The sequence below is a fragment of the Contarinia nasturtii genome, unplaced genomic scaffold, assembly GCF_009176525.2.
Source record: "Contarinia nasturtii isolate CC-2019 unplaced genomic scaffold, AAFC_CNas_1.1 Cnas_scaffold_4311, whole genome shotgun sequence".
Taxonomy (NCBI): Eukaryota; Metazoa; Arthropoda; class Insecta; order Diptera; family Cecidomyiidae; genus Contarinia; species Contarinia nasturtii.
In genome coordinates this window covers 954,201-1,098,379 of record NW_022201606.1, presented here as the reverse complement: position 1 = coordinate 1,098,379, position 144,179 = coordinate 954,201, and the positions used below count along the sequence as shown (strand labels likewise).

Sequence of the window (144,179 nt, the reverse complement as noted above, 5' to 3'; positions counted from 1 at the left end):
TTATGATTACTTTGGCTTGCATCCCGTTTTTCGTTTAAGTTAGTTTGTCTTGCCATTGCATCTGACGAAAACGTCACGTTGAAAAATTCAACATGATATTTGGACTTTTTTTTCATATTTTTTGTTATGGCTTTACAGTTGGATAGTAACATTTTTTTTTAGTATAGAAGAAAAAATACCGTCAACTATCAGACAAAGTTAGCTGCTGTTGATTTTCGATTGGTGAACCCAAAAATGTACATCATTTATATCGTTGGTAGTAGTTGTATTCTTCTGTATGTTTCTTTTCTTTTAAAAAGTCATTTATTTACTTTCCTTTCCGTTCCATTTCCGATATACATTGCCGCAGTCCCAACTATTTTGTATTTTTCCTTTGTTTGCCTCGTTCATTTCTTGATACTTGTTCATATGTATCTAGAATAGAATATATCGTGTGGTAATTCGACACGGGTCGAAAAAGGAAGAATAGAAAAACTTTTTTTTTCTCTCCTCATAATAATTTGATTATGGATTTTGTTTTAAATCACAAACGGAAGATATCAAATAAGGCACTCTCTAACAACGACCCATTCAATCTGCTCGATTACATTGCATTCACAATTGCTCATATATTCCTCAGCCACAATTCTTTTTCATTCTATTCATTTGTCACGTACGCATCATCATTGCTACGCTCTATTCGTGTCAGTAGTATGACGGAGTGTGTGTGTGTGAGTGTATGAGGCTAGAGTTATTGTGAAAGCAATTCACGACTCCCCTAAATGGACGCAATTAAACTGTAAACACGACATATGAAGCCAGAATGAAAATGAAACACATTGATCCATCCATAAAATATTGGCCATATGTCATGACGGTAGTGTTATTGCATTAGAGCGTCCGTTTTTGTTTTTCTGTCGATGTGCTTCTTTCACTTTGGCTTACGTTTAATTGCTGGACCATAAGTTTGACTTTGTTTTTTTTTTCATGTTTAACACAATACCAAATCGAATAGAACAAAAGAGGTGGATAGAGAAATGTAAAAAAGACAAAGAATTTTCATTTTTGTATACATGGTGTAATACACTGCGCTATGATGTACAGTGGCCCGATGTACAGCAGTTAAATATAAATATTAATATAGAGGTAATCGAACTGTCCATGCACATATACAAATGAGCCTTTCTTAAGCCATGTGTGTCTTTGGCGTTATGCATGTGACTTACCTGGAAGCGAAGAATGAAGAACACTGACGAAAGAGAACAAAAACAGGAAGAAAAACCATTGTGTCAGCAATCGCATGAGTTTTTAGTTAATCTTGTCTCCCTCTCATTTGACTCACGCAAGATATCCTTTGCTTTTTTCTGAATTCTTCTCGTTTTAAAACCAATAAAACTAAGAATATGTGCATAAGGGGCATGAACAAAACAAACCAGGTGCACAGTTTTTTTTTATTTCTTCAATGCGCACGATTCGACTGCATTTCATACGATATAACTATGAACTTTACGAAAGACAAATAATATATTTTCGTTAAAGAGCCATTTTCAAAAGAGTGTAAAAAGTGAAAAAAAAAATAGACTCGAAGTAAATAACTCACTTCGATGATTTTGAACTCTGTGTTGCAATATCAACGTAGTTGTGAAAAAGTGTGGCGCAAATGTGAACACGCATACAATCAAACCAGATGGATAGTAAATATGCAGTTGATGTAAAATTTCAAGCTGGAATACTTGTTTTGAAAGGATATATCGTCACTATAGTTATTTGTTTTAATGATGAATTGAACATTTGTTTTGAAGAGTGTGTATACATACGTCAATGCAACGATAATTTTATAATCATGTTTATAATAATAAAAATATTAATATTTTGACAATCGAATCTTCAGTTCGAATTTTGAAACCGGCAATATTTTGTCTGGTTAGAAATACAAAATTTTAGTCATGTTTTTCATCATTTCTGTTATACATGGGCACGGAAAAAATTTAAGGCGGGAGGTTCCATCAGCCAATCAAAAACCCTAGCAAATCGAAAGAATTTTTCTCTCTTGAATTTCATTTTCAGGAGTCAAATCCAATTGAATATTAAGTTTAACCAATTATCAGCTATCAAAACTTTGCGATAGACAAAATAATAGTAGAGACCGTAACATTTAGTTCTGAGAAAAGAATTAATGGTGTTCGTTTGTCGCAATCATAATGATGTGTTGACGCAAGTGAACAAAATTAAAAGACAAGAAAATACGATTTTTAAATATTGGGAGGAAATTGGGTCTTACAATTGAAGAGCAAAAAAAAAATCCTAGAAATTTTTGTGGAGGGATAATTTGATTTAATTTGGTCAGAAGCTATGGAAAAAGTCTTATTTATATATGTTTAATATCATCAGTCATGACAGGTGATTCACATTTCATACGGCTCTTGTTGTAAAAATAGCGAACACTCAGTTGAATACTCATCCTCTGTATCTCATTACCTTTGTGCCATTTGAAATTTGTGTTTCTTTCTATTCGGGCGTTTCAACAGTAAAAGCGCACATATTTTTATACTTAATTTATTTTATCTTTTCTGTTCCATTCGCCGCATAGAAGGTGGTTGACTGTTAATAAAGTGGCCGTAAAAATGAAACGTTCACAATGTCTCCTTGTTATATTTTTGTTTAGTTTGCTCATGCTGTACATGTTCATGTTCATTTGTTCTCGTCTCACCATAGGTTAGGTGAATCAAGGAAGTGTATCTTTGTATACATACTGGAATACAGGCACCGAAAAGTTTAGTCTCTACAATTTTGCATGGCACAACAATGGGCTGTGGTATCAGTGGCGTTGGAGCTGCGGTGACAGCAGTGATGGTAACGGCAGTATTCAATGTTCATACACTGGATTCTCGGAAATTTGGTCGGGCGTCGAATAACAACATTGAACAAATTGTCAACGTAAAACGTACCAAAAATCAACCGAAAAACTTTCATCCAGATGAAATACACTATTGAAGAGCACTGATACTGACTTTCGAATCAGACAGAGTCATAGAAGAGAGAGAGAGAAAGGACGAATAGACGAAGAGAGAATTTTTGTTGAGCATAGATTTTTACCATGACGTTAGATATGGAGCCGTATTTTGTTGAACGTCAGTTGTAATATCGGTTGTGTATGTCGCGAGCATTCACAGACAAATTTTCAACATCGAAAATGGGGTTAATACACTTTTCGCCACTGCATTCGTTCAGTTTGCTGAAATTCCGAGTGTGAGCGAAAAAGAGCATGTCTATGTGCTCGGTATTGGTGCTCAGTATACTTTTTGGCAATTGACGAAAAAAAAGCTACAGCACGAACCATTCGTGTATTATTATTATTACAACTAGATAGAAATGTGAATTTGTGTGCGCAATTTTTTGCTGGCTGTTTGTGTTTTTTTTTGTTCCGTTTCGTTTTCATTTGGTTTATTTATTTCAACAACCCTATGAGCACCAACGAACAGGATATAAAATACATTTCTTGATTTCGTGCTCTTTTTATTCCACTCTATGTGTATTCCTTCTCCCTCTCTCTCTCTTTCTGTGTGTGCTATCTTTCGTTCCATTTTATGGTGTTTTTTCTGTAACTTACTGGCTGTTACTGGTGTAGCCTCGACTTGCACAGTTTCATGCATACGGTTTACACACACAACCGATCTGTTGATGGCAATGAAGCAACGAACGAACGACAACTATTTTGTTCAGAATGTCTGTTGGTGTTGCTGGAGAGCACATAGCGACCAAACAGCAAAATAAATGGAAAACCATCCAAAGAAGAGAAGAAAAAATCATCCACAAAGCGTGAGACTGAAAGTAAAAGAAACCCTCTCGTTGCGTTTAGTTTGAAACTAGTGAATTTTCCGTAATGGAATATAGAAACGGCATCGGCATCGGTATCGCCGTGAAGCTATCGGAATTTGAAATGGCAAAAGGGGGTAGACGATTGCTTTTGTAAATGCACAAGCACATACTGCACTGTTTCTCTTCTCTCTCTCTCTCTCTCTCTCTCTCTCATTCTCTGCTTTTCGTCTTTCTTTTTCTCTAACTCACTCCAAATAGTTAGCTACAAGTTCAAATGTAGTGCGACATGTAAATGTATATTCAAAATGAATGTTTCCACTCTCGATGGCAACACAAGAGTTTGGTGTGTACAGTTGCTACTTTTTTTTCTTCCTTTTATTGCCAATGAATTCGTTTGCCATCGTCGTCGTCGAACGGCTCTTGTCGTCAATTCACATATGTAATGGAGTAATGGAGTTACATCGTTTGGTGATTGCGTTGCCGTTACACACACACATCTCACATTATTCCGTGAATTTAATGGCAATGTAATAAGTAAGTTGAAAATGAGCTCAGAATTCTTGCAATTTAAAAACTTGCATTCCATTTCCATTTTTCGTCATTCTCATATCACACTGTGAGTAGTTATTTTGGCTTTAGATATACTTTTAACCCCATCAAAAGTATTAAAGCAGATCTTTTGCGTGTGAAATACCATGTAATTTGTGATGTTTTCGTTAAGCATTATTTTCATGCTGTGTGAATGTAATGTTAAACCGAAATGCTTTCGGATGCTGTGCCGTGCTGCGTTTGGCTGTTTTCGTCGAAAGTAGATTATTTCGTCGGAAAAATCGACGATATTAACAAACGAGTTAATTAAAACGCACATCAAAAACTCTTGACTTTTGATGCTTTCGCTTTTTATTCGTGCAATGAGCAACTCACTCATTCACGTTTGCTCTATCTCTCGCTCGCATATACAAATCCAACAACATTTGCATCGCAAAAAGAACCAGCATGCACTCAATTTCGCTTAAGAGTATTTCACAAGCACTTCGAATTACTGCAATTTACTTCTGTTTTGTCAAATGTTGCTGTTGCTCTGGGCGAAAGCACACAAACAATTTACGGATTAGTTTTGCGTGATTTGTCTGGAATTTTGAAAATTATGCGGATATTTGGCTGCTGTTTTCATTTCGTCTGGCTTCCAGTTCATGGCATTATTTATCTTGGAAATTTATCTGAATTGCAGTTGTTTTGAATATATTTTTCACCAAAATGGCTTTACAAATATAGCAATTACCACAAACACGATGAGCTGCACATACAATACACACTCACAAGAAACCAATTGGAACGGAATTAGTTGTATTTTCAGCATTTTTCTTGGCTCTTTAACACAAACTCTAAAGCCCTTTTGCTATATTCCATTTGCTTCCATTACGGCAAATTGTCGAAAAGCATTGAGACATGTTGGTGTTTTTTTTTTTTTTTTTTTTTGCTTGCCGTTTGTTTCGAATGAAATTCAGAGGAAAAAAATATTTTAGGGTTTTTGGCAACAATAACCAAGTCAATTCTTAATTCGTTTCTTCTTTTTTACTTAATGCTTTGTTGTTGTTTTTTTATTTGTTTTCATTTGCCATGGCTTGAAGCCGAAAGAAAAAACTGCCACTTGGCAATATGAAGTCTATGAATATTGCCATTGTCCAGAGATTTTAATGTATAAATTTGTTTTCAAATTTTATTTGTCAACCACATAAATAATGATTATACAAAGCCAAATGCATTGGGGTGTCATTGGTGTGTACGTGACTGATACTTTTTCATCGCATCAACTTTCTTCAGTTGATGCTTCGTCCTATAAAATTGCCGAACACGTACCAACACTTTGCTCAATCCCAATAGTTTGGCAGTCATAAAATTGTCTCCCATCAAACTCACCAACGACATAATTTAATCCGAAGCAAATTAACAAAATCATTTCGTAGTGCTACAAATGTTTACCCATAAATCAATTGATTGCGATCAAAGATTGAGTGCATAAATCAGTGAACATTTCGAGAAAGAGACAGAGAAAAACAAACCATTTATTTTTTTTTGCTAGTGGTAATTTATGGCAATTATAGCGATCCAAAAACTAGAATGACACATTTCAGCAGGTGTTGTGTCAAACATATTTCAAATCCGGATTCATTTGGGTTTTGACATAAATTGAAATGAGAGGAAAAGCGTCGGCTAATTAAATGGAAAATTAAATGATATTTTGGGTTGATAATATTTGATTTCGTATCGATCTCACTGCAATGTTGATGAGTTTTGCTCATAAAATGTAGCCCCGAATGTACAAGCATTCCATAAATTCCGTTTAATCCATTAAATAATAAGCGTGCTCGATGGAAGAATCAACATAAACGATATTTATGACTGAATTATTATATAGCCATATAAATGACACAGCTTGAACACGTTTCGGTCAATAAATATTTATGCTGGGCTTGTGCATAAATTGATTTTTCGACAGCAACCAAAAAACAACAGAATGAATATGTATATGGATACGCAATTATGATGGTAAATTAACTGGGAAGCAGCAGGTATCCATTTAACTTCATTCAAATAAAGTAAAACCCACAGACGAGAAAAATATGATATTCTTTTCCTAGCATACAACATTTTATTTCGAGCAACCAAGACATTTCTCGAAAGGAACATTAACAATAACAAAAAAAAAAAAACAACAACTGAAATAAAAGGAAAACAAACCGAACCAAATCAGTACCTTTTGGCTCTAAGAACTAACCAATAAATGCGTTTGACAAATAGCCGAAAAAAAGAAGAAATGTATATGAAAGAAACAATCAAGCGTATCGAAGCCAAAACATTCACAGAGAAAGCAAAGCAGAAAGAAAAACATTGATAACATTTTGAGCATTGAGACATACACAAACACACAGACATATTCATTTCACATGTGAATATGAAGAGATAGAAAGTCCAAAGGAGCGAAAGAACATAGAACGAAGAGTGAAACCAAAAAAAAAAAATATTTACTGGAAAAAAGAGAGATATTTTTATGACATTTATATTGGATTGTGAGCGGCTGTGCGTTCGTAGAGTGTGAGTTTGTGCCGTTGTCTTGTTTTATTCAATGGTTTTTGGAATGTGCATTGTCGGGCATGGGGCATGCTTCTTTCAGTGTTTTCACACACACACACCCATACACATACAAACAATGAGATGAAATACCATGGCCCAAAATGAATTTATACACATTTAAACAATTTACTAGCATGACATACATGAATTGGTCAACCGACAGTGATATGTTTTCGTTTTGTGTGTTGACGCCGAAGAAAATGAAACAGGCATGGCGATGGTCGGTTTAGATGTTTGTATATTTGACATTGCAATCAAGCACAACGTTGACTTTTGTGCCTGCAATCGGCATGAGAGTAAAAATATATCAACATGTGTATCAATGTTGATTACGATAAATGCCAGTCAAAAGGAAAACAAAGTTCTCAAACAAATAAATAAATACATTACTGTGGACACCCTTTTTTCCATGTCGTCGGTTCTTTGGCAGCGTCAGAAGAGTGTCGGAGAGTGAGAGAGTGTTTTCCTTTGTTTATTTGCAAATGTCATTTTCCCAAATAGAATGCAAATGAATATTAAACGTTTCGTGTACCGCTGTACTTGTTTAAAAATTATGAGGCAAAAAGCCAAAAGATCATTGCGGTTTGCATATCGAAATTATAAAATTATACAAATAAATCGCTTCTTATGTATAAATATACTGCTATTTTTTTGAAAAATGATTCCAAAGATAACGAAAAAAATAAATAAATATAAATATTTCAAAAGCAAAGCAAAAAAAAAAATAATAATAATCACAATTCAATGTGCTTAAAGCAAATGCGCATCTATTCGTGCAAATACTATCGAAAATGGCATACAGTCAAGCAATTCACATTCAATTTATGCATTTTATAAATTGCCTTAAATATTTCATAAACCAAAATAAATTAGAAATGCTCATTGTTTCCACATTGTATCGAAGTCGATATTGTTGTCGCCCCAGTTGCTGCACTATGACTCGGGCGATAAGCAATTGGCATTCGTGTTTAGTTTATCGTTTAGGAGTGTTTTATTGACTTGAATGCGAACAATGGAACAACCAACCGAATGGAGTGATAAAAGCAAATGGAACACAATAAAAACACACATACCCAAAGACCTTACATATGTATGCGCACACATATCGGTACGGTTTTGTTTCAGGCACAATTCTTTCGAATTATTTGTTGTACAGAGTTTCATACATTCGGTCATTCGTTGCGTTTGCAATTACAATTATATCGACGCAAGAGTTAAATTTGTTGTTTTTGTTTTCTTCTGGTTGTATTTTGCAATGGAAACTTGGCGAACTGTCGAGACAAGACGAGACGTGATGAAAATACATACAGAGAGCGTGTTTATGAGTGCGAGCGCACGCTCAAGTCGTCTGTGTGTGGGCAGCAAAAATCGACAATTCAAACAAATGCTAACAAATGAAATCACATTACAAAATATTACCAACAACAGCAACAAGAGAAACATTTCTTTTTTTTTCTGTTTCGAAGAGAGAAGAAGAGCCCAAGTATCCGTAAAATATGGACATAAAAATGTGTATACACAAAAAATAAAACATTATTTGAATACTTGCTCGAGTTATATAAGATGTTTCGGTGGAAGCAAAGCTAAACGTTGTCGGTGTGAATGTACAAACGACAACAGCGCAAAGCCTTTGCAATGTATTATTCACATATATTACATTCTGTCTTCTTCGTTTGTCGTCTTTTTTCCTTCTTTCTCTTGCACGCTCTCCATCTCCCTTTTTAGCCTGTTCGCTGCGACTATAACTCTGACTCAGATTTTATATTCGTAATATTTCAGCTCATTTTTTTTTGTTTCAATTCGTTTTCCTTCCATTTTATTTCGTATTTCTCTATTTCACATGGATTCGTTTTGGGTTTGATGGCATTTTTTCTTAACACTGTTTTTAATGGTGCTAATGTGTATAATCGTTGTGCATACGGTCCGATGCGATACAATCTAACAGAATTTTGTTTGTGTAATTCACTTCAATTCCAGTAGATAGTTTTTTTCTTCTTTGTTCGTTCGTTTGTTGGTCGTTGCATTCTCTCTGTCTGTCTTTCGACGTTACACTCCACTTTTACCTTTCAACATTGCATTTGTGCATAGCCAAAAAGGTGCATTACATGCTCTGGCGATTCATTATATGGTTGTGTCCGACTATTAAGCAGATAATGGATAATCAAGAAGTCGTTTTTTGACACACACACACATATACGCAAAAAATTCTGTGAAGAAGCCAAAAGATGGAATTTAAAGGAAAAAGTGTCGAAAAAAAACTGGAAACTCCGAAAGAAAAACGACACGAAAACCGTAACGACCGTAATTAATAAGCGACAATTTTGGTTTTTCGACTTTGGCTATAGATTAGCCGCAATTAAACATTGATGTCTCGAATGCTACTTTGGATTTATGTGGTGAATTTTCGAAAATCTTGAAACTAGATAATGATTTGTTTACAATAAAAACTTCGTCGATTCTGTCGTGCATAAAAGTTTTTCAAAAGTATAAGTATTATTTGTATGTAAACGTTTGTCAGATTTTGTATGGCATGATCATAAATTTCAATTGGCCGGATGTTTTCTCCCTTTTGTGTGTACACCGTACACATTACACAGAATATATTCTAAGAATCAAGAGTTGAAAATAGAATTCAATTGCTTCCGAGTTTTATTTTTAACTTAACAATATCAAGGAATAAATTCACTTTATTCAATTGGTGTGCCATATTATTCGCCGAAAATGTAAATTTACTAAAAATACTGCCAAATATGTCAACGAACTTCCAGGGTTTTTCATGAAATATTCATTCGTTTAGTGTGTGTGTTTTTGTTGCATGGAACTTATGTTGTTTTCATTCGATTTGCCGAAACGCAACAGTGGAAACATGGCGAATATCGTTGGATATGAAATTGTATGAATAAATAAAAGTTGTTGCAGAAATCAGCACGAAGATCACCTTCAATTAATATTTGGCAACAGTGACAATTTGCATTTATATTCGGTAAACAAGAAAAATCTTACGGTTACGACACAGAACGACAGCAACAGATATAAGAAGCGCATTACAGTCATAAACGATAAAGAAAGGAAAAAGAGCGAGAGATAGAGCCATACAGATAGATAGAGGGGAAAGAGAAAGAGAGAAGCGAGTCAATCTTTGCGAAATAGATCCAGGGAGTCTACCGATTTATATAATCTAATTGTTCACATATATGAAATTCTCATACAAATTACGCAACATTCGACGTTGGTGCGCAATAAAATAATACAAAACGATAGTGCAAAAAAGCAGCGTTCGTTTCAAAGACTTCTTGAAGATAATTTCAAATTAGTGAACTTTCGAATGGCCGTCAGTCTAATGATTGAAGCTGAAAAATTGTTTTTACATTTCAGTCATTGAGACTTTGTTCTTATCATGGATGGACAAAAAACAAAAAAACTCGCATTTTAACCTTTCGATGACAAACCATTAGAGGTCAATCAAAGCAGCAGTGAATAAATTGACAAATTATCACAAAAAAACGAAAACAACAAAAAATGTAAATCATAGTAATGTGAGGAAAAATCAGAATCCCAATCGCGTCGGCTGTGTGTATGTGTTTTTTAAAGCAACATCGAAAACAAACATTGTTGAATATAAATGAATGTCAGCCAAGCGATTTTCAAACCGTGCAATATGCACAATATATAGGCAATGAAATTGCGCACTCAAAACATTTGGCGAATAAATTTGTGATCGTCGCACGCATAAACAATAGGCAATATCCAAATGGCAAATACTATAAAGTTGTAGAATGACAACAGCAACGGCAGCCACATTCGACGAGATAGAATCAAGTTCAATTATAACTGCATGTACATTTGAATTATACGTGTGTACAACAATACCGTCAGCGGAGAGCGACAGCGTATAAAATAGCATTAACTTATAAATTGTGCGCCAGTGCGCAAAAGTACACAGTCAAAGAGGTTGTTGTGTTGCTCGTTGCTTGTGCATTCAATACATAATACGCTTACAATAAATTTTTTAGCATGTATTATTGAAATTTATTCACAAAATCTGCATACAGAAGACAAGGGGGAACGAAAGAGCCAGCATAGAGCTCTCATGCCAATGCAATGCAAGAAAACAGAAACGCGCGGTGAACAGCAAATAATACAAATCAAAGTGAGCGAACAAAAAAAAATTCCCCATTGCGAACGCAAACATGGAGACGGAACACATAAAAGCATTGCAACAAATAACATAATCTACATGGCAGAATAGAGCGCAGCTAATGCAAAGAAACAGCCAACGAATTAGGAGCTGGAAAAAAGAATTAAAAAAAACTACTCTTGTGGTTCTCTGGCCACTGTTGGTGCTACTACTGTAGCTGCTGCTGCCGTTATTAATTATTCATTTGAAAATTTGTAATGATCTCTTTTTCGCTCGCTATTGTTGTTGCTTAAACGCGCTCAGGCCAACGATTTTCAACTAGTTTACATGTAGCCAAATGTTGTTTGCATAATTATAATGCGTTTTTTTTAATGTTCAATTGTTGATGTCATTTGCTAGATTGTGCACTCGGTTTCTTTTTCTCTTTCGACGTGAACGTTTCTCTAATTTTATTTTGACTTCAACAGTTCCAAATCCATTCAGATGATGATGATGAAAAAGAAGAAGAAGAAGTTCCATAAAACACTTCGTCATGGATTGTTGATTGTTGTTAGCTGTTATTATTGGAGCGTTTGTTGATTGAATCTCTCGATTTCGACGAATTTCATTGATGTGACCTTAAACCGAACAATGAACACTGTACACTGTACAGTGAACAGCTACATTCGTTTTTATTTCATTATGGCATGAAACACGCTAGACACGGAATCACATTTACCTGCCTCAAGCATCGTTGACTATTCCGGACTATTCAAACGGCGGCTTTATTCCAGCGTGCAATTTGCTTCGTTTGAAAAACTTAGTTGAAAAATAAAAACAGAAATTTTCGGTGAAATGTGCACAACCGAACGCGTTAAACCGTCCATCGCATCAATATTAATTAATAATAACGTGCAATTGCCAATGTCAAAATCGATGATAGAAGCACTGTGAGTGAATTTATTATTGCATTTGCTAGTTTTAATACCACATTTTATACACCTGTATAAATTGTCGAACTGTTCCTCTCTTTCCCTCTCTTGCTCACTCTTTCTTTCTCTTACAAATAATTTAATGCTCTGCATTAATATTCATCATATGTAATAAAAATAAATGACGTATTACACCGCACACAGATTTCATGTGTTGCAAGTAACCGTAGTGAAAAAAACCACAAACACCCATCTAAATAAAAAAAATGCTCGCAAACTGCGGACGGAGGGGGATTGACAGCTGTCATTCTGAACAAGTCGTAAGTAATATCGTTCCGTAAAATTCAATCATTTTTTTAAATATTTATTGTGTATTTTGATACCAAAATTTGCAATTTTATGTTTTAAATGTAATCAATTTAATTAAAAGTGAAGATTAATAAATTGTGATAAATCGGAGCTGGAAAAAATGGCAAATGAATCGATTGTAATACCGATTGAAGATTTGGTGTGTTACGTTTGTGATAAAGACATATTAGACGGAGACGATTCCATGCAATGTGACAACTGTGAAATAAGTTTCCATATTAAGTGCAACAACATCACAAAAGCGGCATACAACGCGCGTCGTGGTAACAAATGTGTATTGATTTATTGTCCAGAATGCATTATAAAACGTGAGGATGGAATAGATGAGAAATTGAAAATGGTTGTGCGTTTGTTATACAAGTTGGATGCATTCAACCAACAGTGCAAACCTCAAAATGATATCAACAGCGAATCGATCAAAGCCGTTAAAACATCACTCGATGCATTGGATAAAAAAATCATGGCACAAAAGCAAACACCCAAAGTTGTCAAGAATGCGACCTCGCAACATGCATCATGTTCGTTTGCCAATGTTGTGAAGCGGAGCAATGTGAAACCAGTTGTCGTGATTAAGCCGAAAAATAAGCAAGAATGTGCAAAAACACTTGAAGCAATCACAAGTAATGTAAACACTGCTGCTGTTGATGTGTGCAGTACGCGGAACGTCAGAGAAGGTGGCATAGTTTTACAGTGTGCAAATGCAACAGAGACAATGAAAGTGAAATCTTTGGTCAACGAAAAATTAGGTGATGAATATGAAATTGTGTTGCCGAAAATAAAAAATCCCAGATTACGTGTCACAAACATACCGACAAATATTGCCAAAGAAGATATCATTGATGAATTGAAAAAGAATAATGAAGAGCTAATTGACTGTGACGTGTCGCTTATCACAGTTCTCAAAAGAAAAGCAACAAGCAAACAACAATCATCGTGTGATGTTATTATTGAGGTGAATAGTGACACATATAAAATGCTGATGGAAATGCATACATTGCGTTTGCCGTGGCGTGAATGCAATGTGTATGAACACATTTATGTGAAACGCTGCTACAAATGTCTTGGTTTTTCGCATATTGCCAAGGATTGTAAGCATGATCAAAAATGCAGCAAATGTGGTGGGCCACATAAATACTCTGAATGCAAAAGCCGTAACATGTGTTGTGCAAACTGCCGTTCAGCCAATGAAAAACTAAAGGTTAAAATTGACACAAAACATCATGCATGGAGTACCGATTGTCCAGTCTACAAGCGACGCATCGAATCTTTAGTCAACAAAATCGAATACAATACAACAGAATAGCAATTATCTTCCACAATTAATATTTTATGCTCAAACATTCAAGGCCTTCGAAATAATTTCAGCGAATTAAAATATGTGATAAAGAAAAAAAATCCATCGATAATTTTTCTTAATGAAACTCATATAACCCACGACTGTGATATTGGTGATATACGACTTAAAGATTATATATTTGTGTATTGTTTGTCACATTCTAAACATACAGGTGGCGTCGGTGCATTTATCCATAAATCAATTAAATATGACAATTTAGCTGTAATAAGTGAACATTTAGCATGGTATCTGTCCTTTGACATAATTGTAAAAAAAAGACCAATTTTTATGGCAGGTATATATTTGTCTGCAAGCGAGAACAAACATCTAGTGTTAAATTCTTTTGAAAACTGGTATCAAAGTGTTCCAGAAAATAAAACTGTGATGTTATGTGGTGACTTCAACATTGATATGAATGCTGATTCGGCTTATATAAGAAGACTGAAGAGTTTCTGTGATGACAACGGTTTGAAACAGTTAATAAACAACCCTACTCGTGTATCACAAAATTCATCGACATTAATAGATTTGTGCCTGTCCAATATTGCATCCAAAAACATTATGTGTTCTGTTTCGATTGACGACAAAATATCCGATCACGCACTATTGGAAATAAACCTAATTGGTAAATGTGAAACTAATAAGCCAAAGAATCATCAAATATCTGTATGGAAAGACTATGACCGCTTGAAGCTCTGTGATACTATTGAGTCGTATTTATTTTCTTGGCATTATGTAGAACGAGCATCATTGAATGATAAAATGAATTGGCTTCTAAGTGTTTTAAGCCTGAGCACCGATCAATTTAAGTCAAAGATAACAATCCGTAATATTGACAATTTTTTCGATAGTGAATTGGAGAATATGAGAGTTGAAAAGAACCGTTTGTATAAAATTGCACAGTACGAAACATATAATGTGGATGAAAAGTGGCATGAATACAGAGTGTTTAAAAATGAATATAAAAATAAAATACAAATAAAAAAATATGAGACAAACCAAAATAAACTAAATCGCGTGCAGGGTGATTCAAAGGGTACCTGGAAAGTATTAAAATCAATTTTATGCAAAGATTCAAGTGAAATTACATATATTAAAAACGGCGACCAAACATTTGATGACGATATCGATATTGTTAACAAATTCAACGAGTATTTTGTGACCAGCATTATTCAGCTGAACGAATCCATACCACTTAGAATCTATGTAAATGACATCATTGCTGACGAACATCTCTCTTTTGAATTTCGTAATGTTTCATTATCAGAGATAAAATCGTGCATCAAAGAACTGAAAGACAACACAGATGAGTTCTTTATCAAACCAACCGTATTGTGGGATGCGATCTTTGTTATTGGCCTACAATTAGCCAATATCATCAACGAATCGTTCACCTGCGGGATCTTTCCTGAAGCACTCAAACAGTCAACAATTTTGCCAATTCAGAAGAAAAGTGGAACTGTACTCATTAACGAACATCGGCCAATAAATATGTTACCATGCATTGAAAGAGTCATCGAAAAACTAGCACACAAACAATTCAATATGTACGTTCAATCAAACAATCTTCTCAATCAATGTCAATCGGGATTTCGAGCTTTACATTCGTGTGAGTCAGCAATCAACGATGTGCTATATGATTTGAGAGATGCGCAAAATAAATCGCAAATTACCGTCGCAGTTTCCCTGGATCTTCAACGTGCATTTGAGGTCATCGAACCAAATTTACTCATCGAAACATTAAAAAAATACGGAGTTCAACCATTATCTCTTCAATGGTTCAAGAGCTATTTAACAAACAGAAGCCAGACGGTTAAGATCGGCGACGTAATTTCAGAGCCACGTGATAATAATTTGGGTGTACCACAGGGATCCATTTTGGGCCCATTATTATTTATTTTGTATATAAATTGTATAACTTCTTGTATTAAACATTGCACCGTTAAAATGTTTGCTGATGATACATTTGTATACATTAGTGCTATTAATATTGATGAAGCCATTCAAAAACTCAATGAAGATCTGGACAGATTATTTGATAAACTATGCCAAATTAAATTAAAATTGAATATAGATAAAACTAAAGCCATGATAATTACAAATAAAAAAATCAATCGTAGCATCATAGACATATTCATAAATGGCACCAGACTAGAAATTGAGAGAGAAATAAAGTATTTGGGTGTTATCATTGATGACCAACTTAAATTTGACAAAAATATTGAATATGTTTGTAAAAAAGTGGGTAAAAAAGTCGGTGTTCTAAGTAGATTAAAAAATGAACTTAACAAAAACCAAAAAGAATATTTATATAAGTCACTCATTCAACCACATTTTATTTATTGTGCATCTATCTTATTTCTGTCCAATTCGTCTAATATTGATCGGCTACAAAACTTGCAAAATAAATGTATGAGACAAATTTTAAGTGTAAATCGTGATACTAATGTTAATTATCTATTTGATTCGTTGAAATTTATGAATGTTAAGCAACAAATAATTTTTAGAACTTTATTATTCATTTATAAAACCGTGAACGGACTAGCCCCTAATTACCTTACCAATAGAATCGAATATCGACAACAAATTCACAATAGAAATTTGAGAAGAGCAAATACCATAGCAGTCACAAATGCAACTAAAGCATGTAGCCAAAATGCCTTGTTTTATAGGGGAATTCAACTTTATAATGCCATTCCTAATGAAATTAGACATATTGATTCGATAAAAAAATTTGAAAATAAATTAAAAAACTATGTATTGGAAAATTATTAATTGAAAACTATGTAAACTGTAACGTTGTTTTATGGAGAAATCTAAATAAATAAATTATTATTATATTATTATTGTTAGTCAAATTACGTGACGAAGCTCATGCATACAATGTCGTCACTGGAATCATTTTGCAATGGGTTTTTTTGCGCTTCGTTTTCAATTCACGGTCTTTCTTTTTTTTCATAAAAGGCCGAAACCAAAAACGTTCATACACTTTAGACATTGACATTGCAGTCCGTACATATTTATTTCTTTTGAACTATTTCCATTGGGGTAATTTGTGTGCCATATAACGATTCTAAGAAAATAAAAATTCTACGGAATTTCACCTACTATATTGAAAAATTCTTGAAACTGTCGATATAAAAAACATACACAGTATAAATATCCCACTGCAATCAAAAATGTGGATTTTATTCTTACATTTCAAAATGACGAGAGAAACAAAAAAAAGCAGCACCCAGACGAATCGAATCGATTCTTCGGTAAATATTGAAATCTGTTTTTTTTCTTCTCTTATTTATTTGATCGATCAGAAACTCTCGTTTTTAATTCAGTTCAGGTAGAAAATTGAATGTTCATTTTTTATTCTATCCGAAAGTATCGTAACCTTTCAATCACATTTTCATCGAGTGCAATTTATGCACATTTGAATAGCCATTGAGACGTGATGATTTCGGCTGCTAAATCTATGGCAAATGAATTCCAGTCGTTTTCCATCTTTCTATCCTACTATTTATTTTTTATTCGTCGTCGTAATCGAGATTGGTTTAATGAATGTTTTGTAGTTGTTTTTCTGATTAAATGCGAAAATGCAATGTTGTAAATTCTATCAAGTTCTCTGTATCTCTCATTCGTTGTGAGTTTTAATTCTGTATGCGCCAACGGCTACAAGGTAGTTTTTGGAATTTCCATCATTTTCAAGCATTTTCATGAATTTTGCTACTGCAAAACGTTAATTTTCTCCACATGCAAAGTGAAAAAAAAGAGAGAAGAAAACGAATTTAACTAGACGAATGGAATAACGCACAAAGCAATTTCAATGTGAACCTGCATGCGGTGGCTGTGAGTATGAATGCTGTGCATTTCATTTGTGCCTTCGGCAACATTCTTGTGCTGTTTCGGGTCGATATGCAACGACAAGAGGAAATCCAAATAATGGAGGAACAGAGACAAAATATGCGGCTTTTGTACTATATATCCATAAGAACGAGGAAAAATGAAGTAAAAATTGAGGCCCGGCATACACTGACACAGACACACACACATACACCGGGAATGAGAGTCGAGATTAAATATCGTACTTCTATTATGAATCAAGCGAAAGAGATGAATGAAAAGTTGGAAAAAGAAAACGACTATATGACAACACAGAAACAACAACAACAAAAATCATCATCGACAATGGCGATGAAAATATAAATTAAGAAGCAAAAAGATGAAGAGAAACCAGGTTCAAACAATGGCCGTAATACTATTTAGGTGCTGTACATTGCCTATTCAATGATGTCGATGGTGTTCATTTATTTGATTCTTGTTTGAGGTTTCATTTTGTGCTACGAAACACGGATTTCAATTGTTTTCAAATATTCAATTCAATCTGATGAATTTGTTATGTTTGAACTATAACTTATATTTTTGTTGGCGTTGTTGTTGTTCCCAGAACATGAAATGAAAACACAAAAACCTTTTACTTCTATCTTATCTTGTTCGTAGGATAGGATTTTGAGATAAACTTCTGTTCCAAGCAGTACATTTTCAATAAATGTCGAGATGCTATTTCATCTCTTCTGAACGCACAAAACAAAAGACAGCGATATTGAGAGAGAGAGCGAGAGAGAGAGAGAGTAAAACCATAACAAAATAAATCTGTCCTCAAAAATTGAGCACAGCGATTATTAGTCAGCGAAGCGTTGCGACCACAGAATAACATTTAGTTTTTGGTTTCAATGAATTCGTTTATTGCACTCGGCGGTCGTCAAGTAATATCGTTTCTCTTTTATTTTTTAACGACATCACAATTTGAACAAGTTACATTTACAATAAACGACCGATGCAAATTTTTGACCATGATTTTTATAAAACCAAACTGACGAAATTCATATTAATTTGTGAGAAGAATAGCGTTACGTGTCTGAACAAAAAAACGAAACACGATTACCACCGGTAATGGTATGTTACCGTGTTATTGGAAGATACATAACAACAAACGATTTACGAGTGAAGGAAGAGATTGAAAATAGAGAACGAGTCGATTAAATAGCTTATATTTTGAGAGTGTTGAAAAACGGCAAAAAGTTAGCATTAAACGGTGGAAAAAATAGAGACGTGCGTTAACGAGTATGAGGTAAATGACATTCATTGCCGTTGATGTTCATTTCATTCAGAAATAACGTAAACAACACAAAAACCCAGCGATTGTTATGGAAAATTTGTACATTTTGTACGCGCTATTCTTGTGTTTGAATTTGTGTTTATCGTCGTAAAAAGCATATAGGAAATAATTGCGGTCTGAGCTGGGTTTTGTTGTATACAATGAAATTATTATGTCTCTTTCAAACTAAACAGACGAAAATAATAACACAAAAATAGATTTAACATTAGTGCAAATGGCAAATGATGTTATTTTGGGGGCAATTTCGAATGGTGGCGCCCATGCCATTTACATGCAATTCAAAATACGCAAACTTTTAATTCAATGGAAATTAAATGGAACGCAAATATTTACAACAAGTATTGAATTTAAAGCCTTCTAGTCGAATGAACTCGTAAGGTGTTTACGTGACTGCATACGTAAATTTGACGTAATTTGTTATATTTGGTCAGCTATTTAAAGAAATTGCAAATTTTTCCTATACAATTCGATGGTTGATCGAAATGGGTTGCAGTATCTTATTGTTGTATCGTATTGGGTCAGTTCTTTGTTTATTAAATTTCTTTTCAACAATAATATTTTTCTTTATTTTGAAAATTTCACCATAAGATCATAACCCATGCGTTAATGCGATAGCATATGTTGTCTACAATAACGAGCACAAAAATAACAAAAAAAAAACATATTCGAATGGATTGTTTCGGTTGTATGCGAAAATTGAAAATAAAAGTATTGGCAGATGGAGAATCATTGTTGTTTCAAACAACCACATAAAATGTTTTTAACAAAACCAACAACAACAATGCATGACATACACACGCACCGTCGCACACATAGTAAAAGAAAGGAAAATGGGAAGATCAAAGTAAATGTAATAAACAAAATGAATAAGTGCTGAGGTGTCAGTTCTTTTACGGCTCATTTTTCTCTCTCCTTCTCCTCTATCACGTTCTGTTCGTTGTATGTTGTATATAAACCATACGTATTAAAAGTATAAATATTAAATTTGTTTACTTCTTAACGTCGATTTCAAATGCCTTTTTGTTCGTCTCCTTCAATAGGCACTCATAATAAATAATTATTGAATCGCATTACCTAACTCTTTTGCTTACTCCACTGAATTGTTGCACCGAGAAAAGAAAACACGAACCGAACGAATGAACAAATGAGTTGAACGAAAGGAGTTTCAGTCAACACATATTTATGTCAAACTTTTGTGGCTTTCTTGTTATTCAGTTCCTTTGAGGCTTAAGCATAACATTCTTAATGGAAATGTTTAAATATTATGATGAGACGTCTGACAACGATGATGATGACGATGATGTTGGTAACACAGTATAGCAAAAGCAACAAGCCAAAAAGGGAAACGACACACATCCTACTGTCTTTTCAAACACCCCAAATAAACGAACAAATGAATGAACGAGCAAGCGAGCGAATGAACGGACAAACTCAACGAACGAAACGACACTTTTGTGCAGCAAAGTTTGCTTTTATGAATTTTATGACATTTTCTCTATATTATGTTTTTCTTCGTCGGCTAACGCAAACAAAAGCAACACACTCACCAAATAATCCGGCAATTCAGTGAGACGCAAACTAAAACATGCAAAACTACAGATTTGCTCGGCTTCGGGTCTGATGATTGTCATTTATTGTTTTCTCTCTCTCTCTCTATCTCGCTCTCTGCTTGCTCAGTTGCACTGCTCTCTCTTGTCACAATGAATTTGCCTTCGGTTGCTATGTGCTCAAACATACCACCTCATTTTAAACTCGCAACGCGACCATAGATTCTCCATGCGAACATGAAAATTGCAGTTTTTTATGTTTGTCGGCATGAGGCGAAAAAATATGCGAAAAAACAAAGAGAGAAAGAGGGAGACAGGTCAGTTCTGCAAAAATCCAATCTGTTATTGTCTCCTTCGAGCTAAGCAAATCCACTGTAAGCCGACAAATTGAACAGAAAACAAATCGGTGCTATTGTTTTGTAAAACATTACTTCATCCCATTACAGTTTGAGTGATGATTTTTGTTGCCATTTATTTTCTCTTTTTTTTTTGTTTTTGTTTTTATTTTCATTCGCAGAAATTGAAAGTGGCAAAAAGCACAACAAATTTCATTGTATATATGTATGTTCGAGTACAATATTTCATTATTTTATGCGGAAGCCAGTCGAGCTAAAACTCCGGCTTTATGCGATTTATTTTTGAAATACCTTGCTGAAGGAGTTCACGCGCCTGAAATTGACAGATTTCAAGGAGGTGAGAATTTATTGAAATTTGCGTGCATAATCTGTAAAATAGCACTGCTTAAGGGGGCTAAAGGTAAATGAAGCGTTCCAATTTCTTGGAAACTTATTTGTGCGAAAATCCCTCTTCAAATTTAAATACCGACAAAAATGTTGTACGCCAACACAGGCAACTTATCAAGAATAAAATAAATCTTCGGAAAATGCAATCATCGCGTTAAAAGCAATCCAATTCTGCATACATTTTTTTTGTCGACCAAAAGAAAAAGATAAAATAATATTATAGACCTTTAATTCGACGGTTTTTATTCTGAAATGACAACCAATTCGAAGGGGGCAAATAGAAAATGTAAATAATAATCAAAAGTTATGAATAATTCGTGTTTGTGGTCATAAATTTAAGCTGCCACAAGTGAAACCACACGAATGTCACTTGTAATATGATCATATTGAGCACTCATTCAATTTTAATGTTTATTTGACTTTGTTTCGCTCATTTAATATACATTCGAGCTGTGCTCACCACCTGATTCTATGACAGGTGCAACGTTCAAAAGCCAATCTTGACATGGCTAATTCCGTCACCGTACAAATAGTTTCAACGGCTCTTTTTCCCCATTAGTTTTCAGTCTGGTACTGTTATTGCTGTTGTTGTTACTTTTGCTGCTGCTGCCGCTTCTGATGATGATGATGCAGCGGCAAAGGCGCGAGAGAGCGTGATTGTCGGCGAGTTTCTTTTTCACGAGTTTTATTCAATTTGCTTATTGTTTAGACTTCGTTGATATGAATGTGTACAGAAGGTAAGGCCGGTACTAATACTAAACCAACAGTTAACTGAATAAAAGCGATAAGAAAGATAGAGAGAGAGAAAAGCAGCAGAACAAATGCTGTTTCATAAATGTATAAAAGGTACACAAGCGATGGATGCACTTCTGGCATAGCATAAATTCAAGCCGGTGAATGAAGATGATGAAAAACGCGAAGAAAAACGCTCGAAAACCCAAAACATCTGTCGACCAGTGGCTCGAGTAGCAACTGTGATCACAGTCATCGTTGTCTGGCTGCATGGCTACTGTATGCATTTCGTTACCTATGTTAACACAAAGACCGAGATACCAAGATCGTGAATTCAAGACAAGGGCACACGACGAACAACATTTTTTCCTCTCTTCAACTACCTCATTGCTTTCACATTCATTCGATTTTGATCATTTTCCCTATTAAAATCACGTAATGGAACACGTCTTCGGCTTAATCGATTTTATAAAGTTCAGTTCCTCTATAAACAAAAATCTTCTAATACTGATTCATACGATCTAATTTGATAGATTCATTTCCCGAAAAAGACCTTAAATTGCATTAAGTGAAGTGAGACGAAATCGCCAATTATTTTACTTCTCAATCAATTCTCTTTATTATAATGCCATCATTGGAAGAGGATTTGCATTATTTAGAAAATGCATGATGAGAATTTGAATCGACATAATTGGGGCTTTTCTTCAGTTCCCGTTGTTGTACGGTCAAGATTGAAATTAATACTTATCGATTAAGAGGTTTTCAAATGAAGTAACACTTCGCAACCATCTTTAATCCCAATTGAAATGAGCCATTGAATTTCAGCATAAAATCAAAGAGAAAGAGAGAAAGAAAGCACTTTTCACTTCTTTCACTCGTTTCTCAACTTACGTTTATCCTTGGTTGGCCACTTCAAAAGCTGAAAAACACGAAAACAAAAATCTTCAAATAAATAATCAATTATCAATAAAAACATTAATTTGATTGCTGTAATATTGGCATTAAAACGTAATAAAATGTACAGTGGCCGATGACAGGAGGCTTCCCCACGGCAGCAGCTTAAGGATAAAAATTGCTTAAAACAAAAACCAGTTCGATGAGAAAAAAAACATACGGCATACACCGTGTGCCGCCGTGTGCGCAACAAAATCGTACGAAGTCGTCGAAGAAGATGATTGTAAAAAGAAAATGAAGTAGCGAATGGAATGGAATGAAAATCGGACAAAGACATCGTAACGCGAGGCCACATGAATTCAAAACATTCAAACGCAACAGAAGATACGTATACGCTGAATACACACTCGTAATCGATGCAAGTATATGATGTTTCGTGTAGAACAAGTGGTCGCGTGACAGTTATAAGCAGCTTACCTTCATACTTTACCTAGTGTAGTATGTGGCAAGCGCCACAAACACCAAAAATATACACATATTTATATATTTCAAGCGTTATTTATTTGACTTGCATTTATCACAATGCTATTTTTGTTTGTTCGCTCAAATTGGAATTGCATGCAAATGTCATTCAGATTTTCTTGACTTCAAATTTTAAAAAAATGACATATTTTCCGAACATCACCTATAACTTCATTCAATGACTCGGTTCAAACTCTTTCATCTTGACTTGGGCTGCAGAATTTTTTAGAGTTAAGCTCATTCATTTAGACCAAACGAGTCTGATTCACTTTCATTTTTTATGCAAACACCAAGAGATAGAGAGAGCGTAGCGAATAGCCGCGTATGACTGACGTCAATTTTTATAACGTAATATAAACGAAATGATACATAACAAGGTGAAGTTGAGTCGATATAAGTGCCAAAGATCGTGATAGAAAACAGAAACGGCGAGAATACCAAATTGCAAAAATTTGTAATGATTATTTACGATACTGTTCGATAAATAAAATTCAAGCTGTTGGCATACCGTGCATTTCTTGATAGCACGCTATCCATGCTGTTACACCTTTTCGGTTTCAGGTTTTCCGTTGCATTCGAGATTACCTCAAACGTTGATTTTCATCGTTTCTGGTAAACATGTTCGTGTGTGTTAAACATCAATTTTTCATGTATTCAATAAATAGTCGATGCGGAACCATTTTTTTGTGGCCATTAAATCTACACAAAAATGTTGAATTTTTCTTTCTTTTGTTCCAGTTTTTCTTTCGTAATTCTTTTTTAAAGTCACATTTCTTCGTCTCAATATCAGCTCCATATCAGTGGAACTCATGTGAATTTGAACATTCACAAACAAATTCCTTCACACAACAATTTCTGTTAATTAATCGTTTACAAAACACAAACCGAATAAATTGAGGCAACAGCACATCGACGATTTTTTTTATTCACACTATATAGAATTGCCTGAACATGTGCTTTCTCAATCCATAAATAATAGAATCAATTTTTGCTATTATATTGTGCATACAATAAATTGAATATGTTTAAGAGAGACAGAGAGAATTGCTTGGACAGCAAAATAAAAAAAAAAAACACTTCGATTGGAATGAGAATTGGTGTGAGCAAATGCCTATTAAATCGATTCATATATGTAATACAATAAACCGCAATCAATAAATAAACAAAGTAATAACAATAATCAGTTGGTTCGTATAGTTTTTTCAAGAGAAAATTGAAAATGGTTATCATTGATCGGAATGACGATAGAAGAATAGAATTAATAAAAAAAAAACCGGCAACAACAAACATAATAAAACAAAAAATCCCATCAGCTACTTATGTGGTGCGACATACGTGTACATCATCAGCGCACCAATCTGAGCCCCAAAAAAAGACCCGAATCTAAGCCTCAAACCACGAACTCGAACTATATACACGATGGAAATACTTTCCGGTATCGAAAATATGATGAACGATATCAATAAAAAAAACGGGTGAAGAAAAAAGTGTATGCATCAATCTATTTGTTTAGAATCGATTATCGTTTTATAGCTGTAGGGCAAGTAATAGTCGGACGTTCATTCGATATATGGCAACGATGATTGAGAGAAAAATGAAAGTGACTTGTGGAATTTGTGAATATTGTATACTTCGGAATAAAACATCGGTACGGTCGCAAACCAAAGTAGGCCAATCCATGCGTTCGCTTGCGCGAATACGTTGTATATTTTCTTTTGGGTCGCGTTGTTGTGTTTTTCTTCGTTTTTACACAGAATCTTTTCTGTCATTTTAAATATTATATTCACCGCAGTTTCATGTAATTTGATCATGGGCCGAAATTGTTTTATTTTTTTTTGGCCACGTCATCCGAATACTTTTCATTTGGAAAATTGCCAAATGAATTGCCCAAACTCCATTGATGCGAATCTGTTTTTTCTTAAATTCGTGCCATTGAATTTCAATTGGTTTTTCACTTTCGTGCAATGGAATTTTCCCCCCTTCGAAGTTTGCCGCGAGAAAAAAATTGAAATTAATGAAGGTGACAAAAAAATAACAACCATATTTTGGCATACACTTTTATGAACTTTAATTCCCTTAGTTCTTTTTATTATGATGAAACTTAGTTTCATTTTATAACACTTCAAATTTGAACCATCGCATTTATCTTTAACTCGATAGTTTTCCTTCATCGGTTATATCAATTTGCGAGTGTCTCTTGACGATTCACATGTGTGGAAACGAGCATTAAATTTGTCTATGCGTTTAAGCGGTGCGCCAAAATGAGGTTGTGTGTTTGTGTGCTTGTGCCTGTGCCCGTGTTCGTATAGCTTTATAATATGCTTCTTTTGCTAGTCGCTTTTTCATTCGATGTTTGAGTACGGTGTGTTTACGCTACCTTAACATCGTTTGTTCGCATTAAACATTTAACGTTGCTTCATTTCGCGTCAACGATGTCAAGGTCACATTTATTCACATAGCAAATTACCACCGAATTGTTTTTTTTTTCTCTTCTCTTTTTTGTTTTATTTTTCAGTTTGCTTCAATATTCCACAAAACTTATGTTAGTACAAATGTGATTCGGATACATTCTATAGAATGCGAAAGATGTCTTTGTACGAATTCCAACGATGTAAAATAATATGTTCAGCAAAGTAATGCGCAAGCGATATCAATTGAATTTTGTTTTACATACACACAAATTCCGAAGCAAATTGGCTTCATATCTTGTTACATTAAAATGCGTATATGTGTGTGTGGTCCACATAACGGTTGAAACAAATTTCACGAAAAAAGAGATGTAATTTTGTTGTTTTTTGTTATTTTGTTTAAAATGCATATAAATCTTTCCACAAACATGCCATTCGATATTTGTGTTGTGCGCAAACAAAAGATTAATCCGTTGAATGAACGTCGTCATTTGACATTCAATGAAACGACATCGATTGCACCAATGAACGTCATTCAATGTAGTCAGTGTAGTTGCTTTGATTGCAAAATCGAAGCAAACAAAAAAAAAACATACGTCGGTGAGCACAATCGTATGGAGATGCAATTTTAAGAAGTTTACCTTGCTCATGTAACAAACCGATTGATATAAAAGTTTGATACGATGTTAGAAAAATAATTGATGCAAAACAGAAGGCTACAAAAGAAGTGAGCAGCTATTGATCTTTGGGTCTCTTTGATTGCAGGCGAATTGAAACACTGAAGTGACATATTTGTGCAAAGTACGAAGCAAAAACAAACAAAAAAACCCAACAAAGATAAATCGATGTCGTGATGTTGTTGTCTCGAACTTTAACGTGAATGCATGCGAACACAAACAACTGGTTCTTTGAATATGTATATGTATCTTTTCATGCCGCATCTTCTTCGTAAGGTAATGTTGTGGTGGTTCTACTTCTGCTGCCGCCGTTGATGCCGATTTATGTCGTTAGTTCAACGTTGTGTGCTTCTCACTTCATTCCTTTCGCTTGTTTTTTTTTTCATTCTTTCTTTTTATTTGGCACGACTTCTTTTTTTCGCATAAATGTGTGTGTGTGCTTTTTTTCGTTCATTCTTTAATGTTTGTCTGAGTCGTAGATTTATTCTGAACCTCTTCATTGTACCGTCAACGTTACCGCTTGTCGTGCTTTTCTACGTTTTTTCTCTCTTCTGTCTCGCCAAAACATTGGCACCGCTTCTTCAGATCAGACTCATTCGGTTAATCGCTATAACATCTAATTGTATTTGTTTGATAAGCTCACGTCGCAACCATTGTGCGCCGCTCAAAATTGACAAATGTTTTTCGGTTTAACCGAAGAGAGGATGGTGGATGGTTTTGTTATTCATAAAACAAATAAAATACTTTGGTATTGGTTTGCTCTGTCGTCGTCGTCGTCTTAAATGAGCCGTCTGCAGTCGCTGAATTCATTATTCAAATGTAGCATTTGAAGTCACAAGGTATCATAGTCACCGTTGCAGACATTTGAATAGCCGACGAGCATTTTTTTTTCGTTCTATTTTCGCATTCGCGGTATGAGTGAATAGTGATACGCGTCGCACTTGATTTATCGTAACGCCACGCTCATCATTTTTGATCGATTGCATTCGAACGAAGGCACACTTTCGGCACGACCGACAGACAAATTTCTTAACGAAGAGAAGAGAGAAAAAAAAAACCATCACGACATTTATATCGCAATGAATATGGAAAAGGATTAAACATTTTATTTGAGCGAATCGCTTAATCAAATTGCACGTTTCTTGCTCTCTCTTTTCGTTTTCTAAATAATTTTGCTGAAGGAAATGGAATCGAATTTTATTTGCCGAGAATTGCTTTTCATTTTCATATAGACGCAGTAGCATATTTGATGACAACGAAAATGGAAAACTGAAATACATGCCAAAATAAACAACAAATGCAAACATTTCTGTTTGGCGCCCCAATTAAATTTATTTTCAGCTTATCCATTTCATTTGTTCCACAATGTTAGGTCATAAAAAAAATAGTACGATTTCATAGATTTTCATAAAGATCAACTGTGGCAAGCGAAAAGGAAAAGAAAACTAAACCAATGTCGATAACAAAATCGTAGCGAAAGTGAGCAATATAACGACTTGCAATAAAAATATCGGGAGAAATACAAAGTAAAGTAAAGGCAAAATGACGAACCATCATCATTCTAGTTCCCATTTTCGGTTGAAAGTACATGTATACTCATGAAATTTGTTTCTTTTTTTTGTGCGTTTTTACGTTGCTTTAAATGTTGTCCACAATTGTGGCCCTTCAACGAAAATTTATGCACAATATTCTTTTTTAGACGCAACGACTATTTGCGTTCGCACAAAAACCAAAATCACCGATTGAATGCGTACAACGTGCACATATCGAATATCCGGTTCGGAAATTTTTCCCCCTTTTTATGATCACATTTATTTGAATTTTATTTGCTTTGTAGCTTTTTTTATTTTATTCAATAAATTTCACAGTGTTTTTTAGGAGTATTAAGATAGAGAGCAAGTGAACGGAACACTAAGTGCTTTGCGCAAAGTCCGATGGAAATTGAAATGAATAAACAAACGAACGAAAAGAAGGAAGAAGAACACATTTATTAGCTGAATTACGGAAAGAATTTGTATCTTTATTGCATTTATTATATATGAATAAAAGAAACTTTATAGATTCATTTAATTCCATTTTGAAAAACGTTTCGATCATTCAATGCACTCGCTCAAGTTTGATTGAATGAATGAAAATGTTAGAATTTAGTCGTTTATGGAATGTGCGTAGGTTTATTGTGACTTTTCCAGTTTTGCGTTGTTGCGTTTATATCTTTGACCACAACATCCAACGCATCATCTTCATCTTCATCGTCATCTCATTATCATTTGCATTAAACACAGTTGAATTTATCCGTTGTTTTTCCTCTCATTCCTCCTCTCTCTCTCTATCCCTCTCTATCTCTCGGCGACCGTTGTCTACAATAAGACACTAAACGTGAATATTCAATAAATAAAAGCGCCCAACGGCATCGACACTTTTATGTACGGAATTTATAGAAAATCGGCGCCATCAAGCGTCACACAATAAATACAACAAGTAGATACAAAATAAATATAAAAAAAAGAACCAAACCGATATGAAATGGAATGAAGTGTACAAAGCAACTTTTGCTATAAAGGCGAAATGAGTCGCGCCGTGCTCGCACTCTTTCTCTCTCTCTTTCTCCGTTTCAATAGTTCATGTGTAAAGCATTCATTTAAACCATTAAATGTGCACACTAGCAAATGGGCACTGGCGCACGGGTGAGCAGCAGCGAACAAGCGAAACAAGCAAGCGGCCAACAGTCATTCGGTTACACACAATCATAAGCATTGATGCGCATCAAAATGTACGTCGATTATGTAGAAATTGTTTTGTTGTTGTTACGGGTTGCCTTTTATTATGATACTATTATGGTTTGCGATTTTGGCACGGCTTTTGTTGCGCTATGCTCAATGTTCGTATTGCACGACAAGCAGCTTTTCTAGCGTATCGTGTCCGAATGATGTTTTTGATATGCGACTCGTTTTTTTTTCTCGCACTCAATTCATCGTAACAAGAAAATCGAATTACGTTTTGCAATCTGAATGTTTGCTATTCGCCCCGCACCATGGTGTTCCGATCTAATGTTATTATTTTTGTTTTGTTTACCTTCAATCGAACGACGCAAACGTTGTAATGGGACATCTAATAAAAGCCAAATAAAGCACTCGGGATGAATGAAACTGAACACGGCTCAAACGCAAAATGGATTTCAAATGGATTTTATTAAGTAATCGTCGGCTCAAAGGTATAAGAATATCATAAAGACAAAGGGAAATTATCGAGCAAACAATTACCCCGATGAAGATGAATTCAAAACCTTTTTCGTTTTGCTAATTATAATTGTGTGTGTGTGCGCGCTTATGAACCGGACTCTCACTCCATTGCATTCCAAAAGTTTTGCTGTTTTTTTTTGCTATTGCTGGAATGGGCCCAGTGATTTTGGCATCCCAAGCAGATCACTTGGAAATGTTATAATACAACTGTTGTACAAAGTATGTTAAGCCTATATTTATCTCTCTTTAGACACTGTTAATATGATTCACCATATGCGAGCGTGGTCGGTTTATCGGTTCGTTGCTAGATTTTTGCATTTGATTTGCTCTTTGTCTTCGAATTCTTTCTTTGTTCGATTAATTCGATTCGATGGTTTCCATTTGGCAGCTATTTCGTTTCAGGTCTTTGTGTTGCTGTTCTTGGTGTGCGCGTTCATAGCCAGCGCTATACGTTGACTATTGTTTGACAGCATTCAAGCCATCGTACATGATACGTACCGATGGAAGAACGACCTAGCCGTTGACCTGTTTCCAAGGATGAAAACAACGGTGTTATTAATTTGGATTTCTTTTTTTTCTACTTCTTCTCTTCGCTATTCATCGTTACTGTTGTTTCCATTTTACATTTATCTGTCGATTTTAACTTCGACTGTTGCTAGTGCTATTGCTGCTGTTGCCGTTGCTGCTGCGGTTGTCATTGGTAGTGTTGATGGTGTTTTGAGTTGGGTCGCGCGTACGAGACGTGGCATTTTGTGCCTATTGATTCTGTTGATTTGGTGCTATTACATGAAATCGAATCAAACAAAGATTACCTTATGCGCGAGCTCAACCATCAATGTCGGCCACAATTTCAATCAAAATATACACACATGTTCCACTTGACTAGCGACGACAATAATGTCGAACGAAATCGTGCAATTTAATCGAATCTTTGCATATACATTTCAATTCAATGTAGAAAAATTATTACTCGTTTTTTTTCTGTTATTCGTTGTTCGTTCATTTGCAACACACAATAATAATAATAGTTCTTTTTCTAAAATGGTAATCTTTTTAAGGCACTTGTTTCGCCTGAACGCACACTTTGTACTTGATAATATGGCTTATTTGTGCAATGGCGGCGCGGTGAGCCGATGAACATAGCATTTGGAATGTATGTGTTAATTTGTCAAATAAACTCATTTGTCGCTACAGTAGTGCAATACACCAGTACAATGTCAATTTAGCACATCGCATGTTTTTCATTGTAGCAATCAAATGGTGCGACACATACGTTTGCCTTCTGCTGCTTCTGTCTGATATGCGTGTGCCATTTCCACTATAGTGTACCTTATTGTAACACATTTTATTAATCAACTGCTAAATGCTTTTGTACATACACGCTCCGCAATAATAACGTAGGCGCATGCGACTTTTCAATTTTGATTAACAAAACGGACAACAAGAAAAATGCCATTAATTTAGTAATTGACTTCATATGTTCCGCATTTGTCAATTCAGCTTTCACTGACTATTTGACTTTAATTGATTAAAACAGATGCCGAAATGTTCATCAAATCACATGGAAGTGACTGACATATTGGAATATATTTACGATACAAAAATATTGAACACTGCTCTCATTCAATCACATTAATTAATTGAAACAAAAAAAGATTACTTGGTACTTCTGTACCGCATTCCAAAAGAAGCACTTTAATTGTATATCTCCAACATCATCGGAAAATTTTACTCAAAAAACAACTTGTTCTTCGTGTTTTCAAGATGTTTTTGCTCCGTATTTTATTCTTAAAGTAAAACACAACAACAATCGATTTATGTGTCGTTTATCACTTCTAAGAAAATGTTAAAAACGTAAAAAATGAAGAAGGAACAAAACTGTTTTTGCACAATATTTCACACGAAGAAGGACATTGCACTTTGAACGTGAGGTAAAAAGCCAAACAAAAAAATGAGTTGCAATCGATAATAAAGAAAGGTGCAAAATTCTCGAGCGAGAGCAAAAGCATTTTCCGATATGGTAAATCTTAATGGGTGGGCTGAAATGGTGTTTTATGAGCTCTAAAAAAGGCGAATTTCAAGATTAACAACGAAACAAATGATGCGCATCGTTCATTTTAATGGCAATGCTTCGCATTAAATCGAAGTTATTCAACACCGCAAGTGACAACTAAAGTGGTTTTTTGTCCACTATGTTAGTTCGTTTATTCTGGTTTATTTTTCGTTGACAACCACATGCGAAAAAAGTTCGCAGCTGGCCCAACGTATATGGTGACATCGAAAATAAAATATAAAACGAACGACAACAAAAAATGTTGTTCGCTCATATAATCCCTGCAATATTTTTAAGCCCCTCTTGGATAAAATTTATTAATTATTCGTGACAATGTGACATCTGACTCTGCTTCATTTTTACACGACGAAATGTGACTGTGAAAGAATTTTTGGGCATAGGTGAAAAAAAAACGTTATTTCTCATCGTTAAACCATTAATTATTTTTTGTTGATACACGAAAAAAAAACAACAACCACATGGCGATATTAATATTTTTGTTGCTTTCATTTTCTGTTTGATTCCATTGCTTGTATAATATTTGGGCAACAAATGTCGTTTATGTGATCTTTTCGGAGCATTCTTTTAGCGCTTAATCAAACATTATTTTGTGATAACATCTTCATATGGGCAACAGACGGAAAGAGCAAAAGGGTAGAACCATTTCACGATTTTTAAGGATTATATCGCCACGGAAATTGTTTTGCACAAAAGTTCAATGAACCATAATATCAGTTGATACGAATCAAACGATCGAAATTTGTCTTGTAATATTGTGATTCGCCTTTGCAAATGTGAGTGAATACAAACTCATTTTTATTTGACGAAAAACAATAAAATCAAATTTAGATTGCATTCGTAATGCCAATTGGCTTGAAAGGATTAAGGATTGAATCACAAATCATATTTATATACAACTGTAAAAGCACTGATTCGATTAAAAATGGCTTAAAGAAAAAGTAATAGCAGGATAACAGAAAATTATAGACTTCAATCGAATACATTTATAAGCATTATCTAAAATCTATCGTTTAAGATTTTTCGACTTTGGCGTGGAATTTTATAGCATGTTGTTGAAAAATTCTTTGACAATATAACATTTTTGGTAGCCATGTTTATTACCATTCGAAAATGCCTCTTTTCAACAAATTCGGTTAAAAAATGTGGTCGCTAGACTCTTAAAACTAAATATCACATATTGTAGGTTTAAATCATAGAAATGAAACCATTCAAAAATTTAAAAAAAATTTATATAAATATATAAATTATTAAATATTTCAAATTCACTGCATTCAATAGTTATTTAAGGTTTGTATTTGACCACAGTTTCGGTATGAACTTTTTCTGTATCTTTCATGAATATCGTTGCTGGTTGGCATACGGTGCAAAATTGATACCTATTCGTAAAAACCAAATCTAAGTAGTTGTTCTTTTTATTGGAAATGGTATTGATTTGACGAAGCCCCATTTCTTTCATACACTCCATAAATTCTTTATAATATCGTTTTACTCTGTTTAGGTTTGTAGGTTGCATGAAATATTCAAGTTGTTCATATTTAATTGACCACATATTGAAATCTCCAAAGATAAATATATTGTCGAAATGATTCATTTGGTTTTTTATTGTTTTATAGGCTTCAAGATGTTTTTTCAAGACATTTTCATGCCAAAATTGTATTGGACCTACTCTACCTTCATTTCGAATATACGAAACAACGACGTATGTAGCTTTGTTTTCATGTTTTACTTTTAAAGCAAGCATTTCAATTGTTTCGTCAACATCAACTCTTTCCCATAATAAGTCTTTGCTAATGCCAATCATTACTCCGCCGCCACTCGCTTTATAGTCATTCACACCTTTTATACGATCGACTCGAACAGAAATATACTTGGGAGACATTATTTTATCGTCTGAAATGTTTTCATTCAAATTTGTTTCAGTTAGAACGATAAAATCGTATAAGCATTCTTTGGACGATTGAAACAATTCATCACATTTCATGATACTTCGCAGTGTTTTAACATTTTTGTAGTAGAAATCAAATTGTCTGTTTTCTGGCATTTTTATACCTTACTATTATACCTTATACTATATTTTTAAAATTTCATTTTGCATTTTTTTGATGGAGAAACTCCAAACCGCGGCTTAATTGTTTTCATCGCGGTATTTGTTGAAAATCAATTTAGTCGAGTGAATTTAATAAAAATGGAATTGAACGAGTAAGGTTTGAACTTGCAATATACATTTCACTGCCATGTGTTGCGCGGAACTCTATCCTCAGCTCTAAGAAAGCGTACGTGATATTACAGCCAATTGGATATTTTAAAGACGATAGTAATTGACAAGTAAGTCAGTTAGCACGTCATTATTATATAGAAGTATGTGTTATCAGATACTCAGCTGTCGTGTGCGCCTTATCTTATTACGTCTTTGTGTGTTTATTGTTGTTGTGAATATTTCAAAGCAAATAAACGAATGAAGCTCTTTCCGGTCATAGATTTTGAATAGATTGTAATGAATGACAAATCCATTTATCAATTACTCATTCAATGTACGATAAAAAAACTGAACTGTTTGCTTGAATACCTAGTGATTCATCTGAATTGTGAAATTGAATATTATTTCTAATCATGAAAATTGTTAGATTTAAACAAAAAAACTCTAAAAAAACATGTATCATCATGATACCAAGTATCATGAAACAATCGTTTGTATTAATTATATCGAATATTCAACGCCAACAATAAACCCGCACTCAAATTATGGCACTGCAGGATTGTTGATTTCTTTTATCACATTAAATGGGCCCTTGCAAGAAACCGATCCGTATTCATTGTTGTAAGTTAGCTTGTGGTTTTGCATATAGAATACATTTGATTAACGGGAAAATAATTGCATATACCGCAATCCAGAAACCAAACGAATTAACGAACACACAGCTATAGCCGCAGCTAAAAGCCAAGACTGCATTAGTTGCTGAAGCATCGATATTTTGGTTCGTTTCCCATCATTTATTGATGAGAGTTGAAATGTGTTTCAATTTCACATCAATTAAGCATATTGTATTCATTGATTTCAATGTGATATGTTAACAACGAGAGCTCGAAAAAAGGCGAACAGAAGCAAATGAAACCACGAAACCCAAAATAATTTGTTGAAATTTTTGTGGCACGATGCGCTTCCAAATTATATTTTGTATAGACAATATTGGTGGTGTCTGTGTATATGTATCGCATGAGTGGTTTATGGGTAAAAAAAGATGCCATTAGTAAGCGCGTTTAATTGTACAGCTATATTGCCACATTAATCATATATTTACGAAAATGTATGTAAACCGATAATCACAAAACGCGCATAAAACGTATGGCGTCTGAATATGTGTATTCATGTTTCATGGAATCATAATGAATCTGTTTTTCCTTCATCGCATTTTTGGCGATGTTGTTGTTGTTGTTGGTCGTGTCACAAAAAGAAACGAGCTAACAAAACGAAAGAATATTCGCACATAGTCTCTCTATCTCTTTCTACGCTGTATGTCGTTGGCATTGAATTTCCTTGATACTGGCGAAGCATTCAATTCACTCGTTGCCAAATAACAAAACGTTGCGTGCAAAGTTCATGCATAAAATACCAAAAAAAATTTCATAACACATAAGTTCCTTTCTTCCTCTCTCGGACCATTGATATATATGCAGTTGGCCCGATTTTACTCCAACAATATACATTTTGTCCTGCGCATTGCCCATTCGATACGATGTATTAACAAATTTTTAGCGTTCCACATATATTTTCACTTTGTGTATGCGCCACTTTTTGTCTTCTTCTTTATGTTATCGTCATCGTCGTCGTAGTCGTTGTCGAAATGAAATGTATGTCATTTTTCTTCATGCCAAGCTAACGGTTGTGTTTTAAAACATCATTATTCTTCGTGAGTGCGAAAAATGTTTATGCACAATAGTTTCATTTTACGTAAACCATTTCAATGAGGCTAAATCAAAGGCAATCAGAAAACGATCAAAATATTTCGCCCAAAAAATAACGTAAATGTATTTAAAAACCAATGCGAAAAAGAAACGGCTGGCTGTGAATCCGGAAGCCGAAACACAACAATGGAATCATAAGAGGCAATGCCAAAATGTGAATAATAATTTACTAAATTCCATTGAAGACGCTAAATAATTTACACATAACAAAGATTTTGATACTATCTCAACGACAGTTTGAACTAGTTTCCACTTTGTTTTCTTCTTCTTCATTCATCATTAATTTCCGTTTGTGTTCACTGTGTATGTGTGCGTGTGTCGATGTTGAATGTCGATGAAACCAAAATATGTATACACATTTTTAACTAAGCTTCTTTTATTTGGCATTTGCTCTGAATTCTTTATTCTCTATCTGGTTTCTATTTTGTGTGCTTTGTTTGACAAACAACTATATATTTTTTTCTGTGTGATATTAAATTTTTTCCAGCATTTGACACGCCATACACACATCAAATGCCGTGTGGTTGCCTCTTTTTTTACCAAAACTAATCCGTCTTTTGCTTAAGCACAGTGCTCATAACAATGGAGGAAAGTTTTGATGGATGGCGCATGATTACATCAACACGCCAAATTGATATCGATAAACCATAACACAATTCAAGTGAAAAAACACACTCAGCGAGCGAGAGAGAGAGAGAGCGCTCGAAAAACAAAAGCCCCATCGAGTAAATGAAATTGAATGAATGTCAAAAGTTTTCGAAAAATACTTTTAATGAAGTTCAGTTGAAAGATTTGACTTTGGAATTTTCAACTTAGATTAAGATTCATGCCAGTTTAATTGAATTAATTGAGTGGAATATTAATTTCTCATGAGCTTGTGTCGGCCGATTTTGTGGAGTTATAAAAATGATTTTTGGCATGAAAATGTAAAAAAAAAAACATAAATTTCACCCTTTCGCTTGAACGCTCACTTTTGCCCATTGATCAAGTAAGTCCCTTCAAAACTCCACTGGCAAACGATGCACAATTTACACTTACGTGAATTGTAACATTTGTCTGAACGAAACAAAAAAAAAATATTGTCGATTCGACTTACTCATGCATATAATTATTGAACACTCGGTTCGTGTTTGAATTCATGTTCGGCTATTCGGTGCGTTTTCCATTGTATTTACATTTGCACACAATAGCACGCAGTCCAAATTTGAGTTGCGAAGTTTTCTTCAATGAGCCATTACATTCGTGAATGTTAAATGCAGTATAAATCGTCACAAGTCAATTGGAAATGAAATAATACAATAATTATATAGATTGTAAATTGATGGATTGAACATGCGGTCAATGAGTTTGTTGTGGGTTTGCCTCAATTTGTATATATAATATACTTTGTTTGTTCTTTTATTGCACTTGATGACTCTTCATTACCTTCATGAGTATAAGACGTTATTGTGGGTGCTTCAATTGAACTGTACCATCGAATGTAGTTCTCAATGTGCATAAATTTCGTTGAGTGTGCGTGTACCGTTACAGAAAACGGCGACGACAACGACGACGACGACGATGATGAAGAATAAAACGAAAAAGAAGAGACGCAAACAGCGAAGCATGTTTACCAATGTATTCCGTAATCGGGAATTTAAGGTCAGAAGCCACACGGAGATAGAGATATGAAGAGAGCGAGAAGCAGAAAAAGTAATTCACATTGAAACGGAGAGCACTGTGAGAGCTTTCTACGTTTCAGCGAGTATTACGTTACATTTCTTCTTCTGTAAAAGTGTGTATGTGTGTTGAGAGCGCGCACCGTTGTTTTTTTTTCGCTGTTCGTTTGTAAAGTAAGTAGAAACCTGTTTCCAAATCAACTCGGTTTGTTTTTGAAACTAAAAGTCACACAAAATCCACTGAGAATGTGTAAATGTGCAACACATTAACAAGGTGATATTGTGCTTGATGCGGTTACCGTATTTTTGTGCAGGAAATACAACTCTTTTTCGCGTTCCGCTATGGTATTTTTCTTGATCTTTGCCAAGACTCATATTTTAATGTGTTTATGTGTGCGTTTGTGTCTGTCTGAGTATCGGACATTTTTTTCGGCTCTACTTATGCTCAGACACATCTGCATATTTCGTGTTTTTAGAGCAACTAATACAACCACTTAGTTTACATGATGGAATACAAATTGCCTTTCATTTTAATACAATCGTCTAGAAAGGTGGCTTACATAACACGAGAAACAGAGAAACAGACACAATCGATTCAATATTGATTTGCTGTTAGAATTTGTATGCTTGCAACTATGAAAAGGGAACACATTCAATTATCTTCCAACTCACGCTAAACATACAAAAAAGCACACACCACGAAACCATCGGAGGCGTGTTACTCATAAAGTGATTACATAATAATGAGTTCCTTTCATTTAAGAGCATGAAACATCTTTGTTATTAGTTCGATTGATGCTTCTTCGTCTCTCTGCTGTGCCGCATAAAAACTTGACTTTACTTTTAATGCTAAAAAATTGTCTCAAAGTCAGACAGCATTTGTCTGAATTTTGAGCGAACGCTGGTTTTGGTTTGATGGCTGGCTCGATGAAAAATAAAATGCATGTGGACATTTTTAGTGTAGTGGTTGTCGGTTTTGGACTATGCGACACGATGAAACAAGAGAAATGTGCAAATTGATAAAGACCAAATTGCGTTCACATTGCTTGGATGATGCCACTTGCGATATTTTCTTCTGTCTGTCTATATCGTCCGACCGCGACTAGTGCCATGCTAGCAACGAGCTTTGGCCAGTGTAATTTATGTGAGTAATATTTTCTATCGGACACGTTTGCCAGTTACATGATTGAGCATGGAAAAAAAATAAATGTCGAGTCTTTCGAGATACAATAATGCTGCAGCCTTGAACAAACCGGGAGCGAAGTGAAAAAGAGAGCGCGGCGCACTTTCATTGTTTCTTTTTCTCACTTTATTTACGACATTTCTTTTTCGTGTATTCAAAGTAATGGTCGATGACCATAAGCCACTCGAATAGCATACACCATACACACATTGTATGCTTCTATACTTTATTGTGTCGGTCATTCATTTTATCCGATGCGTTGTTGGCTCGTTCGATTGTTTGCTCGCTTGCTTATTTTTCCCATAACGCGTTTCACTTGGCTTTTTGTTTTAAAGGGGAGTTTTTGCCTTGCATGGTATCATTGTCGCCTTTAAGATCGAATAATAAATATTGCTATCGAGAACGAGCTGATGGTGATGGTGATGATGATGGCGGTTACGATGAAATGAGACCTTTACTGTTGTTGGCATTTTTATTTCATTTTGCTCATTCATTCTAGCGCCATAACGGTCCGTCTGATTTGGCTGGCACAGTCAAACGGGGAGCAATAGGAAAACAGAGGGAGAGAATTCGTTTTTTTTTTAGAAAAAAGGACATAATAAAATGTACGCGTATCTACTCCGCACCATACATTTTCAACAGCGAATCGATCGCAGCCAGAGAATGAGAAAAGGAAAGCGAATAAGATTGATGTTCAACGACCTAACAAATGACATTGCGAAAAATTGAATTAAGTAGACAATCATAAATGCGGGTGAGCGTATGGATAAGCAAAACGCGGTCTAGTTTACTAGCCCATTCACTCACTCACACGCTCATTTGGTGGCTGACAAATATTCGGGTGGCGGTTCGTTGTGCTCATCGTTCAACGCATTGTGTGTTGTAGCGCTGAAAAGTGCACAAAAGCTCATGCTGTTCGACCTTTACTTTCACACATTCCATCCATGTATTTCCGGCGCGCGATTATACACACACATGCGATTTAAAAGGTTCTTCGGATATTATTGATCAGCTGAAGCGCACAAATTGTTATCGAACACAGAAACACATGCCCGAATTTATGTCGACGGATTGAGAAAGACTCTTTATGCATTATTCGAGCATATTAATATTCGTGAAGTCGACGGAAGCAATAGAGACTCTTTTCATTTCAATATGTGAAAAAATAACACACCTACCGTTTGGTTTCGTTCAGCTTACAGACTTTCAGGATTTAACTGCCGTTGAATCGAACGATTACATCGACTAAAACAGCCATTTTAGATGAATACATTTACCGTCGTTGTCGAGAATTTCAACAGCATCCACAAAGCTTAAAAAAGTTTTTCCATCCGCAGCTAATAGCTACGCTGTGTATAGTAACGATTTTTGGTTCAACACTGGAATCTCTGTTAGCAGCAAATGAGCAGCATTCTGAATATCGTAATGAATTCTCTGAAAGTTATCGCTCGACTAAATCTACTCATTTCAGACTTTGTTTTTTTTTCTTCTATAGACAGTGTAATGGTGAATCGTTGGCACAAACGTATTTCAATAAATACGAAGAAGTTCAATGACAATTTACTCGGGTCTTCAAATATTTTCGTCTATTGTTGTTGGGCGTTAGGCGGGAAAAAGATAAATTTTCTTAGAATTCGAGAAAACAGTTAATTGATTTGATTATAATTGCTATTCCAATTTTATTATTCTGTTAGCGTATGGATAGGCTATAGTTGACCGACACATAGGTTAAGTGAACTCACATTACAAATTGTTTCTACAAAATTTTCATTTTGTCTTTATTGGCCATTTCCATTTGACTTGTGATGTTATCTCTTCTCAAGCAGAGTAAAAGTATACGCAATTATTATCATTGGAAAATGGACAAAAATGTTTTCCTTTTCGTTTTTTTTTTCTCTCTTGCTGCGTCTATTTTCTTCTTTTTCTTTCGCCATTGAATTCTTGTCGTATTTATCTTGCAACGTATACCAAAAAAATAAATGGAAAGTACGTGAATGAAACAAGAAGAAACACAACTGAAATGTGCTGCGTTAGGAGTGAGTGAGGCGCGGCGGGGACAAATAAACGATGGATTGAGTGAAGCAAATTGTAGATTGTGTTCATATCCATACCGTAAGCATAGCAAAAGATTGGAATATTCACATCAAATGCTTTTTCTATCCATTCATACACACACACATTGGACGAGAGAAAGAAAGAAAGAAATGGAGAAAGAGGGAGATAGACGTTACAAATTTGTGAAATGCAAACGTTGAGTTTTTGCTATTGCCATTGAAATACATGACTAATGTGGCTGATTCTAAAAGGCTCAAGTGCTGGCGCTCATGTTGGAGTGAAGCACATACAACGAAGCGGTCGACGACGGATAGCGAGAATCAACATTCATTTATATTTTATCATGCTCTCATTTTATGGTGGTTATTCATTTCTGCTACAACTTTTTTCCGTTCATCTTCCATTTCTCTATCCGAAAGTATTTTGACTCTTCATTTCATATGCATTGATGGCGTTGAATTTTGTATACGAGTCACACATAAAGGATTACAACTGTATGTTCTTCGTTTCTCTTTTTTTTTTCATTCTTCCTTTTTTCCGTTGCCTTGTGTTATTTTCCTTCCAACTTCCATTGACATTTGGTGCGATTGTTTTCTAGCCGAAAGCAGAAAGCACCACCATACATTCGCATGTAAAAATGAATTCAAGCGCGGCAAACATGCACGCATACTGAAATTCACAAATCCTCATATTTGCCATTCTCAAATAGAAATGCAAAAAAAAGAGAGAGCTGAATAAAAAGATGCGAAAAAAATATCAGCTCGGTTTTATAAGGACTACGTTCTGGCTAAAATCTTTTATTATCTTCTCTGTGTGTTTTTTTCTGTTCTATACTTGACTGTCTCTCACACAAATCTCGACTCTCATGTCGAATTGAAAGGCAACCATTCGCCTCTGATACCATTTCACCGCGCATTACAATCACCAAACCGGGATAGCATTTCTCTCTCTCACATGTAAACTTCATGACAGAAAATATAAATCCACGTATCGAAAGTGCCTTGCATTGCCTCGCATAAATGTAACACAAATACACCCCGAATAGATAGCCTCTTTGTGAGAATGTACAGCATCAACGCAAGCGACAAAGAACAAATAAAATGTTCGTAATTTAATAGAAATTTATGTTGTCTTGTTCCTCGTCCTTTGTATGTGCACAGCAACACAAAACTCGTGCTGCTGCTGCTGTTGCCATTCTTTCATCGGTCGTATTCTTTCGTTTATCGCATTTGTCGACTTTTTCGTTTGCCACATTTCAGATACGTTTATCAAATTCACCAGTACCGGTTATACTTGCACACACATACAGATATCCTCTATGTCTTCTATTTCATGCATATACATACAAATAAAGTGTGTACACTGTACCGATTTTCACGTCAAAGTCTTCTTCCAAAATTTATATTAGATGAATTTTATGCTTTGTCGGCTGTTGTTCGTTTTGGTTTCTTTTTTCTCTTCTGCTTATTACACTTTCCATCCATTTGATTTTGATTTCGATGGAAGCAGAAACCGTTCATGAAAACGTACATTATATTCATCTATTTTATAGGGATATTGCATGCGCTCCGTGTGCTCCCGCTCTCTTGCCAAACAACCATTGTTGTTGTTTATACGACGCATGTTCATACAAATGAAATGATTTGAAAATAGGTATTCACCATAATAGCATTGTCAATACATTTGAGCCGACATTTTCGGTGATCGTTTCGAATAAATGCCATATTTTGCCTCACTAAATATTTTGCTTCGGTTCTATTACATCGAGCGGAAAAAAATGTGCAAAAAATAATTCCAAGAAAGACGTGATTGTTAAGGTAGTTGAATTTTCTTCGTCATTCCTCTTCCTCGTCATTTTTGTTTTTTTTTATCATCTGAATTGCGAAAAGGGAATTCAAATCGTTTATTTAAATTATGTTGTTTTTATTACATTCCACGAACGCGTGTTTAAAAGCATTCTATCGTTGGAAAATATTTCGGAAACGCCAAAAATGTGCGATTTTAGATTAAGACACGGCCCAACAATGAAAATGGGGTTGAATGAAAATGTTTAATGTGTCGCTTCGCTTGGTCTATCTACACGAATTGGAGAGAAACACAGAGAGAGCGAGGTGTCTACAATACACCGCGTTCAACGCTCATCAACCACTAAAATAAGCAATCGTGACATATCCACAACCGCAATACGCCAATTTTGCTGCATATCACTCGTTTTCATTATTAAATTCATTAAACAATTGATATTTATTACACTTTTAACGACTTGACTTTGTGCTAAATGAACCACAGGCTATGAAATGCCATCTTATCGACAAAAATTCGTATTATTTTTGTTCAATTTGTATTCAACGCATTCATTTTTCACTTCAAACGAGAAAATGAAAGAATTTATTAAAATTGAAATCATAACACCAGATAATCGTAACGATTGAGTTTACAAAACAAAAAAATGGAACGCATAATTAATTAGTCTTTATTGAATAGCATTTCATCCAAATGTTTGTGCTTATGTGGTGAATGAAATTGTTGGTTTACACTTTGTTCGGTTCAATGTTGCCCCATTTTAATTTCCACTAAATTTAATCGCAATATTTCAATGTATGCACAATTTTACATGTGTTTCAGACGGGATGGCAAGCATCTATCCCATTGCTTCAGATTCAATCACGTGTCTCATCACACCAACATTTTAAAATATATGCGAACGCTTGGGGTGCAATTCAAAACAGCTCTAAACAAGTTATAACCATCCAGAACAGTTCATATATGTAGACAAATATTTACAACTGAAAATACTGTATTGCGTGTGTAATGCGAACGAGTGAGCGAGCAACGCACACTCGAAAAATCTTCGGCACTATATACGGAAAGGCGTATTAAGCAACATATTATTATACAAATTATGAACGAATTAATAATAAGAGTATGTGCATTAAAAATCATGAATTCATGCATAAAGAACCATGTACATGAGCATCGCAAATTCCACGTTTAAAATTAAACAACATTATAATTCGAAGGAAATTCACACAAAATTAACGCAAAGACATAATTATATATATCACAAATTGGTTTTATACTTGGAAATCCACCGATAACTTGAGCAACAAGGCCAAACACAACAACAAATTTTACAGTTCAATGAAATGACATACACTTGTTTGTTTTAACATCTTGTTCAAATGTAATCGTTTACACATTTCGATCCATTTAAAAAAGTCAATAAATTAGTTGGTCATAGGGGTTCATTGATTTGCATATATTTTTTTCATGGGTATTTTATATTGCTACCGAAAAAAAAAATTCGACAAGACCCACAAAAAATGCGTGAATGTGGAAAGAACATTGTAAATACTTTAATCGCATTATCTTGCGTACATACACTGTATATTATATACATGTTCAATTGCAATATTTATGTGAATATGCATCAATTTGTATGATAGAATGAAAGAGGGAGAAGGAGAGAGAGAGCGAGAGAGAGAGGAAAGAGAAAGAAAGATAGTGAATCTGTGTTGATATGGAATGAGAAAATGACAATCAAAACCGACGATTTCCATCATGTGAATACCGAACACTTCCCTCATTTTCAAGAATATGCTTGCAAATAAATTTATTATTATGATTTCTCACACATATCAAAAAACGTCATTTTAATGATACAGAATGTTCCTGTTCTACATTTTCCAGACTGCTTGTTGTGAATGTGTGGAATATTTTTTTTTGATGTGTATGAACATTGGTATTTCGAGCAACTGAATAAGTTGCCTAATTGAAATCATTTCATCGTCTACACAATGAATTTGCGGGCCATCGCGTCGCTTTTCATTCAGTGACACTGAAGTGAATAGTAAGTATTTGCTATTTGCGCCTGCATGAAAAACATACTTCAGATTGAAATGTCGAACATCTCCGGACAAAAAGTCGAGCAACAGAAAATACACACACACACCTATTGAAACTCACCATTTTGAGTCAGAGTCGTTCTACTATCTTATGTCGTTGGCATGCAACTCTCACCAGAGACTGCAATTTGCGAAGCGGATGATAAAAGAAAAAACGAAAAATAAATTTATTATTAAATACATATAGTGTGCTTGCCTTTTCACTCAACACACCACTCTCTGTTACGTTACACAGGGCGAGAGAGTTTTAGCATGCACAATAATCCACATAAGTAGCGTATACGGAATGTTAAGCACACACAGTCGCAATGTGAGCCGAGCACAGGTAGAAAGAGAGGAATCGGCACACTTCATCTATGAAACGGATGGCAAAGACGCATTCAACGGGGCGAGATATGGAACGATACAATCTTTGCCAAAACTCAATTCGGATGTATGCTGACTGCTTATGTCAAATATACGTATGTTGTCAAACATATATACAGATACACACACACACACATATACATTCATACAGGCAACACAAACACTTACGTGTAGAAAATAAGAGAATTTTGGTTGGTTGCTTTTCGATGCGAGAGCATTGAAACCAACGAAAGCTGATATTATATTCAAAAAGTAATGTTCTTTTGTTCTTGTTTGAATTTGCCCTCATCCCAACTGTTGTCTGTTGCGTTCTGCCATTTTCTCTTGTTTTTGTTCGTCGACTCTTTCTCAGTTGTACCAACTATAGTTCCCGTTCTCTCTCTCTCTTCCTTTCTTTCAGCATTCTCGCACTTTGGTCCTTTTGTTTTGCCATATCATACATGCACACGTTTACGTATAATATGTTGTCATTTCGTCTATTCATTGCGTTCAGGATTCAAAATCAAGATTTCACCAGCTACTCTGGCATCCGTATCATCCAACAACAATCGTATCAGCATTCAGAGAAAAAGAAAGATTGAGAGAGAGTTGAAATTCTGCTGGCAATATTTTTCGAAGTGCCTTTTGCCCCTTTTGTACAACATACAACATACGTAGATTCAGTGTTGATTTTTCCTTTTTATTTTATTTCATCTAGAACTTGACAACCCTTCGTCTTGCTTTTCATGTACCTTTTTCTGACGTGGTACATTCCCATTAAAGGCAGATTTGAATATAAATATCGGTTGCATTGTTCTGTCTTTACTCACACTTTCTCTCTCATTCTTATTATCATGTGCGCACACACACACATACTTCATTTGAATTCGCTGAATCACACATTCAGTTATCATTTCAATTTATTTTCAATGGAAATATTTTTTGACGTGGGCCTATTCTATGAGACACTTTAGATCTTAGTGCGGTTTGTTCAAGTGTTGTGTGCTCTTCATTGACATCAATTAAGATAAATTTGATAGAATGAAATACTTTTCGATTCATATTCAATGAAAATGCTGTAGTAAAACGACGTACGCTTTCCGACTTTTTACCACTTGCTTAAGCACACATAAAATAAATATGTAAATTCATTGCGTCATTTATACGCGAGCGATATATGCTGAGTGATATAGATACGCTCGATGGCAAATGAGATTGAATACGCGAATAAATGCGATAGTACATAGAGATGCCTTTGGAGTTTGCATAAACATTTAATTTAAAATAAAGTTGAAATATGTACCAACACGTGCATTCGATAGATGATATCATTTTAATACATCGCATCACTTTGTACGGCATCAACATCAATAATAAAAATGGTGCTCGGTACTTTCTTCTAGGGATATGTATTTTCCATTCAAGTGAAAATTGATTGCAAAACTCTAACAATCTGCTCTAGTTGCATGTAAACCAGTTGTACCTTTCCACAAACTGTCATTGATTAAAAGCTGTTGAATTTGACTTTTGGTAAGCTCATATTTAATCCAATGCAATCAGATGTTCATTGTCTTTATGTCTGTTTGCCCATACAAACCGAATCCAATGCTTGTGTGAAGCAGCTCTATAAGGGACATAAATTTCTCAAAAATTTGTCTTACTTGTTTCCTTTGCCATTACATTTTTCACGGTAAATTCGCATCTGTTTACACGTCTCATGCTACACCTAATACAACCGAGTATAACTATGTGTATATGTATTCCTGTCTTGTAGTCGATGGTTGTTTTTTTTTCTTCTTACGCATTTTTATTGTTATTATTCTCGTATTTGTATCCTGGTGCTGGAAAAAGAGGAGGACGTGTTCGTTCGTGTGATTTTCTATGTATCGAATGGATATTGAATCTTTCCGTTCGTTTTTGCCATTCTTCGGTTTTCATCTACAACATTTGCGGATATTGTGTACGAAAATTTGTGTTGGAAAAACACGATACGACAACATTCTAGTTTATATACTGTTGTCGAGGCTCTGTAGTATTGCTTTCATGCATAAATAAATGCCTACGAATAATGTATGTACGACCTTTGGAAACAATCATTTGCCTGCTTTTTTCACTCTCATTCCATTACGTGTGATTGAGTGTGAGTGTGTGTACCTGCATGTGTGATTGTGTACGATTTCACATTGGGTTTGTTCTTTCTCCAAAAATTACTTGCAATTTATTCGAAATACGACTGAGGATTGCATGCAATGGTTTGATCGTATTCTAACTTTCAAAATAAAATATAGTAAAAAATATACTCTTTGTCTATGACGCAAAGAATCGAGCAAGAAGACATGGATTTTTATTTTTCATATAAAAATGTTGATTTTAGCATTTTGTGTTCAAAGTAGTTTTTCAACCACCCAAATGATTCTTAGTCAATTTCTAAATTTTAAGAAAAAAAAAACTGAAATTTTCCAAAAACTAGAAGAGGTTATTTTTGAAGAAAATTTATTGACTTTTGCAACTTCTAACCAAAAGAATAAGATAATCGCAATTCAAAAGAAACGTTGTTTCTGCCTCGCTATCTAAAAGCATGCATTTGGAATGATTACGTTTTGTACGTCTGAGTAATAGACCTCCATATTTATCGAATTTCAATGATTGAAAACCCAAAAAAGGGTCAGTGGCAAATTGAACTGTCAAAATCGAATGCTTCTTTTCATAAGAAATTTATTTGGCCGTCTAAGATATTGAAAATGGTCGTCGCCAACGATAGGCGGTAAATTTGATTAAATGCAATTTACCGATTCTTCAAAATGCACTCGTTCATTTTCACTCCAAAAATGAATGTGAATTTATTCAAACACCAAATAAATACATGTCAAGAAAACTTTGTTAAAATGGCATTTGAATCAGACGAATGTTTGTATTTTGTCGTTGTTTAATCGCTATTTGATTATTCAAGCTGTGTAATTTTCTATTTACATTCATTATTTGAGATGAGATCAATCAATTGTCGACGATATCGACGCCATCGGCCAGAGTTCGAATGTTTCGAGTGATGCTAACAAATCGAACGATAAACCAAATGTCAAACTAATTACAGCAAACACCTTGGAAAAAGAATTAAGCAAATTAGCTATTCTAATTGGGCGAAATGCGATTCAATTTGATTGAAATGCGTTTAATTTTCATGCACAAAATGACATCCATCAAAATCAATTATCGAAACACTATAACTTGATTGCAGTTTGGCTCAACACAAAACCCACTGTTCAATCATCAACAAAAAAAAAGAAGAAGAAACGCCACATAGGCAACATCGAAAAATGAGTCAAAACAAAAGTAACGATAATTGAAGTTGATTTGATTACAAATGAGTATGTATGCATGTCAAGCCACTACATTTTGGGTGATAACATGTAATTGATAATAATCCCACCAAGAGCAAAATGAAAACAAATCTTCAAAGCCGAAACCAAATCAAATGAGAAACCAAAAAAATATAAAATGTTTATTCAAGTTGTTCGCACCAAATTTGCCACAAAATTATCAAAAGTGAAAAATAACAGCGAGTTATTCCTATCGAGAAAAAAAACATAAACATTTGTTTGAAACGCCAAGCCAACCAGAAATACGAAAAAAAAAAAAACCTCAAAATTGGTTTCGCCACCGCATAAAAATAAATACGATGCGATATTTAAGGTTGTCGTTTCGTGTATTTTCGTCGAGGTGCACGACTCATAATCGCTTATGTTGGAATGTATTTATCAGCCGCAATGACAAAGACTATCACACCAGTGTGCCACCGATATGAAATATCATCATCGAAGCGAGCGCAAGTGTGAGCGCAATTCTTGTACGCGCGCTGTCGCCGTTATTATTGTTGTTGTTGTCGTCGTCGTCTCAATGCTTTTTTTCTCTCTTCTTCTCCGTTCGCTGTATTATTACTTAAAAACCTTGCGAGCGGTTATTCACTTCAGCAGAATTCGACTGCTACTACTTGGGCTAAATTTTATGGTTCAAATTATTATACATCGAATCGTGTAGAACATATATATTTGTTTGTTTCTTGTCGCGATTACTGCCTTTTTTCTCTCTTTCGTTCTTTCCACTTTTCTTTTGGCATGGTCTTATCGTCGTGTATCATTTAAAACGACGCATTCATATAGGCAGAAGAGAAAAAAAAGGTCCTCGAACATGACTGCACTGCAAAAAAACCAAAACAAATCTTTCATCGATCCCATACCGACCGCATACACCATACACTTATTAACGTACATTCATTTATGCAGAGAAGTATCTCGTTCGGGTCATGTTAATAGATATCTCTGTGCAATAGTCTGTTCTAATCCATGAACACTCAATTTCTACAGGCAGACTCAGGCATATACACACACATAGGAAGAACGAAATCGTATGTAGAATGTAAAAGGTAAACAATTAACAACACCATCAAAAAGAGATTTGAATGAACACAAACAAAAAACGCGTAATTGTCGAACAATACAATGGATATTCATTACAATGCCATTCAAATTATTAATATTTAGCATTTTTCAGTATATTTCCATAGAGTTAAAACGGTCGTAGCTCATATTACAAAGCTCCGATGGCAAAAACAAATCATCCATCAGTGTGTATGTAAACCGGTAAGCGGCAAATGATGCGTGTATGAAGCATGTCCAAAGCCAATTCGCAGGTCTGCCGATAAGATACTCTCGTCGTGTTGTATCAATTCATTTGGTTGCTCTTTTTAAGGATAATCGCACGACGTATGATTTTACATAATACAAAATACGGTAACCACACATGCTGGCTAGCGACAATAGGTTTGATGCAGACAACACAAGACCATTGTGTGTAGACAACCAAGTCGTTGCTTCTTCTTCGCATTTGATCGCCTTCTAAATGCTTTTTTTCCTTCTCTTCATCAGTTTCATTCGAATTCGCTTTGAATTTATCTGCATCTCATGAAACAGACGCCGAATCATCAAGCGATGAGATGAAAAAAAACCGCGACTTGGAATAATGCGCGTTGCTATTTCTTCAGACTTAAGAGGCTAATGATCTTCGTAGCTTTGAGCACATATTGAAAGAGTAAAAGGTATTTGATCCCCGAGTGATTAATAGTTTGGCTGAATCTTAAGTAAGCCTCCTACTTGTGAGTTAGCGAACATCATTCATTTGAAGTAGCAACTGATGCCAAAAATTTTGAACAAAAATTTGATTTTAAGCGATACAAAACGAGAACACCAGCGAATTAGGTGGACGTAGAATAAAATTGTTTGTGTTATGAGTTGAGTTTTTAACCGATTTTCATTTGACATTTTATCGATAAATTTGCGTCATTGTTCAAGGTCTTTTTTGCTTTACTTTCGTTTACTCAGCCACAGCCGCAAGTGAGTGGCGAACTCGCTACTTTAAGAGAGTTGAGATAGCAAACATAAAAAACGCATTCTCTTCATACCTACACATATTTTGCTTCAAAATTGATTCAGATTGTGTCATACGTCCGAAACATCGACTGGATGACTGATTCAAGTGTTTCTTTACAAAAAAGAGAGCATTTTGGTTGTAATATCTGTCTAAAGTAAATCGCTTCAAATTCTCTTTCCGTTCGTTTTTTTTTTTGTGTTCGCGTACAAATTCAATGGCATTTAAACATACAGCGACTGCCGCAAGCCTCAATGCGCTATCAACTTAACCGCCAATTGAATTTTTCGCGTATCGTGTTTATTTCATGAGACAATGACGCAGTAAGGGCTCATTTTAAATGTATTTTGCGACATCAATTACACTCACAATATAAAACTTATCAGACGCCGCACAACGGGCACAAACGACAACAACATCGACAGAAAATGTTTGTTTAATAATATATGTGAAAGTTTTGTCGCAAGCCGATTTTTTTTTTTGTTAAATCGCCTTTTTCCGAAATCCACTCTCACTGGTACATTTACATCGAAATAATTTACGTAATACTCATCGGTTATTTTGGCATGGCATTGCCACGGTTGTGATCTTTTTTCTCTCTCAATCTCTCGCCGCTTAAAATTTTTATCAATGGCTTTGTTCGATGTCACTTCATCGACTGACATTGACCTCAATGAATTTGTCAGCGGTGCGGGAGCTTGCGGTGTGCTTGAAAAAATTGAAATAAAAAAAAGACAAATTGATAAAAGAATTCTTTGCCGCTAGCAAAAAACGTTCGTTCAAAATTTTTATTAAAAACAATTCGTGGCGCTGCACAGAATCTCCGAAAAGGGCAATTTATTGAAACAGTGTACACAATTCGGAGATTTTACAAGCAGATCCGATTTGTGTACAGAGAGCAAATAGTTCAAGCATGATTTTCACTCTCTAATTAGTTAATTTACTGTGTACCGTCGATGGAATCGGTTTTCAGTAATGCACAAACAATGAAAACCAAACACCGATCGATTTGAATTGAATGGCGCTGATTTGAAAAGTCTTTGGAAATACGATTAAATCATAAAAAGCATGAAAACCAATTCCTGACTACGTAATCGAATCAATGCTTCCGCATTTGAAATTTGTGCGGTTGTGATAAAGTCGAAACCGCTTTTTTCTCTCGCGCTGGCAATTTTGCATGGCAATGCATTGAGTGCACTTTATTTTCCATCTCATGAATAACTGAAACTTGTTTTTGATTAACAACATACATACACACACACACACACTCACCGAAAAGTTGCCAACAACGGAGAGATAAAGATGCATTTCAGCCTGTACAATGTGCATGTGCGCCAAGCGAGAGGCGAGTGGAAACGCGATACAAAACGATTGTGTGGAGTGTATAAGTTCCTTTTGTTTGAAATTACACAATGCATTGCGGTGCACCAATGCACAGAATAACTCGTCTCTCACTCTCTGTTGATATTTTATGCAATCGTTTCTCCCATGCAAAATCAAAATATGTTCACAATCAACCACGATGGGCTAGCATACTTTGTACAATCAAACCGAATACTATTTGATTTAAATTAAAAAAAAATCATTTTATCTCGAAAAACCCATAAAATGTAATGAACGCTTGCATTCTAAAATTAAAGATGACATAAATTAATCTGAAATAAATTACGGTGTCGTTTGCAATATTCCACCATCACAGATATCGTTTTTGTTGTGAGTGAGTGTGTGTGCATGCGCTTTTTTCGTCTTCTTTTCGCATGCTCGCTTTGGTAACAATTTCACTTATTAAATGCATCGTTCTTTTCAAGCCGATTTCGAATTAACAACTCTTTTCATCAACCCATCGCACTGCCAATCTAATTTGCACGATGAATATCGCTTAATAAATTCAAAAATAAATTTTGTTTGATACAAAAATAGAATCTGCACAAACATCGCAACGCAGTCGTGAAATGCGGTACGCTCGTATCGGTGCACATTTGCATTTGTTGTGCATGCTGACAGCTATAACCTTTTTTCTCGAAAAGACCAAAATAAATGCAAATAATTACAATTTACATGTAAATTACACTTGAATGCTAAAGATGTCATCAATTTTCTCACATTGTTTGATGCTAATCTAATGGTTAAAGAAAAATGAGCTCAAGATTGATATGTCGAATGTCGCATCGGTGCACATTCAGTACGAAAACTGCATTCAAAAAGAGTAAACAAAAAGTATCTGAACTCCAACATGAATACAGCAAAAATCAGCACAAACGTCTAAAATTAGATCGACAACAAAACGGAAAAAAAATTCCGGCAAAATCGTTTTCTTTTGATTTCGGAGTACTTGACGATGACGACATAACGCGATTACAATTTCACTTCGTGCAATTGTGATAAACGACTGAAATCGAGAGACCGAAACGGAAAATAAATAAACAAACGAACGTTTGCACGAATTAGCATTAAAATTATCACTCATCATTCAATTTGATTCTCGAGATCATAAATTGCACGATATTATTAAGTGATTTGTGTAAATATTTTGATGTTGATTCTCTTAAAATAGAGTACACGCGTTGTTATTCGTTTACCTTTTCTTTTTACTATTCGCTTGCAAAATAAAAGTTTTTTTTTGCGTGTTTCAACAGACAATAATAAAAAGAAGTCAGTAGATTGGTGCGATGGCGTTTTTATGTGAAATAGAGAAAGTGAATGGGTAGCAACAGTAAATGATAGATTCGCAACAAAATTGGCGTAGAAAAATTGATGTATTTTTTGTGTCTCTTAATTCCTTCGACATCTCTTTTATTTTCTCGTTGGTGCTCCTCCGAACAGACAATATATGTTTAACAATAGAAAATCTGTATTTGATGAGATGACGCACCTCAAACGTGGTTGCTGTTGACGACTTTTTTTGCTTTCATCGCGTCGCCTCTTTTCATGTACGGTTTAGACAGAGTCGTTTCGGTCGATTTATTTAATTCAAAATCGTACAGAAGGCAAACAAATCGCTATCTTGCTGGTTGTTTGGTGGCTTTCGTGGTTGTTTTTTGTGTTTGCCTGCTATTTTTACATCATTCGATTCCAAAAATACATTACGCGTACAACGAGACGAAATAATCAATCGCATAATTAAAATAAACGGTATTCACAGCAACGAAAATCATGCACAACCAAACATTTTAGAATACCGCCAACATTTTCAATTCACTGATTCGTCAAATTTACACTTGAATCAAAATTATAGAAATTTCTCGTCTGTTCTCGTAAAAAAAATATACGATTTTTACCGTTTCACTTAGGTTAATTCTATTTTGATGAGAGACAAAGAGAGAATGAGAGCGAGAGAGAGAGAAAGAGTAATAAAAAAGAAAAGGCCAAATCTTCATAATAATTGCGTACCAAAGAATAAACGAAAGGTAAATTGCTGCAACAAAAACCGTTCAAACTAAGTAGCATGCGCATTTTGAAGTGAAATAGACCGCGTAGAAAAAGTCACTTGGAACAGTAATAAATTAGCATTTAGGAAGCAACCAATTCACATTAGTTTCATGTAGGCTTTGTTACTTTGTAACTTTTTCAATGCATTCACCACAATAAGTCATTTTCGTTATTTGTTTCCCTTGATTTGATGAACACCAAGCCCCGTGTGCAAAATTATTGACTAGCTAGTCCCTTAGCTTACTTGAGACTTTTTTGACTTGAACCAACGAGGATTGAAGTTATTTAATTTAATTGATTTGTTTGACTTTTAAGTCGATTTTAATACAGAAAAATTTAACGCAAATCAACTTCAATCAGAGTTGGCTATAGCCATCCAACATCTCAAATTAGTCGTCTGTTCAAATTCAGATAAATTGGCGATTATAGTCAACAGATAAAAAAAATCATTTTCAGCTAACCAGTCAGTCAGTGACTTCTTTTGCACACGGGAGTGATATAAAAAAAATTTCTCGTTGAGATTTTTCTTTTAAAATTACTTTAACCATTTGCAATCGAACGTAAAACGATGAAATGTGGTTATTTCAATGGCCAGAGAAAAAAATCGACGCAAACAATGAAGGGGAATTGCTCACGTATACAAATCTACGAAAAGAGAGAGAGCGAGTGAGAGAGAGAAGCAAAAACAGAGATAAAACTGCACAATACAGACTACACACTCACAAGCGGTCAACGCGACACGCTACTATGTGTAAGAGCATTTGTACGACCGAAACATGACCGCTACTGACTAGGTCGAAAAGGAAAAGTTGTTTATTTCGATTCGATAGACGGTTCAAACCTTTTTTTCCTCTCGTCGTCTTCTATCCAATTTACTCTCTTTTGAATGTGTCTGATTGAATGGATCATTGCATGGCAATGGCAAAAACCATTTATTCGTCTACAGGAATCCATATTTAGCAATATTTTTGGGCAAACAAAAGAAAATGCCAACGAACGAACGAACAGAAATTCATGGACACTTATTACTGATACTCAATGTATGGCGAATGGGAAATAACAAAAACAAAAACAAAATCGTACACACACACTCATATTATGCGTTTTAAATGTGTTTTGCTTTGATCTTCCGTTTCGATTTTCGACCAAAAAGAGAATAACAAATATTTTTGTTTAATTTTTGCTCGTTTTATCAGTCGATTTCTGCTGACTTTCAGGTTTGATTTTTACTCAATCGCTTACTCAGCCATACACCATTGGGGATTTGCAAATTTTTGTTTATACGTTCGCCCATCTCGTCTGCTCTTTTTTTTCTTTCTTTTATAATGTCGATAATGTCGTTTTTTTTTGTTTACGAAGTGACAAAACATCACAACAACAAAAAATGTCAACTGATTCTGCTAATTATATTCAGCAAATTCAACGACAAATCAAACAAGAATGTGGCATTGTTTTTGTTGTAAAATCATTTGTTCTTGGTTGAGAACAACGCGACAAAATCTCGAGCAATTTGTTTCATGAAAGATTGATATGAACATGATATACACTAATTTGACTACGGTACTTGTAGTAAAGTGTATTTTGACAAGATGAGAAAATGAAATGTCAAGGGAATATTACTAAAAATAGAACAAAAACTGAGATGAATTTCTCTCTATTTCTTTCGCACCAGAAGAGGTCACTACATATTTTAGTAGTTTTCGAATGAAACTTTTATTTGATTTTTGAATTCGGGTGTTTACATTTTGAAAACTTTGTATGCATGAGAAATATCTGTCTGGGTATCCATTTACAAATTTAAATAAGTGGAAACAAAGTTATCAAAATGCCACAATCAAACGCTTTACACAAAGTAAATACGAAAATGAGCGTAGAACAATCGTTGTTAATCTCATTTTGTAAATTGATTATACGAAGAAGTGAAAACCGAATTCACTTCAAAGACAATACGATTTGAATCAGAGTAAAATTGTAATAATCTAAAAATGTGTACATTTTTGTGTGCGTGTACGAGTAGCAATTGTACATTCAAATGAATGCTCACGTGCTTACTTTTAAAATAAGAATGTTTCGTGAGTTGTTTGTTTGTTAGTTGTTGTTTTGTTTTTGTTTTCGATAAAAAATTCAAAAGCTTTGTTTATAATTGAAATTAGTTGTATCATATCGACCGTATTCCACTTGCAAACGGATTTCTAACGCGCTCAGCTGTTTTTGTTTGCCGTACAAATGCCAACCATATACACATGTACGCTAATCAAACAGCCGTATATATGTATATATATCATCGAATCGATCCGCTTCGTAATGTTGTTTTCTACGTAAATGGTATGCGCTACACTGCTGTTCGTCTATTTTAATAACTATAGTTCGTGAGCGTGCCAATATACAGGGCCACGATTAAATCAGATTGCGTCCGAATCATTTTCATCGTTTCATTTGGTGTTTGTGCGTTTTTTTTCTCTTTCTCAATGCTCACAATGAGTGTGTAAGGTGTGTGTAAATGAATTTAATTTTTTTTTGCTATTTTCTCGTAGACAAAAGAAAATGCAAAGCGACTCCACTCGCTTCGATGACGTTCCGACTGAGACTCACGACATCGACATGAATAAAAACAAACTGTCATTCATTATCACATGCGTGAACAGATGTAATTGATTTTGTTTGCTTTTCCCTCGCTATAATTTACATAATTTTAGTCGATTGTTAAATGTTTCATTCGCAAACAATTTTTTTTTTCTGCTTCGGAGCCAAGTAGTATTGTATGCTTCTGTTTGTTGTCACTCACATTATTATATTTTTATGAGCTGACTAATTTTTGATTGCAAGCAAAAAAAATCAATCGACCACTGTTGAATCAGTCTTTTTTCATGTCGTTTGGGAATACAGTTTCGTGAACATTTCGTTGATTTAAATGGAATTCCGTTGTAAATGCGACAAAAAAGAAATCGCCACGAATGAAGAAATTTCCTACAAACTGCGAAAATAACATCTTTCGCAACAAGCGATGATAATTGTAACAATTTGGAAGGAATATTTTAAGTGTTTCGTCATTTGGCAAAATTACTCTCTTGCGTCTCTTTCTCTCTCTATCTCTCTCCCAACTAGCACACCACAAAAAATGCTCACAAGCGTGCAACTCAATAAAATTCATGATCATAATTTATGAACCGTTTGCAAGGCATTATTAGCACCAGAGAGAAGGAAAAAAATATGGTCGAACGCCAAAACCGAAGAGAAACCCTTACATGAATGTTAAGGCACAAAATAACAATATCTCCAAAAATAAATAATTTAAATTTATATTGTAACACGACAAGAGAAACAGTCATTTCAAGTACACCAAAATCCCCTTCAAAATAAACCGTAAAATACAAAATACAATACAGCCAAATATACTGGCGTTCGAGCACACGAAAAATCGGTATATTTGTATTTTAAAACTTCTTTTTCCTCTTTCTCACTCTCTCTCGCTCTCTCTTTCTCTCACTCCTCTTTGGTTTGTATATTATGCATTATGAGTTGAACGTATCTGAATCTATTCCGATTACTTTTATCCATATTCACACACACACACACACATACACGTTCATGCGAAAATATGCATGGTCGTTCCGTACCTCATGCATGCGCACGTAAGTTGCTTCACTATGGTAGAAGAAACCATTTCGAAATAAAAAAAAAACAGAGAGACGAAGTAGAAGAAAAAACCTAAATAATTTCAAATGGTACACATGCAACAGCGCTATGAACATAGTGTTGAATGTACACCACCATGCAGAAAAAGCCACAAAAACTTTGAAGAGAGAAAAAAAGTGAAAAAAAGTAGTAATAATAATGAAATATTCAAAAAAGAGGAAAAAAGCGAATAAAATACGCGATACGATGTGAAATATATGAAGAAAATGCACATTGAAAAAACATCGATTCGCTTGCAGAGTGTTGGAAGCGAAAGAGTGAGAGACATGGATTGCGATTTGTGTGCTCAACGAACAGAAATTGTAAGCATTTGCAGAAATGTACGACGACAACAACGGTGAACAAAGACAAAGTGAGCAGAGAGGAGCGGCTATATAGCCAAAGCAAAGGCAAGCAAAAAAAACACACACACACACAATAAAACAACCAAACAGACTTTAGTATGTACTCAATGCCAGTACGAGCAATAAGATTGAGCGAGAATTAGAGAAAGAGAAGAAAAAAAGCAACAACAATACGGCTACAACGATGACGACAAAATACTCAGCTACAATAAAACAACAACATTTTCAGATCAATGTGTGTACATTTTGCGTTTGTGATCGCATAACAACAACATCGTATTACATATTTGATACCGTGCAAAACTCAAACCGAACTCTCGAAAGCAACGGACCCACTGTGAACGAAACGAAACGAAGCGGTCGGTTATACTATTATTATTGTTGTTCGATGTGATTTAACTTTGGAAATAGACGGTCGGTCTCCGTCTGTTCACGTTCAAAATCGTGTGTGGTATGATCTCGGCACTTCATCTATTTCCATTGGATTTCATGATTCGCATCCAGCATGTGCTGGATATCTTCTTGAAATAGCGCGAATAAATTTTCTGCATTAAACAGAATACAATCGCCTATAACTTATCCGGGGCTCTATTTTTTTAGTTCTGTGTGGGTTTTTTTTGTTTTGCATTTTTTTTACCCTCTCTTGTTGGATTGTAGTATTTCAACAAAAATGGAGATTTCGATATTGGTCCGGCCGAAGTTTTTTTCATATTGTCTTCGTGTAGGCATTTTGCAACCAAAGGGGAGCTATCGGCTTTTTTTGGTAATACATAAAACCGCAGTCGACCCAAAAGCACATCAAAATGTGTACAGAAATATGTGTTTACTTTTTTACCATTCGGATTAAGTGAGGAAGAGACGATATTTGTTCTACATACTTGTTTCTGTAGCTTATGTTGTAGTCGAATATGCATTATACACAATGAAAACAGTTAACCAATACACGAAGGTGCTTGTTTTCGCTCTTTTTGACGCTTACGAACATTCAATCGGTTCATGGAATACACGCAATGCTACCACGGCTGCTTGTCGATACATTCTCTCGTTGTTATTGCTGTTACCGTGTGCAAAAACGTCTGTGGCTTGCAAACAGTATAAGCTGTGAGCAATGTCTAAAACTTCAGTTATGGAGAATTCGAATTGAAAACTGAAAATTCAAAATAGTTTACTATATATGTGAGTGAGTGTGTGTGAGAGAACATTGTTGGTCTTTATCAAGAGATATTCACAAAAGGACCACAGAGAAAATCCGAAAACAACACATAATCACCGGGGCTTGAGTTTTTGGCAGAGTGAGAGAAAACAATCGTTTTGGCTTGTCTCTCTAATGGTATTACATAAATCATCAAAGAAATTATATTATTATGGGCTTTTTGTTTGTTTCGCTTTCTCTCTCAGTCCAACAATTTTCAATTGTATATGCAATGTTGAACATGATCATGCGAAGCACACACACAAAGAAAGAGAGATAGAGAGAGAATGGGCAATGCGTGTATTTCATTTCGCATCGATTGGCCAAAGAGTTGGTTATGTGTGTTATACATTGCAAAAATGCGACAACCGACACACATGAATACCATCCATAACATTGAGTATATTCCATGGTATCGCATCATATTCCATTTAAATGGATACGGTGGTGCATTTAATAGCAAATCCACAAAACATACACTCTAAATTTGAATTTACCCGTTCGCATGCTTTAATATGCGGCCCATTTAAATAGTCAGTTCGCTTCTCTTTATCTTTATTCTCTATTCTCTCTCTCGTTTGGTGTGCGCACTCCGTCTGGCGTGTGTGCGTTTCACCATTTTATCTGCTCCAACTCTGTCTTATAAATTATTGAATATGATATGGCATATCGCGCTATATTATTAGCACAATAACTGTCTATGTTGTCTGGCTGGATGCGTTCGTGTAGACCAGAAACACATTGTCATAGATTGATAAAACGAAGAGACGCTACCGTGTACACGGCTTCGTTGCTATTTGCTCGATATACAATTTAATTGCTTGCAATTTGCAAATGATGATGATGTTCAGATCGAACGAACTTTCCACGAACGAACAAGGCGACCAAGAGAGAGAGACACATACACAGAAAGAATTCATGCAATGAACAAGTTTTCGTATTTAAACTATGATGAACCAGCGACAGTTGAAGTGGTCTATTTACACGGTTCATCATTATTTTTGTCGCTTAATTCACATTCTTTTTGAAGTGTGTACAATTGGGCTGGCTGGAAGATTTCATTTTTTCCGTCATTTTCTTCAACAATTTTAAAATAAAAAGAAAGTTGAGCATTGTGGTCACTGGTCATTACATTTTTGGTTCGCATATTAATTCAATTTGAAACGTACATACACGTAATGTTTCCATTGGGGCCACATCCATGAGCTATTTTTGTTATTGTTGTTGTTCTTGTACTTTTCGAAGTTTTCTTATTTCTGTCAATTCATTTTAGCTACTCGACATGATCCAGCTCGACGCTATACTCTTTTTTCTTCTTGTCGTTAGTTTTTTTCATTTCGCTTCTTTTGCTTTGTTTTCATGTTTCCACTATGCACATAGCATTTTCTCTCGCGTGTCTTTTTTTATTCTTCGTCTGTTTTCGCTATTTATTGTTACTTTACAAACTCATCGAATCTGTATAGATACACCGCATCTACAACAACATATATTGTATTGACGCCGTAAAATATACAGCGACGCTTCATGTCAAAGCAATAACTGAGAGTGAGAGAGAGAGCGGGACCCAACACAATATAATAACACTTTTGCGAAAAGAGTAATACAGCGATTGTGCTTTTGATTTTCCGCTGAAAAATTTACACAGGCGAAATGGTGAGACGAGAGAGAGAGAGAGAGAAGACGACAACGCCGAGAGGGAATATGACTGACTATGAATGGTTCGTGTTCGTACATGCCAAGAGAAAGAGAAACAGATTGAAGAAATGAACCGCAAGCTATATTTGGGTCACTTGTATGTTACAACAATATATCGCCTTATTTAATGTCATTTATTTTAATGATTTTATAGTTTTATTTCACACTTGCATCTCACAGAGTGCGCGCCTCGATTAACAAGTGCACACACTGTGCAACTCGTTTGGGCGTGATGGTGTTGGGTGCTTGCTCCTGTGCACGACATTTGATTCGCATCTAATGATTTTCAACGCTGAATTTACGCTGCATTATTTATGTTCTATATAAATGTCTGGGCCGATATTTTAGCGAAGCAAACAAAAAATCATTTGTAATAAATTTTCAGTGTTGCGACGTTGTCGTTTCGCTTCTTTTTTTTCTCCTGTCTCTCTCTGTTCTGGAGCAATTTTTCTGTTTCACATCCGCTTTGCAAAAGTGTATGATTAACAGCGTTGAGGTCAAGCTTGAGCTCGTGCTCAATGCTCGTGCTTAACGAATTGTGAAAAATAAATATGAAAGATTAGAGAAACAAATATCCAGTGCAAACAACACACACACACATACACACGTGCATGTTCTGAACTCAGCAATATGGATCACTTTGTTTGGAGTTGAAATGTCGTTACATTTGCCAGCAATGAGGCACTTATGTGCACATTTCTTAGTAAAATACTCGGAAAGGTTATACAGCAAACAAAATACATAAATGGATTTATATTTCCTTGCCATTCCCAGAAGGAGAGGAACAAAGAGAGGAAGAAAAAAGAGAGTACAAGAATCACAGCAATTTAAAAACCCATTTTGCTTTCGATTCCGCTTAAGGGCTATTTTTGAGATTTTTCTCACTTTTGAAATCCGACCTCTCTTTATCGAAGATGATTTACCGTAATTGAAGAAAAGCGAAAAACATCGATACTTATAGGTTCTTTTTTTGTTAAAACATCAAATATGGACAATGTAATGAAAATTTATGAAACGGACCTCGATTCGTGTTCAGCATGAAAAAGAAGATGATTTTTATGTAATGCATTGCATACGTACTTTCTCCGAATAATTGTACATTTTTTCACGCATTTACCTTTCTCTCTCTTGCTCCCTCATGCTCTGTTTCCATCTATTTATCTATCTCGATATGCACGATATCCAGCAGATAAATGAAGCAATTAGCGTGAATGCTACCGATTTATCTACTTTTTAAAAATCTATTTATACGTTGTTTAGAATCGAATCCGCCTTGACTCTAAATGCAAATGACATTTACTCGCAATACTATGAATGGTGGAACAGCGGAGAATGACAAATGTAGTCAATTCGTATACGAAAATGTTGTGCTGAAAACATGAGAAATTATTATCTAATTGATCTGTCTGATGATTTGCCAAATTGACAGACCGTCTGTTCGATAAGTGGTGTATATGTTTGCTATCCAACATAACAGCAACGCAACGCGCCAACACCGTCTAAAACAATGAAACGAAGCAACGAGCAGCGGGTAAGCGGATAGTATACTTAAAGAGGTGTAAATGAATGACAGCTATAAAAAAAAACGCTCTGACCAATGTAGAAAAACGAACATGAAATCGGAATGCATTCACGTTTTTTAGTGTGTGTTTGTGTGTGTGTAATTCGATGTTCACCATGAAAACCGAGACTTGTTGTTAATGTATTCAGTGTTTGCGTTGATGTGGGTTGCTGATTGCGCTGTTGAATGTTTTCTCTTCTTTTCACCGACCAAAACGATTGAATCGAAACTTCAACACTGAGCCCAACTTTTTGAGAAGTTGTTCGGAAATTGCTTTTTTGGGAAGTGATCAACGGTCGATGAAAATAACAGAATCCAAACCAATTTCTTGAATGCATCGAAATCAAATAAAATAGATAAAAAAAACGTAGGAAAAAAATGAATCTATCTAATTTTCAAAATGAGAAGAAAAAAAATTGATTGGACATTTTTCTCTAAAAAAAATGAACACACAGAGAAAATGCTGTTCAATGGAGATTGAAGTATAGTTGTCAATCTATTCATTTGATTTTCGGTTTCGTTTCAGTTTTCCGATTCGAATTGTAGCAGTTCAGTTGTGAACTATTGCTGTTGAAAATCTATGACACTAAAACCAACGCAAAAATTCGAACCATACATATTTACCGCTATTTGCTGCTATGCATACGACTATAATGCTATTACACAGAGTTTGTTCATGTAATCTAACGTGGATAGACAGTGTGTTTGATGCATAAATATGTGTGTGAACGAGCGGTAGACTGAGCCGGTCTCTCACATTTTGTGTTCACAATTCAGTGTTCCACAGTTTTCGCTTTATAGTTTCCATACGGAAATAGTTTGGTTTTGCTGCGTGCTTATAGTCCACTGTATGCAAGCAACGATTTGTACGACGATATAACGTGATATAGTATAATATGTAATAGGTTTCATATGCTTGCGGCACAAGTTGCATGCAGAGATAGAGCGAGAGGCCGAGAGGCGTCGACAAGGGAAAGAGATAGTAGCCAGTTTTTCATAACACATACCATTTCTTGTTTGGCATTGTGAAGTGAGCACTGAGCACTTTATTATTTCTATTTTAATATGTACGTGCAGTTGTTGTTTCTTTTTTTTGCTTATTTGTTTCGCTTGCTTTTGCTATCTTTCTTTCACTGGGCATTGCTTTTGTTTCATTTTCTGTGTGCTTGTGTATGTTTTATTTCTTTTGAATCGTTTGTTTTCGAATTGATTTCCATTGCGATTAAGCGTTCGGCGTGGTTCATGCTTTCATCGAAAATTTTCGATATGAAATGGAAATCAAAGCGCACAATCAAACGAGAAAAAAAATGAAATATCGAAATGAATAGGAAAATTCGCTGGGGATCATTTGAAAATTAAAAATCATTGAAAAATTCATTACATCCTGATAGTAGCAGCAGCAGCAGGCAGCTGCATCCAGTTTCATAGTTTAAATTCAGTTTTTTTGTCCCCCTTCGTTCTTTTTTCGAGTAGAAAATACTGAAAAATTCATAGCGAATAATTCCAAGTTTGTAAATGAAAAAGAAGTGTTTTTCTTCGTTTTTCGCTCTGTCTGTCTACAAACTACACATCACCAATATTGGAATTGGAATGTGCTATTGATCGAAGTAGTCGTTGGCACTCGCAAGGGATAGTTCATTTAATTGACTGTTCTGCGAACGAGTTTGAATATTTGTCAAAAACAAAAGCGAGAAACGAAGATAAGAATAAGAAAATGCCTGGCAGCTGCTTTATTGCACCGCATCCAATTCAGATAAATTCGTTATCTGATGGTCGATTACGTCGATTAATTGAATATATCAGTGTTGAGCACGCAAACGACGTATGATTACGTGTATTTATACTTGACTGAAAACACGTTCGTTTACTTTTTTTTAGCCACTTGTTGTATGTTGAAGTAATACAAACAATAAATTTACGACACACATAAACGACTCTATAAATTCAATCGCGCAGAACGAATGCCACATTTGCCTGAATCAATAAATGCAAGATTCATATCGAGTTTGTTTTTCGCGCTCGCGCCCGCTTCTCATGTGTGTGTATGCGTACATTTAGCGTGTGTGCATATATTGCATGACCTCCACACGTATTGGAATTCCACGTACGCTCCATAAAAGTATTCCGTTTCTTTTTTTCATATGTATATATATTTGTCGTATTGCATTTTGCATTATCTTTTGCTTTGTTTCAATTGAATTCTGTGTTTCTCTCGATTCGAGTGCGATTCAGAACAGAATTGTTGTATGCTAACCAGAATTACTATCAGCTATTTATTCAATCTCTCTAGTCCAATCGAGACAAGATTAATTCGATTGATGCTATTCGAAGATGTAGTGTCATGAAAAGCTGTTTCGTAAAATAATGCCGTTTATTTGCTGTTGACGGCCGTCATTTTGCTGTTGATGTGGTGTGTGTGCAACCGCGGATGCATATTGCACTGAAACATATCGGCTTGTAAGTGAGTACATGTGTTTCTTTCTCCCTCTGTCCCTCTCCCTCTCTCTCTCTATCTCCGTGTATGTGAAATGTATTTATTTATTGTGTCATTTTGTGGCTCCGGAACTGAGCGGGTGAATGCAACAAGGAGAGATAGTTGGCGTTCTCTCAGATTCCAACTTAATGTGTGCAAATGCATTCGACTTGATAATAATAATGGCACAATGCCAACCGAGAGAAAATATCTATGAAGAATATTATGTGCTGTTGTCGCCAACGTCGTCATCGTCGTCGTCTTCGTTGTCATTTTTATTCAGAAATCTTCGTTCTTTTATTTAACAAAGTTTCATATTTTCCTTTAGCACATTTCTTTATCGTTGCGATTGCATTAGTTCCAGAGATGTACACATTTATATTTTATTCGTGCATACATATGCCAAACAAGAAATGCAATCGAAATATTTTCAAATATCTTCTTTTGTTTGTATACTTATGGTGCTTTTGCTTCCGCCAAAGATTCGTATGGCCCGTTATTAATGTCATCGTTTATTGTTTTATTTATTTATTTATTTTGTTTTCTCACTCTTCTCTCTCTCTCTTGTTCTCTTTTTCGTGTTGTTCATCGTGTGTTGACGTTAGACGTAGTCGACGATGGGCATTCGTTTACTGCGTGTGATTGTTTTTGTTTCTTTGTGTCTCTGTGTGTGCAATTGTGCATTGGCAATGATTCGTTTTTTTTTTTGTTCATTTAAAAACATATATCGTTTTAAATATTTTCCATGCAGTCGCGCCGTCGAATTTGCAAATAACATTTTTACTAATAAATGTGTGCTTGTGATGTAATTGCGCATGAATTGAAAACTATATGTTTCGTGGAATAAATTGACGACACTACTTCATTGTAATGGCCACAATATGAACAAATAAATGCTTTTAGATTAAACGGGTTCTTTACTGCTTTTTAGAATTCTTTACTATTAAACAAAAACGGCTAGATCGTTTTGTTGGTTATTAATTGCATCGACGAGTGAATGAGAGAGAGAGAGAAGGAGAAAAACTGGAAACAAATATCGAACAACGAGTATTCCACAACAATGAAATATTATATCGGCTTTAAAGTTTCAAAATATGGTATGTAACGAATAAAACTGCATCAAATTTTTGCGTTCATTGAGCGGTCAGCGAGAGAATATCTACCCCCGAAATATTCCAGCCAAAAGTAATAAAAGTGATAGAGCCAAATGTGGTTAGTTAGTACAGATAATAGACTAAAAATGTACACATTTAATAATAGACATACCGAACATGGACGCGTCGACAGTTTTTTTTTGTTTTGTTCTATTTCTCCTCATCGAAAAGTGAGATTTATTTACACGTGACACAACAACGTGCCAAATCTACTTTAACCGAACATCGTTTTTATTTTTAAAACATAAATTTTAACACGATTTATACTTTTGTACTAAAAATATATTATTTTAGCTATTAAAGCGACAATGCATCTATGTGAAAAAAAACGAAATGCGCCGTCGATATAATAGTTTCCATTTTCATCCCCATCGCGTGTGTCGTTCGATGTTCGGTTGCCTGCCGCAGACACCACCGACACACAACATCAACAATGCACAACATAATTGAAAATTGGATGTATCGCTTTTACCATAGTAGTAAAACAAAATATGCATTTTGTTCGATATGTGCAAAACTTTGTGAGTGTGCTATGACCAAAAAATCGAACAAAAACCAACAATAATCGCAGTAATAAACAATTTATGCAGCACACAGATAATTTTGTGCTCAAAAAATCAAGTGAATGCCAATTCTTTTTTTCTTTTTCCCTTCTCTCTCTCTCTTTCTCTCTCTCTTTCTCTCTCTGAATGTGGCATGCATGCATGTGTATGTGAGCTTCTGTTTTGTAAGCTCTTCAGCTATGCATTCCATAGAGCGAAGGAAAAAATTATGATTTCAGTTGGTTTTTCATAACTCTGTTCGATGTGCATTCACTTGTTATCTCGGTGGTTTAGCTTTGTTTCGTTTTTGCCAGTGACTCCTCTCGTTCAGCTTTTTTTATTGGCATACGCATAAACGCTCTCGCAAATGCATTTGCATTTTCATACATAAAAGCCTTTTTTCCCATTCAATGCGAGTTTTGTGAGTGTGTGTGTCGAAACGACGCGCATCCAAAAGTGTAAGAGTGAACTATGCATCGGTGTTTATTTTATTGTGGTAAAACTAAATGGAGAATTGATGATGCGATTTTTCGAAGAGAGCTATTTTGATATGTTCACAGCGTACATTTTGGCATATGTGTTTTTGCTTTCGGTAGTGCATGTGCAATGTGCAACTGGAAAATATATATGCGCACAATATTTTTTCCTCGTCTCAAGCTCGATTCCCATGTCGCACTGCAATGCTTTTTTCCTCTGTACACACATCAAGTAAATACATCGATATAAATGTGCAATATGCTCTCTCTTCACTTTTCTCTTGCCATCATGAAGAGAAATCGTTTGACTGAATATAAAATTATATTATTGCATTTTCTGGTTGTGTTTAGTTGCCACTCGTCTCTGAAAAAAAAATCTCGTTATTTTTTTTTTACAGTATAAACATCATTGTTTGGTTGTTGTTGGCGTTCATTTTTTGGCATGTCAAACGATATTTCCACACCAAAACTTCAATGTTTGTTTGCATTCAAAATCTGTATGGAATTTTCCAAAAATCGTCGTGATTCGAAGAGAGCGAGAGAGAGAAAATTATGTGTTTGAACTGTTTGAAATGCAAAATGATTGTGTCGTATGCAGTCATTTGCAAAACATAAAATTCCATGCATAGATTCTCTCGATAAATAAATCAAAATTCCACATTAGCTCAATCGTTTATTTAACAAAATTCCGATTGTTTGTGTTTGTTTTTGTTGTTGTCACTGCTGTTGTTACTGCTCGTTTTTTATTGTTGTTGCTCTCTATCTATCGTTGCTTCACTGTTTGGTTCTGTTTATTCAAGCGATCGATTGTCAGTGTTAAAGTATTTTGAAAGCAAAACAATCTCATTGTATGGTATTTGGCAACGCAATTTGTATCAAATGTATTGAAAACAGCAAATGTGAGCGTCTGAAAATTGAGACGTTCAACAGTCAGTTTGCTATTGAATGTCAGTAAAAAACGCAAAAGAGAGTGAACAGAAGTTAAATAAACAAATATTTTGTTTTTTTCAAAAAGGCTATACGTAAAACAATGAGTATGCATTTTTTGTATTTAAATCACTTCTTGATCCTCTCCGCTTTTTGGAGAATTTAACTCAATAATATCAATGTCGTCACATTATTAAAACTATATGATTAAGTTATTTGCAGGTTTTTGTGTTAAACGAGTCCGCATTTCACAATGAATACATATATTTTTCATGACAAAGGAGATTTTCATGTGTATCCGCATTACTTGGACACTCGACACTGGAAATTGAAATGTGGATTTTTTTCCGTTTCAACATGCACGATTGCATAAATTCAGGTCTTATTGAATAATATACGAGATAAAGAGAGTGTCAGAGGAGGAGAGAGAGATAGATGATAGGAAAATAATAAAATGAAATGAAATGGATATATTTCCAATGACATTGACAAATTTTAAATTGAAATCAAAGACATAATCGCCAATTGAAGACGATCAATAGCATTCGTTTCCAAAGCAAAATGCTGCGTTTCTCCAAAATGACAGAACCGACGAAAGAAAAAAAAAACTGACGAAATAATGTGTAACGAAGAAACGAGGACAAAAAATGTTCCGTTGTTTTTTTTGAATATAATAAAATGAAACGCGGCGAATCGGAGAAAAATGCGAACATCAGCTTAAATCACAACAATTGAATGAATGATACCCATTTTGGGAACACAACGCAACTCGCACTTAGTGAAAACAGACACACATTCAGTTGCACGAGCTAAAGCGAAAAAGAAACAAAAATGAAATTGAAAGATACGCTGTTTTTTTTTCATTTCGAAAACAACAAAACCACTTGACGATAGTTGGAGCTCGTTTCAATTTTCTCTTTGGCCAATTTCAATCGAGTGAACCGCAAATTTTCATTGTTCAAGTGGCAGAGAATTCGCTTTGGATATCTGTCTCTGTTAATGACATGATTGCCATCCGACAAAAACAAATGAAGAATATTAATATTCAATGAAATTGATATGATTGGTGTACATTCTGTGTGTAATGCGTTTAAAAGTGTGTATTGTGCAGCCTCTTAACGAATCGTTTTTTTTTTGTTTCGACAATTATCGCAGCAATGCATATTATGCAACATAATAAAAGCAATTTTATTTATGGCCCGTTGAAAAATGAATTAATTAGTAAAATACTGACACAAGTAATTCATCATTGTTTATTTAATTCGAATTTGTTTTTGGCGCAAGTATTACGATTGTGCCAGTTTCTCTCTCTCTTTCTGCTTTGTGTGGTTTATGTAGCGTTTGTTGTTGTCGAATCTCAAATTCATTTACTTGATTTCAGGGAATGACACGTATTTTTATCCAAAATATACAGATTATCGTTTTAGTTCGTTCAATGAAGTTTATCCGAACAAGATGGAACCATGAAAAGTTTATAAAATAAATGTTTATATTCGAAGCCAAGTAGCCTTCATCGTTTCGAATTAAACAAACGCGAATGACATACACACATATATATTCACATACAGTGTAAGAACGAAAAAAGCGAAAACCTTCAACTAGAGTAAGTCCCCCTAATATGAATTTCATTTAATTTTTATTCCATACACCATAAGCGATAAAAACGCATTTAAACGGCAAACCCAACAGTGAATAAACGAAGAGAAAAAAAAACGACGAAAAAAACAACAACAACAACAGCAGCAGCAGAGAAGAAAAACCATACAAACTTGTCATCATTTACAATGCATGTAAGCCATTCCAGCGAACGAAAGAACGAACGACACAAGAAAGATAAAAGCGAAAAAAACTGAAATACCAGCGATCGATTCGACGACGGGAGAGACTTGACTCGATTTTTCTTGGCATTCGGTCGTCGGTGCAAGCAATAATACATTCTTGGGTTAAGTATGTACAATATAATATGAGTGTCGTTTGAATTGTTGATTCTTTGCGTTCACCAAAAAAAATCGTATCGAATGACAGTCGAACGAGCGTAATTATTTTGCAAATGTTTGTGCGTGCATGAAATCTATTTTATTAAAAAAAACCGTTTCGAAAGAGTCAACTTTGAGCTGGACTTGATTTTGATAGAGAAGAAAACAAAGAAAAGATTAAAGAACAAACAAAAAAATCAAAAAAACCTGAAAGCAATACGATGAGCAGCGACTTTGTCAAAGAATTCAAATGTGGTATTTTATGAAATGAAAGCATAACCTCCAGTAAATTCAATTTCTCATTGCCTATGCATAATATCGCGTTGAATATTCTATATCACTTCCAAGCATGCACAGGCACACATACACACACACACACACACACATTTACACAGTGGAATGCACGTAGAAACTGTAATGTTTGACAAATAAAGAAGTCTAAAAATAACGAAGAAAAAAAATACAACAACAAAATGCGACAACGAGAGGGACGGCAAGAGCATACCAAATACATTCATGCACATATTTACGGTTATTTACAGCGACTTTCCGAGCAGTTAACATTTGGATATTAAGTTTTATTTTGTGTTTATTGTTTGTTTGTATAAACTTTTTTTTCTCTCTGGCAGTGTAATTTTTTTTTCTCAAACTCTCTGTGTTTTGTTTAAATATTAAAATTGAAAGCGATAAATAGAGTCACACTACTTAGCACAAAACAGTCATGTATTGCTTTCGGAAACAATTAATTCCGTGTGGTTTTTTCTCTTTCGTTTGTTCACTTTGGATTTTTTGGGCTTTCATTTAACATTGTGTGTGGATATGCTTCTTCTACTTACATTTTTATTGTCTGATTTCAATTCAGTTTGTGTCTGAATTCAATTTTTCTTCGACTTTCGAGGGCCTCAACTCTTTCTTTTCGACATTTCCTTTCGGACGACAAAATGTTTTAATGAAGAGAAGAAAAAACTGTCAGAGAATTTCTATTTTTACCATACAATTGTCGACTTACCCGTTTCTCATTGAGTGAAAACGAAAAAAAAAAAATCATCGCGAGGGTTCGATAAATATCGCCTGCGGTGCATGCTTTGAATCCATATTTCAATGTAGATTGTTTTCTTTGGCTCCTAACCCGAATTAGCAAACGGAATAAGAAAGAAAATAACATTTAAAAATGCACCACATTTTTTCTTCATTCATAATAAGGAGTATTACACAAGAGTCCGATTTCCTCCTGGTGATCCAATTAATAAACTGCTGCTGGTACATACTTCCATAAAAATATTGCTGTTTTTTTTCGCTAGCGACCAATTCAAGTCGTTTATCGATTTCAATCAGAGGCGGTATTTGGGTTTCTGAGAATGAGTTTCGGTCATCATTCATGCCATTGTCAAGAGTTAAAAAAGTACTGAATCAGCCTTCCCGCTTAAAAAATCAATTCCAATCATCAATATATCCACCGACACTGAATCAATCGCATTCAATATATTTAATGTTAAAAACACAATTCATGCTTTTGTTTTGGTTGTCGGCAATTGTCGAGCAAGCACGAGTTCACCTTTTTCAAACATAAATCACGCTTTGATGTGCTTTATTTATAAATAAAGTGATTAAACACTGTAAACATTGACCGAAAATGAATGGAAAACAGAGAAAAAAGTGGCAAATTGTCCATAGAGCTTGTTGGATTTTTTTTTATTCGTTTCTCTCTGTGTCTATTTGTGTCGTAGCTAATCCGAATGCATCGAACAAGCGCTACAACCAGAGAGACCAATAAGTGTTATGAAGTCGTCAACACCATGTGAAAGTCAAATGCATGTTTCATTTTTCCAGCATTTGGTACATTTGCAATTCAGTTGAACGAGAGCGACAATGGTACGTGCTGCACATATGGTAAAGAATAGCAGCAGCAACAACAACAACAAAATACACGAATACAACCCAAGGCAAAGTGAATAGCAGACAATTTTTGCCGTTTGCGTTGAAAATATTGACCCGTCACTGTCATTCATCACATCAAGTATATTTATATTGATCGTTTCATAAACTTCCATTCAAATTTTTCAGCATACAGACATACACGTACACCTAACAAAAAAATCGACGAAAACTTAATACGAATTTGCCGTTTGAATTGTGCGATCGATGTTCGGTAAATGAGCGATGTCAAACACATCAGAATTCAAAATGCGAATGAAGCGATTCATTTGAATTGACAACAGAGAAAACAAAATGTTTGTAGTCGTAATTTGAAATAAAAAAAAAGAAGAAGCAGGAGGGAAAAAAGAATACTAAATAGGCTAATTGCTAACGAAACATCACTATTTTCTTGATATTTTCTTCATTTTTATCTGTTTCTCGTTTTCAACTTTCGTACTCCGTTCTCGTCGTTTGTTATTTCATATCTGTGCTCAGCGCTCTCGTTGACTGTGTATGCCTGCGCTTTAAAACAAGCCAAGTAAGCAAGAGAAAAAAAAGAGATGTGTGTGTTTTTTTAGCGTTGGCATGGAATTTAGCTGTTTCAGATTTACAGCTGAAACGTAAAAAAGACACATGCTCACTCATACGTACCGTATTCAGATCACTTTTCGAGGCACACTCTATGTGTTGTTATACACTGAGCCAAAGTCGACAAAACATGATTGACCTGAAAAAAAAAGATATCGTTGAATACGAGCGAAAAAAAAGAAGTTTTATGTGGCTCGAAATAAATCAGCACATCAAAATTATGAATCTGTCTAAATACACAACCACTTCGAAATGTGTATGTGTGTTTATTTGTTTAGATCAATTTTCTTTGGCCAGATTTCTTCTCGGCTGGTGTTGCTTGAATATCGACTAAGTAAGTGATTTTTCCCCCTTATTTTCATTTAAAATAAATTTATTTGATGATACTTTTGTATTCGAATTAACATTTAACGAAAATTCAATTTTCCTGCATGTCTCATGCCAAACACTTACAGTTTTGACTCGAGAAGAGGCAAGACGAAGAAGAAAATGTGTGTAACAGAGACTGTATGACGCGCGTGTGAATTGCTGACGTTGATCAAAATCGGAAGCATTTTCACCCCAAAAACAACATAAACAATCATACCAAAACAAAAAGACACACCGAAAATGTGTTTTCAATGCAACGAGGCTGACTCTACTCACCACCGGTATGCTGTGCAGGGAATCGAAGAATCCGGATGTCTTGGTTCGTTGAACTTAGTTCAAATATACGTAGCTCAATCCCTTTTTCATATTGTCTGCTCTGCTCGAGCATTCATGTATCGTTCAGTTCATGGTTCATTTCTAAGTAAAATTTACAATGATTTGTTTCGTTCGCCTATAAGCGTCTCGTGTGCTTGCAATTTTTGTCATTGCTCATGCACACACAGTGAATTGATGATTATGGTACGCGCACTTGTGAGATGAAAGTTTAACTATGGAAATTATAGTCACTGTAATAAGAGAGCAACAGCAAGTACTGCGAAAATGAATCAATGACATCCGATGACAAAAAAAGAAGAAAAATTCAACTGCAAACAGTAGCACCAGCATTTACATTACCATAAAAAAGCGGCCACAATATTCTCTCCCGCTCTGTCGTTCATTTGTTCTGAAACACGAAGATCGACCTAATATATGTATGCGCGTGTAAGTCGACGCTTTGCAATAATTGTATTGTTCCGAAAAAAAAAAGAATGTGTAATGTACGAGATATAAACGTCGAATCGGTTTGGCGAAATCATTCGAATCACATACACCGTCAGCCATCGTGTAATAACGACGACGACGACGATATACAGATCACAGTAGCGACAACGATAACTGAACAAAGACAGCAATAGCCGATAGCTGAACACACAATATAACATGTATAATAATAATATAGATCTACGACCCATATTGTTAACACTGCACGAACTTTTTGTAGCTAACACGATTTTCTTTATGCTCTCCATTATTCTATGCGTTTCGACTCCATAATAATGCTAACCGAATGAATGTTTTAAGTGTTTAGTTTCAGTGGTACAATGTACGTCTGCATCAAATGCTCAACAAACCATTGTCCATGCATCGAATCGATGTGGAAAATGTATCGTGCAAACCAACCGGCAACTCAACTGGACAGTTGCAAATGAGTGAAAGAGATGGAAAGAGAAAGAAAGAGAGAGATAGATAGGGAGGAAAGCGATCCAGTATGTAAGTGAGCTAGCGACATGGATTGAGAGCATTTGGGCTAAGAGCAGATTCTGCTCAGCAGAATGAAAATGAATGAAAGAAGAAAAATCCAAGTGAAATGAGGAGTGAGAAGAACAAAAATCCGATACAAACCAATTCGTCTGCTCAATTGATTGGTATTTCACATTCAAGTACAGCAAAAGACGATACAGCAATTCTTTTCTCTTGCTGTCGGTTTTTTTCTTCTTTTTTGCTTGGGCTCAAACTGCCACCAAAAAAAGACAAAGACGAACAACAACAAAAAGTTTGAAAAAGAGAAGAAAAAAAAAAGAAGTGAAACGGTACTTTAGCCATTTCGATTTCATGGTTTTCTTGTTGCTTTTCTCTCTCTCTCTCTCTGCTCGGAATGAGTCTGATGTGCGTTAGTAGTTTGCCCATTTTGCACGACATTCACAAATCTATTCGGATGAGACTCGTAATATCGTAAATTCGTTTGGGCTACTTGATGGGTTGGTGCTTTGCTACTGTTTCTGTGTATTGTACATGTCCAGCTTGATTCACCAAAGCACAACTATAGCATGGCACGATTGATGCATACTCGAATGTAGATCGAGACCGATACAAAAAAAACTGTTAATCTCGAGCATTTCTATGCCCTGCACTCGTTTCACGTCTCACAGTCTCTATTTGCAGCACAAATAAAATGTGCTAACTTGAAATTATGTCTTATTTATATCACTGACTTCTCTGATGTATTCTATAGAGTAATTTTCACGTTAATTCACGACACTCACATATCGTTGGGAGAAAAAAAAAGGACGCACTCAGGGGGGAGTCTTGTCGAATTGAAATCGAAAAACAAAAACGAAGATGGAAAAAATGGAGAAGAATGAACTGTGCTCAGAACGTCAATCCAAATGACCGTTCGCCCCGATACGAAAATCGTGTCAAACTGCACGGACAATGTAAAAACATTAACCATTGAAAATAAATCTACACACAAGATAATTTTATTAAACGAAACGAGCACCAGCAAAGAGAGTCAATTCATCGTGTGCGCTGCGGATGAAATGGAAGTGAAATCAATTGAAATTGGGGTTGAATTATACACAAAGACTAATTGAAATGCTTAACAATATCTATTTGTTGATGCGACATAGAATCAATTCGATAGCATAATCGAAGATTTCATTCAGACCATTTCGTATTAAGAACTGTGTGCCGTGCATTTGACAATAGAGCGGTATATATATATATTTATCGCTTGCCGTGCCTGATGATAGTGCGTTGGCGTTAAAATGGCAGAATGAATCGGTGAATGCCGGAGTAAAATAACAATTTGATTAATAGAAACCGTAGAAAGCAAAGAGACCGAATCGAAATGAGAGAGAGTGCAATAGCGCACGTACACGATGATACCCAGCAAGAATGGGAAGAGCAGATGAGAAAAAAAAGTGGTTATGATGATCTATTAAAAAAATAAACACAATAATTTTGATCTAATCTGGCTTCATCTGGCGAATACATGGCGAATAGTCAACTCCATGTTAAGTTATTACCACAATAAAGTTGTTGCTTATCGTTTTGAGAGCAGGCAAAGTTGGATGCTTTGCCTCATACAAACACTCATGCTTATTAATTACCACTAAATATATTATTTGCTGTTGTGTGCTGCCAGCACCATAAATTCCACCGTTTCCATTTTCATTTATGGGCAGTCAAATATTCCATGATCGTTGTTGTTGTTGCCGCTGCTGCTGTTGCTGGATTTAAAATTATGTGTGCACTATTTTACAACGGTTGTTATAATTTCATTTTGCGTTTCATTTCGTTGTCGTTGCCGTCGTCACCGTCGCCGCCGTCGTAATCGCTGCTGGTAATTTTGCTACTGCCACTGAATAAGTGCGTGCTGATTCAAATAAGAGACTCATATATTTTGAGAGAGTGTAGAAAAGTCGACCGATAGCAATTTATTCGTTCATGAATGTTACGTCATAATGAACACCACAGCAAAAAAGCAAAGGAAAGCGTCACACTCGGCGGCTACGCAAATACACACATGTACGCCAAATGGAGAATGAAAAGTGAAGAAAAATAAAAAAACAAATGATAAATAAACACATATACGCATAGCGATGAAGAGAGCCCACAACAAAACAGTGGTGAAAACACGAAAAAAAAAAACGTTTTCGCTCATTCCGTGTATTGAATCGAAAAAGTTGGTGTATTTGCGCGTACTCTTCCAACCGTTTCTCTGTTCGCACATGATACCGAGGCTCGAGCACATATATATATATGAATATATCTGTATCAATTTTATTACTGAGAGCAGGCATTAGATAAACACGAGTGCACTTAACTCCCGGCTCTCTGTGCTCCAAGTTCCAAAGTCATATTATGAGTATTTATGTTCGGATATTCATGCAATAAAAGACGAATGCGGCACGGAATTGCTACATTTCTTCTTCGTATGTGTGTTTTTGTTTTGGTTTATACGCTATTCAAATCCAACATTCTCATGTTTATACATTCATTTTGCGATGATGAATTTTGAAGATGATGATGAACGCGTGCGCGCGCGCACAACATTCGCCCAACATCATTCGAACGGATAATGGAACTAATTACAAACTGTATTATTGTTGTTGGCATTTTTTTTCTTCACTCGGTGCCCCTCGTAAATTCCTGTTATTAGACTAGCAATTTGTATATCCGTTCGTTCTGATTCGATAATAAACTTTTTGAGAAGCTTCGATTCAAGTAATGGAAACAAACGACGGGTGAATGATATGTTCCGGGATTTCGATTATATTTACGCATTTTTTCATAGAAAATTTCTCGAATCGAGAATCATATTTGCCATTTCCAACCGATTTCATTTCCAACAGCTTTCCCATCTCACTCTATCTCAATGACTGTTTCATTACGATTCTCGATATCTGCCGCTGTCTCTCACTTTCACCTGGATTTTAATAAGAAGCTAATATGCTCGACTTTATATAACAATGTTTTAATTAAAATGCCTTCTTCATTCAGTAACACTGAAAAAAATATAGACAGAAAGTACCATATTTTTTCAATTCCTTATAAATATATTTTCCACACGCTAATCCAATCATTTTTGGCTTGGTAACCGCCTCGAATCGCACCTGAAAACTAAGAATGGCAAAACGAAAAACAAATGCTACGAACAACGAAAAACGGTTTCTAGGCGAAAATGGTTACGTGTGAATTTCATTTTGCTTCATGTATTTTTTTAAGTTTGTTTATCGTCGTATTTGGTGTGAAATGAAGTAGTTGATTTCGATGAGCAAAGACTACACCTGAACCCGATATTTTGTCGGTTTTGTTTCTGTATTATTCCATTTGGTTTGACGGCGTTTGTCGACGGTGTGCACACCGATGTTTCTCAGGTGATGTAATTTAAGCATCAAACGATTCACCAGGGAATGGTTTTTTGTCAAATAGAAACAAACTAATTGCTGCACAGACGCAAATAGCGACACCAGACACATTTTTTTCTTCGTTCACTCGTTAAATAGATAATTCACACGCAATTTTGAATGTATGCTTTAGCATTTACCAGTGTACCACTAGACGAGATGAAATGAGGTGCTTCTGGGTTTAAAAATCATTTCTAATGACACTAATAATTACATGGTGGCACATGGAAATCAATGTTGTACTAAGCAACCTGTCACGTTTCGACTGGTCGACATCGAAATAAATGTGTCATTTTTTGAATAATTTGAATGTCAAACCAGATCGAAACGGGAAATGAAACATTTGGCAAAAATCGTTTTTTTTATAAACTCAATTCTAAAAATACTGACTAATATTGCTGACGATTTTTACAATTCATTGGCACGAGAAGAAAGGGTTTTTTATTTCATTTACAAAGTATTAACGTGATTTCATTGAATTGACAGCAAGAAAAAATGATGCTCATTTGAATTGTAATTACGTTTCTGATCTCATTCGACTCGGTTTTTCTCTCCCATGTTGATTGAATGGGAAAGGAAAATTGCATCAAAACACTACTAAAATGATTGATTTGTTCTAATAATAATTACATAAAATCCAATTCAGGCAGAGAGGCAATCTGGAAATAAAAATAAACCGTTCTACACTAATTGACTGTTTGAATGAATGCAAACAAAAAAAAACCCTGACAGTATTGTGCTGCCGTTGCCATCATCGTCATTATCTTAGCTATTGCTAAGTTTATCGTCTATTCTAAAACCATTTGATCGGTTCTCCTTACGGTTTTTGTGTTTCTTGTACAAACAAAACGGGCGAAAGAAAGAGAGATATGAACACCGGAGAACTGATCGCATCCATGAATTCTATTTAATCGCAGGGAATTTAAAGAAGAAAAAAGTGGAAAGCTCATGCATCGTTTGCCATTTGATTGTCTGTTCGGTGCACATCTTTCATTTAAATCACCATTTTCGCATTTTAATCTGTACGTGCACAGCGCACAAAAATCTTATTTCACATCTTATCCATTCGCTCATAATATTTTATTGTTATTAGTTTTTATGTTGAAGTGCAATACCCACACACGCACACACACAAACACATACAGGCAGACACACACAAAAGAAAAACCAAACGAGCCCAACCATTCCCGACAGCTTGGATTTTTGTGTTTTTTTTTTGTTTCGCTCCCAATGCGTTTGCGGTGCTCATCTGAAGTGAACTTCGAAAAATCTTAAAATCATGCACATATCAATCAAGAGCGAAATTGAATCGGAATCGCACAAAGCACCGATAAAGTGAACTTCCAAACAAAATGCCAAACGACAAAAGTGAAGTAGAGTGATGCAGCAACGGCATTAACCGTGCAACAATATAAATGAAGAAAAGAAGAGAAAATTAAATGCGGAATATATTGAGAATATAATAATACGAAGGAAACACACATATATACACAAGATATAAAGGAAAAAAAAAACAGCACACACGCAGCAGTTAAAGATTGAAAGAGAGAAAAACGAATAAAAAGTTTTTTTTTTACAATCAGTAGTACACGAACGGAGCGATATATTTATTAAACTTAGAGCAAAACAAAATGTTTGAAATTTAAGTAACAACAAAACAAAGCACAAAAGTGGCAACTACAGCCAGCAAAAGTAAGTGTGTGTGAGAGAGAGAGAGAAGAAGCAGATGAAGGTAGCAAACGAACGGAGAGCATTATTTGTATGCATTCGCCATCTATAAGCGGATCCGATTGTTCCATTTGTACACATGTTGAATATATACGAACTCCGTTCAAACGGAGCATACAGATAGCAAATAACGAGAATTTCTCGCCGCAAAATGTATGTGCGCTGTTTTCCTCTTTTTTCTCTGTTGCCTTCTTCATTTGCCCATTATATAAAACAAAAATTAAAGGCAAAAATTTTAAACCAAAGAAGAAAAAACACACCGGCAAAAATGCTGATAATCGAAACGCTAAACGCAAACATCCAGCAAAAAATAAAACATTTGAGTTATGCATTAAATAGCGCGATTGCTGGCTACTTTTACATATTTTGCGCTCTCTATCGCTTGAAAACTGTGCGCGCAAATTATTTTGCGAGAGACAAAAAAAACGTACGCAAAGACCCAAAGAATGTAAAGCAGAGAAAGACATTCCAAATTAAATAAAGTCGAAAGGGAGAGAGAGAGAGAGTTGAATAAAAAAAAATAGAAATCATAAAACTCCCTATAGTTTCTGTACTATACCACAATCATTTGATGCAAATAACAAAACATCACACTGTCTTCCCTTCGAATGTGTCCCACAGTTCAAACAATATGGTGCAAAGGAAAATTTCAGTTGATAAAGAATAGAAGAAAAAAAAACAATCAGCAGCACATACTCTCAATTGCTATACGAAGCGGAGGACAGAGGAGAAGATACATACGATCGATGTGAAAGAAAATAAAGAGACCCCAGGCAAAGTATTCACACTTTGTTTGCACGCAAAACAACAACGTTTCATACAGACGTACCCATGTATATATGTCGAACGAATGAACGTTCGAAAAAAAAAAATCGTATGTCTTTGAAAAGTTTGAGAACACCGCACGAAAACTACGAGCGAGAAAGAAAAAAAAACTTTATTTCTTCACCAAACTGTGCTATATCGAAACGGCAAACGCGATTTTATCACCATACGCTCTCCATCCGAGAGGCAACAATCCAGAAGAGATTTCTGACGAAAAACCATTAAATTTCAAACCGAGAAAATGATCATAATTAGCATTTTATTCATTGTTCAGTGGGAATTTGTGCCGATTGCTTGGCGAGTATATGATTTTGATTTTTTTCTTTTTCGCTTTTCAACGTTGTGTTCTGTGGCAATAACAGATATCAATATTCAACCTTAATCTCATTCATATTAAAGGTGTTTAGCATGGCTTTATGTTGGCATTTTTCAATATTCTAATTTCAATAAAAAACAAAAACACTTCATCGAATATAATACATATACGAATACGAATATACGAATAACGTTTGGCATTGTTAACTTCAACTATTCAACACATTTATTTCAGTGCTTTTGTGCTTTTATTCGTCGTTTGTCTTCTCTTGGTTTTTTCATTCGTTTCTCTATTTTGTTTTTCCAATGCTATTTATATAAATGCTGCTTGAACGAATGGGCAAAAGAGTGTATCGGTGCGGTCGATACGTGAATGTATATAATGCATGTAATATGGTTCGACACCCGATCACATAGTTTGTGCTAGCGATCTTGCACTACAAATAACTGAATTAAATTTCAAATCGAACGAAAATGATTCGAAATGAAAATTTGCTCGCTGTGTGTGTTTTGTTGTTGTTGTTCGTTTCTTCTTTATTTATCGAATTGGTTGTGGTGCGTGTTGGTATTTGCCATAGAATCGAGTCAAGTCTCTTTTCGACCTCTTTCACACAGTCCATTCAATTCACAACTGATTTTTGCTCAGTGGCCGAGTGCCATTTACTCAATTAATCTATTCTGGACGAGCCATTCGGAATGAGAAACAACAAAAGCTACTTTTATTTTTAAAATTCATCGATGCCTTTTTGTCTCTATCATTCGTCGATTTTAATCAACAATTCTCCGACGATATGATGCTTTTTTTCTTCTTCTATCGTACAATCGATGCGCTCCATTTGCACTGCAAACATGTGCCCAGCTTTGCGAAATGAACGCAAGTTTTTAATGGAATTCATCATTTTGCGTCATTTCCAAGTAAATGTGAATAAGCATGCAACTGGTGCTGACAGTTTGAGTCAAAGTATATTATATTATATTTTTAGGTTCCACTTCGAAGTAAAAAATCCTCTTCAATTTTAACAACTCTCTTTCTCTCTTGTTTTCTGTTCGGTTTCACAAGCGTAAGCCGTCAGTTTTGAATTCAAATGAAAACGGCTGTGCGTAAATTTATCCATTTCCAAAGTACATTTTAATTCGTGCATTTCAACGACTAGGCATTTTTCGTGTGTGTTTCGTTTCGTTCGTTGGATGTGTTTTTTTTTATTCTAGCGGTCTTGAATATATTCACGCACACACAGTATTTCACAAGTTTTAATTAAACTGGTTCATGCATATGAATTCATCCATATAATACGGCATTATGGGTATTTATTTATTATAACACATGATAACATGTTTATCTGTGTGTCTGTGTGCACAAATGAACAAAAAAAAAAACTATTCGTTTCAATACCCAATGAATAGCAGCGAAAATAAAAATGTATACATCAATGTGTATATTGTATTGTATACACAACAGCAACAATAACAACTCTTATAGTCAGAGCGAAAATACTTAACATATCGGCGAGTGTTGCTTGTTTGTTTGACTCGGCTGGCAATCATTTCTATCTGTCACAATATACTTCGTTCAGATACTACACGATGTACAGTTATATGAACACGCGATTGCTCTTGCACACAAAACGCGATAGAGAGTGTGAGAAAAGAGTAAACAAAAGCAACAACAATTTGTATACAGACGCAGCACAAGTATTTAACAATACGTTAATATGCCGAATAAGAGTGAAATGTAATATTGTGCATCGCACCATAGAGCAGCGAATTAAAAAAAAATGCGCACACTGTTTGTACGAAGAGACGGAGCAAGTGACAGCAGCGCGCGATATGTGACAACGACGATATCATTTCGCATATGTGAGTGAGTGTGTGGATGTGTTTGCACGAAAGATTCTCACAGAAGTCGTTGAATATAAAATTCAATGCTTATACCTCATGAATATGGGCAAAGAATGATAGGCGCACACTGATGACAGCAAAATTGTTCGAAGCAATGACAACAAGAGAGAGGAACAAAAAAATCATTTTGAATAAAACAATGCCAAATGAAATGTCACACGATAAAATGCTCACGAACGAAAGAGAGGCATACATAACGTAAAAACCGTTTAACTTCACATCGGAATTTTTCGTGATTCTTTTTTTTTTTGTTAGAGCGGTTATTTGCTGTTTCAGCTCCATAGAAATTCGCATTTTTTCTCAACCAAATGATTTGTATATGGTTTAAAATACTTAGAAAACCATTTGATTTTTTTTATTCAGAGAACTCTCGCCTATTCAATGAATTTTTCAGTTTCATCAACGAGCATTTTTGAATTAACTCTGAACATTTCTCTCTCTATCTCTCATTCAATTCTCAATTTTGCTCCAACTCAAATCTATTGCTGTTGTCGCCGTTCGATGTGTGGCATCGAAATTGATCAATTCAATTTCGTTAATTGGCATTGATTAAATCAATTGGATTACTCATTTAATAGCTATATGGCCGGATTTTAATATTAATATCAATTTGGATTGAAAGTGTTTGGTTTAAAGTTTCAATCGAATTGAATGATAAATTGACGGAAAAAAATAGCCATTGAAAATGTTAGTTTCAAAATATGTTTGACCAAAACAGTCAAATCAATAAAATAGATGCGATTATAAATATGCGATCAGCAACTGTCAAAATATGCACATGAAGGAATCATATAATACATGAGACATTTGCTGTGCTGAACGCAAAGTCAATTTCAAGTTCAATCAAAAGTCGGTCTCCCACGATTGACAGCAAATGTATAAATATATAGGTATTTGCACATAGACACAAACACAAATAGACAAAATCGAAACACAACAAATTTATATGAAAAAAATTGTGAGTGTACGGTGATAGCCTTGACAGAGTACAATCGACTCGAATGCCTAAAGATGTTATATGCCCATCCATAATGGTGTATATAGTAGAATACATATGATATTATATGCGAAGAAGCAACAGCAATAGAATGAAGAGAAAAAAAAATCAATTCAAACACGAATTTCTTTTTGCCACCGAAGTTTCACTAGCCATTGAATCAAAAGCAATTTCACCATGGCATACTCTATCGACTGACATGAAAATCGATGTACGTCACGGAGGCAAAAAACATACTCGAAACGGCAACGAACACCGCTAACAGCAGCAACAACAACAACAACGACCATAATAACAAACATGCACAGAGACTTCATCGCAGCGTATAAAGAATGAAGAGAGGAAGAAAAAAAACAGTGAAATAAAACATACCGTCAAATCTATTATAAAGGAAAATGACGGCATCGAGAATCAACCGAATGACAGTACACCAAATGCGATAGAAAAAGTTGAAATGAGAGCGAACGAACAACAACAAAAAAATTGTATAAATCAACAGTAAGCGAAGTATAGTCACATAATAAAACATATCAATCAATTGGTGTGTACTGTGGATACACATAAAATATCGTACGACGATTACGCTTCGTATACACATGCACACTTCGAATGGGGCAAATGTGAGTTGCGCTTAGGCAAACCATAAAATTCGTCGATATGGAAAAAAAATTATTATGTACGAACACGAAGTGACTTACTGAGTTTTCTGCAGTGTACGGTTTTTTTTTTCTTCTCTCATCTCTGTTCATTTGAATTGTGGCCCAAGAGCCCTCTTCTATTTGTTATACTGCACCATACGAGTGAGTGAGTGAGTGCGGGAGCAAAGGACAAAATGCGATATTTTGTTAGGATGACAATGATGATGATGATGATGACATCGACGATGACGATAATTATTTCGGATAGAGATTAAACGAAGAATGGCATCAGTGAAAAAAGAAGGTGGAAAACATTTTCACTCTATCCATTTGTCTTCGTGACCATCACCATCGCTTGTTTTCTGCAACCAGCCAAACCAAAATTGTGCTCACTTATGTCTGTGATGCGTGAATACGTATAATTTCAGTGATTTCAGTAATAATAGCAAAATATAATAAATAGTATACACATTTTTTTCTTCTTCACACACACACACACACTCGCTCGCAAACTCTCTGTCGTATATTTACAAGCACGCACACATGCGCATCTTGTTATATGAACGTTGTTTCTTTGTTGTTTCAATCAGCTTATACGTAACTGTTGTTAAGCATATGATCGCCAAGTGAGGAGGGAAAGAGAAAATCACAACAGCAACAGTAACAGCAGATAATACACAACCGAACATTATTCGTAATCGTATCAGGGAGAACGAGAAACGTAAAGCAACAAAAAAAAAAAGAAAAATAAACCAGGGAATAAATAAATATATCGGAGTGAAAACATATGTATTTTATTAAGGGCCCATAGTCGGAGAAATATTTTATTCTGGCCACACTCGCCTATATCAGCAACGGGTTTGAAATATCGTACGCATTAAACGATACGTAATAGAGATAAATTAAAATTTGAAATGGCGATAGACAAATAAACGATGTTCGACACTCTGATTTACATACACTGACCGAATATATTGAACGAAAATATAAGCGACGACAAAATATAAAAAAAAAGAGTCCGCATTCGAAATTCGGCATCATTTCATCAACTGTATCTCTATCATATAGCACATAAAAATCAAGATGAATGTAGAACATAAAGCGACATAAATTTTATATTCGTTGAGTTGAATACGAGCTCAACACAAGGCGTTGACATATTATTCGAAATGTGTAATCGCTGTTGTTTCACAACACACAATAATTACAATTATCAAATAAATCGGTTGACGTATCTGTGATGGAAGCGCTCATAATAGAAAGAAACTGATAATTATGAACCATGATTCATCACGTACGTATCGAGTGTGCATACGGAATATCGTTTAAAGTATGAAAAGTGCATGTATAATTTGGATAATCGAGACGACAGCATCATTACGGACGCATACAACAACAATAACAATGACCGCAACGGCTCGGAAGAGGCCAATATATTATTAAATGTAGTTCGACGCAAAGAGCAATCGAACATGAATGAGAGAAGAGAAAAAAAAGGTGTAAACAGTACAAAGAATTTGCTGTGCGAAGCGTAAGACATACATAAGAAATACGGGCCGAACTACACGCATCACACATACCACATTCGGTGTGAATGTTTGTGTGTGTGCGGTGTAGTTTGTAGTGTATTGTAGAGAAAGAAAATCATTGACAGCTGTTTTTTTGTTGCCCATTCTTCGTTTTACTTTGTTTATATGATATCGTGTTTAGTTTTTTCTTCTGTTTCGCTTCGTTTTTTTTTGTGTTGTTTCTTGTTGTCTTCACCATCTTGCCTTTGTGTGTCGTTTCGGTTGCTTTCTTCGTCGTTCGCACATTTTGCTCTTTAAATGTGTTTTAATAGACAGAAAAGAAGCGGAACCAACAAAAATACATACAATACACACAATAATTCGTCGTATGCACGCCAAGCGCACGGACTGAACCGTACGGAATGCGTCTTTCCAATCATATTACATTTATTTGACTATAAGGAATGAGTATGTGCTTGGTCCGTACGTAATCGTATGGATTCAATTTGCGATGCAAGTGATATTACCTTACCTTCGTGTATTAAACACCAAAAAAACCTGCATACATTCAACTCGATTTCGGTGTGAGGCACACCGAACGAGAGATGACAGCCAAAACTAAAAACGTGTACATTGAATGGAAACGCGAGCACGATTGTTCAATGTAAGACTGTAATGTTCTGCATAAAGATATAAACGTCTGTTTTAGCGCTCGGCTACACTTTACGGTTAAATCCAATATAACTATATCATACAGATTCGTTTGCTAAGCGCACTATACAACACCGTGTACACGTGTTTACGACACAACCGTGAATAGTGGTCGACTTTGAATACATGCAAACATTTTTTTTTCTATACAAAACGAACGAAAAAAAAAAAACGACAAATACAAAGAGAAACATTTAATTTCATGCCCATATTTTTTTAGTTTTTTCTCTGTTTGTTTGCTCATTAGCAATTGATGTAATTTTTTTTCCCAGCCAAATGTGGTGGTGTTCGCTCGTTGTTCCGCTTGCTGATATTAATTATTTACAGATGATATTAGGCGATTACTTTTGCTACTTCAGATCCAATTTAATAAGTACAATTTAAAAATTTATCGATAAAATTAAAAATGGCTACTCAAGGCAATTCCGAGTAATTTACACGCTTCGCCCATGAACGACATTTCGCATTAAATCATTGATTAAATTAAGCAAATAAACTGATTTCACAAATATTTGTGGGATGCTCTCTCGTTTGTATGCCCACTGAACAATTACAATTGAAATAACTGAGTGAGAAAATATATTTGTGCAATAAAGTTTTCCAAACAAATGATGTACATTTGATTCATTCAATCAGTCACATTTTCGGAATATTAAAAAACATTTTTCATACTCTCGATGCTTTTTTTTTGTTATCGTAACGATCAATGCAAGAAGTCAGTTGGAAAAAATGTGAACCGAATTTATATGCTGAAAAAAATGTAATGCAAATCGACAACAGAACGAGAAAAAAAGAAACGATAAAGAGGCGAAAGAAGAGACGCAAAGTAAAAGAAATAACGATTGAAAAAAAAAACTGTGCATACATGAACATGAACAATATATTAAAGAGATTGATTCTATTTTCATGCGATAATGGCAAGCACACCGAGTACAGAGCAACAGAGCAACCGACATACAGAATGAATTCACTGGGCGAAGAACAGAGCCGAAGAGGGAGAGAGAGACAGAGAAATGAAAAAAAGAAGCATATCATCGCATGTACACACTAACTTCAAACGGTAAAACCGCACCATAAAATCTCTCACTCTCGTTCCTATTGATTGTATATGTTTATTCACCGCGCCAAATATGTGTGGCAATATGTGTATCAAAATATACAGAATAATAAAACGCGTTTGTAATATCAAACGCTATAGATGTTATACGCGCGTTCACAATACAATCACTCTCTCAATGCGATTAAAGCAAATTCGTGCTCATATTTAGTGGAGTAGCAAAGGCAGTTTGTTGTATGTTGCTTGTATGGCTTATCCTCCTATGTATTGTACACATTTTATCCACATACAATTTTGGTTCATTTGATACGGTGACTGTGCGCGCTCCATATCCATGCGATACAACCAAAACCATTTCCCGCATTCAAATGAAACATTTCGACGTCGATTTATTTCCCATATTTATTTCTCAGTTTGTTCTCGCTCTCCCTCTCTTACTGTCTATCCCTTTCTGCTATATTCGTTTGGTGTCAACGACGCCGCCGTGCTGCTCTCTTCCCATCAATGCTTTGCGTCGCCAAGAGATCTGAATGTGTTTGGCGGTGAGCCACCGTCATCAGGTTGTTTATTAACGTGCTGCTGTTGATATTTCAGTTAAACGAATCGCATGCACAGCAATTGTAACGGCAGGAGAATCTCGCACACAAGCCGATTGATGTATTCAACAAGATTTGAAGATTTCAATTTCGATGTCATGCCTTATGTTTTCCACATTCACATTTCCACTTACAATTCATAAGCGTAAATCTACCGAGGTTATATCACAAGCAATTGGAGAAATATGGTCAGTGTTCCCCTAACTCACTAAAATTCAATATCACATTGTCTGCCGCTCGCATTTAACGATATCGTTGCCCCTTTTTTGTTACCACGCCGCAATTTAAATCGAAACAAATCCAAATAAACTGTACGATTCATATGCTGCGCTGCGTTGCACCATATGCGGCAAGTGAACTGGGGAAACAACAACATTTGTTTTACTGCTTTTGACTCATAAATATAAATTTGTTTTCCGATTCTCATTTTCTGCTGTTTCTTTTCGCTTCGATACATTCACCGAAGCAAGTAGCACACATATCCGATGTTCGTTTCTCCTTCAGCTGCCAAACAAACGTAAACAATACGGTTTGAAGTTCAAAGCGATATGCGTAACAGCAGTCAGCCGTTTGCTGAGCGTACATGTGTGTGTGTGTGAATGTGTTAGTTGGTGCTGTGCATACGAGGCGTAAGTGTGTTTACACCAAACGGAGAATTGTTTACGAGCTACGGTGTCGGTGTCGAACGACAAACCGAATGAATTTTCTGTGTAGAATTGGTGGCATGCACCGCACGATTCGTTCATACAAACAGTTCAAAGCTAGCGTGCCGTCATTGAACACCTATTTTGCTGTTCGCTCTCGCTATCCGAGATTTTTCACTAAGAAAATCTATTTGAATCACAAAAACCTTCTCAATTAACACAGTTTTTATATACACGATATTCAATTGATTTGAAAATCATTACATCAACCATAGGACTGATTTCTGTCAACATTGCTGAGAATTATTCTATAATTTTCGTAAAAATAAAAAGTTTTTTTTTTTCTCTAAAAAAAAGCAACAGTGTTTGTCCAAGAGAAATTTCCTTTTTTATACGTGTAAATTTTTTTTTCTCGTATCAAATCCAAAGAAATATCGGTTACTGCCGACAGCAAAAAGTGGGTGAAAAACGTGTGTTAAAGATCAATTTTGTGATTAATGTTATCCTGTTGATATCAAAACAATTACTTTTGAAATCATTTTTTTTATACGTAAACATTTCAAAGTGAACAGTTAACGGTCAAAAACGACCCGAGGTTTATTTAAAGTGATACCGGTCAATTGATATGTTAAACGGTACACTTGTTCTGTCGTCGATTGAGTGAGAGAGAAAAAAGTGACCAAATTATCCGCTCGAGGTAAAAATAAATTGTGAGAGTCGGAATTCTGTAGTGAAATTTTGCCGTAACTTACGAACCGTACAAGACGAAACAATTGGCATTTATCACGACAAAAGAAGAAGAAAAAAAAACGGTGAAATCATCTGATAGAAAAAAGTTAGACATGAACAAAAAAGATAAGTGCACGCATACGAAGTGACAAATTGAAGTGCTTTGAAAAAAAGAAGAAGCAAAGTAGCATCAGCAACAACAATCTTATAAAACGCAAATCGCATTTATCCCATAGAACAGTGACTGCGCCATACATACACGCAGAAAGAAAAAGAAAAACACATCAAACAACTGTCATTGAAATGTGGTCACCTAGTTTCTGGTTGATCATTTGAAAAAAGAAAAAAGAAAGATTGTTCAACAGCAACAAATGTGCATGAGTATGTGTATCGCGTTGACTATTGAAAGTGATTTCGCATCTCATGACTGCTCTTTTCCATATTACATGCGATAAAAATATAATACAACGTTTTTGGTGCACAATTTTTTACATTGAACCCATACACTAAGAGACTATTGCATTGAAAAGACTGTGATTTGATTATTGTTGATTGCATTACAATTGACCGAAACAGAAAATAAAAGCACTTGCAAAAATAAAATCGAGAAAGAAAACAACACACATACAATAAATCGAATAATTCGTGCGAGTGCGTATCTCATGTGTGACAATTGGAAAGAAAAATAAGCGCGACAAAGAGACAGAGAGAGGGAGAGAAAGAAAAGAAAGATTGAAAGAGGCAAAATAAATCGTGCAAGTGGCTACAATTGTGGTACGTGTTCACGTTAACAAGCAATCAGCTACATAACAATATACAAACAACGCGCTTACACTTGAAACACAAGTAGCAAATAGATACTACGTACAGTAACCAACTAGCAGCTTACGTACAGCTCAACTCAACTCGAATTCAACGGATACAGAGACTACAAAGAAGCGAACGAAAAGCAAAAAAAAAGTGAAACGGTTAACATATTTTTTCTTATAGTTGTGCTTAACCGTTGTGTGTGCTGTTTTTTTTGTGTTGGATCTCCCATTATTTTCGTTTCATTTAGTTTCGTTGTACGGCTGCCACAGTGAACAAGGCAATAGAGAAAGAGAGAGAGAAAACGAATTGCGTGAATTGTGTGAATGAATTTGCTCGAAAGCCAATACACTATTTATACAAACTGAAAAACCGAAAAGACAGAGAAAACGTACACAAAGAAGAAAATTCACAAAGTTCGCACAACTACGACTTGTAATTTATGTTAACTTTCAATCGTAAAGGGAAAACAGTTAACAAATTACAAAAAAGAAAAACACAGACGAGGAAAAATATTATTTATTGAAGAATATTTTGATTGTGTGCTGTTATATGCCAATAAGACAACAACAAAACAAAGCAAAAAGAAATAACAATACCACGATTAACGCACAAAGTGTACTGTTCCGATACCGTCAATAAAACAATTTTGTTAACATTTGCTTTTATTATATACACTTAAGCCAATCGAGTGCACAGTGATTTTCATTTCAAACCGATTTCGTTTGAATATTTTCCGAAATTGAATTGACCAATTTGACCAAGTGTAATTAAATGTGCACCGCCGCCAGTAGCTAAATCGATGGACGTATCAGTTTGAAATTGCATTTTTAATTTTTTTTTTACCAAGTGCTGTATTTTATTGGTGTATTTTGTGCGCGAAAGCAAATCAACCAAAACGAAAATTCCAAAACGATTTAAAGAAAACCAACAACAAATACAAACTGAAAAGACAATAAATGGTCAAGCCTGTAATTAGGTGCTATTTCGTTGATGGAGAACGATTTCAATGAAATTGAACAGAAATCAATAAAAAACCGTTTGAACGCGCGACAAGTTTAACAATTTCGGTTGTAGCAACCACTTAAGAACGCTAATTTGAAATCCATTCAAATCAGACAATTCACAGCATATTGAGTTCAGTGTGAGTTAATCAACCGTAACGCTGTGCACGAAATATTTGTACAACCGAATAAAAGAAAAAGAAACGCTATAAAATGAGTTAAGATTTCCAATTTTTTTTTATGAAATCAGCGAAAGAGAAAAAAAGCAACCGAACACACATTGAGAGACGAACAAATTTTTTAAAAGTAAGAAATAAAGAGTTGATTTTAATTTATTTACCGAAACTCTTTGAAAGCGAGTAAAAGCGAAAAGGAGAAAACGTAGAGTGGCGCTTCCTTTGAATTATATGCACTGTGGGAATTTCCGTGCAACGGCTGTATAGCGATAAAAAGTCATAAATAAAGAAGCACCTTCATCAAAGGCGAAAGAGAACGAAATTTCATTACATTCACTTAACCGTAGAACGATACTAAGGATTCAGCCCGAAATATTATCGTTGGATAAGCGCAAATAAAACAAAAATCCAGGTAGATAGAGGATAAAAAAGAGAACAGAAAGCCAAACAATATGACACTTCCGACAACAAGCTTGAATGCCACTGATGACGATTCCGATATGTTTGGACCACCTCGCACATCACCACTACGTTATACACGGCCGCGCGTACCAATGATATCGGCAAAATTACGCTTACGCGAAGAACGCAAAAGAATACTGCAGCTATGCGCCCACAAATTGGAACGTATAAAGGACTCTGAAACGAATTTACGACGAAGCGTATGCATTAATAACACCTATTCACGTCTAACGGACGAGGTGCGCCGGGAAAAACAAAGTCGATATTTAGCCAATTTACCAAAGTAAGTACACATATACATATATTATATATACATACAATTTATTTACGATTATTACGGCCACTATAAAATAACCGTCATCTCCACGTTGGACATCGATGGTGCTGTTCTGCTGTGGCATTCAACATTTCTGCAATTATTTGTGATGGTTTTGCGATTTTTTCGCCTTAAATTTTCGATGAAGATTTCAAATGGATGTATAATGGACGAGAGAGAAGCACACAAAAAGAAACCTCACAAACACATTTTAAATGAAAAATAACGAATGCGAAAATACGTCGCCAATCACAATCCAAAGAAGAAATATTGAGTCATATACTATTTTGTATAGTATGCTCTTTGCTAAATACATCAGTTCATCTCACTACTGTTTATTATGTTTCGTTAGCGCGGCTGTTAATGTTCCGACTTTTTTTGCTTCTCTTTTTTCCATCATTTTTTCTCATTTGTTAGGTTTTTGTGTGATGGCCGAAATTGAATTATGGCATTGAGTAAGAACTGTGAACATTACATGGATTCGTGGGCATGTTAGAGTGAATCTGACATTGGTGCTAATGTTTCGATTGCTAATCGAGATAAAATGATAATTGATAGGACGTATAACTTTTGGCTGATGCATTTCAACATCAATGGAGTATCAACGAAATGCTTGAACATAGAGAAGGGGAGATAGACAGAGAGAAACACCTCGGTATACGTAAACGAATATATCTGTGTGCTTGGTGCTGGGTGATAAATGACGATAATACAATCGACACACGCTTTTTTGCTTTCACCCACAACGTAAATATCCAGCACACATTTCACTTAATAAAATAAAGAACTTCTAAATGTGCCAAGAATATCCGCGTATGGTTTTGTGCTTTTATGCTGAAATCGCAACAATAATAAAGTATCGCACTTTTTCATACATTATCTACAGACGAAGCGAAGCGGGCGCTTTGCGCATTTTCTCTCGCTCATTCGTTCGTTCGTTCGTTTGCTACGAGCCATGTATCTGTGCATTCATATCACAATCGGTCTTTGTACACTTTTTCCAGTTTTTCACAGCCGTCACTCCGGCATGTGTATGCAAAAGCTGTTCACTTGTTCGTTGCCATCAGTGCAGACTGTATGCGAATTAACGCATCACAGGCGACGCTGATATCGTGCGTCGTTTTCTATTATTATGCCGTAATGAATTTCTGTCTTTTCCTCTCTTTCTTCGTTTATCATCGCCTTCCTTGTGACTGGCCTCGAAAATCGTGTCTTTGAAAACTGGTTACTCAATCAATAAGTAAATTTACTTTTTGTAAGACCTTAATCCAGGTTTTTAACCGACCTAAAAATATCAACGAATCGATTCAGGTAAACAGAATCGTTAAAATCAGCCCCCCGAAATTCGAAATTAAATTGAAAACTTTACAACACAGTTGTAATTACTGAAAATATGCCTCATTTCAAATCGACTTCATATCAGTGCAAGGAGACTTGCCACTTCAACCTTCGGTTGTTAGTCATTTGCTTTAATCGTTTATTATATTCTAGTTTTTGCGTAAAATCGACGCGAGAAAGATCAAATTCATGCATTTTTAATAAATATTTCCGGCATTTTTGACAAGATACATACATAAAACATTTTTGTATTTGACACTTCATACGAATTACGATGAGCATATCTCATACTGCTACGCATCCAAGTGAATTCATCTGTTTTAATTCTTTGCTTATGCGGTTTTCCCCCATAGCCCAATCGGTTCCAATTCTCTTCATTCTTTTCTTTCACAATTCTATTCATCGTCGATTCAACGAACAAAACAAAAAGTGAACAAAAACTGATGATGATAAAAATAATGATGCGTAAATGTGGATTCAAGGCGCTATATATTTGCCGTAAACACTTATTCAGCCATGTAACTGCTGTTTCTTTTTTTTTCATATATAAATTGCCAAATGACGTCATATACAAAACGATAGTCTGTGAGAATGAGAGAGATGAAGAGAATAGAGTTAAGTGTTATTGCTGTGGTTCTGGTGCGTCCAAATGAGCTTGCCATCCGTATGCATGGACTGCTTGTGTTTATCATTTATAATTTAGTCAAGTACATTGGATCACTTTACTCAATACCTCATTCATTATAAGTTACACATTCCGAAATTTATTGCGCCAATGTATTACGAGAAAAACCGTATATGTGTCCGCGCGTGTGTGTTTGTGAGAGAGGCACGCGTTCGCTTACTCTTTCACTTGTTTTGCTTGCCACTCACTGTTGTGTTGACGTGACAAACTATGAATTTCATGTAATTGCGTTGGTTTTTGTTGCGTTTGTATGTTTGCTTCAATGTTTCAATCAACAATATATGCCAATTAAACAACACACAAAATGAAACATCAAAATTGTTTCGTTTGAATGGCATTTGTATCTGGTGTTTCTTAGCGCGCACAAAGTTATATCATTTCAAATTGGTTCGGACTTTTGACAAATTGAAAATGATTTAAACATTAGTTTACACTTGAATACTTTGCAAGACTCCTTGCATTTTCGCCGCATGGCATTATTCAAATATTTGCTTTATGATGGCGGTACCAACAAAAATGAATTAATATGAATAAACTGAAAAATTCCCAACTTTGTCGTTGTCGTTGTCGTTGTGTGCATTTCGCATACCAAATGAATTTGCGCTAAATATGTGCAACATTCCCATTCCGTCTGGATTGCGTAGCACGTTTGCATTTGCCGTCCGTTTTATTATTCCATTTTCCAATGCATTCATATACAATTCATTCAGAGGTCAATGCGAATCTCAAATATTCGCTAGGAATTTGGACAGTTTTTTTTTTTCATAATTGCATTTGATTTTGCATTCTTCTTTCTTCTTTTTTGTTCGCTTTGTCTCCATTTCGTGCAGTTTTCTGTAATATTTGCTCTCATGCAATTGTGTGAATAATAACGACGACGACGATGATGATGATGATGCCACAACGGCTGAACAGAAAAAAGACACACACCGAGTTCATTGAAAATGTTCATTTGCATTGAGCAAACACCACATTGCAATCGCAATCTACAAATGTACAGACAATTTAGATTGTATGATTAGATTATTGCACCGATGTCTGAGTGCAGTGACATGGATAATAGAAATGTGCTCAGCTTGAGAAGTGATCACTTACTGTGATACCAGAATGCACATACAAAACGAAACGAATGTGAAAAATCACAATGAAAGTTATCTGACCGCTGAATAAGTAAATGAATCGATCACCAAAGTAATGGTGACAAAAAAAGACAAGAAGTGCCGTCCAACCGAAAATGAAAGCTACAAAATGAACGAACAAATAATTGAACGACCGACCGACCATCCGACCAAACACAGGAAAATGGATAGCAATGCATAAAACAGTTTGCGTGGCCATTCATTCTTGCTTGCATTTTGGGTTTTCTTTTTGGTTTCAGTTAGACAGTATTATTTTTTTCTCACTCGCCTTGCTCGAATATAGTAATGGCAACACAGCAATAGCCAATGAATATGTTATGACTCTGTTTTTTTTTACATCATTTCTTCTTTTCGCACATTTATACGATGGAACGTGCCCTGCGTCACACATATATTCAGTAAGCTTATATCGACATTTGAGATGAATGTGACTGAGCAAGCAGCCCACACGTTTCTCTATCTCTCGCTTCAGTGCTCAGTTCATCATTGTTCTGCTGCTGCTGCTGCTGTACACGTGTGCCTTTGCATTTACATTTTGTTTTATACAATTTCATTTTGTTGCCGTCTATTTTTCACCATCGTGTCTATTGAGCAACAATCTTTAGAGCAACGTTGTTTCAGCATTCGCACGTTGGAAAAAATACGCCGTCGTTAAATTTCCATCGGGATGTGCTGTGGTTCTAAACATTCGATCCCCTATCGCACAATGCCATCCTCTTGCTATTCTTTGGAACATTCGGTGAAAAAAAGTACTTCGTTGCGATAGAGTAGTCGAAGTGGCATTGCAATTTTTTTCCTTTCTCTCTCTCCTCGTATGTTGGAAAATGAACACATTCATACTGGTTTAGCGCTAAGTATACAAGCAGCCAAAGAAAGGAGTAAGTGAACCAAACACATGCACATAATTGCACCAATGCACTGCACTCACACCGTAAATCTACATCGAATGCACATGAACAAGGAAGATAATCAAGTTGATGAACGAAAAATGTGAAACTTGCACAAGAAAAGACAAAGCACTCGAGTTATTCAATAGCAAGCGACGGAGGTAGCAACAGCGTCACCGACACTACTTTTCAATTCCCTCTGTCTGTTGGTGTGTTTTTTTTTCTTCATTTTTCTTCTTCGTTTACGCTTGTATGCTGCATGCCTGACGTTCTCATCGAGCGCGTGCGCTTCTCTCTTTAAGTGGTTTAAAGCTATTGTTTTTGGAATTTTTTTTTCTCTTCATTCGCTATTGTGTGATGTGCTCAGTGTGTCTGATTTGCATCTTCTTAGCTAAAATTGCATGTATACGAATGCACGACTCTGACAATCTTTGATTTTACCGAAATGAATTTGGTTGTAAGTAAAACCATGCTCAATGAGCGATGATAAACCCCATTTTTTTCCTTCTTCATCGTCTCGCAGCTGAATTTTTTTTCGCACAACTCAAAAAGAAAAAAATCTCATCCATCCGGGTTTTCAACGTCCGATTATTATAATACTCAATGCAATGGAGCTTATTGCAATTGACTTGTTTTTCCACATGAATTTGCATCCAAAAAAAAAGATACCGACCAAGCGAACAAGAACAACGCAAAATGTTCGTTCAATCACAAACATTTTAATTAAATGTCACATAACACGATAATGATCGGGTATCGTTAAGCTTGTCTCATGCGATTGAAATGAAAACGATATACTCAAAGCCGACCGATTCGATATCTTCTTTTTCTCACCGTTTCGGTTGCGGACATGTGAAAATGTCATGCAATGCAACAAAAAAAAATCGGGTCACATGTGTAATTTGTCATCATGGCGCATCCATTGAACGCTTTTCGTACAAATTGTGTTGATTGCTTAACGCCGCTGGTTCTCGTTTTCACCAATATCGATTGCGTGGTGTTTGTTGAATATTTACCGTTAATTCCCTCAATGAAGTTCGGATTTCTTTGCAGAAAATATTCAATTGAGTTCCGGTTGCAATGACAAGCGAAATTTCACGGGAAAAGATGTGTTTATGTTATTTTTGCTTCAGTGTTTATTCTATCATACTTTTTTTTTCGTCGAAGAATATTGTTTCCGCGTATTCCTCTCGTATGAAAGCAATAAAAACAAATACGCAATATAATGTGGTTTGAATTTGGTATCAAGGTCGAATAGAGTTAATTTTTTTGTAGATCCAACATAAGCTTTTTTCTCTCTTAGTTGTTTACTATATGAAAATAGAGAATAGAAGCGCCGTAAAATTGTAAATGGTTTCCATTTTAGTTGGCGCCATTTTTTTTTATTTTAAACAAAATTTGGTGCTATACGATCGGCCTTAACGAATTCATTATTTTGAACATTGAAAATTTTGGTTTGATCGTGAGGGTCTCTTTTGTTCGTTTTTTGACCGTTTATTGTATTTAATAAACCGATTTATTTGGTCCGTTGTTTACATTCGTGTACCAGAGTAGCCAAGAGTGTCAACTCATCCGAAATGTACATACATAACAAGCAACTTCCGTAAAATATGCCAATTGTTTTTCTTCTATTTCACATGAACTTGTTTTAATTTGAATAGTATTCCGAGACAAATTAGCATGATATATTGACGAGAGAGAAGAAAAAAATGACTGCCAAACTTTAAAATACGAAATTAATTTGATTAAATTCCATTCGTTGGGACGCAAATGAAGAAGCAAACAGTAAATGAAATCCAATCGTATATTGTTTGACATGAAAGTCGACAAATCAACGTGTTTAAACAAGGAACAGTGTAATTGAACACGAAAGTAACAGAAAACAGAATTGAGAAGAAGAGAAAAAAACGAGCGCACACACAAACAGGCAACAGTTTAATTCAATTACAATTATCATCATAGTATTCATAAATTCTCAAAGTTTGAAGCTTTATCATGACAACAGCACAAAAAAAATTGTTGAAAACAAATGTAAATAGACGAGAGAGAGAGAAAAGATTGTTTGTTGATTACATTGCAAACTATAAGCGATTTCATTTTATTAGTTCGACTTTTAGTTATTGTTGTTTCTTTTTTTTTCTCAGTTGTGTTGATATTTTGTTTGCAAGCGTACTCAACTCATTATTATGATACAATGCGATGAGTACGGTAGCCTATTACACGAAAATTAGAAGAAACAAATAAATATAAACATAAAGAGCAACAACAAATTTTTCGCTATAATTTTGAATTAATTTTTTCAACAATTTATCGTTTCCAATTATATGCTCGTTTTCTTTGGCCTCTTTTATGCCTCTTCTCGCTGTTTTTTTTTTTTATTTTCACAGAAGTGTTGAGAGCTGCAAAAAAATCGAATATGATTTTACTTTTAATTATATTTGCATGCAATCGGTCAGCACAATAACACACTTATATTTATGATCGAAAGAGAGAGTGTGCGCGAGAGAGAGAATGAAGAAGACAAAATTGTCGTTGTTGAGCGCGCAAATGAGTTAATTTGAATGTTCACATTTCAGTGGTACGCGATTAAGTGACGTAGATATGGATCGTGAAGCATTAACAGGGCACACAAACAACCTTTCAGAGAGTTTACAAAGAAAAACACAGCACAAAAACAACAACAAGCGTCAACGAAACACACGCGACACACCGCAACAGTCATTGTGCTTATGTGTTGACTGTCCATATAAACACGAATCAAATGACGATTATTTGCTGAATTTGTTCCTTTTTGTTGAGTTTCTCTTTGATTATTTCGTTTAGTGTTGTTGTTGTTATTTTATGATGCGCGCGTTTTTTGTTTACAAATAAGCTGAAGCAACACTGAAGTTATTGATATTGCTCAATTGAATAATGGTTGTCGTACTTTTTGCTATAGAGAAATTCCCCAAAAAAACAAAATCATACTATACTACAAAGAATGTATCATCACGTCAACTGGCATTGTATTATCGCATATCTGTGTACACACATTTTGTTTACTGGATGGCATTCAATTAACACGAAACAAATGTGCAACCACATAAAAAGTGAAGGAAACAAGCGAGAAAAAAATGTTTCTTCTATCGGCGCGTGTACACACAATGGATTTATTTTAAATTCCACTGTTCTATACTGATTAACTGCGACATTTCAAACATGTTTACAATTTATAAGTAGATATATGCGCAACAAATCGATGACGTCCAAAGATTGTTTTTGATCTGATCAACGATGATGTATGATGCGACAAAAATGAATGAAACTTATGGCCTGAATACGATTCGAATAAGGAAAAAACCCAACCGAAAGAAGGACAAGAGTGTTAGCTCAGTTGATTTGTATTTCATCGTCATATTTTCGAGTCGTAAAATGTATTTCATTTATTGGAATTGCCCTTACATGGGACATATGGCGACAATTCACGCAATCCGCTTCCGAACAAACGCGACAAACAAACGATGAAACGACTGTAATTAACTATTTGTTTGAGGGTTAAAAACATAAAGTAGAACATTACATGCCACCTAAAATAAATACCAATTCAATGTCTCTCTCTCACTTGGTTTTCTGGTGTTTTTTCGTCACGACTCAGTGTCTATGTGTGCGTGTGTGTGTATTTGATTGTGGATAAAGTGAAAAATGATGGAAAATAGGCAATGGAAAGTTAACTAAAGTGGTGCAAAGGTTGTTTTCAGCGCGTTCTACGTTTTACGACATTTGAATAACGATAATTCTTTTCAATACATACCAAATTCCATCGCAGCCATACAACTGTATAAAATACCTGTATATATGAAACAAAATCGTCGTTTGTTCGTCGACATATGAATCGAACTCTCGTATTACAGATGCTCTTCGGTTTCTGCTACATTTACGATAAAATTGAAATATGTGTATGAGCATTGGCCCACTGAATATAAATACATAGTACGTAATGAAACAGATGATGATCGTTTCTCTTTTCTTTTCTTCTCTCTCTATCTTCTCTTTCGTTGTTCGGGTGCTTGATTCACTAGCGTTCAAAATAGCTTTGCTGATGTAATAATAGATATCACGATATATATCTCAAGCGCTTGTTTTTGCTCGTTTGTGCATTAACAGTTGATCTCATCTTGATTTGGTTTTGGATTTAACGGTTCCATACGGACGACATCGGAATTCGTTTCGCCATTAATAAAATGACCATTTTCACCAGATTCCACTTGTCGTGACCTCTTCATTGCCAGCTTTATGTTACACATACTACGCAACGTACGCATCGTTTTGTGTGTAAGAGATTAGTTTGAGTTCTAAAAAATTCCACATTTCTTGCCACTTCTCCATTCATACACATGTCGAATTTAAAATGACTATTTCGTTTTAACCGCTCAAATTGAAACGAAACAAAAAAACAACAACAACAACAACAAAGTAAGCAAATGTTTGTGGTATCGTACAAACATCATGTGACATTGAAAAAAAAGAAGACAAATAAAAACGTTTAATGAAACATTTACAAACAGAAAAACCACCAAACGAAAAACATAATTTATAAATAGCCACAAAGGAACACAATGAGCCAAAGACAAAATGTCTTATAGGCCCATGAGCCTGTTATTAATCGATAGGACAAATTCGATACGATGACTGAATATCAAATCTTGTCTCGTCAGCGTCGATCTTGTAATCATTTATTATTTACATTTGATTTTACAATATATTAACTTAATATTATATGTTTTCGGGCACATTTATAAGAACAAACAATTTGATTTGGTAATTTAGTGGCAATTGAATCACCTGTAGGCCTCAATAAAGACGTATTTATATCAACGTATGGCATCGATTCCGTCACTCCCCGTTTCAAAGTCAACGGGAATGAAAACCACCCAACAAATCATTTAGTTATGTAAATTGTACAGAAGGTGTATGACAATGCCAGAAACAGTCAAATGTACGCTCCACAAAATTGCTGGTGAATTGATTATGTAGAAATACATGTCTGTGTATCCATGCATGAACATATATCGTTCCACCATTGGATAATTTCCTCCAAGGTGAACTATTTACATAACATTGAGTAAATTTTCCAGTTTTATAACATTTCTTGTTTACAATTCAATAAATTTTACTAACCCAATCCATAAAAATCGCATAAAATTACGCACATTTCTTTGATAATCTTTCGAACGAAAAAAAAACGACACAAATTACATTATTTGGCATTGCCTAACCATTGCAATAATTGAATGTGTTAAAAATAGCACATATTTGATGAAAAAAAAAATCCTGAAAATCTGCCGAATAGAATATAAGTCGAATAAAAGAACACTGGAAAATCGTTTGCGTTCTATTTTTCGTTCAAATCAAACGTTTGAAAAAAGTGTCATATTTTGCACAGTTCGTTATTTTATTTTGAGGGTACGAAAATGCATCGCGGTACCGTTGCTGCGTATTCACAATATACGGTACAATGTAGTGTAGTGCAGAGTGTGCTACATTTTGTGTGGCCGTTTAAATTGCAATTCGCGTCTATAATTAGTGGTTGATTCATTCGATTGTTGTATTTATTCAATTTTTGTCTTTGCTGCTGTGTTCTTGGTTTTCGTGCGCTTTCAAAACAAAATTTGCCGCATTCAGATCAGCGCAATGTGTGTGTGTGTCAGTGTGGTTATTTTTTTCATTTAACTTTATAGCATTTTCGGTGTCTCATTTTATGCGCCGCACACAATTTAAAGCACACTTTTATATTATTATTAGTTGGTTGCATTTAATTTGTATGTAAACGGTTTTTGTGTTTCGTCTATTATATTTTTCATGATCATTTGGCGTTTCATTTCATTATTTTGCGCGTTTTGAGATATACACCGAGTCGCATGTCGCATAAACGATATGTGTATACACAAATTTGTTTCATCTTGTTGCCATCCAATATATTGGACGCACAACAAAACAAAGCGCATTGTGCAGTTTGGTTTCGGTGATCCGAAAATAAATTCTAGTGAATTGTACATGTGTGCATATTATTCAAAGAGAGTACTATATATGTGGGTTTTGCGGTTAAATGGTGCCACTGTGTTATCATCATGGCTCGAGCTGAACCGAATGATTCAAATGCTCCGAGTTTCATGACTGAATATGTATAAAAACGAATAGCAAACACAGAACTCAACAAGCAATAATCGAATTTGATATCAGCTCATAATAATATTGGGTATGAATGCATTTGGGCGACGTTTCGAGTACAGAGCGTCAGGCGAACAAATGAAAGAAAAAAAAAAACACGAAGAAAAAACAAAACAGCGCAACACACTCAGTTTAGCACCGATATGTACACAATAGAGTACACACCGCACTAAAATAAACGTTTAACTTTTGCTTGAGAGTTGTGCTCAGCAGCTAATTGTTGTTGTTGTTAATGTTATTGTTTTTTGTTTATTTCTTCAACGTGTGCCAATTTTTGCCTACTTTAGCCTTGTGGCTCATGCAAAATACAAGTACGGAGCAAATACGGAGCGTGCAAACAACGTCACCAAACTTTTCTATAAGCTTTCATGATGTTGTACACATTTTATATATTCCAAAATGCCAAAGAATTGTTCCAATATTATCGTTTCGTCACAAATTCGATATATATATATATTTGTTTTTCATTCGTTGATTTGTACGCAACATCGGCAACAATACAATTATGAATCTGTGATATGATTTTCATGACTTCAATGCATCATAACTGATAAAACCGAAAAAAAAACCCAAAGAGAATTACGTAAAAACGTTCAAATGAATCACAATGTAAAGAAATAACTACATCGAATGCTCATCAATGCACGCATCAAACAAAGTTGCCCAGCTAAATAAATTCAATACCGGATTTTTTCATGCTCACTTTGCACAAAGCGAACGAATGATAAATTCATGAAAATGGAAACAGAGTAGTTGATGGACGAAAAAAAAATATGTTACAATTTAAACGAAGTACGACAACCGTCTCTCATCACATAGTATAGTTGAATTTCACAATCGGCAGTAATAGTTTTCCATTCCGTTTCAACGTGATGATGATTAATGCCAAATGAAAAAGAAAGCATACTTTTTCAACATCGAATTTGATCAATTCACAGTGTTCAGTAATTCGCTTTTTTTGTCGGGCGAAGATAAATGGAGGAAAAAAGCATCGAAGCTTGCGATTGTTTATTCAACGGTTTTTACTCAATTGCACACGGACTAAAAACAAATGAATTTTTCATTTTACGTAATACTTGAGTGCTAACCATTTTTCTGGTGACACATTTCAATTTCTGAAACCGTTTATTTTCCACTGTTATCACGAATTGAACAATCACACATTTTCTGGATAATCCATTTTTCAAATGGAAAATGCAGTTGCGAGAATATAAAACACCTCATTTCATCGTTTCATAAAAATGAGGTAATTCAAGTGCTCAGGTGTGCATTGCAATAAATAACGGCTTGGTGTGTCTGTGTGTATTATTTTTTTGTTGTAGCTACAGTGTCGAGGCCACTGTTTATTTGCTTTGTTTTTTTAAAGACATATTTCAATGCACAGCAAAATTCAATGCAAATGATTCAGTTTGCGAATTTTACTTACTTTTTCTCTGATATTGGGATGACGTGAAATAAGAGAGATAGAAAAAACATATAGACGGAATTGATATCGACAACTTCGTCAAATGAGTGAAAATAGCTTGAATTTTTGCACAAATTCAGACGCTGAATCCATTGAAAAGCTATCGATCACTTGTAACTCAATACGTCATTACTGACCGTTTCAGTAACCCCTTCCTTGCTTGGTTTACATTCCAAGCATATCATATTTCAGCGCATCGGAATCTATCTTTCCATCTCTATCGCTCTCTTACTTTTTCCAGCCATGGGAACCACTTATGACTTTCAAGTGGATAAAGCTGTTTTCTTTTGTGCTTTCCATTCCTTAGATTCAATATCCTTCAAGCAAATGCTTGCAAATATTTTTATTCCCCTTGGCCGCGTTGTATCGTTCACTCGAACGCGCTCTCTCCCTCTCTCTTTCCCACACACACACACACTCACTCACTCTCAGTCGCGCACACACTCACATACACTATAGATGCTCTCATCCACCCATATAACCAACCAAATTGAATGGATGTTACAGTTAATGCTCGCCTATTCAATATAGCCTAATAAAATTTCCTGTAGTCTGAGCTTAACTAAAGCGAAGGGTCAATAAAGTTTACACTTCACATATTCCAATCGAACATCTTATGAATTGCATGTGTGTGGGCATTTGGGCACGTTTTAGTTTCGAAAAAAAAGGCCTCGTTCAGCACCATTTTCGTTGGTTTTGCTTTTGTGCCGCCGTAGCGAAAATTAAAGTTGCGCGCAGAGAAACACAACGATGACTGAAAACAAAATCATGATATGACTCACGTCATAATTGTATTTGGTTGCAAACATACTCGGAACATCTGAGAGTGTTTACACTCGCCGAATCACTCGTTCAATCGTTGAATGAATGAATGTGAGGCAAATGGCATGAGAGTAGGTGTTGTTTTTATGCGGAGCGCGCCTCGATCATGTTTTGGTTATGCGTAATTCTCTTCAATAACGTCAATTCCCTGGTGAAACTTGAATCATCGATGCTATTTTCAATTCGATTATAAACTAACCGATTCTCGATACATGCTCAATTACAATGGGCTCAATTGTATTTTTCTGTGCCACACTTTCTTCCGACTCAATAACAATCGTACAAAATATAGATACAAAAAAAGTCTTATTAATTTCAAGAAAGCAAATCTTTGACATTTTATTTCATTTCTTAATCGCTATTGTTACTTCCCATTCGAGAATTCTTGCTTCTTCGATTGTTTTGTTTTGCAGAAAATATAGTAGTTTGTATTCAATTGATTAATGACCGCGATAAGAACGTGCAAAATGACAACAAAAAAATGTGGTGAATTTCTAGTCGTTAAAGATTGGTTTGCCATAAGATTTTTGTTCGCTTGAATAGTGTCAAACAGAAAAATCTGACAAAAACATTTCCTCGGCTTTTCGTTGTTATCGTTGTTTTTTATTGTCTCTCTGTGTCCCGCCCTCTCTTTTTCGCACACATGTTTGACAATAATGCGATTTTAACAAGCATTCGTAACTAATTTATATATCTTATCTTATCAACAACATTCTCTATGGCAGCAGTATGTTATTGAAGAAAAAAAGTTAACCAAAAGATAAGCACTGGTTTAGTTTTCCGTTCGATATTTGCTTCTTTTTTATTCGTTTGGCATTTCTCATTTGAATAATGAAACTATTTAAATGTTTGAATTTATCAGCATGGAGTTGACTTGTTCGATCACACCATTCTTCTGTTCGCATTCTTTTATTTTATTTCTTTTCGTTCCATTTGTCACACGTATTACAATTAGCATTGACACTTTGATAAAAATGTAAAACGAGTTTTTAGATGGGTTTTTTTCGTTTCAATTTTTTTTTCTTGTTTAATTGAACATGTTCTAATTTCCGATATCAACTGACGGTAATTAACTGAATTCGAAATGATTGCAACGGTGCTTTTTTCTCCTTTCAAACCGATAGCATTTTAAAGTAATAGTTTTTTTTTGCTAAATTCAATTTGCTTTACTGTTTTTATCGAGGGCAAAAGATTACATGAGCAGCAAGAAAAAAAAAATGTTGGAAAATTTCAAACGAAGTAAATAATTCAATCAAGCAACTGATATTCTCACCGACAATTTTTCTTCAGTTCTTTTTCATTCACAGCATAATTGCCTTGTAATTTCACATATAAAATGTGTGTGTGTGTGTGTGTGTGTGTTGGTGTAGAGCGACGTACCGTCACTAGTTAATAGGTTGTGTATGTTTTTCCCTCTTGCCATCTCTGTTTGTCTGCCTTTTGGCTGTTGTTATTGTTTTTGTCATTCGCCGAACATTTTCATTCTCTCTTGCTCACTTCGCAGAATACTTCGATTTAAATTAATTGACTTGTAGCCGTTTATGTCACTTCACAGTTCGCTCGCAGTTGACACAAGTTACATTTGAGCGAGCGTGAATTCTTGATTGCGCCACCGTATAAACCGTAGGCACATATCAAGCCAATACGTATGTTACTCACAACGAATGTATAAAAACAACAACAACGACGCTGCCGTCACCGAAACGACGAAGATAGAGGATGAACAGAGAAAATCATGACAAAAAAAATGCCACGAAGCGGCGGCATTCACAGCGGATACGAGAATTTATAAAAAAAGAAACATCTACACTCATTTTTCATGTTGATTTTAAAGCAAACGATGGACAAACGAGAAAAACAAAGAGAGAGCGAGACGAAAAAAAAGAAATCACTTACTTTTAGTTTAATATCGTTTGTGTGTTCGATATGTCGTTTGCGGACGTTAAGATATCATATATTGAATGCTTTTGAACTGTATGCGTTGCTGGCCGTATAATATACATATGAATAAAATTCAAGCAAATAAACAATAGAAAAACACAAATGAAAATGAATGAGAAATGAGCGGGAGAGAAAGAGAAAAAAGGCGAACTCCAAACCGTGCCGTAATTATTTAATGTTAAAAATGATAATTTCAATTTAAACCAGTTTGAATGGTGCGTCTTTTTTTCCCTCTGTTCGTTTTGAGTGTACACAATCTGTCCAGCAATTGTGCGTGTACGTGAACACGCGTTTTGCGGCCTGCACACTGTTTATGGTTAAAACATATCTAGAGAATTACTTTATCGAATTTATGGTGTGGTTCGTGTTGGCGCGAGTATGTTTCTTTTTTTCCAACATCGTGAATACTTTTGGTTTAAGTTTCAGCTTTGCGGGCACTTTGTTGCCCCTTGCACTTTTCATTTGTCTACTTGCCGTTTAAAAGTGACTTTAAAATTGTTTCGTCTTTTCTTTGTACAAACATTTACTTTATTCTCATTGTCGCCTTCTCTTTTGCGTGCAAATGCTGCCATTTAATTATCCGCACAATGAACTTTAGTAAGTTTTTTTTTCTCTTCATGCCATCGTTAAATGTTAGAAATATACTTATGGAATTATATTTAAAAAAATGTTTCTTTTCAAATCAAATTCCATTCGAATTGTAAATTTAATGCATTGCATATAGATATAACAGACTTTCTGTAGTCAATGCGTCACATTCAGTAAATAAATTGATGAATATATAATTGACTCACAGAAAAAATGTCATATCAAATAACAACACATCGGGACTCAAATAACAAGACTCGGGATATGATATGACTCATTACCAATGATGGAATTTTGGTTTTTAACGAATTGAAATGTCATAAGTGACGCTTTTACAAAACCAAACAATTTTCGGGAATATGATAATTGGCTGTGGTACAAATGGGAAAATTTCACTATCGACACCGATAATAAACATGTGTTATAACTTCATCACGCTGTTAAACGGACTGGAAGTAGATAAACGATAGAATCGATGCATTTCGTCTTCTCTTTCATCTTTCAAAACGACGTTTCATCGTCGGCAAACTTTTTTTTTATCGAAGGGTTCTGTTTGTTAAGTTTTATCTCATTTCTCTTCAATTTCGTTTATCTGTCTGCTGCATCAGTTTGTCGAATTGGACCTGAGCAATTTACAAATATTGATGTGAAGCGAGCAATGAAAAGAAATACATTTTTATATATGCTTGAGAAATCGGTGATTCAGACACTGTACAACTCTCGGATAATCTTGGTCTGTTTTTTATTACATTTTTCATACGTTTTATGTCCTTTGCCGATTTTTTTTTTTCATTCTTCTTCTACTTCTTTATTTTGTCTCTCTTCATCCATTTTACATTCTTCTGTTGGCCATCAATTTAAATTATATTGATTCGCGTTCTGTCTCTTTGCTCACATATTATCACATTTCGTCATAATTTTTGTTCTCGGACTTGTTTCGTTGCGTGAAATTTTGTGTGTATTCATTCCAGTCTCATAACTGGCAATCTCTTGTTCGTTCATGTACAATTTCGAATGGTTTGTCCGTCGAACGTAATGACGCACACGAACAATAAGAGAGAAAGAGAAGAAAATGGAAAGAAACAATATCGTACCGTCGAGAAGCCGAATAAAATAACAACAAAAATAATTTCAAACAAAGAGAAGAAAAAACGGTGCATCTCACCATCAAGGTGGTCTCTCTTCACTTAACGTTTAATCGTATCGAGTGTCTGTTGTGTCGAACGTTGTCTTCTATTCCGTTTCTCTGGCTTTTCGGCTCTGATTTTTCTACAATTCTTTGATTTTTTTGTTCATGTGATCGTGTGTATATGTGTCTGTGTCTGCGTTAAAATGGTAAATTCTCAGTTTCTCGCATTGCCATGTACTAATGTGCTGCTTGTTTGTGCACTTCTTTTATTTTATACGGATTTTTTTCTCTTGTCTTTTCTTTCTTTCTCTTGATTTCGTTTAAATTCAGCGATGGTCTTGATTTTTTGTTTCGGTGAAAACAAAACGAGAAAGAAAAAAAAAACAAACAGTTTATTATTTTAGTTTTTATTGTTATATCGTATAATTACCGGTGTGCCGCAAAGCATCAATCGCTCACACAACGCAGATACGAATCAAAATGAAATTGTTTGTGGAAGTTCACCTTTTATTTCATGTCTTGCCGCTCACATCGCGGCCCAATTGCCATGCATAGCTTAAGAAATACTGAACACTGTCCGCATTCGGATATAAAGAAGAAGAAGAAACATTTTGTTTCTTATACAAATTACGGTTATCGAGTGCGGTAATTTCCGTGGAAAACGTTGATTCAGTCACTTAACCATTTTGATTGATTATCTCATTGAATTTCCATGCAAAATTCAGTGTTTATCATATTATCGAAAAAAATCATTGTAATACAAGCCATTTGTTATAATAATAACCTAATCATAATTACTTGTTACCAAGCATAATTCATTAATTTTCTGATTTGATTTTTATCCGTTTCGTTACAGATCTGAAATCACAAATACCCAACACGATGACTTCTTCAGTTCGTACAGTACACATCATGAATCTCTTCTGGACAACCATTCAAATGACATGCTGTCAAATCAATCGTTTTCACATAATCACGATATGCTTCATCCGATGGCACAAAACAATCAACAAACGAATTCAATGTCAGACCCTCTATCAAGTTACTCATCGCACACAACGACCAACAGCTCCTGTTCACGTTCATCGCGATGCGTTGACACCGATCTCGAGACATTGGATCGTGAATTGAATGCCCTGGACGCCTCAATGCCATTGGTTGATCCGGAAATCACACAAGGTGCTGAACAATTAGAAAAGGCTATTTCACGCAAACGATCACGATCCGAAGAGGATAATGATCGATTGGTACGCGAAGCACTCTCAACATTTTCACATTACCTGCCAAGTCCGCGTTTGCTATCTGGCATAGATGATTGTCCGTTGCTAATGCCATCGGATTCAAAACGCTACAAAACCGACTCATCAGCATCCAGTCTCACCAATGCCGAGCATCTGCTTGATTTTGAATTTGATCACAATCACAATCAAAACCAAAAAGATTTCGAAGTCATTATGGATGCGCTACGATTGGGCGGCACATCACCATCAAGCAACAATTCATGCAACGACTCATGCGGCCAAGCAGCCATGCTAAGCGAAAATGGTGGTGTTTTTCACAATTTAGTCGCATCGCTAGAAACATGAAATTCGGACTTTGATCATAGTTCACAAAGGAATCAAGCTGGCAAAAAAATTTCACCAATTTTTTTCGCCTAATCCGAATACATCCGAACACATCTTACACATATATATATATATATATTCCTTATAGGCTGATAAACGGACGATTCAAGCATGGCAAATGAAATGAAAAATGAAGAAAAAAAAATAATGATTCAGATCAGATGAAATTATATTTACCTAATTTATATAGAATCACACACATACATACATATATAAACTATATATTTAAACAAAAAAATCTAAAATGTGCATAGCGATACGTAATTATAAGACAGAGAAACAGTTAACGTTCAACCGAACAGCTTAAAATTTACACAACATTCATTTGAACAAAAATAACACAGACACCACAAAATTATGGCAAAATTCGTTTTAAATAGAATTTTTTTAGAGTTTTTACGTCTAAGATGTATGGAATATATGCATTGGAATTTAATTTTTTGTACAGAAATGCTATTTGGTGTGGCAAACGATATAATGTTGATTGAAACAATCCACATTTAAAATTAAAAAAAAAAAACGGTATTCACAGATGAATTAAAACGAAATGTTCACACATACACACACACACACAAGTAACAAACAAAAAACATAAATAAATACGATCGGGAACATCATGAACCAAGTTACTCAAAAGCTTAGAAGTTAATAGAGAGTTTTTACTAAATTTATAGGCAATTATTATGTTATAACAGACAAGTAACAGATAAAAAGAAACAATGAAAATGAAGCAAAACGAGGTGTTATTAATTAGAGATATTTTTAAAATTAATATATTTACCCAAAACAAAATGAAGATGAAAAAAAAACTCAAACGAAACAAAAAAAAATCATTTCAATAAATCGATAGGTTTAACTTGCTAAAGCAAGATGATGATGAATAAGAAGAATATGTATCGCAATACAAACGGCAATTATCCAAAGTGCTTAAACATGAAGAAAGTAAAGCTAAAATCAATGGCAAGATGACTAATAATACAAAGTGTAATCTTAATCCTAAAACAGAATTTTTACCATAGTAATTCTCCTTTCGTTTATCATTTGGTGGTTTTTTTTTCATCAAACCTGAAAGTCGAAAAATGCTTTGTAATATTAATTGTTTTTATTTTACCCTCGAATCAAAAATTTTAGTTACGTAAACACTCATCAATCGCAATCATTTCCATGACCATCAAAGTTTTATAGATGTTTTTATTAGATCCATTCAATTCCGTCGCAAAGAACAAACAAAAAAGAACCTACGGTTTCTCAATTTTATTAGACAGACACATAAAAGGTCAATTTCCTCCAAATTGCATACTCTGCAGCTCTTCTAAATATATATGTACATGAATTGCAAAGCATATTCAACCCAAACTTCCAACTGAGTCTCTTTTCCATATATTTCGCCTTTTTTAATTTGTATTTTTTAGACGAACTTTTGCCAAAAGATCTTTATATCTATTTGCTTTTTAAGTAAATTATTATTTTTATTTTTCATTTCGCTGTTCTCTCGTTTGTTTGAGTATAATATCGATATTTTTTTTTGTTTGTTTGAAGCTAAAGTCTGTTAGTCAAATTTTTCTAATGTTTTTTTTATAATTTGAGAAGACTCCTAATTTAATTATTTATGAACACCATATTTCATTTTTTAACAAGGAACACTAAGAAAGAAAGTTGATGGAAAACCATCGTCTTCTCGGTATGAACATTTATACTATACACATGGATATTCATCAATTCTAATATGTAAACTATAAATTCATTATGGCGATATATTACTATTTAATGAATGTTTCCATTTTTTTTTAAATTAATAATCTATTCAAATGTGTATATTATTACACGCAAAACGAAAAATTGCGAGAAAAAAAAATGTGTAATGTACATTTAACGGTTAAGTGACAAATGCTATATAGAATAGGAAAAGACAGATGAATGTAAGAGACAACGGTTGTGTATGAAGGTTGAATTAAAACTATGAACACAAGCTAAAATAGATATCCCGAAGAGAACAAAATCACCTTCAATACCACATGATAGAAAAATACATCGCGTCACATGAAATCAAACAGAGAAAAAAAAACGCAAACATTCGTTGTCGTGTATATAATGTGCAAGAAATATGGATGAAATGCTAAAATATATTTCAACAACAACAAAACTGTATTATATTACTTCTATACGATACTATTACTATTAATTATTCTATTATCTTGAAAATTACCTTATGTGAAATATGAAGAAATCAAATAAACACAAATGCATAATAAATCAAACATTTAATTATTATAAACAAAAAAAGAAGCAAATGGATTGAACGACTTACACACACTTTCATACACACACACACTCACTCATACGGGATAATTTATGCTATATATTGAACGGAAAAATAAAACAAACATCAGAATAAAAATTGGCCTGACATTTGGGGCGCCGTTGTGAGTGAAACATATTTCCACTCTTTTCACAGTTCCAAAACTGTAAACCAATTTTCTGACAACTGTTTACTTATCGATCACGAACAGAGCGAACGCAAAAAAGAGACCATTTAAGCCAAAATTGGTTGGCATTCGATGTTCTCATTTGGTTGCTACTACTGCTGCTGCTGTCGCTGGTACTGTTTTTGTTGCAAAGCTTCTCGTCTGTATCTTTTTCTTTTTCTAGAAAATCTGGAGCGAAATCGAACAATTGCACGCTTGCAATTTCAAACATCTGTCTCTGGCTCGAGTGCGCTTTGGGGCTCGTGTTCCATTTGCTCTAAACGCGTGCACCTCGCTTCTTTCTTCAATGTACTTGCAGCACCTGACTACTGTCGTGTGTACACGACTCAGCCATGTTCTATACACTACCATGGTGAAATCCGAATGGATGCGATACTTTTCACATATGTACATTTCTGTTGAAGTCAATGCGATCCAAAACAAAGACAGCGAAATAAAAGAAAAATACATACACACACAATAAATGGCAAACGCATTAAAACGCTATTTTATTTGTTAATCCACATTTTTCTTGTTTCAATGCTTTGTACGCGCTCACTTTGTGCTTTTGTAAACGTCACTTTTCCTTCACAGTTCGGATTACATACCAGTAGTAATGCAAAACTTTTATGAATTACACATTCGCACACATCAGCATACATTCACATTCTTTGTGCACACATACAAGGCAAAAGGTAGACAGAGTAAGAAAGAGGGAGAGAGAGAGATAAAGACGATCGACACGTGAACCTAATTGAATGTGCCACTACTAATCGACTAAAATAATAATAAAATATATAAACAACCAAGCTAACGGTATGAGCATACGTCTAACGAAGACGTCAAAAGAAGAAAAAAAATGATTGTGGTAACGCGAAAAATGCACACAACAAGAAGAAAAAAAAAACTTTCTATTTTTTTAAGGTTTTGGTATAACTAATTTTCGTTTCCATGTGCATTCATTCACAACGAACTTCGAGTCATTGCTCATTTAACTTTTATTCTTTGGGTGTTTTCTCGTTCATTTGATGGATTTGCGTTGTTAAGAAATCACGCCAAAGCACATACATGACATACAATAGAGATAAAGTTGCAACGATGATTTACATGGCGATAGTTTGGTGCATTGACATCCGGACCTGTGCTCATCTCTCGTATAGCCAATGTTTGTATTGTGCCGTTGTGTACGCTCACCCATCGTATGCCATTTTCCATTAGCCTCATTCAAAAGGTAACGTCAACCATGTTCTACAGCTTCACAATGGCATCTTTTCATTTTAATCAAGGAAAACCACAGACATTTTAAATCAAGGAAAAACATTTCGATTTCACACATTCTCAACGCTCAATGCAATTGTACATTGTGTATGCCAAAGATTTTTTTCGTACGTGAATATACTTCGGATGAAAACTTTTAAAAACTTGTTATACCATCTCATGATTGCGTGAACACTCAGTGAACCAAAAAAAAAAAAGCACGAAGCTCGTCTTTGATTGCGATGAAAAAAAGTATTGTTGATTTGTTTGAGTTTGATCTTGGCTGAGAAATCAATATATGTACACAATTGCATAAAGTTCCCATTTTCGGATTTTGCACTTCTTTCATAGTCAATAGCAAATTATGCTGCGAAAGTGATTATATTATAAATTATACCGAAGAAAGCCTAAAAAAGGTGAATTTTGAATTTATTTTTATTCAATGAAATGGACCGGAAAGACATATTGTTTGTGCATATAAGGCGGAGGCCGTACACAATTTTCTGCACAAAATTATCCAATTTGAAAACAATTGCATATAGACATAGTTATATTTACAACGACCTGAGCGCAAATAAAACGGATTAGTGTGTAATTGGTCCGAAACTATGAAAACACACTTTCACTCACTTCGTAGCTCGTGTACATCGATCGCACTCGCACGCTTCCAACGGCTTTGTGTGCGCCGTTCACAGTTGAGCGATGCTCTCTTCTCTCCGAATGTTCACTTCGAAGCGAAACAAACCATAAGTAAATTAGCTTCTCGAATGATTGAACTTGGTTTTGTACACTCCAGAGAAAAAAAAATATATTGTTCAAATGAAAGCGAATGAAAGATTAGAATTACGAGCGCTAAACTGAACAACAAATATCGAAATGGAAATTCAACTTGAAAATCAATTAACCATCATTTTATTCGTGAATAAAATAGCAACAGTTGAAAAGAATGGTATGAGAGCGAGAGAGCGAGAAAGAGATAGACAGAGAGAATAAACGACCAAAACACATGTAAAAAAATCCAACCACCTTCGCTACAGCAAACACATATCGACACATACAATGTACATAGCGAAACTGAAACCATGATACAATCTAATATCGAACGTTCGTATCAAGCGAAAGACAAAGCATTGAACGAAATTAATTTGGCGGATTTCTCGTACACAGCTCGACACACGAAGCGAATGAAAATAAATCAATTCACTTTGAAACAAAGACAATAGCTGAGAGCGGCGGCGGTGACGGTGACGGTGACGATAAGGAAGAAAGTTATTGAGATTATCATTACATAATATGGTTTTACTATAAAAGAGTGGAAACCGTGTATTCAACATGAAAACTTGAATTGATGGAAAGAAAGGGAAAATAATCGATAAAATGGAACGATCAATCAAATATTTATTAACTTTCATTAGTACGATTTTATAGAATTTCCATCGGTTCAAGATGCACACACACACGATATTCTGCTTTGCATTTTGTAATAATAATGGACAATGATCCGTCAGTGAACCAAGTGAATAGAGCAACAACACAAAACGCCAATAGTTCAGCTACTTATAGTAATTAGTTTTGTAAAAAAAAACCATACCAAGTAATTATACACCTCGATAGTTGGATAAATAATCGATTAGCATATGATTTACATGAATTGCACTGAAAGAAAAAACAAAAAATATATATATTTCCAACACGTGCGAAATGATTACAATTAATTGATCCAAAGTTTTTTGTTTTTAAAATGGTTTCAATAGGAGTATTTTGTTCGGTACATATAGTTGTTACAATATCTTTTTGTTTTGGATATGGTTTTAATACATTTTAGTGATTTTATTTAAAATTCTCTGTGAAAAAAATAATAATACAGTCAAATGAAATTATGACGAGAAACGAATTCACCTCTGTGACTTAAAATATTAAAAGTAGCCCATATGCACATTGAAAAATGACATGACGAAAAACCGAGCAAACAGAAACCAAATAACCACTCGATAACTAGGTAACCGGTTTATTATTATATCGAGACGATCACTGCATATTATCCAATAGATTTTTAGTGTTAATACGTACACGAACGCATATTAAAGTAGCTCAATGCGAATGCATTGCATCGACAAAGGTCCGTCCGTCTGTCCGTTCAATTCGATTCGATTGTTCGGTCAGTCGATCGGCCAAATGATCTGTGTGTTTATGTGTATCCATCTGAAAATATCGGAAACAAAAACAAAATTCATGCATATAGCATTTGATTCACACATTCACTGTGAAACATAATAACAAACAAAAAAAGATTAGTTATGTAATAGAAGTGCGCAATTTTCAAAACTGCTTTTGGTGTTAGCATTTTCCATTGATCCAAGAAACCCATAAACAATAAACATATAGACAATTAAGTAGTAACAATCATTTTTCTTTGTTGTTATTTATATTTTGGTTTCGGGTGTCAAACAAATATGCTATTGATAGAATAGATACCGAAAAAATTCACAAAGAAAAATCGATATATTTTTGAAATGAAAATTATTGAGTAAAGCTCACCTGTACAATCACCTGTAGGATTGATTCTAAACTAGATTAGATTGCTTTTGTGCGCACCATTCACGACATAAATGCAGATATTTCATTAGAGACAAGTATTTCATTTGCTAATAAGCTTTACGCTATACGCACCAACAACAAAAAATATATGAATGAATGCCGTAGTAAGGTAGTGAGCGCGCGCGGCACACATCAATAAATTCCATTTGACATTGTCACCCGGTAACGCCAACATTTAGTCAAACAACGTCCCGACCAAATAAACTAATAATTATTGCGCTTTGAAACCACTTACATAAATTATCGTTCGCCCGGAATACATTAAAGACAAAACATACATATGCAGCAACATTGGCAGCAGCATCGCAAATGAATTTGCATAAAATCAAGATAATCTCAATTATTTGTCGCATTAATACCTTAAGTGCTTGTGCAGTCATCATATTAGTTAGATCGAAGTGATTTGTCCTTTCGCATTTGTAAAGCTTGTTCGCATCAATGAAATTTAATTGTCTATGTTTATGAATAAAAAGCAGGTCTTCTCTAAATAGAATTTAAGCGATGAATTCGAACCGAAAGCAATGTAAATGGTGCAAGCTTGAATAAAAATTTATTGTATAAAACAAACAAAATACTTGTATTGAACATTTCGTTGCAAATCGAATGTCATCTGAAACTAAAGTATATAATTTACATTTAATTAAATTTGTCTTACCTATTAAATGAATAGTATACAATTTAGTGAACGATCTATGATGAAGAATAAAAAAAAACTAAACAACAACAAATGATTAAAATGTAGAAATTAAAATGCCCGCCTCCTCAATAAATGTCTAAATAATCTTATTCTAATAACACACACATATATATATTTTTCTTCAATTTTTAACGTATCTTATGTAGATGTCAGTGTGTGATGATTGACACAATTTTTTAATATGCTTAAGAATGACGCGAATGTTCACCCGAATTGATTGTGTGGCGCTCAACGTCTCATTCATAAGCATGTTAAAACACGCAATCGATTAGAATAAAATGTAATCCAAAGTCGTATTTATAGATTATCTCTAAAGTAATTCGCAGCGATAGCTAAACAAACACGTAAGCAAAACCATATGCAAATACCACCCATTCGAACATAAATAAAAAAAAAGTGCAAAAAAACGGGAAATGGGAAACCTTTCAAATGGTCAACAACGATTTTTCATTCGTATCAATTTCAAAATGTGTGCCATTTCATTGGACAGTCGAACGTGCATATACTTACACACATGCCTATATGCAGCTCGGCTCGACTTGACGAACACCACGGTGTATGCCTGTGCGCTGTGCATGAGTCAATATTCCGGTCAATAAGTGAGCTATATGAAATGAGTACCAAATGCGAAGTATCCCAATTGTAATATATTATACGCGGCCAACATAAATGCATACACACACACACACTACTTAATGTAAACACATCGCCACAGACACCGACACACTAAAAGACCCAAACACCACATCCATACTACTGGATGATTTTGCACAATTGTGCGTTATATAAAATTTACAAATGTACACATTATTGTAATTTATTCAAGGCGAACAAACGAAAGCCAAAAAAACTGAGAAAAAATGTGACAAAGAAATTTTAAGAAAATAAAAATTGCACTTACATACTATACAAACAAAATTTAACAAAATATATATATAATGAAACTCTCTCACACACACAAACAGCAAACCAAAATACCAACAAAAACCATTAACACTTTAGTGATATTGTACGTAAAACTCCATGAGTAGAAAATAAGAAAAAATAAAATTACAAAAAATAATATCAGACAATTCGCTTGTTTCATTCAATTATCAAGACAATTTTCGGCGTTTTTTTGGAGATAATTTGACACAGTATGGTATGTATCAATAATAATGTTTATCACAATAAGAATGTTGAATGTTTATTTTTATTTATGGAACCCGCTGTTAGATGTGATAATAATTTTGCGGTTTGCCTTACTTAGATCTACTCTCTGTTCTGCTTTTGATAACAATAAGGCCAATCTCATTATTATGTCTATTCTTTGCAAATTTTCATAATTTTTGAACTATTTTTAGATCATATCTTACCATCCGCTGTTATTTACCCTTCACATTCCACACACACACACGTGTTTTATTCACAGTTTGATGATATCATATACAATCAACAAAAAATGTATGAGTATAGCCACTTCGTATGGCAAAAAATTAAGACGGATCAATAATAAATGTCAAACATTAAAAAAGGTGTTTTTGATCAATTTTATTCTATACGTACAATTTATTTAGGGATTTGTTCGCTAATATTTTTTAAGTTTGATATCTGATATTAAATCCCTGTTTAATAGTTTATAGATCTGGAGACTTCATATGAGCTTATCTTGTAGTTTTATTGCAGTAAAAAATTATTGCTATGTATAAGGGCATGTCTATGTTCTTCAACTAATAATGCATCTATGTGAAGAAACTGCAGTAATTAAGCCCAATGAACTTCAAAAGGTTTTTGGATGACAAATAAAGTAAAGGTCTGATGGCACTATTTCAATTTGTTTTTCAGAACAAATATTCGCTTGGACACGATATTTGGTCTGGTTTAAGGATCCACATTCTATCTGCCCCATATCTAAAGACATATTTTCCTTTTGTATACATAACGACACTAATGCTATGGCATAATTTAATCAAGTTTATTGTAAATTAGGTGCAAAGGAAATTGTTAGTGAGAAATGTTAGCACAAGCATCAATTGGATCGGTATCAACGTTTCATTTTAGCATAGATATATCCGTTGAATCGGCGTTGATATATCTAGCAATCTGGAAATATCAGCATATTGCTGTGTTGCCATACGACGCTCTGTTGCTTGCATACACTGCAACGTGTGAAGGCTTAAATGAACCGTTGCATTTGTACGCAAAAACTCTATGTGTACGGTCGTCGAAATTTCGATTTGAAGAATTGCTCTGTATTGTCATCGTTGTTCGCAAGATCTTTCACATATTTGTCGGTGATATTGAATACTTCGGCCACATTGACAAAATCCTAGTATCTCAAGATCTGATGCAAACACTGAATGTTCATATTATTATTATGAAGTCTATTCTGGTGATTTTTTTTGTCAACAATCTTTTTCGTATAAAATTGAAATGAATACCTGTTGTATGGTATACGCAAAAAAATTGGTTCGTATATTAAAATCCACACTTATCCTCATGAACACTCCGTTTTTCATAAACACCTGTGAACTAACACACAGTTCGCTATATAATATTCGCAACAACGAGCATACAACAGAAGTAAGACTGCTATTATATGCAAAAAGGAATGAATGCATATTTATACAAAACCAATACACAAAACGTATAAAGGTAAGTGTAGTTTACAAACTTAGTGAACAATTTGTTCTGAACAAGTTGTTACAGATTCAGATGATCAAGAAATGTTCAGTCGATCAGATAGATGGTTATGAAAACAAATTGAATTTCTTTTAATTTGAATAACAAAAGAGAAAGATTTGCCTTTGAAAATGTTGGTGTGTTTATATAGGATACTATTCTTACCTGAGCAAGACAAATACTACTGAACGGAATAAGCCAACAACATGTGAGCAACACTCGTACACATTATTGTCTTGGTCAGTTTACTGTGCTTCATTTCGTGTGTTCTCAGGTGCGTTCACACATCAATTTTTAAGTTTGGCATTTGATGTGTTTTACGGACGTTTGAAGGATGTTGAGATAGTATTTGACTCATTTACTTTTACAAAATCATCACCTGTTTTTTTGTCTAAAAATTTGAAATAATTTCAACCAAATTTTTTTAAACAACGTTGTTTTCTTATTGAGTTAAAATTGGAAGCAATAACCATATATTCAAAAAACTCAGCAATACAAAATTTTCACATTTAATTTCACATTCATTTCTAAATACCAGACTTAATCAATTTCATTTTTAAGATAACTACGGCAAGCACGCAGTTGTTTCTATGAAAAAGTTTCTATAAAAATCGTGTGAACAATATAAAAGTCAGATAAATATGATAAGTATTCATACTTTTAGATTTGCATTTGTATGAACGTAAATGTTAATTTCACAGATATTCTGCGAAGTTGATAAAAACTCCATGTATAAATGTATAAATATAACTGTTTTTGTCTAGCTTTTTGTTACGTTCATATCAAGAATGTATTATAAACAATTTTACGTCTATATTGACGTACATATTCGTATATTATTATCATTTAATTCGAAGTTGGAAGGATGCCTTTGATAACGCTACATTTAGTTTTGTATTTCGAAGCGAATCGAGAAAGATTCAAAATAAGAAGGAAAAAATGAATCATGTATGCTATTGGGTGTATAAATTAATTTTGATCGCTGACAATTAGATGTCGCCACTTAAACTTGTATGAAGTTTGACAGTTGAATCCAATTGCATTTTGTACATGTTTTGCCAATCTAATTCAGAGCAGAAAGATTTATTTTTGACACAGTGTCATTATTTTCTGATCGATTCAAAATGAGCGATGAAAAAGTGTTTTTCTGTCTGGTCTCCTTTGGTTCAATTTTTTCACTTTGAATAAAGTGAAAATACATCTAAAGGTTATAAAATGTTGCAGGAGACGAGACCTCTCATTCGCCACAGAGAATATTGAATTTGGTGAAAAAGAAGTGGTGAATTTGTTGAAAAACTGTGAACTCACCAAAAAAAATTGAATGTTGGGCTATTGGCGTTTTTTATTCGATAAAGATGCATGAAAATGCATCAGAAAAACATCAGAAGCATTAAATATATGCGAATCAATCGTTTTAAGACATTTGTAATGAGATAAGACCAAAGAAATTGTGTGCCACACCAGCTGAATCCAAAACTAGTTGTTAGATGTTTTTTCACATTTTGGCACAATGTTCCAAAAATAAGAAAGAAAGGAATTTTTGTATCGTATTGTAACTGGAAGTGAAGAGGGCATCTGCTACGATAACCTCAGGCATAAAAATAAGCGTTCAATCCCACACAATCATCAAAATCGATTGCATAGCAGGATTTTGATGATTTCTCGGTAATGCTCATTATTTGGTGGGATTAAAGTGGTGTGGTGTATAATGAGCTGCTGAAACCGGGTGAAACTGTCACGGGGGATCGGTATCGACTACAACCAATACGTTTGAGCAGATTACTGAGAGAAAAATTGAGAAAAACTGCGACAAGAAATAGTCGAAGGATTTATCAAAATTTGACATATTTCAAACATCGCAAAAAAAAAGATAGGGGACTCTGGTCGGGGTGAGCTTGATCACCCCCCGTACTCTCCAGACCTTGCCCCTTCTGACTACCACTTGTTTCGATCAATGCAAATGGGCTTGTCTGAGATATCGTTTCGAAATTCTGAGGGAGTGCGAAAATGGGTCGATCAATGGATAGCTGGAAAAGATGAGGAATTCTTTCGACGCGGAATCGACAAGCTGCCAAGAAGATGGGCCGAAGTCATAGCTAACTATGGGCAGTACATTGGTTAATGTACTCATTCTTATTATTTTTAAATAAATGTTTCCTTTCACCAAAAAAACGATCAAAATTAATTTATACACCCAATATTATTTGAAATTATAATTGGTATGCATCGAAAAACTTTAAAAAAAAATTCAAAAATTTGCAGCTTATCTCACTCATATTTTATCTTACAAAAAATTACTAGTTAATTACTACTTGTAAATACCATTCAATCTAGGGGCTTAATACGGCAAAAAAATTCACAGGAATTCACGTAAATTCACACTTTTGAATCGAGTGGTTATTGATGAGTTCGGTGAATTCGTGTGAATGGAATGAAATGTGTCAAATTAATAAAGTGAGGTTATGATAACCGCAATATTTTTTAATTTATTATTTTTTCAATATTTTCGATTGTTTTCGATAGAAAATCGCTCAAAATTGAAAATAAAATTAATTTTTATTAAAAAAATATAAAAAACATTTACAATTTTGTTATACAAAATATAAATATTGCAGTAATTGCCAGCAGAAACTATTCACCACTATCTCACATATTTGAATGAAACATTCGTTTGCAGAAAAATTCAGTTAATTTAGATATTATTATAAAATTCAGTCGTAGAAAATTTTGAATTAAGCCCCTAGCATTCAATCTTTTCGTATGTTTCTGTTTGGGGAGTTTCATTTTGTAATTTGAGAATATCAAAGATTTTAAAATAAAACACAATTTGTTTTAAGTATATTGCACCTTTGAGAATATATTGAGTTTTCTAGTTTCATATAAATTTTGTACTGTGGATAATTTTTCAACTGAAAAAATAACACAGTATTTTCTCTAATGAACGTTGATAGGTTTTATAAGGTTTGTAGCTTTCCAATCATTCCAGTCGCATTTAAAGGTTTATTGGATGTTGATGTTGTTCTGTAGACTGAATGTCAACTCAGCTGTCACAGTGAGCATTATAAAAACAGAGAAATAATATTGTTGTTACACCAGCCATCTGAGATACAAGAACCAAAAAGAGCTGAATACTTTTCCATATTTTACCTTAAATGTCAACAAAAAAGAAACAATTTTTTACAATGTTTACTCATTTATTTCTGCACAAATTAAAATATCATATTTATATTTCAAACAGTTCATCCTTCTTTTCTTTCTCAGTTATGATAATATATTTCAACTTATTTCCAGAATGCGATATAGAGATCGGTTGAAGCGATTTCTACTTTATTTAAAAATATTTATCTCGAGTATGCATAAGCTGACACTGCAGTGTCCACAATTGAATCAATTATATTCATATATTTTACCAAATAAATCTTAAATGAAATTAATCTTTTATATCGAAGGAATAGGAACAGAAAATAAATACAATAGTTGATTGAATTAACACAATAACTTAGCCATAATTCAATAAGTAGATAATTTAATATGTCATGTATTGCAGTTGATTTTGAATTGATATTATGATCACAAAACAGAAAAATGCTCTGAACAAATATTTATACAACTGAAATTTCTCTATCGGAAAAGATCAGAATCGTAACTATAGTTGATTTTCTTTACCACTTTATATGTGTCTGTGGCATATTTCAAAATAATACATATAGATAATTAAACATACCATCATCAAGGAAGCTAATTTGAACAAGAACTACAGATATACCTAAGAGTTTGAAGCATTTTGACACTTCGTTTGGTTTATAAACTACAGGTTTGTGAGCGCTATTGTTATGTGAAGTATATAAATATAATGATTACTGTGCATTTGGGCGTGCTGGTAATGGTGGGCCTGCTGTTCGTGCTGGAACTTTCGGCAATGCATTGCTTGGATTTGGTGCATTTTGTCGGCGAGGTAGGGGAGGCGGAGTACCCATGGCACTTGGTATTGATGGTGCTGTTCTATTCGCTACATTACGAAGTGGACTGGCTGTATTTGATCCATTCGGACCCACATCCAAATCGTATACTGAGTCCTGCGGTAATGGCGGCGGTGGATCTCTTGGTTTTGGAATGTACTGTGGAAAATTAAAAGAAAAATGATTAATTTCGAATCGAATTGATTCTGTAGTCGTTTCCGTATTACTCACAATATTATCATCAATTTCCTCGTAAATGGCGCCAGTGTCTTGATCCTGAATGACAAGTGATTGCGCTGGCGGACTAATGGTTTTCTGTGGTGCTTCTTGAATTGAGCTAGATGTTGATGAGCTGCTCGATTTTCGTGACAGATTTGATGGTTGCTCTGCTTCTTGTTGATATGTCTTTGAAGCGGCCACCGGTGGAGCCGGACGATGTGGAATATTTGGCGCAAAGTTTGAATCGCTACTTGACGGTCGTGATTGACCTTGATCTGTCTTGACTATGCTGATAACTCCTGCTTTCGGTGCATGCTTTGGTGTTATTGGTGGTGGTCGAACGGGTGGCATTGGTCTACCTGGAGGTGATTTTGGACGGCTAGGTGGTACCTTCGGTATTCCCAAACTGTTGTAGTCTCCAACTGTGAACAAACATTTTCTTTAATGAATATCATTCACAAATCAAACAAATTAGCCAATCTCACCTGGTGATGAAGAGCACAATTGCACAGTATTTGTGGTGCAAAGAGCAATTTCCCGTTCAACTTGTGCAAGCCAATTTTCCGTTTTAAGATTAATGTGAAAATCAATTCCTCGGATGCGAATCGACTTCTTTTGTACAGCTATCAAAGTCGATTGGCCATCACGGAATGTGACCCACATTGTTTCGCCCACAAATCTCACTAATGTCACTTCACCAATCAGACCCAGCTCTTGAATTATCATTGTCGTGATATCCTCATCATAAATACTAGGCGCATCTTCATCTTCGGTGTCATTGGTACCGGCCTAAAAGAAATATTTTGTAATTTTTGTAAAAAATTGATTTTTTGATTTTTGCAAAATAAAAAATGGAAAAAATCGCCAATTACATGAATAACAATTGTACAATCAAAAGGTCCCAAATCACGAATAACATCATGAAACACTTTTTGTCGTTGTTCTGTGTCAATTTTGGATATTTCACAACTAATAACAGCAATAACAGGCCGATGATCACTCTGTTTCAATTCAGCTCGGCCATAGTACAATAATCGGCCCTCACTCCAATCGTAAATAGCATCATCCTGCAACATTTTGCGACGACGCCATAATACTCGATCAGTCCATGCCGGTGCTCGACATTTTTCACTTGTATCATAATCTTCGCTGAACAAATCGTATTTGTATGTAGGCGGAAACGTGATGTCCCCTTCGAAGTAATCATTAAACACACTGCCCCCCTGCTTTTGTACAATCAACTGATCCTTTTCCAAAATTGGTCCGAGCTGATTTTGTTTCACCAATTCCTTAATTTCGTCTTTATCCATGTCGACACGATAATTGAAATCTCCACACCAGAAAACATAGTCATGCGATTTTAATGTACGACCCTGTAACATGCAAGAGAATTAATCAGTAAATGATAAATGCCTTTTGAGTGAAAACAAAACAAAATGTATATACCATTGGGAAAACAATTTTTCGTGTGATTTCAGCATAGTCGGCATTTCGTTCGAGTACTTGAGACTGACCGGCAGCAAAATGTGCTGCCACAAAACATAGTGACGTTCCATGAAACACAAATCGAATTGCAGTTGCTCCCTTATTTCCCGTTGCACCTCCCAATCCTGTCTTAACCGAGTCAGTTGCAACGTCACGAATATGCTCTGCGTGCTCGGGACGAATAAACACATATAAACAAACGCCAACCAATTGTTGGTACGTTAGCAAAGTGTATGGTTCATCTCTTGAAAGCGTTTTCTGCAATTCTTCTGCCCATGATTTTGCGTTGTCTGAGCTGGCAGCCATTATGTTACTCGCATTCAAATCCACGATTTCTTGAAAGCCAATGGCAAAAATGTCACACGGTTCGGCGCATCCATCTTCTGGATGACTTATATCAACCAAAGCTGCAAATGTGAAACAATTGTTAATTTATGCCGGATGATGTTCAATAGTAATGACTTACATCGTGATCGAGCCATTTTGTATGAATCCAGAAGCCAATCGGTTAACGATAAATCCTTGTAGACAACACTGCGAAAATGCTTTCCACCATTTACATTGTACGTGGCAACGCCAACACGAATGTCCATCGGTTTTGTGTACTCCGTGTATCTCTTGCAAAGTTCTCTCATAACCGGTGTCGGAGCTAAACAATAAATAAATTAAAATGTTAATTATTCAAAGAATAAATGCAAAATCAACTAGTATACCATGTAGAATGTTAGATGGAAGTAAAATACGGGCTCGATCAGCTAACTCGGAGCTCAAAGTTGAACCAACGAGAAGAATATCGATGGCTTCTTGTTTTGAACTATCCAAAAGATTGTTTTGAATTGTTCTTGCTGCCGATCGTGCGCCATCCATCAACTGAAACAAATAAAAATTCAATTTAACTTGAGTCCGTCATAGAAAAGTGGTTTTAATTATGAATTTTTAACTACCTTTGATCCACCTTGAATGGCTCCGGTGCCTGCATAAATTTTGCTCACTTCATTGCCATTGTTAACCCACATTTGACGGAATACTTCATCGAGACGGGATTGTATCTGCGCTTTATCATGAAAACTCAATAATTGAATTTGTTGGTTAAGCATTTCAAGACCCAAATAAGTTTGCACGCAATTCGTACGATCCAAGCAATCCAAGCAATTGGTTCGAATGGCACCGCGTTGTTCGCGTAAAATACTTTCACCATTCACATGGAATACGTCATAATGTGAGCAGCAAGTATCCAATTTTGCTTTGAGTTTCGATAAAGCCGATGTATTACCGCCGCGACACTCTTGATGATAATCGAATACAATGTGCGGAACATCGTTTGCATGCGTCGATTCTTTGTGATGTCGTTGAAATTCATTCGATAACATGGCCTCACCCTCTTTGCTGCCAATCAAACTGGTGCCGAGCAAATTAATGATGACTTGTTGACCGTATCGTTGTTTCATCATTTGCATATGCAAATCAAACGCTTTGACTGATGCTTCGTAGCCGCGTGACATCTTTACCTTATGCGATCCAACTTGTACGCCTGGTTGTTCCCAAAACAGTGGAACTGAGCCACGTGTCTGAACATAAGATGTGCACTCTGAATCCAAATAAATTACTTGTTCAGTTTCAACAAAATTGGCTACATGACCTTCGTCATTTGTTCCACGAACGTTGAATCTAGTTCCCGCGCGTTCACAACTCAATCGCGAAATGATGGCTACTTTTGCTTGTCGACTGCCAGCATAAACGGTGCGAATTTCCACCGATCCACACATGGCTTTGAGCAACCAAAATGAACAATCAACACTAAATCGCAGTAAATGGATGTGAAGCATTCGATTCCAGAAAAATCGATTATCAGTTTCGAGAGTACGGCGACGTCTTTGAGCGCACAATGTTAAATCAAATGCATTTTGTGGTGCTGTTGAATTTGCCACCGATGTATTCCATGAAAAATAAAATGTACCCGAATTCAACACCTTTCTCACCTATATCAACAAAGTAAGTGAATGGAAAACAATGTATAAAATTAATGAAATTATTGAATGTAAAAACTTTGACACTTTCGAAATGCATACCTCAGCAATTTTGTCTTCGCCGGGCGCTTGAAATTGAAGCGGAACAAATTGTGTTTGTGTTATGCGAAATATTTCGGAATCGCACATTTTGCCCATGGAAAAACAACCCGTGACCAGCACCAAATACAATACAGACGATTCGCCAGCATTTACTTGTAGCACTCCCAAGCAACCATATGCATCAGCAATTTTAACATATTGCTTTTTTATCGTTTCAAGCTCTTGTGCGGCTACACAGAGAAATAAATAAAGCATGAGTTGTGTGAGAAAATGCGGTTGCATATGACAAAGTTTTTGTAATGCAACAACGTTGCCGTTCATTCAGTCGAAAATTCAATTAAAACAACACAACAGTTCAAAGGTTTATTATAAGCGAGGCTTTGCATCTACACATCTTTGTAGTGTATGACATAAAAGTGGTTAAAATCGATAGCACAGCGGCATGCAATGATAATTCAAAGAAGAAGACAGAAGAAGGAACATAGAATACCGAAAAATGAAATCCACACACACAAACGCACAAACACAAACAAAAAAAATTCCAAGATGAACTTATTTGAACACAAAGGAGATACACAGATGGAATAGGTCAATTAAGTTGAGAAAAAAAACATCAATAAGAGACGAATAAAAAATTCTTACACAGAACAGCAACTGCTTGTGATTCGAATAAGAGTGCCTCTTGTGTACGTTGCCGATGCTCCAGGATGATGCTATGATTTGGTTGTTTCTTTTCAAAAATACGAAAGCCTTTTGACAATGCCATATTGCTTTGGATATTTTTTTTCTTCTCCGAATTCGCTAGCTCAACACTCGATTCCGAGAACTTTGTGACCTTTGCTCTTTTTCTGTTATGGTTTGGGTTGTCGAAAAATACTGCAATTTTTTTTTCTAATTAATGTGCTAAAATGGCACATAAATTTACACAAAAACCACGTTGATTTTTTCCATAAATATCTTTTTCCGCCCTCTATTTTCTAGTCGATTACACTTTTGCCACGGAATATACACTTTTTCATTGACACAAAATGCAATTATAAATTTTTTTATCGAAAATTCATGAAAACGATGAAACAACGTAATAATTTACAATTACAAACACATCGATTTGTCGCAATTCATTGTGGTGGGCCTTGTATTTCTGAATATAGCTCAACAAAATGATTCAACCAAATTAAAATTGCAATCAATCGTTCATCGATTTCTCCGACGCAACACCAATTTTTTTTTTCTATTGAACGCTTCTTAGATGAACAATTCTTTTCACTCTCGTTTCATATTTTCTGTGTACTTTTTCCCACGGTCGTCTTCGTTGTACTGAGTGGTATAAAGCTTTTGATGGTCACAAAAAATGTCAAATTTCTCCGTACTACTTGCTCATGTAATCGATATATTATCGTCTCTTTCGTCTGTACACAATTGTTCTGCGTTTAATTCATGATAACATTTCACTTCTATTAATTTATCACACAAATAATGACATCATTTTCAACGAATTTTAAACAACGTAATTTATGGAAAATATTTTAATTTTATGTGGGTTTTATTACAATATTTTCGTGATTCATTTCCACTTTTGGTGAGACTTGATAGCAGATTATCAGTTGTTTCACAAAAAATACCAAGCTCATGCATTCCACTGACGTTTGTATAGGTTTAGAGCAAGTACAATATAGAATCATTCTAAGAAACAACTGGTATGAGCGAAACAAATGCATCAATGGATGGAGACGCCCATTATTTCATATCACAGGCAATTTGCTAATTGCTTTGAACACTCGCCGGTCAATGTTTTACAGATGTATTTTTGTTTATTTCACTCTCCCACTGAATTATGAAGTAAATCGACTTAAAAAAAACACACAATAACTTTCCATTCATTATTTTTCTTTAAATTTTATTGTTTTAAACTGTGATAGAATACATATGTAGATAAGTTTATTGTTTTATGCATATATAATTAACCATTTCTACTTTAGTTTGGAAACTCTATTGACATCGAGCCGCAACACTTTCGATTCGAACGAATTTCGATTCACTTTTATTCAAAAAATTAAGCTCAAACGTTGATTATTAACAGAAAAATTCGTCGAACATTTTGATAAAAATAAATGAACAATAATAACATGCTTTCACCATGTGGTGACAACCAAGGCAACTGATAAAATTAAACGAACAACCCGAACCGTTACAATGAAAAAAAAAAACTTGTAAAAATGTCTCTCTTGAGGATTACTCGTCACATTGCTGTAATAATGGTGTTATTTTTTTTAGATAGCTCATAGGAAGTGCATGTTTTATTAATGGCTTATGTGCCATTATGGTTTGTTCGTTGACTGTTCAAGAAGTGTTTATTTTAATTGTTGTATTACTTGTAAAAAATTGTAAAATTTTGGGCAATTGAAATAAAAAAAAACAAGATTTAAAATGAATAAGATAGAGAAAAATTGTTTCATTGCTATTGTTACATTAATTGATTTGTTGTTTGATTGACCGTGTGGTGTTTAAAAATGAATTTTTTGTTTTCTTTAAAATTGAGCAGTATTTATGAAAATATTTTAAGCATCGTATTCATTTGAAATGTTCAATGTAATATATTCGATGTATTGGACATTCCCGATTAACCAAAACCCGACATTACCCACGCGTTCTCCAAGATACGTCTGATGATTGCGAAAAGTGAAAACAGGATCACTTTTTTGGCGAAAAACCTCAGCAAATTGAAAGAATTTTTCTCCAATTTTCTCCTTGGTGACAAAAAAGAGTCCTTGCTTTCTCAAAACCTCAGGGGGCAATGTCTGCTCGTAACCATCTAATTTTGTTTGTATTCGGTTCATCATTTTATCATATTGTTGTATCTCTGTTGTTGTTTGCATTATAATAACAAATAAAGAAAAATATCGATATCGGTATTGAATGTGAAATCTCTACAACGTTTTTGTTTGTATGCATAAAGTTCATTCGTCTGTTTAGCTCGATTTAGCGTCTTTATACTTATTTTAAAGAGGTATAAAACAAGAAACGGCATTTTATTTTGGATAGTGAAATATTATTGGTAAAACTGTTCTCTTTCGATGATGCTTAACAAATGTGTTTAAGCTTAGCTTAAATTCTAAACATTTTTATACCTTTACTCTGTTGCTTTTTAGTGACCTGTTGTGGTTTCCCTAGTATTCCCTTTTCTTGATATATTTGCATAAAGCATTTTAATTTTGGATGTTTTCTCTATATATTTATCAACCACAAATTGTGTCGGAACTTCCAGCGCACTTGCTTTGTCTTGGGAGCTCATTTTATTTCGTAAATTTTGGACAAACAAAAAATTGGTTACTGTTTTTGTTGTTGCTTATTCTGTTTGTCCTGTAGATAGAGCCTTTGTGATAATGGATTCGTGTAAATCCAAACATCGCCGACGGGCTTGAAGTATTTTGTGTCCCATTCGCTGCTGGTTTCTTTGCGTTGTTTAGCTTCTTCACGTTGTTTTTGCTCCAATTTGGCTTTCGCAGTTGTTGCTTTATCGATATCATTAAAACGAAGACCGGCTGTTACATCGACCCAAATGCGACGTGATTCATTCTCCACTTGTTCGCTAATTGGTTGAACATTCTTCTTGAAAATTGGTATTTTATTTACATCTACGAATACATCGGTTTTCTTATGGCCATCAGCCCATTTGGCTTCCATTGAACCACTCCATTCACCGTTGATGCTTAAAAATGATTTCTTCTCATTCGGTGCGTAAACTTCGGCCGAAATGCGATTCCTTTTGCCACCGTAAAATGGTTTGGTTATAAATTCAATGTCAGCACGATAGCCGGATTGTGGACATGTTATTTGCACACTACCACCAAGCTCAATCCATGGTACAGTTAGGATGGATCTATGAATCAAACGGTAAAGATATGGATTAATAATTTTTTCAGTTAGAAGAATGATGATGAGAACCATTTTTTTTTTATAATAATTAAATCAATACCGTCCATATCCATTCGGAAAAGTGACTATATATTCTTCGTTGTATTCGCTGAGTGTTACCGTGCCCTGACCAATGTTATGCACGCCAATCGATAATCCTAAGAACTTTGATTTCGTCCAGACATAAGCATTGAAACTTATCTTCTTGTTGTAGTGCTCAGCATAAAAGGCAGAAACTGTGGAAACATCGAAACCGATTACATTTGATCAGAAATAATGCTTGTAATGTTAATAATTACTTGGTGGATGATGGCAAACTTGTTCGGCAACAAATGTTAATTGATCGCGTCGACACCATGGAACCGGTCCATCATTAACAGTTGCAGCATCCTTTTCTAATTCGGGCAAGTCCCAATGACATCGGAATATTTCGCCCAAAATTGGATTGTATGGTTTTTTAGCAACGGAACTCTTTCTGCCAGCGTGATAAGAGCTCATATACCATTTAACACATTGCACCATTCGATCGCGTGGATCTTTAAAATCGGCTATTTTTAAAAATAGATCCGGATGCGCAAAGTAATCGGCATACATTTCAAGCAATGATCGACGTTCCAGAATGAACGTTGGAAGAACTACTTTGGTTAAATCCATACCAATTTTCACTTGTGATAACAAATGTGTAACAACGCTACCGTGTGATTCCATTGAAATATCATTTTCGGCATCGTCTTCGTAGAGTGCATCATAGTCAAGACTGCCATCAACCCGAAACGGTGTGCTTATGGAATCACGTGAACTAATTGTGTCGTTTTTAATGCTTTTCATATCATCGGATTGCTCATTTGTGTCTTCAGCATCTTTTAAGCTTATTGAACTCGAATATGGATTATCATTTGCATCGTAAAAATCATCTTCACCCTCGGAACTGGAGTAGCTTGTCTCTGGCACAGCCAATGTAATCGATGACGGTGACACATCGGCCGCTGACATTTTTGCCAATTTCTTTTCCAAACATTCGGCTCCATACTCGACCAGTCCGCCTGGCATTGATGATGGACCGACAATATCGAGGGTATCTGTACTGTCTGGCGTTTGATCCGAATTACCGACTGGTACTTTTGGATTCAAGCCAGCCAACGATGGCCCTTGATACATACCGTTCACTGGATGTGCTGTATTCTTGGCAATTTGCAACAAAACTATCGAATGCTTGAAACGAAATAGTAAAATATGATTTTTAAATTTTGGAATGAAAAGTTCATCAAAAATGGGGAAAACGTTATATGCAATTTACCTTAAAACTTTCGAGCATTGAATGTGCACTTTCCTGTAACACCTTATTCGGATCCTTTGTCTCCTTGATATTGCTTTCTTTGTTGGTATCGGCCTTTGCTTCGCTATCTGTACTTGCACTAGGCTCACTGACTATTTGGCTTGGAGCGGCCGCAGCAACTTCAGCAGCGGCTTTTATTTTATTCTCAATTTTTGTCGTTTGTTCAATCATCAGTTGAAGATATGCATCGGCTTCACTAATTCGCTTGTCGAGCGTTTGCAAATAATTTGGTCGCTTGGTTGGATCAGCCGATGAGCCATATACACCATATGTTGAACCACCCTGATCCGACCAAATTCCACGACTTCGATTTGCGTGACGCAGTATTGTATCCTCAAGACGTCGAACCCATTTTTCACGTTCTTCACCATCTTTCGCTTGGAAATGGAATGTCTTATGATCAACGGTAATAGTGAATGTATTGCAATCTTGATCGTCGATACCGATGACAGCACCTTTCAATCGAACACAACCGCGACGAACGCCCTTCATCATTTTCTCCTTTGACGTATAATAGCTGAGTAAACCGGAATTTTCTTCCAAAACAAACCATCGAAATTGCCATCCCTTCATAACATTTGTCCACTTACTTAAATGTCCTTCCAAAAGCACCATTTTGATCGATTTATTCTAATATATATATTTTTCTCTCAAATTTTTTATATATTTTCTGCTTTAATAGAACGAAATCAATTTATTTACGTTTCGTAGTCACGCGATTGACTTCATACGACGCCAACTTATATAGTCGAAATAATATGCAAATGCAACGAAAATAAAGTAATATAAAAACAAAAAAAAAATCAAACAAAAAACGATGAAAAATGAATTTTACACATATAATGGTTGCTGCAACGTTTAAAATGCGAATAAAATACTTTGCTAGAACACGTTCATTGTGTTTTTATGTTGACAATGAACATCAGTGTTGTTTTTTTTTTTGACACATCAATATGTTAATTTAGGCACCAAAGAGATTTTTTTCATTCAATTTTTTGTCAAAACCACTTGAGAATTGTAATTTACTTATCGACGACGATTGATTTTTGGCGATGAAAATTTGACATATTAAATCATCGATGTGACTATTTTTGCCTTCTAATGGAAATTCAATCGAAATTTCGTGTAGTCGTATTGTCGTCTTTTTTATATGGCTTTTTGATTTTTCGTCATTTATATCAGAAATCAACGAACAAAAAAAAACACTTTAATTACTGATTGCTGTGTGTGATGATTTTCTGACATAAACGAACTATTTGTTGGTCTCTTTCTTTTCCACAAAATGTCATATATCGTGTTCAGTTACGGCTACAGCTGCTTATTGTCGATGCTTGCACTTCTCTAGCTATAGTGTGTCTTGATGTGGTGTCAACGGGTAGGTATTTCAATGATGACATAAATAAAAATAATATTATGTCTCAATGCCGACGGCTGCGAAAAAATATCGCCAATTTTCACTACAACAAAACACTAATACTATCAAATTGTCAGCTTCCACTTGTTTGTAATTCGATTGTTTAAAATCTTGGATAAATGCATATGCAACTATTTAATCTAATTGAATTGAATAAATGAGTGAATGATTCCAAAGTTAATACGTTTTTTTTTTCACACTACTTCGCATTTAGTTTTATCCTCGGCAATTGTTTTACGCAATTCGCAGTTTTGCTTATGTCCCAGCGCAACACATTTTATGCGATAGACTGACTGGATGAAAAGGGGAGAAAGAGAGAGAAAACGAACAAAAAAATGGTTTCCGTAAGGGAATTTATCGTTTTGACAGTTCGAGCGTTCGTTTGACAGATGGCTACGATGGTTGTCAAAGTCACAGTTTGCAAACATTAAACTCCGACTTTACTTTTGATTCTAAATGCAGTAATCAGCACAAATTACTTTTTTGTTTGTTCATGTTCAATAGAAATTCAAGTAAAAATGGAGAAAGAAGCGAAATTTGAATTTATCGAAGTTCAAAATGATAATATTTATGAAATTGTAAGCCAAGAAAATGTGATAGATGAAGAGTCCGTGTACATGTTGTGTGAAGATAATGAATTACAACCAGATGAACATCACCAACTGAAAGGTGAGTTGTGTTTTTTCTCTTCTTCATTTCAATTACAAGTAAATTGAAGTGAATTTCTTTTGAACAGAATCGGTAGTGTATGTGACGGAAGACGAAGTATTGATAGAAGAGGAAGAGAGCATCGAATCCTATAATAATAATGATGACACCGAAGCCGAAAGTTGTAAACAAACTACATCGAATCATCATCTAACTTGTGATATTTGTGATCGTGAATTTATCACCGTCACCGAACGGAATGAGCACATTGAAGATCATTTTTTAACAGTTGAATGTCCACATTGCTTGCGTACATTTGTCGGCGATCGAGCTTTCAACCATCATACATCAACCGGAAAATGTAAAGAATTTGTGGTTTCGGATCGATTCAAGTGTGATTTGTGCAACGAAAAAATGTTCGATTCGAAGGACGCATACAACAAGCATGTGAGTGCGAAACACAAATGCGTCATTTCGGAGGATCGCATTGATTGTACACAATGCAATCGAACATTTGCCAAATTAAAATATTTGCGAAAACATATACGTGAAGTTCACGAGAAGGCCACACCATTCCATTGTAAGACGTGTGGAAAGAAATTTAATCGCAAAGCAAACCTGATCGAACATGAACTAATCCATGACAATAAATACTTGGCCGTGTGCAAGACGTGCAACAAATCCTACCGAACACCATCAGCTTTGAAGTTACACGAACGCACTCACACCGGTGAAAAACCATACGTTTGTAAAATTTGCAATGAGAAATCGTATGCCTATAACAGTGACTTGAAGAGACATCAACGAGCTGTCCACAAAATAGTCGATGGCGATAAAACCTATCCGTGTACGCACGATGGTTGCAACAAAGTTTTTTATGAACCGAAACTTTTGAGAAACCATGCAAGCCGATCTCATAAATGTTAATCTAGATTTTTTCGTATTAAAATGAATTTAATGAAAATTCCATCGAAAATTGTTTTATTTGAAGGGGAGACCAGTTTTTATTTTCAATTTGAATATTTGTTTATAATTATTCTATCGGAAATTAGAAAGGAGTCCTGTAGTAAATGACGATTTCAAATTTGAAATTAAATCAAATACCTTGAACCCCCATAGGGAACAATAATACTGTTATTTAGTTTGACATTTGTTGTTTCGATCGCTGTCACAAATTCATACTTTGTAGATTACATTTTATCTATAAACAAATTTTTCACTTTCGCCGTTTTTCATTAATTTTTTTGACTTTCAGTTATAGTTCTCAATTATTATGGAAATCAACTATTGCCAATGCAATTCAATAATCGGGAATTGGTTTTAACAATGGTTTTCTTAAATTATTAAAAGTTTGATGGGAAATTCAAGGTCAAATATTATTTGGCATTAAAATATAGCTATATTTCCTTGTTGTTTCTATAACATGAACCATATTTGCGGGATAATTTTTAAAAAAGTATGATTGCTTCACTAAATGATATACGCAATGTTTTTTTTTTAATTAAACATTAAAAAGGGCATTTTGAGTAAATTTACTAATTTACATTTTATGTAAATATTTTTAATACCCTCGCTATTAAAATTAAAAATTTGCATTTCTCTCTACTCATTCCGCATGAATAAAAAAAAATAAAAGAAACATAGTACACAATGTTAATTGTTACATTCAAAACATTCATCAAATAGAGGTAAACAATAATCGACATAACCTCAACAATATTTTCTACTCAAACTTTAAAATGATAATCAACCAACTTCACGTTTGAGATGTTTTTTTAGAAGTTGAGTATGAATTTTGACAGTTCAATATAAACGAAACCAATTAAGATAACATTATTCAATGGACATATATATCGACAAAAAAAAGATATATTGAAATTAAAATTCATAAATGATGGCTTCAGTTAGTAATTCAGTTGTTTCGCATCTGGCGTCCATCAAGGAAGGTTAGTTGAGCCAAAAGTCGAATCCGTAAAATGGTATTACATATTTTTATTATATTTCACAGATGTCAACGATTGGCTTTATTGTCAGTTTTGTCCTCTAAGTTTCGCCATAAATGAAGAATTTGAGCTACACACATACAGTCACTTCAAAAGTCGTACATGTTCAGGCTGTAATGTACGTCTTTTTCAAATTTGCAACGATTGGTATGAAATTCACACAACAGCCAATTGTAAAAACAACAATCACATCCATTCGTTCGGCACCAATAACGCAGCCGATGATGGCATCACGATCAAACAGGAGCCCATAGCCGAAATGGAAACAGTTGAATTGGATGAATTGCTCGATGTAAAAACTGACGTCGATTTTAATGATTTCGGTGAGGTGTTTGCAACGTCTCTAAATACAACACTTGAAATTGCTGAAAATAACTTAAACACCGCCAATGTTCCACAACAAATGGCCTACAGTCAGCAGTTTTCAAAGCCACAGTTAAAGTTTCGCGTTGTCAATATTAAGATGAAAGAAACAGTTGAAACAGAAAAAACTAAACGCACCAGAGGAATCAAGTGTCGATTTTGCGACAAAGTATTGCAAACCCGTTTCTGGTTGGACAACCACATTCAAAGCTATCATAGTGTTGACAATGAAACAAAATGCAAGCATTGCAATCAAAAATTCCAATCGTTTCAACAATTGGATAAACATTTGAAAAGATGTGCCGGGAATAATCGAAAACGGATTTTCAAGAGGTTTATTCATCCGCATCGGCCAAAAGAAAATTTCCAATGCGATTTATGTGGCAATGTATTGAAAAAATTCCGTACACTTGAAGATCATATGAAAGAAGTTCACTCAAATGAATGTTCATTCGAGTGTCGCATATGCGGACGATTCTATCCGAGCCGGTATTATTTGAGGTAACAAACAAAACCATCATACATCCAAAAAATGCAATAGTTCAAATTGTTTTTATTTTTATTTTTCAGCAAACATCTATTGCGGCACAAACAAGGTAAAGCCAGTGATACAGAAAACGTTGATTTGGATACAGATTTGATGGAAAGACGTAAATACACACGAGTACATCCGCATCGACCGAAATCGAATTTTACATGCGATATTTGCAACAAAAAAATATCGCGTTTTGATATCCTCGAAGAACACATGAGCAATAATCATTCAGCTCGGGATAGTTTTCGATGTCGCATCTGTGGACGCTGCTATCCCAGTAGATATTATCTGCAAAAACACATTGGACGTCACAAGAATGGCAGTCAGCATCAACCGGCGGATGAGGATTTTGACAAAGGTTTGATGGAACGCAATAAATATCACAGACATGATCCAAATCAACGAACACAAGATTTGACCTGTGATGAATGTGGAAAAGTTTTCAAACATCATAACATGTTAATGGAGCACAAAACCGCACGACATTCAGCCGAAGCTACATTTCTGTGTCGAAAGTGTAATCGATTTTATCCGAATAGATACTACTTGGCAAAGCACATGAAGCGTCACGAGGAGTTGGAAAAAAATTGCATATCAATAGATCAGTTCGAAGGAGATTTGGATGAAGATCTAGTTGCTAGAAATAAATACTTACGACCCGATCCAAATGAAACAAAGTCATCATATGATTGCGACGAATGTGGCCTTACTTTTACGAAATTCCACAAACTGACTGAGCACATTCGATCGAAGCATTCCGATGATAATGGTTATCGGTGTACTAAATGCGGTCGATGCTTTCCAAATCGTTATTACCTTACAAAGCACAAAAAAATCCATGAAAATAACACCCGCAGCATTAATGTCACAGATGATGAGTCTAACGAACAACGGCCATACACAATTAATCAACCACATCAACGGAATAGTACATTTGTTTGCAACACTTGTGGTATGATATACCCTAAATACGAACTGCTACAGGAGCACATTTCTTCGAATCATACCAGTTTGGAGAGCTTCATGTGTGGTGTTTGTAATCGTTCATATCCAAATCGGCATGATTTGGTGAAGCATATGAAACGGCATCAAAGCGATACAAAGGTCGAAGAAAAAATCGCAAATGTTGTCGAAGAAAATCTTGTGAAAAGGCACAAATATTTCCGTGCCCATCCTCATCGTCCGGTGTCCAATTTTGAATGTGATATTTGCAAAAAAGTCTTATCCAGCTTCTATTCGATGGAAGATCACATGAAATCGAAGCATTCGAAAAAATCCAAAACGCGATATCCTTGTTCAAAGTGTAAAAAGGATTTCATGACGAAGAAACGACTAAAGCAACATGAAACACTAAAGCATTCTACCGTTAAGCCAGAAGTGGTCAAACCAAAGGTGGAAACAAAACATATGTGCTCAATCTGTGGACGTTTATTCCCAGAAAGATCGAAAATGATTATGCACGAAAAAACACATTCGGGCACCACGATATCGTGTGAAACTTGCGGTAAAGAATTTCTATATAAGCATTATCTTCAAAAACACATAAAAAATGTTCATAGTAAAGTGAAAAATTTGGCATGCGGTATTGATGGATGTGAATGGAAGTTTGCCTATCAGCAATGCTTGATAAGACATCGAGCCAGACGACACGGAATAGTAAAGAATCGAAATGCCTGTCCCATTTGCTCGAAAGAATTTCCAGAGAGCAAGTATCATCTCCAACGGCATCTCAAAGCACATGCAAACAACACAGCTAAAGAATATATACCCGAACCCAAGGATGAATCATCGTCAAAATAAATAAATTACAATTAATTTGATTTTTATTCGAAGTCGAAAGAAAGCATTTCCATAAAGAAAAAATTGGTGATAACTTTATATGCAGGGAAGAAGATACTCAAACATCGAAATATATTTGTTTAAAATAAATTAATGTATTTCAAAAATTCAATCAAAGCTGCAAGTATTTTATTTCCTCTAAAAATCTTCAGTTATATTTAGAAGCTTCAATTTGAAATTAGGATTCGATTGTCACTCAGTGGCAGTGAGTATTTTTTTTATTACTCAAAAAGTGGATTCCTGACATATTTGGCTGGTGAGTATTTTTTACATGTCAAACGAGTATCTGTCAAACAAAGTAAGCCACAATAAACATAAAAACAAGAAGCATTTTTCAGATGTGGGATCAAATTTTTTAAATTCAGAATGGAAACATTATCCTTCATGCACCATCCACAAAGCGAAGGTTAGTACCACAATGATCCACTCAATAAAAATCCACAATAAAGAAGAATTTCTGCATCATTTCAGCGGTCGATTTCGGGTGCGACTACTGCGATGAGACTTTTCTGTCGAGGAATTGCCGCATCAAACACACTGCAACTCATTTTAAAAATAAAATATGTTCAACCTGTGAAAATATACTAATTTCAATAAATGGTGATTGGTATGGGCTGCATACGTCAGCGGAATGTAATAAGGAAAATGAAAAACCAAACGAAGTTTTGAGTGAAGTGAAAACAGAGATGTTCGATTTTACACTAGAAGATGGTGCCAGTCTAAAATCAGAAGCAAACGATTATGATTCAGAAGACTCGCAGCGTGGCAATATATTTGAAGAGGCGCAAATGAAATTACTCGATCACATTGAAGTAAAATCGTTGCCAGAAATTACCGTACCTCGAAAGTTGAAAAATATTTCAAAAACTACAGCAAAAACTGACACTTCAAAAATGGTGATAAAATCGATTTCAAAACAACAGCGAAAATATCGAAAACAAGTCTCAAACAAAGCAACATTTATGGACCATCGTCCAAAGGCATCCTGTATCTGCGATATTTGTCATAAAACTCTGGGCACATTTTCATCGCTACGAAATCATATCATAAATATGCATTGTGTCACCCAGAGAGGCGAACGGGTTTCTTGCCAAGAATGTGGCCAGACGTTTTCAACGCCAGGCAATTTAAATTCGCACAAGAAGATACATTTGAAATGTAAAGCGTATGTTTGCACGTATTGTGGCCGGGGATTCAATCAGCTGCACAATTTAAAGGAGCATACAAATCGACACACTGGTAATAAAAAATGTATTTGATTTTTGTACGTCTTATAATCGAATTTTTGTCTCTATTCCATGTTTACAGGCGAAAAACCTTATTTATGTAAATTTGAAGGATGTCAAAAAGCATTTGGCCGGAAAACCAATCTGACAGCCCACACCAGAGTACACACAGGTCATAAACCGTTCAAATGTAATATTGATTCTTGTGAGCGGGCTTATATGGTATGTGGGCTTTGATTCTCATTCTTTTGGATTTCGTAAATAATTTGTTGTTTTTGTTGATTCGATTTTCAGTTTGAAATCGACCTTAAACGTCATAAATATAGCATACATGGGATCTTTACAAAGAAACATATCTGTCCAATTTGCTCGAAAGTTTATCCGGAGAATAAGTTGCTGAAGAAACATTTGGAATCACATTCAACGGGAACGTAATCGAATTAAGCTATTTCTAATGACAAAACATCACTACTTTTTCTTTTTATTTTTATTTAGGTCATGATTTGTTTGACAAATATTTTTCTGTAATATAGTAACAAAATTTTAGAATTAAGTTGAATTATTTTAATGAGATTTATCTTTATATTGTGCGAAGGAAAAAGTCATTATTACGAAATAGAAAAAAAATTAGTTGCTATTATTCGTTTTATTTAAATCATGAAGTTTCTATTTAACTGTGGTGAGCCTGATTATTAGAAGTCAATTATTGGTAGTTTGAACACACTATAATCAAAATGCATGTTTTGTTTCTTTTTTTAAAAAGCTTGGTTGTAAGTGCATTTTTTGTTTCGAGGTTTTGCTGACGGTAAAAGCAAAGCCGCATTTAATCTGGCCAATACGGCATTTTGTCGTTGTGCCAATATTTTGTTGTGAGGATCGTCCATTTTGGCTGCACGTGCTAGCTGATTTTCGAGCAACACATCGCGAAACGATTTATAAATTCCATCAAAATCTTTGAAAATTATGTCTCCCGCATACGTGGGAATGAATCGGTTATCGTTGATACGAAGAAAAATTCCAATCGCTTGTTTTCCAAAAAAATTTTTGAATTGACATTTGAACTTGGTCTCATTTTGGTTGTCCGCACATCTAACTAATCCAAAAATGAATATTTTCGCCATAGCTGGTGGAATTCTGCCAAGGTCGGGGTGTAATGTGTAAAGTTTAACTCGGGGATGAAGGTCGATTATTCCGTCCTTATCCAAGTGTTCAACAATACGTTTTGTAGTTCCATCTGGTCGATATTTTTCTTTTACGCGGACCCTCCACCATTCTTTCTTAAATGATGTCGCATATTTTACATCGTTTTTGGCATATGTAATAAATTTGGATTTCAGGAAAAGACCTTTCGCTTGTTCGATTCTCTGGATGCGTTCGAGATGCTTACAAACAATGAATTGACCCGTTGATCGAAGTGGTATAATATCAGTTTCAAAAATTCGAGGTATATCTTGTTGGTCTGCAGATGCCATTTCGTAAAATTTCGAAAATCAAAAAACTTTAGTCACTGATTTTGCAAATATAATTTTCTAAAAAAACGAAGGAAATGTGTGGATTGAATTTTTATTTTAATAAAACCATCAAAAAATTGGACACCGAATTTTTAATACAAAATAAATTGATAATCAAAGAATCTGGACTTGAAAAAATAATTAGAATTTCACAACATTCTATCTGTGCGCTTCTGAACAAAGTAATCATGTCGATTTCAAATATAACGTTAACTGTGGTATCGCTCTGCTTGACGTTTACCAATACACAAACGCGATTGTAGCAATTTTCAGTTACGGTTTCAAAATCAGTATTTAACATGAGTGTGTGTCTTTCGCTAATACTGAAACACCAATTATGTATACATCGTTTGATTGTGTCAGTTCGATTTATATTTCATTGCCATATATTTTTTCGTGACTTCATGTCACCAATCTTCAACAACTTATGTTTTCAATTGTTTATGTGTGAAGAGAAAAAAACGTTAAAAAATAAAGTTTCCATTCGACTCAATTCGAGGAATCATTTTAATTTACGATTTCAGAGTAAACATTCAATCTGAAACGTGTGTCATGCTGGAAACCAATATCAATGCATTAAGACAAGAAAATCTCAGATTAAGACAAGAAAATATTTATGCAACAAAAACTAGACGAAATTCTAAAAAATATTAAAATAATCCCGCCTTTTGTTTTCATGTTGAAAGTGTAATGATTTGGTCATTTCTTGACTGGACTTTTTCTTTCGATATTTTGCTTACAATTATTTATTTGTTTGTTCGCGACTCTCCGTTCATTCGTAGAAAAAATACACACGAAAGAAGAGAAAGAAGAAGAATTATATCTTTCATATTTGGTGGTTTAGGACGAGCGTATTACTACAAAAGTAAACAAATAAACAAATCAATCTGCAGCTATATTGGCGTAGTTACCTAAGCAACAGAGTAACTTCAATCGAACCATTAAGTTATTGTTTTGGAAGAAATAAGAGAGGAGAGAAGCAAAAACAAAAAAACATCGACCAAATATAAATGTAAACAAAGCAGCATTTGAATCGGTGATGATGATGCCATCGAACAAAAACAACATCTTTTCAAAATTGTATGCTTCAAAACTCGTGTGACAATCGAAAGATTGTGAGTGTGTGGTTTTGTGTATATTTTTCTGTTTCGCTTACTAAAATTGATTTTCTCTGCACTTTTCTAGGCTACATTGATTTTTGTGTACACTGTGTATGTGGTGAAAACTGAGATTGCAGTAAAGATGTGATAGCACATTATTTTTTTTTTTTCAAATTCTACGAAAATGAGTTCAGTTCCTTAATGATGTTCCTTTTTTTGGTCTTGTTTCAACACAGGGTTGAATTTGAATCTTTTACATTTCAAAATGTTAATGTAATCAGTTAAATTAAACGATTAAAAGAACAGATCTTTTGCATGTGTAAAGCGAAAAAGAAACGAAAATATCATGTACCCAACATGATGTCAAAAGAGATGAAGCATGTGAGAAAAAGAGAAAGAATGGATAAATGATCATTGCAAAAAGAAATAAAACCACGTAGAAGTGAATGTAAGTAAAGAAGGTTTTTGCAATATTTCAAATGTTGAATATTAGGCTCAATGTTATTCAAAAGCACATAGAAAATATTATGGTCAATATTAATCATCTGCAAATTTATGAGGCATATGGTAATTTGGCAAAAAATGCCAACTATCACTTAAGACAAAAATAAAAAATCAAATCAAAGTAATAATACATACATGTAGTACATGTCATGTACTAGAATCAAATAAAGATTTGTTAGGTTCAAGCTAATCAAGAAAATAGAATTAAAAAAATCAATGTTTTTAATCAATTTTCAAATATTTTTTGCCCTTTTTGAATGGCTATCTACAATCAATTAATATGTGTTTCAAATGACATTCTGAGTTGAAATTATAGAGAAAAAAAAATATGTAAAATAGCATTGCATTAAAAAGGGCCAAGCCATGTTTTCTCTGACCAGTCATAACTTTTGAATAAATCTACTTTGTGTTTATAATAAGATAATAAGAAATTCTGTTTCTGAATCAAAATAAATCCAATTTGAATATGTTATGAAGTTGTACGGTGAGTAAATGCTTCTGTACTTAAGAGTACTTACGTGGAAAGCTCATATCCATTCTATCATCGTAATTAAAAGTTGTTCTTTGAGTGTAACTCAATTGAATTTCTGTTTATAGTTTCACTCAATCGTCACTGTTCAATGAACCCTCGACGAGTGAGTCTTTGTCGCCTGCCATATAGATGAATATAAATTTCTTTTTGTAATTTATAACAAACTTTCCGCAAGCGTTTGAGTGTATATTGAGTTCGCGTATGAGTCAGTTATTGTAGTATAGAATTATATGACTATCTCAAGCGTTACGCTAAGGATATCCAGTTTGTTTATCATCGATTTGTGTTGGTTTTGGCAGACATTGAATAC

The 144,179-nt window shown here is 34.9% G+C and overlaps 6 protein-coding genes across 6 annotated transcripts; 4 read left to right on the top strand and 2 right to left on the bottom strand.

Annotated features, from left to right (window-relative positions):
* The first annotated feature begins 12,369 nt into the window (after positions 1-12,369).
* Positions 12,370-13,961, top strand: LOC116350907. The gene has a single exon (XM_031782903.1). It carries the CDS (start codon positions 12,452-12,454, stop codon positions 13,652-13,654), a length of 1,203 nt encoding a protein of 400 aa, XP_031638763.1. The 5' UTR covers positions 12,370-12,451; the 3' UTR covers positions 13,655-13,961.
* Positions 13,962-88,323: 74,362 nt separating this feature from the next.
* On the top strand, positions 88,324-110,064 carry LOC116350562. Its single transcript, XM_031782376.1, has 2 exons — positions 88,324-91,674; positions 108,765-110,064. Exons 1-2 carry the CDS (start codon positions 91,382-91,384, stop codon positions 109,492-109,494), a joined length of 1,023 nt encoding a protein of 340 aa, XP_031638236.1. The 5' UTR covers positions 88,324-91,381; the 3' UTR covers positions 109,495-110,064.
* Positions 110,065-122,384: 12,320 nt separating this feature from the next.
* On the bottom strand, positions 122,385-128,530 carry LOC116350703 (synaptojanin-1). Its single transcript, XM_031782606.1, has 10 exons — positions 127,586-128,530; positions 126,944-127,173; positions 125,819-126,853; positions 125,588-125,744; positions 125,341-125,523; positions 124,836-125,281; positions 124,262-124,762; positions 123,875-124,178; positions 123,402-123,811; positions 122,385-123,329 (listed from the first exon to the last, which is right to left on the bottom strand). The coding sequence occupies exons 1-10, from the start codon at positions 127,707-127,709 to the stop codon at positions 123,069-123,071; spliced, it is 3,651 nt and encodes a 1,216-aa protein (XP_031638466.1). The 5' UTR covers positions 127,710-128,530; the 3' UTR covers positions 122,385-123,068.
* A 1,440-nt stretch (positions 128,531-129,970) lies between these two features.
* Positions 129,971-133,887, bottom strand: LOC116350777 (oxysterol-binding protein-related protein 9). Its single transcript, XM_031782706.1, has 4 exons — positions 132,156-133,887; positions 131,158-132,070; positions 130,920-131,094; positions 129,971-130,823 (listed from the first exon to the last, which is right to left on the bottom strand). Exons 1-4 carry the CDS (start codon positions 132,807-132,809, stop codon positions 130,271-130,273), a joined length of 2,295 nt encoding a protein of 764 aa, XP_031638566.1. The 5' UTR covers positions 132,810-133,887; the 3' UTR covers positions 129,971-130,270.
* A 105-nt stretch (positions 133,888-133,992) lies between these two features.
* Positions 133,993-139,113, top strand: LOC116350916 (zinc finger protein 91-like). Its single transcript, XM_031782913.1, has 4 exons — positions 133,993-134,277; positions 134,345-135,178; positions 136,265-137,123; positions 137,193-139,113. Exons 1-4 carry the CDS (start codon positions 134,127-134,129, stop codon positions 138,955-138,957), a joined length of 3,609 nt encoding a protein of 1,202 aa, XP_031638773.1. The 5' UTR covers positions 133,993-134,126; the 3' UTR covers positions 138,958-139,113.
* A 176-nt stretch (positions 139,114-139,289) lies between these two features.
* LOC116350775 (zinc finger protein 208-like) lies at positions 139,290-140,835 on the top strand. Its single transcript, XM_031782704.1, has 4 exons — positions 139,290-139,402; positions 139,468-140,235; positions 140,305-140,444; positions 140,517-140,835. The coding sequence occupies exons 1-4, from the start codon at positions 139,363-139,365 to the stop codon at positions 140,655-140,657; spliced, it is 1,089 nt and encodes a 362-aa protein (XP_031638564.1). The 5' UTR covers positions 139,290-139,362; the 3' UTR covers positions 140,658-140,835.
* Positions 140,836-144,179: the final 3,344 nt, after the last annotated feature.

Excerpts from the sequence above, each read along its gene's own strand:
- LOC116350907 (XM_031782903.1), top strand. The coding sequence starts at position 12,452 with ATGGCAAATGAATCGATTGTAATACCGATTGAAGATTTGGTGTGTTAC.
- LOC116350562 (XM_031782376.1), top strand. The coding sequence starts at position 91,382 with ATGACACTTCCGACAACAAGCTTGAATGCCACTGATGACGATTCCGAT. Across the intron at positions 91,675-108,764 it reads TATTTAGCCAATTTACCAAA|ATCTGAAATCACAAATACCC; the intron begins GTAAGTACACAT and ends GTTTCGTTACAG.
- LOC116350703 (XM_031782606.1), bottom strand. The coding sequence starts at position 127,709 with ATGGCATTGTCAAAAGGCTTTCGTATTTTTGAAAAGAAACAACCAAAT. Across the intron at positions 127,174-127,585 it reads ACAAGCAGTTGCTGTTCTGT|CCGCACAAGAGCTTGAAACG; the intron begins GTAAGAATTTTT and ends TTCTCTGTGTAG. Across the intron at positions 125,282-125,340 it reads CAAAATGGCTCGATCACGAT|CTTTGGTTGATATAAGTCAT; the intron begins GTAAGTCATTAC and ends TCACATTTGCAG.
- LOC116350777 (XM_031782706.1), bottom strand. The coding sequence starts at position 132,809 with ATGGTGCTTTTGGAAGGACATTTAAGTAAGTGGACAAATGTTATGAAG. Across the intron at positions 131,095-131,157 it reads AGTTTGCCATCATCCACCAA|TTTCTGCCTTTTATGCTGAG; the intron begins GTAATTATTAAC and ends ATGTTTCCACAG. Across the intron at positions 130,824-130,919 it reads TTTCCGAATGGATATGGACG|ATCCATCCTAACTGTACCAT; the intron begins GTATTGATTTAA and ends TTTGATTCATAG.
- LOC116350916 (XM_031782913.1), top strand. The coding sequence starts at position 134,127 with ATGGAGAAAGAAGCGAAATTTGAATTTATCGAAGTTCAAAATGATAAT. Across the intron at positions 134,278-134,344 it reads TGAACATCACCAACTGAAAG|AATCGGTAGTGTATGTGACG; the intron begins GTGAGTTGTGTT and ends TCTTTTGAACAG. Across the intron at positions 137,124-137,192 it reads CCGAGCCGGTATTATTTGAG|CAAACATCTATTGCGGCACA; the intron begins GTAACAAACAAA and ends TTTATTTTTCAG.
- LOC116350775 (XM_031782704.1), top strand. The coding sequence starts at position 139,363 with ATGGAAACATTATCCTTCATGCACCATCCACAAAGCGAAG. Across the intron at positions 139,403-139,467 it reads GCACCATCCACAAAGCGAAG|CGGTCGATTTCGGGTGCGAC; the intron begins GTTAGTACCACA and ends GCATCATTTCAG. Across the intron at positions 140,236-140,304 it reads GCATACAAATCGACACACTG|GCGAAAAACCTTATTTATGT; the intron begins GTAATAAAAAAT and ends CCATGTTTACAG.